The following is a 101954-nucleotide window of genomic DNA, read 5'->3' on the forward strand; positions in this document are numbered from 1 at the left end:
ATACTATACTGGCTGACTATGGGGGTCCATTATACTATACAGGCTGCCCATGGGGGTGCATTATACTGTACATGCTGCCTATGGGGGTGCATTATACTGTACATGCTGCCTATGGGGTGCATTAAACTGTACTAGCTGCCTATGGGGGTGCATTATACTGTACCGGCTGCCTATGGGAGTGCATTTTACTGTACTGGCTGCCTATGGGGGTGCATTATACTATACTGGCTGACTATGGGGGTGCATTATATTATACAGGCTGCCCATGGGGGTGCATTATACTGTACATGCTGCCTATGGGGGTGCATTACACTGTACAGACTGACTATGATGGTGCATTATACTATACTGACTGCCTATGGGGGTGCATTATACTGTACCGGCTGCCTATGGGAGTGCATTATACTGTACTGGCTGCCTATGGGAGTGCATTATACTATACAGACTGACTATGGGGGTGTATTATACTACACAGGCTGCCTATGGGGGTGCATTATACTGTACAGGCTGCCTATGGGGGTGCATTATACTATACAGGCTGCCCATGGGGTGCATTATACTGTACATGCTGCCTATGGGGGTGCATTATACTGTACTGGTTGCCTATGGGGGTGCATTATACTGTACCGGCTGCCTATGGGAGTGCATTATACTGTACTGGCTGCCTATGGGAGTGCATTATACTATACAGGCTGACTATGGGGGTGTATTATACTATACAGGCTGCCTATGGGGAATGTATTATACTACACAGGCTGCCTATGGGGGTGCATTATACTGTACAGACTGCCTATGGGAGTGCATTATACTATACAGGCTACCTATGGGGGTGCATTATACTATACTGGTTGACTATGGGGGTGCATTATACTATACAGGCTGCCCATGGGGGTGCATTATACTGTACATGCTGCCTATGGGGGTACATTATACTGTACTGGCTGACTATGATGGTGCATTATACTATACTGGCTGCCTATGGGGGTGCATTATACTGTACAGGCTGCCTATGGGGGTGCATTATACTGTACCGGCTGCCTATGGGAGTGCATTATACTATACAGGCTGACTATGGGGGTGCATTATACTATACTGACTGACTATAGGGGTGCATTATACTATACTGGCTGACTATGGGGGTGCATTATATTATACAGGCTGCCTATGGGGGTGCATTATACTGTACCGGTTGCCTATGGGGTGCATTATACTGTACTAGCTGCCTATGGGGGTGCATTATACTGTACCTGCTGCCTATGGGAGTGCATTTTACTGTACTGACTGCCTATGGGAGTGCATTATACTATACTGGCTGACTATGGGGGTCCATTATACTATACAGGCTGCCCATGGGGGTGCATTATACTGTACATGCTGCCTATGGGGGTGCATTATACTGTTCTGGTTGCCTATGGGGTGCATTAAACTGTACTAGCTGCCTATGGGGGTGCATTATACTGTACCGGCTGCCTATGGGAGTGCATTTTACTGTACTGGCTGCCTATGGGGGTGCATTATACTATACAGGCTGCCTATGGGGGTGCATTATACTATACTGGCTGACTATGGGGGTGCATTATATTATACAGGCTGCCCATGGGGGTGCATTATACTGTACATGCTGCCTATGGGGGTGCATTACACTGTACAGGCTGACTATGATGGTGCATTATACTATACTGACTGCCTATGGGGGTGCATTATACTGTACTGGCTGCCTATGGGAGTGCATTATACTGTACCGGCTGCCTATGGGAGTGCATTATACTATACAGGCTGACTATGGGGGTGTATTATACTACACAGGCTGCCTATGGGGGTGCATTATACTGTACAGGCTGCCTATGGGGGTGCACTATACTATACTGGCTGCCTATGGGGGTGCATTATACTGTACAGGCTGCCCATGGGGGTGCATTATACTGTACAGGCTGACTATGATGGTGCATTATACTATATTGACTGCATATGGGGGTGCATCATACTATACTGGCTGCCTATGGGGGTGCATTACACTGTACAGGCTGACTATGATGGTGCATTATACTATACTGACTGCCTATGGGGGTGCATTATACTGTACCGGTTGCCTATGGGGGTGCATTATACTGTACTAGCTGCCTATGGGGGTGCATTATACTGTACCTGCTGCCTATGGGAGTGTATTTGACTGTACTGGCTGCCTATGGGAGTGCATTATACTATACTGGCTGACTATGGGGGTCCATTATACTATACAGGCTGCCCATGGGGGTGCATTATACTGTACATGCTGCCTATGGGGGTGCATTATACTGTACATGCTGCCTATGGGGTGCATTAAACTGTACTAGCTGCCTATGGGGGTGCATTATACTGTACCGGCTGCCTATGGGAGTGCATTTTACTGTACTGGCTGCCTATGGGGGTGCATTATACTATACAGGCTGCCTATGGGGGTGCATTATACTATACTGGCTGACTATGGGGGTGCATTATATTATACAGGCTGCCCATGGGGGTGCATTATACTGTACATGCTGCCTATGGGGGTGCATTACACTGTACAGGCTGACTATGATGGTGCATTATACTATACTGACTGCCTATGGGGGTGCATTATACTGTACCGGCTGCCTATGGGAGTGCATTATACTGTACTGGCTGCCTATGGGAGTGCATTATACTACACAGGCTGACTATGGGGGTGTATTATACTACACAGGCTGCCTATGGGGGTGCATTATACTATACAGGCTGCCCATGGGGTGCATTATACTGTACATGCTGCCTATGGGGGTGCATTATACTGTACTGGTTGCCTATGGGGGTGCATTATACTGTACCGGCTGCTCAGTGACTACAGTGTCAGGTCAGCGCCATTATACTGATTACACTGATTCCTGTCAGCAGGATTGTGCTCAGTGACTACAGACAATGTCAGGTCAGCGCCGTTATACTGATTACACTGATACCTGTGATCAGAATTGTGCTCAGTGACTACAGACAGTGTCAGGTCAGCGCCGTTATACTGATTACACTGATACCTGTGATCAGGATTGTGCTCAGTGACTACAGTGTCAGGTCGGCGCAGTTATACTGATTACACTGATACCTGTCCGCAGGATTGTGCTCAGTGACTACAGACAATGTCAGGTCGGCGCCGTTATACCGAATACACTGACACCTGTCAGCAGGATTGTGCTCAGTGACTACAGTGTCAGGTCGGCGCAGTTATACTGATTACACTGATTCCTGTCAGCAGGATTGTGCTCAGTGACTACAGTGTCAGGTCAGCGCCATTATACTGATTACACTGATACCTGTCAGCAGGATTGTGCTCAGTGACTACAGACAGTGTCAGGTCGGTGCAGTTATACTGATTACACTGATTCCTGTCAGCAGGATTGTGTTCAGTGACTACAGACAGTGTCAGGTCAGCGCCGTTATACTGATTACACTGATACCTGTGATCAGGATTGTGCTCAGTGACTACAGTGTCAGGTCAGCGCCGTTATACTGATTACACTGATTCCTGTCAGCAGGATTCTGCTCAGTGACTACAGACAGTGTCAAGTCGGCGCCGTTATACTGATTACACTGATACCTGTCAGCAGGATTGTGCTCAGTGACTACAGACAGTGTCAGGTCGGCGCAGTTATACTGATTACACTGATTCCTGTCAGCAGGATTGTGCTCAGTGACTACAGTGTCAGGTCAGCGCCATTATACTGATTACACTGATACCTGTCAGCAGGATTGTGCTCAGTGAGTACAGACAATGTCAGGTCAGCGCCGTTATACTGATTACACTGATACCTGTGATCAGGATTGTGCTGTGACTACAGTGTCAGGTCAGCGCCGTTATACTGATTACACTGATTCCTGTCAGCAGGATTCTGCTCAGTGACTACAGACAGTGTCAGGACGGCGCCATTATACTGATTACCACTGATACCTGTCAGCAGGATTGTGCTCAGTGACTACAGACAGTGTCAAGTCGGCGCCGTTATACTGATTACACTGATACCTGTCAGCAGGATTGTGCTCAGTGACTACAGACAGTGTCAGGTCGGCGCAGTTATACTGATTACACTGATTCCTGTCAGCAGGATTGTGCTCAGTGACTACAGTGTCAGGTCAGCGCCATTATACTGATTACACTGATTCCTGTCAGCAGGATTGTGCTCAGTGACTACAGACAATGTCAGGTCGGCGCAGTTATACTGATTACACTGATACCTGTCCGCAGGATTGTGCTCAGTGACTACAGACAATGTCAGGTCGGCGCCGTTATACCGAATACACTGACACCTGTCAGCAGGATTGTGCTCAGTGACTACAGTGTCAGGTCAGCGCCGTTATACTGATTACACTGATTCCTGTCAGCAGGATTCTGCTCAGTGACTACAGACAGTGTCAGGACGGCGCCATTATACCGATTACACTGATACCTGTCAGCAGGATTGTGCTCAGTGACTACAAACAGTGTCAGGTCGGCGCCGTTATACTGATTACACTGATACCTGTCAGCAGGATTGTGCTCAGTGACTACAGACAGTGTCAAGTTGGCGCCGTTATACTGATTACACTGATACCTGTCAGCAGGATTGTGCTCAGTGACTACAGACAGTGTCAGGTCGGCGCAGTTATACTGATTACACTGATTCCCGTCAGCAGGATTGTGCTCAGTGACTACAGTGTCAGGTCAGCGCCATTATACTGATTACACTGATTCCTGTCAGCAGGATTGTGCTCAGTGACTACAGACAGTGTCAGGTCGGCGCCGTTATACTGATTACACTGATATCTGTGATCAGAATTGTGCTCAGTGACTACAGACAGTGTCAGGTCGGCGCCGTTATACTGATTACACTGATATCTGTCAGCAGGATTGTGCTCAGTGACTACAGACAGTGTCAGGTCGGCGCCGTTATACTGATTACACTGATACCTGTCAGCAGGATTGTGCTCAGTGACTACAGACAGTGTCAGGTCGGCGCCATTATACTGATTACACTGATACCTGTCAGCAGGATTGTGCTCAGTGACTACAGACAGTGTCAGGTCAGCGCCATTATACTGATTGCACTGATACCTGTCAGCAGGATTATGCTCAGTGACTACAGACAGTGTCAGGTCGGCGCCGTTATACTGATTACACTGATACCTGTCAGCAGGATTGTGCTCAGTGACTACAGACAGTGTCAGGTCGGCGCAGTTATACTGATTACACTGATACCTGTCAGCAGGATTGTGCTCAGTGACTACAGACAGTGTCAGGTCGGCGCCGTTATACTGATTACACTGATATCTGTGATCAGAATTGTGCTCAGTGACTACAGACAGTGTCAGGTCGGCGCCGTTATACTGATTACACTGATACCTGTCAGCAGGATTGTGCTCAGTGACTACAGACAGTGTCAGGTCGGCGCCGTTATACTGATTACACTGATACCTGTCAGCAGGATTGTGCTCAGTGACTACAGACAGTGTCAGGACGGCGCCATTATACCGATTACACTGATACCTGTCAGCAGGATTGTGCTCAGTGACTACAGTGTCAGGTCAGCGCCGTTATACTGATTACACTGATACCTGTCAGAAGGATTGTGCTCAGTGACTACAGACAGTGTCAAGTCGGCGCCGTTATACTGATTACACTGATACCTGTCAGCAGGATTGTGCTCAGTGACTACAGACAGTGTCAGGTCGGCACAGTTATACTGATTACACTGATTCCTGTCAGCAGGATTGTGCTCAGTGACTACAGTGTCAGGTCAGCGCCATTATACTGATTACACTGATTCCTGTCAGCAGGATTGTGCTCAGTGACTACAGACAATGTCAGGTCAACGCCGTTATACTGATTACACTGATACCTGTGATCAGAATTGTGCTCAGTGACTACAGACAGTGTCAGGTCAGCGCCGTTATACTGATTACACTGATACCTGTGATCAGGATTGTGCTGACTACAGTGTCAGGTCGGCGCAGTTATACTGATTACACTGATACCTGTCAGCAGGATTGTGCTCAGTGACTACAGACAGTGTCAGGTCGGCGCAGTTATACTGATTACACTGATACCTGTCCGCAGGATTGTGCTCAGTGACTACAGACAGTGTCAGGTCGGCGCCGTTATACTGATTACACTGATACCTGTCAGCAGGATTGTGCTCAGTGACTACAGACAGTGTCAGGTCAGCGCCGTTATACTGATTACACTGATACCTGTCAGCAGGATTGTGCTCAGTGACTACAGTGTCAGGTCGGCGCCGTTATACTGATTACACTGATACCTGTCAGCAGGATTGTGCTCAGTGACTACAGTGTCAGGTCGGCGCTGTTATACTGATTACACTGATACCTGTCAGCAGGATTGTGCTCAGTGACTACAGACAATGTCAGGTCAGCGCCGTTATACTGATTACACTGATACCTGTCAGCAGGATTGTGCTCAGTGACTACAGACAGTGTCAGGTCAGTGCTGTTATACTGATTACACTGATACCTGTCAGCAGGATTGTGCTCAGTGACTACAGACAGTGTCAGGTTGGCGCCGTTATGCTGATTACATTTCATGTGGTGCTCTGATTAGTTATTCATCTGTATGGCTTCTGACAGGTCACTGATCCTCACTGACCCGCCCCCTAGTTTACACAATGAATATTATATATATTGAAAAAACTCCCCTTCTGCGGGCAGGTGCCGGCGGTGGTGCCTGCGCTGCAGCCTGATTGTATGTGTAATGTGCGGTAAATTTTTTTATGGTACACATTAATTGATAAAAAAAACAGTCTGAAAGTTGCGCAAGCCGCACCTGCGCGATAACAGCTATAGGCGGTCCGATAACCGCTGCTGTGTAGGTGCTAGCGGCGCAAAATTGGAGGAGGATTTTTTTTTCTCTAGCAAAATTGCGCTGCCGGCGCCTTCACAGGAGCAGTTATCGGACCGCCGATAGCTGTTATCGCGCAGGTGCGGCTCGCGCAATTTTCAGACTGATTTTTTTTTATGAATTAATTACTGATGAGCGAATAGTGAAATATTCAGATTCAGGAAAATCGTCATGAATAATTTCTAATATCCGTGCACTCGTACCGAATAACGAATCCAACACAAGTCAATGCGAATATGTTTCTGCTGGACCCAACAAACAGGTCTGGGGGCTGAGAAAAAAGCTGAAATTGACGGGAAAGAGCTAAAACTACATGGGAGCAGCCTGGAGAAGATGCCTCATGCCTGGCTCACATATGGGATCTGGGAATAATGTTGTCAGACTATTGCGCCCGTTTTACGGATTTATAAAAAGACCTATGAAACCAAACCAAATTTTTTTTTTTAAGGGAAAAATACTAAGAAACGTTATCTCTCTAATTTTTGTGAGTCTACTGCTGCTGCCATGTGTAATAAAGCTGATATCTTAAAAAAAATTGCCACACATTGCGAGATATATTGAATTCGTACATAACACCTCTGTGAGGATACCTGTCAAAAATAAAGCCAAGAAATTATTTTTTCACAAGCATAAAGCATTCAATATGAGAAAGGGTGACGTTAAAGGATGTGGTGGTGCCGGACAAGTCCGTGTGACAGATGAGAAGGTGACTGGATCTCCTTTCAAAATTTGGTCAGCGCACTACACCACTGATGAACCCAGGCAAGTGCGAGGATGTTGTGGGTTGAATGGCAGACAAAGCACCACAAAGTCTTCCACACGGTCCAGTCTCAGTAGCCAAGAGGCTGGACCTCTGAATCCTCAACCAGGTCCTCCTTCCTCCCACCATCAAGAGTCCGAGGAGACATACGACTGCAACGCTGGCCACTCTGAGGAACTGTTTACGCTCCCTTGTAATTTGTCAGGCCTCTCAAAGTGGGTCATGAGGAGGTGGGATGCAGCGATGCCCAAAGATTTGAGTACCTATGTCCAGGAGAAAGCCACTTTGGGGAAGGTCAATTCATACCTGAAGAGGTGGGGGATAATCATGACACACAGTTGCTATCAGGTCAGCCTCAAATCGCAACTCAGAAGGAGGATCAGATTAAGGAATTGGAAGCCAACGTGGTCGATGATGAGGCCACTGAACCAGCCTGGCACAGTGGCACGCCTAGCGAGCAGAGCAGTGCAGACAGAGATGGAGCCATAGAAAGAAAACAGGAAAGAAGAGGTTGTGGTTTCACCAGAGGGAGAACTCTCAACTATTCCACAGAGCCCCCCTACTTGGCTAGATAACAGGCCAAGGGTGCGTTGTTCCCCTGTATGGCAGTTTTTTTCTGAAATTCCTTCAGACAAAACAACTGTAATTTGCAGCATCTGCCAAACCAAGCTAAGAAGAGGCAAGAACACTGCCAACCTGAGCACCACCAGCATGCAGAAGCACATGGCAGCCAAGCACCCCAGTAGGTGGAAGGAACCCCTGGGTACAAAATCTGTGTCTGATGGTAAAACTACTGCCCCTTCCCCTGTGCTACGGCCTTCCCAATCTGCTGTCCATGAAGCAGGCGTTGATGCCTCCTGCCCACAACCTAAAGTTGCACAGACGCAACAGTCAGGCACCACGTCCAGTTCGTTGTCCCAGTGCAGCGTTCACTTGTCCCTGCGCCAGACATTTAACAGAAAGCAGAAATATCCAACAGACCAAAATGCTAAACACCCACTTTGCCAGATTGCTAGCCCTGAAAATGTTGCCATTTCAACTTGTGAACTGAGTCTTTCCGCGACCTCTTGGTGGTGGCAGCACCAAGATACTCGATTACCAGCAGAGACTATTTTTCCCAGTGTGCCGTCAATGCTTTTCATAAGCACGTATTACACAATATCAGCCGTGCTCTGGCCAGCGCAGTCACAGGGAAGGTCCACCTAACCACAGACACGTGGATAAGTTCTTGTGGACAGGGACGATACAGTTCCTTCACGGCACACTGGGTTAACCTGGAGGAGTCTGTGACATCACACATTTACCCACACCAAGATTAGCAGTTCAAACTTCCATCACGGCTTCAGTCTCCTCATATTCCACTTCCTGTCTCTCCTTCTCTTCCTCAGAGGAACTAGCCTTCCCATCACTCCCCAGCTGGGAGGTCTGCAGCACTGCCTTGGCGAAGCAGCAGCGCGCTCTACTGAAGTTCATCTATTTATGTTTTCAAGCTCACAACCAGCCGAGCTGTTGAAAGAGATGAAAGAACACACCGATCAGTGGCTCTCCCAGCTGAACCTCCAACCAGGTCTGGTTGTGTGCAATAATATGCGTAACTTGGTGGTGGCTTTAAAGCTCGGCAAGCTGGTACACGTACACTTTAAATTGCCTTGTCCCCGACTGATTTGTGACCTGCCCACAAGCTGGAATTCAACCTTCCATATGTTGGTAAGGCTTATTGAGCAGCAGAGGGCAGTGTCTAAATTCCAGCTTCTCAATGACCATCAGAGTAACACTCAGCCCCCATACATAACAACTGCCGAGTGGGTGTGGATCGCTGACATATGTGAGGTTCTTCAAGTACTGCACCAAGATGGTGAGTGCTGATGACGCTATTGTCAGCGTAACCATCCCGGTGCTCTGTCTATCAAACCATTTGCTGCAGAATCTCAAAGAGTAAGCTTTGAATGCCGAGCAGGTGGCTATGGAGCAAGATTGTACAGTGGCTGATGCCACACAGCCCAGCCTCACATAGTATTTTCAGGCCACATTGGGTGATGACGAGGAACAGGAGGATGAGGAGGAACAGGAGTTGTTGATCTGCGCTGCAGAGGGGACTCCCAATCCCAGGTTCATGCCTGTCCAGCATGGATGGCCTGAAGAGAAGGAGGAGGAGGCGATGCGCAGTGAGAAGGATAGGATGATTAGTGCTCTTCCTGGTGAGGACAATGAATGTTTGACTCTTTGTAGTGTGCTACACATGGCAGAGTTCATGTCCAAATCCCTTTCCCAAGACCCTCACGTGAAACACATTTTGTCCAACATGAAATACTGGCTGTGCACCTTTCTTGACCCACGGTACAAGGAGAAACTCAGGGGGAGAATGTCCACCAACTGGGCCATTTTCATGAGACCATTTTATCAGCAAGGGCTATCTGTGGGTGTAACTATGACAGGGAGGGAAAAGTTGACCAAGATGGTGAAGGAGTACTTAAAGGGGTTGTCCGGGCTTTTCACATAATCTCAGTGCATATCTGGGCTGCAGAATGCTGACAATAAGTAATTTACCTTCTGTGGCCAGTTTGCAGGGTTTGCTAGATATCATCTCTTGCTTGTAAGAAAAACGTCCAGGGGGGTGTGTTCTGGCATTGAAATGAGAACTGGTCGTTTCCTCCTCAATAGTTTCACTTTCCATAGATCACTGTTCAGCGTGTGTCAGGGGGAGGAGCAGCTGGGTGGTTCTGCTCTCTGCACTGAGGCTGCTAGAGGGGGAGGATTTGTTACTGTGTGAGGAGGGCTTGTTCATGTGGACGGGGAGGGCCTGTTGCTATGGAGGGTGGGGTTGTTGCTATAGAGGGAATGTTTTTAGTAGAGTAGGAGGAAACGACCATTTCTCATTTCAATGCCAGAACACACCCCCCTCGGACAAGCTAGAGATGATATCTTGGAAACGGTGCAGACTGGCCACAGAAGGTAAATTACTTATTGTTAGTATTCAGCAGCCCAGATATGCACTGAGATTATGTGAAAATCCCGGACAACCCCTTTAAGTGACCATATCAGCATCCTTCCTTATTCTTCAGTGCCCTTTAACTATTCGTTGTCCAGGCTGCACACTTGGCCCGACCTCTCCTTGTACGTCTTAGAGGTGCTGCCATGCCCTACCGCGAGAGTGTTGTCTGAGTGGGTATTTAGTTCGGCAGGTGCCATCATAACGGATTCACGGCTAACCTCAACACCACAACCTAAACCCCAACACCAACCCTAGCCCCAACCCTAACCCTAGCACCAACCTTACCCTTAGCCCAACCTAAACTCTAGCTCTAACCCTAGCCCCAACCCTAACCCAACGCTGACCCTAGCTCTAACCTTAACCTAAACCTAGCTCAACCCTAGCTCTAACTCTAGCCCCAATCCTAACCCTAGCCTACCCTAATCCTAGCTCTAACCCTAACCTTAGCCCAATCCTAACTCCAGCTATAACTCCAACTATAACCCCAACCATAACCCTAACGGAAAAAAATACATTTTTTTATTTTATTATTTTTACCTAACTAAGGGGATGATAAAGGGGGGGGGGGTTGATTTACATTTTTTTATTTTGATCATTGTGATAGGGTCTATAACAGTGATCAAAATGAACCAATAGGAGAAATCTATTGTTGCCGGCATGCAGATCTCGGCGGGCGCACTGCGCATGCGCCTGCCATTTTCTTCCCGGAAGAAGACGGCGAGGACTGGGGGGACACAGCCAGAAGGAACGGGGGACACTGCAGGTACCAGGGGGTCTCTGGGGACCCATTACGCTCTCCTATGATGTCCTAGATCATATCAGAGGAGGGAGAGAAAAAAAATGGGAAATTAGACTTTATTTTTGCGGTTGCAGTTATTGCATGAATAACAGTGATCACGAGACTGGGGACGGTAAACACTGACCCAAATCATGTTCTCCGGGGTGTCAGCTAGCCCTGGTAGCCGAGACCCCAGAGATTTTCCGACTCTGGGGGGGCGCTATAACCATATTTCTCAGCTCCGTTAAAAAACGACGCTGAGGAATAAGTCCCCTTAACTGCTGCCATTAAAATGCATATCGGCGGTCGTTAAGGGGTTAAGCAATAAACAACGAATATTCTTTATCAATCAGATTTTAAAATGGATGTTACTATACGCTGACACTGAGGAATATTATTCTAACTAATATTTCCCTCTACAAATAGCTGATTTGTATATGATGGTAGTGGATGAAACCCTCCCTAGTTCACCCTAATCCCACAACCTGTTCCTAACACTAAACTAGACGACACAGTGGAGAATAGCAGAGATCTGCAGCATGCGCTTGCAATCATGAGAGCACCCAGGTGCCTGCCTTTCGCCCTCCCTCCTATTAAATCTCTCGCTATGCTATCTCCACCTAACAAACAAGTCATCTCTTCACAGTCTTCAGCTCTTACAAGAGCTTTTTGGAATGAATAAGCTCCTATCACTCTCCCTACGCTCACACTACGCTCTCCCTACGCTGCTTCCGGCTGCAATGTGGGGAGACGGCGCTGGCAGGGATTCAATATCCCCTATGATTCTGTAAGGCCAGCCAATCACGGTAATGCCACACCAAAGATGGCACCGGCATTACGGTGATTGGCAAGCCATCCCAGCATGTTCATTGGCTGCTAATAAAGCCAAAACATACTGTGCGGGTCACTCCAATACACCAAGACGAATACGTAATACCTCGCCAAGTAACGAATAGCCCGAATACCGTAATGTTTCTGCAGGTAACGAACAGTGTCGAATGTATTCGATCATCACTAGAATAAAAAACTGTACATTATATATGCGGATACAAATCCAGCTCACCAGACATAGCATTCCAACATCGGAGCACGAGACCGCTGTGTCAAAGCGCACAATCCATTTGGTATCAAGATTAAGAGTGCTTAGCCACTCGAAACGCGTAGATCGATCGCATGCCTTGTAACTCATGCTGGCTTTTAAACCTCATTTCTATTGAGTGAATAAAGAATATTTTTCACTACATCGTGGAGCTGGACAAAGTTTTTCTCATTGCCTTACATTATACATGCACCACAAAGGCAGCACAGTTGGCTCCTGCCTGCAGAAGGGGATTTTTTTAAATATATACATAAATATATAATATTAATTATGAAAAATAGGGGCAGGTCAGTGAGGGATCAGCGACCTGTCAGAAGCCATACTGATGAATACCTAATCAGAGCACCACATAAAGCCCCGCCCACCCAAAGCTCCACAGCCTCACCCACAGCTCCGCCCAGAGCCTCACCCACAGCTCCACCCACAGGCTGCCTCAGAGCACAAGAATCACAATAACTCAAAACTTCTAACACAAATTACAAAACAACCACAAGACAGATTTCATCACCAGGGATCATTGTAATCAGTATAACGGCGCTGACCTGACAGTGTCTGTAGGTTACTGAGCACAATCCTGCTGAAAGGTTACTTTAATAAACCAGCCTGGACATTTTACTGAAACCGCCTCCTGTGCCTACCTCAACTGCAACCAAGAGAGTAGAAACCCTACCAAGTATACAGTGTGTCCGTACAGTCAGGGTGCACTTCTGACCAGTCACAGGAAAGCAACAAAAGGCGATAGAAATGTGAAATCTGCTCCAAATAAAAGGAAAACCCTCCCAATTTTCAGCTGACTGATGGCCGTCTACCAAAACGGGGCGTCTCCACCAAACTGCCGGATTCCTTCGATTGCTTATCCCACCGAGTAATGTTATTCCGATGTGATGGCGCTTCGTTATAAACGCAACAATATTCACGTAGCACTTTGGTCACGGATTCTGAAAAACTGAAAACTGGGAGGGTTTTCCTTTTATTTGGAGCAGATTTCCCATTTTCCTCTTTTGTTGCTTTCCTGTAACTGGTCAGAAGTGCACCGTGACTTTACGGACACTGTATACATGAACAGTGTTATGTGCCAGCTGGTCGGGGTACATATTACCTCTCTGTCCTTTCTCGGCTGCATGCTCTTGTTTAGGCAGTCATTCCCAGATTGGTAGAAGATGGATATCTCACCTCATAGCGGCCATGTTTTGCGTCATCTCGTAGTTCCCCACTATCAGGTGTGTGGTGTCCTCCTCCAGCTCCTCGCTCTCCAACATCAGCAGCGCAACGTCCTGCAGCAGATCCTCATGCTCCTGCCGCTGCCGCCTCCACATAGGCAGCCAAAAAACCAGGTAACCGATCACAAAGACGACGGCAAGCCCGGCCACCAGCGCCAACACCGCCATACTGCCGGGAAAGAAAACACGTGAGTCACAGCCGCTAATTTCATCCACAATCCTCTACAGTCACCCCCATCATCCACAAACCTCTACAGTCACCTCCCATCATCCACAACCCTCTACAGTCACCTCCATCATCCACAACCCTCTACAGTCACCTCCATCATCCACAACCCTCTACAGTCACCTCCCATCATCCACAACCCTCTACAGTCACCTCCCATCATCCACAACCCTCTACAGTCACCCCCATCATCCACAAACCTCTACAGTCACCTCCCATCATCCACAACCCTCTACAGTCACCTCCATCATCCACAACCCTCTACAGTCACCTCCATCATCCACAACCCTCTACAGTCACCTCCCATCATCCACAACCCTCTACAGTCACCTCCCATCATCCACAACCCTGTACAGTCACCTCCCATCATCCACAACCCTGTACAGTCACCTCCCATCATCCACAACCCTGTACAGTCACCTCCCATCATCCACAACCCTGTACAGTCACCTCCCATCATCCACAACCCTGTACAGTCAACCTCCAATCATCCACAACCCTCTACAGTCACCTCCATCATCCACAACCCTCTACAGTCACCCCCATCATCCACAACCCTCTACAATCACCTCCCATCATCCACAACCCTCTACAGTCAGTTCCATCATCCACAACCCTGTACAGTCACCTCCCATCATCCACAACCCTCTACAGTCACCTCCATCATCCACAACCCTCTACAGTCACCCCCATCATCCACAACCCTCTACAGTCACCCCCATCATCCACAACCCACTAGTCACCCCCATCATCCACAACCCACTACAGTCACCCCCATCATCCACAACCCACTACAGTCACCCCCATCATCCACAAACCTCTACAATCATGTCACCCCCATCATCCCCAACCCTCTACAGTCACCTCCCATCATCCACAACCCTCTACAGTCATTTCCATCATCCACAATCCCCTACAGTCACCCCCATCATCCCCAACCCTCTACAGTCATTTCCATCATCCACAATCTCCTACAGTCACCCCCATCATCCGGAACCCTCTACAGTCACCTCCATCACCCACAACCCTCTACAGTCACTTCCATCATCCACAACCCTCTACAGTCACCTCCATCATCCACAAACCTGTACAGTCACCTCCCATCATCCACAAACCTCTACTATCATGTCACCTCCATGATCCACAACCCTAAACAGTCATCTCCATCATCCACAATCCCCTAGTCACCTCCATCATTCACAACCCCCTAGTCACCTCCATCATTCACAACCCCCTAGTCACCTCCATCATTCACAACCCCCTAGTCACCTCCATCATCCACAACCCCCTACAGTTACCCCCATCATCCACAACCCCCTACAATCACTTCCATCATCCACAACCCCCTACAGTCACCTCCATCATCCACAACCCTATACAGTCACCCCCATCATCCACAAGCCTCTAGTCTCCATCATCCACATCCCTCTAGTCACCTCCATCATCCACAACCCCCTACAGTCACCTCCATCATCCACAACCCTCTACAGTCTCCTCCATCAACAACCCTCTACAGTCACCCGCATCATCCACAACCCCCTACAGTCACCTCCATCAACCACAATCTTCTACAGTCACCCCCATCATCCACAACCCCCTAGTCACCCCCATCATCCACAACCCCCTACAGTCACCTCCATCATCCACAACCCTCTAGTCACCTCCATCATCCACAACCCTCTAGTCACCTCCATCATCCACAACCCCTTACAGTCACCTCCATCATCCACAACCCTCTAGTCACCCCAACCCTCTACAGTCACCCTCCCATCATCCACAACCCTCTACAGTCACCCCCATCATCCACAACCCTCTACAGTCACCCCCATCATCCACAACCCTCTAGTCACCCCCATCATCCACAACCCTCTACAGTCACCTCCATCATCCACAACCCTCTAGTCACCCCCATCATCCACAACCCTCTACAGTCACCTCCATCAGCCACAACCCCCTACAGTCACCTCCATCATCCCATCACAGAAGACAATATTCTGCCACCATCTTCACCTTGACGACATATTGTCTAGATACTGACTGATGATCAGAGATGTTGACAGGAGAGGAATTACAGGGGGCACTTACTTATATGAGCTACGGATGTACGAGTTTTGCTCCATGAAGAATAAGGAAATGCCAATGTTTGTTTAATGAACTTGTTCTACCGGCTGCCGTGTACTGCCGGAAGCCATTCTTAAAGGGACAGTCTACCATACAGCCCACCGAAACCCGTAAGTATGACGGCCAGTGTCCTGTACAGTGCTCCACCAGAACCAGCGCCTATAATGGTCAGTCTCCTGTACGGTCAGTCTACCGCCAGAACCAGCGCCTATAATGGTCAGTCTCCTGCACAGTCAGTCTACCACCAGGACCAGCGCCTATAATGGTCAGTCTCCTGTACAGTCAGTCTACCGCCAGAACCAGTGCCTCTAATGGTCAGTCTCCTGTACAGTCAGTCTACTGCCAGGACCAGCACCTATAATGGTCAGTCTCCTGTACAGTCAGTCTACTGCCAGAAACAGCACCTATAATGGTCAGTCTACTGCCAGGACCAGCGCCTATAATGGTCAGTCTCCTGTACAGTCAGTCTACGGCCAGAACCAGCACCTATAATGGTCAGTCTCCTGTACAGTCAGTCTACTGCCAGGACCAGCGCCTATAGTGGTCAGTCTCCTGTACAGTCAGTCCACCGCCAGGACCAGCGCCTATAATGGTCAGTCTCCTGTAGTCAGTCTTCCGCCAGGACCAGCACCTATAATGGTCAGTTTCCTGTACAGTCAGTCTTCCGCCAGGACCAGCGCCTATAATGGTCAGTTTCCTGTACAGTCAGTCTACTGCCAGGACCAGCGCCTATAATGGTCAGTCTCCTGTACAGTCTACCGCCAGTACCAGCGCCTATAATGGTCAGTCTCCTGTACAGTCATTCCACCGCCAGGACCAACGCCTATAATGGTCAGTCTCCTGTAGTCAGTCTTCCGCCAGAACCTATAATGGTCAGTCTCCTGTACAGTCAGTCTTCCGCCAGGACCAGCGCCTATAATGGTCAGTTTCCTGTACAGTGAGTCTACTGCCAGGACCAGCGCCTATAATGGTCAGTCTCCTGTAGTCAGTCTTCCGCCAGGACCAGCACCTATAATGGTCAGTTTCCTGTACAGTCAGTCTACTGCCAGGACCAGCGCCTATAATGGTCAGTCTCCTGTACAGTCAGTCTACTGCCAGGACCAGCGCCTATAATGGTCAGTCTCCTGTACAGTCAGTCCACCGCCAGGACCAGCGCCTATAATGGTCAGTCTCCTGTACAGTCAGTCTACCGCCAGAACCTATGAGGGTCAGTCTCCTGTACAGTCAGTCTTCCGCCAGGACCAGTGCCTATAATGGTCAGTCTCCTGTAGTCAGTCTTCCGCCAGAACCAGCACCTATAATGGTCAGTCTCCCGTACAGTCAGTCTACCGCCAGAACCTATAAGGGTCAGTCTCCTGTACAGTCAGTCTTCCGCCAGGACAAGTGCCTATAATGGTCAGTCTCCTGTACAGTCAGTCTACCGCCAGTACCAGCGCCTATAATGGTCAGTCTCCTGTACAGTCAGTCTACTGCCAGTACCAGCGCTGTTATGAGTTCATTTTCCCCTTCACCATTGAGGTCTGATGAACTCCCTCTTCTGGTGAAGGAAGGTAGTGAGGCTGATTACCAAACACCAGAGCTGGTAGAGGATGACTGGGTGCCGGGAATTGCTGACTGGACATAAGGCAGCCGACGCCCTTCTGCCTCGCTGGTGATTTCTCTGAGGGATTCTAGGAGACCAGTCTGATTCCTGCTCCTCAAAAGCTACGTTTTCTGCCTTGCTTTTTGCATTTGTGTTTTGGTTTTAGTTTGCCTTGCTTTTCTGGATTCTGCAATTCCCTGCTGGGGTGAGCTGAATTCCTTTTTGTCTTTTTGCTCTGTCTTCAGAAAATACCTGAGTACTGACATAGTCTTTTTGAAGCCTAGCGTCTTCAGGGCCTTTTTCCCTGTCAGTCTGTTAGCTCTTGTTTTGATAGGGTTTTTGGCGGATTGCAGACAGCAGCTTTTCTATCCTGTCCTATCTAGTTAGCTTGGGCCCCATCATTTGCTCAGTCTATCTTTCTATCTGTGTTAGTGTTTTTTCTTCTTGCTTCACCGTCATTATATGTTGGGGGCTGCCTATTGCTTTGGGGTCTGCTCTGGGGCAGTTTAGATTTCCCTTTCTCTCTTTAGGCTACCGCCAGAACCAGCGCCTATAATGGTCTGTCTCCTGTACAGTTAGTCTACTGCCAGGACCAGCGCCTATAATGGTCTGTCTCCTGTACAGTCAGTCTACTACCAGGGCCAGCGCCTATAATGGTCTGTCTCCTGCACACTCAGTCCACCGCCAGAACCAGCGCCTATAATGGTCTGTCTCCTGTACAGTTAGTCTACCGCCAGGACCAGCGCCTATAATGGTCAGTCTCCTGTACAGTCAGTCTACCGCCAGAACCAGCGCCTATAATGGTCAGTCTCCTGTACAGTCAGTCTACCGCCAGGACCTGCGCCCTTAATGGTCAGTCTCCTGCACACTCAGTCCACCACCAGGACCAGCACCTATAATGGTCTGTCTCCTGTACAGTCAGTCTACTGCCAGGACCAGCGCCTATAATGGTCTGTCTCCTGTACAGTTAGTCTACTGCCAGGACCAGCGCCTATAATGGTCTGTCTCCTGTACAGTCAGTCTACTGCCAGGACCAGCGCCTATAATGGTCTGTCTCCTGTACAGTCAGTCTACTGCCAGGACCAGCGCCTATAATGGTCTGTCTCCTGTACAGTTAGTCTACTGCCAGGACCAGCACATATTATTAACACAAGGTGTATTCCCTTAACCACTTCGTGCCCCGTGCAGACTTAGTACAGCTCCTCCACTATGTTGTAAAAATTGCACATACTCCAAAAATCCAAGGCACCCGGCATCTTCCTTCCATATAAATTATTTTTCTTGACACCAGTGTCCACACAGGAAAATCATAATACATCCCCACATAAGTGAATATTAGGAAAAAAAAGAGGGCCCAATGCAAAAGAATGAAATTTAAAAATTTAATTATTTGATTGAGTCATTGTAAAATAATGTTAAAAATTCAAGCAGAAAGAAAATGTGGTTTGCTAACAAAATAAAAAACATGATGAGCGCATCCTGTATAGAGCCTTCATTTCAGGGCATAATATTCAAAATTGGCCTATCCTGGCTAAACCCACCCAAAGCTCCATGCCATAAAGCGGCTTTACCATGGACAGATAGTATGTTAAAGCCTGAAATAAAGTGCAAGTGCTTAATTCAGGAGGCTATATATAAAGTTACAGAGTGCTTTCAGGTATTTTCCTAATATTCCAAATACTTGTAAGTACTCTATAACTTTATATGTAACCTCCTGCGGGAGAGATGCCACCAGCACCGCTGCGGGAAAGACGTCATGGGCACCACTGCGGGAGAGATGCCACCAGTGCCGCTCCGGGAAAGACTCATGGGCACCACTGCGGGAGAGATGCCACCAGGACCGCTGCGGGAAAGACGTCACCGGCATCACTGCGGGAGAGATGCCACCAGCACCGCTGCGGGAAAGACGTCATGGGCACCACTGTGGGAGAGATGCCACCAGCGCCACTGCAAAAAGAGAGAAGTCACCAACAAAGCTGCGGGAGAGACATCACCATCATCGCTATGGGAGAGATGCCACCAGCACTGCTGTGGGAAAGACGTCACCGGCACCACTGCGGGAGAGATGCCACCAGCACCGTTGCGGGAAACAAGTCACCAGCGTCACTGAGGGAGAGATGCCACCAGCACCGCTGCGGGAGAGACGTCACCGGCATCACTGCGGGAGAGATGCCACCAGCACCGCTGCGGGAAAGACGTCACCGGCATCACTGCGGGAGAGATGCCACCAGCACCGCTGCGGGAAAGACGTCACCGGCATCACCGGGAGAGATGCCACCAGCACCGCTGCGGGAAAGACGTCATGGGCACCACTGCGGGAGAGATGCCACCAGTGCCGCTGCGGGAAAGACTCATGGGTACCACTGCGGGAGAGATGCCACCAGCACCGCTGCGGGAAAGACGTCACCGGCATCACTGCGGGAGAGATGCCACCAGCACCGCTGCGGGAAAGACGTCATGGGCACCACTGTGGGAGAGATGCCACCAGCGCCACTGCAAAAAGAGAGAAGTCACAAACAAAGCTGCGGGAGAGACATCACCATCATCGCTATGGGAGAGATGCCACCAGCACTGCTGTGGGAAAGTCACCGGCACCACTGTGGGAGAGATGCCACCAGCACCGTTGCGGGAAAGACGTCACCGGCATCACTGCGGGAGATGCCACCAGCACCGCTGCGGGAAAGACGTCATGGGCACCACTGTGGGAGAGATGCCACCAGCGCCACTGCAAAAAGAGAGAAGTCACCAACAAAGCTGCGTGAGAGACATCACCATCATCGCTATGGGAGAGATGCCACCAGCACTGCTGTGGGAAAGACGTCACCGGCACCACTGCGGGAGAGATGCCACCAGCACCGTTGCGGGAAACAAGTCACCAGCATCACTGCGGGAGAGATGCCACCAGCACCGCTGCGGGAAAGATGTCATGGGCACCACTGCGGGAGAGATGCCACCAGAGCCACTGCAAAAAGAGAGAAGTCACCAACAAAGCTGTGGGAGAGATGTCACTGGCAACGCTGTGGGAGAGACATCACCATCATTGCTATGGGAGAGATGCCACCAGCAGCTCTGAAAACATGGCGACTCAGACGTCACTGGCACCGCTGCAGGATATAGCACCAACACTGAAAAAGGTGAGGGACAGATGTAACCAGCAGGAGATATGGCACCGTTGCAGGAGAAATTACACTGACATCGCAGTGGGAGAGACGTCTCAGGCACCGCTTTGAGAACACAGAGGCTCAGGCTGAAGTCTCTGAAGTGGCAACTCCGAGAACAAGGTGGCTCAGACAAACTTCTGAAGTGGCGGTTCCGAGAACACGAAGGCTGAGACTAAAGTCTCCAATGTTGTGACTCTGAGAACATGGAGGCGGCTCAGACTGACATCTCCGGAGTGGTGGCTCAGAGAAGATCGAGGCGGCTCAGGCTGACATCTCTGGAGTGGTGGCTCAGAGAAAACAGCGGCTCAAACTGACGTCTCTGAAGTAGCGGCTATGATAACATGACGGGGGTTCAGGCTGATGTCTCTGAAGTGACTGCTCTCATAACACAGTGGGTTAGGCTGAAGCCTCTAAAGTGGTGGCTTCAAGAACATGATGGCGACTCCCAGTAAAGGCGGCAGTTCAGGCTGACGTCTGAGTGGCGGTTCCCAAAACACGGTGGCTCAAACTTGCGTCCCCGAAGAGGTGGTTTCGAGAACACGGCAGCTCACACTAACGTCTCTGAAGTGGCGGCTCCGAAAGCATTGTTGCTCAGACTGATGTCTTTGATGTGACGGCTACGAGAACATGGCATTTCAGGCTGATGTCTTTGAAGTGGCTGCTCTGAGAACACTGCAGGGGCTCGGACAGAAGACTCTGAAGTGATGGCTCAGAGAACACAGCGGCTCAGGCTGATGTCTCTGAAGTGGCTGCTCCAAGAACACGGTGGTTCAATATGAAGTGGCGGCTCAAAGAAAACTCTAGGGGCTCAAACTGACGTCTCTGAAGTGGTGGCTCCGAGATCACGGCAGCTGAATTATCTGAAGTGGCGGCTGTGAGAACATGGTGGCACCTCAGGCTGATGTCTCTAAAGTGGTGGATCCCAGAACAGAGTGGCTCAGACATACAACTCCGAAGAGGTGGTTCTGAGAACACGGCAGCTCATACTAATGTCTCTGAAGTGGTAGTTCTGAAAATATGGTGGTGGCTCTGATTGTCTCTGAAGTGGCGGCTCCGAGAACAAGCCGGGCTCAGTCTAAGGTCTCTGAAGTGGTGACTCTGAACATGGCTGGGGCTCATGCTGACGTCTCTGAAGTGGCGGTTCCGAAAATATGGTGGCTCAGGCTGACGTCTCTGAAGTGGCGGCTATGAGAACATGGCGGGGGCTCAAGCTAATGTCTCTGAAGTGATGGCTTCGAAAGCATGGCGGCTCAGGCTGACGTCTCGGAGGTGGCGGCTCCAAAACACTGTAGGGGTTCAGGCTGACGTCTGAGGTGGTGGCTCCGAAACACTGTAGGGGATCAGGCTGACGTCCCTGAAGTGGCGGCTCCGAGAACACGGCAGCTCAGAGTGACGTTTCTGAAGTGCTCTTAAGAACATGGCAGCTCACACTTCCGTCTCTGAAGTGGCGGCTATGAGAGCATAGCAGGGGGCTCAGGCTGACGTCTCTGAAGTGGTAGCGCTGAAAACATGGAAGCTCAGGCTATCGTCTCTAAGGTGGCGGCTCCGAAACACTAAGGGCTTAGACTGAAGTCTCTTAAGTGGCAGCTCCAAGAACACGGCGGCTCAGGCTGACGTCTCTAAAGTAGCGTCTGTGAGAACATGGCAGGGGTTCAGGATGATGTCTCTGAAGTGGCGCTCTGAGAACACGGCGGGGGTTCAGGCTGATGTCTCTGAAGTGGCGACTCAGACCATAGCGGGGGTTCAGGCTGACGTCTCTGAAGTGGTGGCTCTGAGAGCATAGCAGGGGCTCAGGATGAGGTCTCTGAAGTAGCTGCTCTGACAGCATGGCGGGGGCTCAGGATGAGGTCTCTGAAGCGCCGCTCTGAGAACACGGTGGCTCAGACTAAGGTCTCTGAAGTGGCGACTATGAGAGCATAGCTGGGGTTCAGGCTGACGTCTCTGAAGCGGCGCTCTGAGAACACGGCGGGGGTTCAGGCTGACGTCTCTGAAGCGGCGCTCTGAGAACACGGCGGGGGTTCAGGCTGACGTCTCTGAAGCGGCGCTCTGAGAACACGGCGGGGGTTCAGGCTGACGTCTCTGAAGCGGCGCTCTGAGAACACGGCGGGGGTTCAGGCTGACGTCTCTGAAGCGGCGCTCTGAGAACACGGCGGGGGTTCAGGCTGACGTCTCTGAAGTGGCGCTCTGAGAACACGGCGGTGGCTCAGACTGATGTCTCTGAAGTGGCGACTCAGAGCATAGCTGGGGTTCAGGCTGACGTCTCTGAAGTGGCACTCTGACAACACGGCGGGGGTTCAGGCTGATGTCTCTGAAGTGGCGCTCTGACAACACGGCGGGGGTTCAGGTTGACGTCTCTGAAGTGGCTGCTCCGAGAACAAGGCGGGGGTTCAGGCTGACGTCTCTGAAGTGGCGGCTCCGAGAGCATAGCAGTGGCTCAGGATGAGGTCTCTGAGGTGGCGGCTCCGAGAGCATGGCGGGGGCTCAGGATGAGGTCTCCGAGGTGGCGGCTCCGAGAGCATGGCGGGGGCTCAGGATGAGGTCTCCGAGGTGGCGGCTCCGAGAGCATGGCGGGGGCTCAGGATGAGGTCTCCGAGGTGGCGGCTCCGAGAGCATGGCGGGGGCTCAGGATGAGGTCTCCGAGGTGGCGGCTCCGAGAGCATGGCGGGGGCTCAGGATGAGGTCTCCGAGGTGGCGGCTCCGAGAGCATGGCGGGGGCTCAGGATGAGGTCTCCGAGGTGGCGGCTCCGAGAGCATGGCGGGGGCTCAGGATGAGGTCTCCGAGGTGGCGGCTCCGAGAGCATGGCGGGGGCTCAGGATGAGGTCTCCGAGGTGGCGGCTCCGAGAGCATGGCGGGGGCTCAGGATGAGGTCTCCGAGGTGGCGGCTCCGAGAGCATGGCGGGGGCTCAGGATGAGGTCTCCGAGGTGGCGGCTCCGAGAGCATGGCGGGGGCTCAGGATGAGGTCTCCGAGGTGGCGGCTCCGAGAGCATGGCGGGGGCTCAGGATGAGGTCTCCGAGAGCATGGCGGGGGCTCAGGATGAGGTCTCCGAGAGCATGGCGGGGGCTCAGGATGAGGTCTCCGAGAGCATGGCGGGGGCTCAGGATGAGGTCTCCGAGAGCATGGCGGGGGCTCAGGATGAGGTCTCCGAGAGCATGGCGGGGGCTCAGGATGAGGTCTCCGAGAGCATGGCGGGGGCTCAGGATGAGGTCTCCGAGAGCATGGCGGGGGCTCAGGATGAGGTCTCCGAGAGCATGGCGGGGGCTCAGGATGAGGTCTCCGAGAGCATGGCGGGGGCTCAGGATGAGGTCTCCGAGAGCATGGCGGGGGCTCCGAGAGCATGGCGGGGGCTCAGGATGAGGTCTCCGAGGTGGCGGCTCCGAGAGCATGGCGGGGGCTCAGGATGAGGTCTCCGAGGTGGCGGCTCCGAGAGCATGGCGGGGGCTCAGGATGAGGTCTCTGAGGTGGCGGCTCCGAGAGCATGGCGGGGGCTCAGGATGAGGTCTCTGAGGTGGCGGCTCCGAGAGCATGGCGGGGGCTCAGGATGAGGTCTCTGAGGTGGCGGCTCCGAGAGCATGGCGGGGGCTCAGGATGAGGTCTCTGAGGTGGCGGCTCCGAGAGCATGGCGGGGGCTCAGGATGAGGTCTCTGAGGTGGCGGCTCCGAGAGCATGGCGGGGGCTCAGGATGAGGTCTCTGAGGTGGCGGCTCCGAGAGCATGGCGGGGGCTCAGGATGAGGTCTCTGAGGTGGCGGCTCCGAGAGCATGGCGGGGGCTCAGGATGAGGTCACTGAGGTGGCGGCTCCGAGAGCATGGCGGGGGCTCAGGATGAGGTGTCTGAAGTGGCGGCGTCCTCCAGCACACACCAGACCCTGACACGGTAGCGAAGACGGGAGAAATCACAGCTCTGGCTCCAGAACAAGGCCAGCAGAAAACAAACACTGCCTTGTCATCAAAGGGTTAAAGGGCTGGTCCCACGGTGGGCGGGGAGTGGAATCCATCAGGTTCAGTGCGCACCCAGCAGAGGTCAGGGCTCACAGGGAGCAGCTGCTGCACCCACCGACATTATCCACAACGCCACTTCCGGGAGATAGGGCTTCAAATGGAGGAGGCCCAGCCCCTTCCTGTGACATCATCCCCTCACACGGTCACATGGCCGTGACGTCAGCTGAGGGACACTCCACCACTGGGACTGCGCCCTGCCCTATCGCCTCTGTATCGCTCCACTTCCGGGTCCCCTTCCTGGGGGCGGGGCTTTCTCAGGCTCCGGGCGGGGGCGTGGTCTTTATATGACGTATCTTCGCCTGTGCGGAGTAATCACGTGATGGAGGAAGAGCAGCCAGTAAGTGAGAGGCGGGAAAACGGCTGACAGGGCACGTGACCTGTCATCCAGAGGCCTGAGGCCTCCCCTCCCCCTGTGTGCGGAGCCCTGACTGACCCCAGTGTGTGTGCGGAGCCCTGACTGACCCCAGTGTGTGTGCGGAGCCCTGACTGACCCCTGTGTGTGTGTGCGGAGCCCTGACTGACCCCAGTGTGTGTGTGCGGAGCCCTGACTGACCCCTGTGTGTGTGTGCGGAGCCCTGACTGACCCCAGTGTGTGTGCGGAGCCCTGACTGACCCCTGTGTGTGTGTGCGGAGCCCTGACTGACCCCAGTGTGTGTGTGCGGAGCCCTGACTGACCCCAGTGTGTGTGTGCGGAGCCCTGACTGACCCCAGTGTGTGTGTGCGGAGCCCTGACTGACCCCTGTGTGTGTGTGCGGAGCCCTGACTGACCCCAGTGTGTGTGTGCGGAGCGCTGACTGACCCCAGTGTGTGTGTGCGGAGCCCTGACTGACCCCAGTGTGTGTGTGCGGGTCCCTGACTGACCCCAGTGTGTGTGCGGAGCCCTGACTGACCCCTGTGTGTGTGTGCGGAGCCCTGACTGACCCCAGTGTGTGTGCGGAGCCCTGACTGACCCCAGTGTGTGTGTGCGGAGCCCTGACTGACCCCTGTGTGTGTGTGCGGAGCCCTGACTGACCCCTGTGTGTGTGCGGAGCCCTGACTGACCCCTGTGTGTGTGTGTGTGTGTGTGTGTGGAGCCCTGACTGACCCCTGTGTGTGTGTGTGTGTGTGTGTGGAGCCCTGACTGACCCCTGTGTGTGTGAGTGTGTGTGTGCGGAGCCATGACTGACCCCTGTGTGTGTGGAGCCATGACTGACCCCTGTGTGTGTGTGTGTGTGTGTGTGTGTGTGTGTGTGTGTGTGGAGCCCTGACTGACCCCTGTGTGTGTGTGTGTGTGTGTGTGGAGCCCTGACTGACCCCTGTGTGTGTGTGTGTGTGTGTGCGGAGCCCTGACTGCCCTGTGTGTGTGGAGCCATGACTGACCCCTGTGTGTGTGAGTGTGTGTGTGCGGAGCCATGACTGACCCCTGTGTGTGTGTGTGTGCGGAGCCCTGACTGCCCTGTGTGTGTGGAGCCATGACTGACCCCTGTGTGTGTGCAGAGCCCTGACTGACCCGTGTGTGTGTGTGTGTGTGTGTGTGTGTGTGTGTGTGTGTGCTGAGCCCTGACTGACCCCTGTGTGTGTGCGTGTGCGGAGCCATGACTGACCCCTGTGTGTGTGCGCGGAGCCCTGACTGCTGTGTGTGTGTGTGTGTGTGCATATGCGTGCGGAGCCCTGACTGACCCCTGTGTGTGTGTGTGCGAAGCCATGACTGACCCCTGTGTGTGTGTGCGGAGCCATGACTGACCCCTGTGTGTGTGTGCGGAGCCCTGACTGCTCTGTGTGTGTGTGTGCGGAGCCCTGACTGCTCTGTGTGTGTGTGTGCGGAGCCCTGACTGCTCTGTGTGTGTGTGTGCGGAGCCCTGACTGCTCTGTGTGTGTGTGTGCGGAGCCCTGACTGCTCTGTGTGTGTGCGGAGCCCTGACTGCTCTGTGTGTGTGCGGAGCCCTGACTGCTCTGTGTGTGTGCGGAGCCCTGACTGCTCTGTGTGTGTGTGGAGCCCTGACTGCTCTGTGTGTGTGTGTGTGTGTGTGTGTGTGTGTGCGGAGCCCTGACTGACCCCTGTGTGTGTGGAGCCCTGACTGACCCGTGTGTGTGTGTGTGCGCGGAGCCCTGACTGCCCTGTGTGTGTGTGCGGAACCCTGACTGCCCTGTGTGTGTGTGTGGAGCCCTGATTGACCCCTGTGTGTGTGTGTGCGGAGCCCTGACTGACCCCTGTGTGTGTGTGTGTGGAACCCTGACTGACCCCTGTGTGTGTGTGTGCAGAGCCCTGACTGACCCCTGTGTGTGTGTGTGTGTGTGCAGAGCCCTGACTGACCCCTGTGTGTGTGTGTGTGCAGAGCCCTGACTGACCCCTGTGTGTGTGTGTGTGCAGAGCCCTGACTGACCCCTGTGTGTGTGTGTGTGCAGAGCCCTGACTGCCCTGTGTGTGTGTGCGCAGAGCCCTGACTACCCTGTGTGTGTGCGGAGCCCTGACTGACCCCAGTGTGTGTGTGTACGGAGCCCTGACTGCCCCGTGTGTGTGTACGGAGCCCTGACTGCCCCGTGTGTGTGCGGAGCCATGACTGACCCCTGTGTGTGTGCGGAGCCATGACTGACCCGTGTGTGTGTGTGTGTGTGTGCGGAGCCCTGACTGACCCGTGTGTGTGTGTGTGCAGAGCCCTGACTGACCTGTGTGTGTGTGTGTGTGTGTGTGTGAAGCCCTGACTGACCTGTGTGTGTGTGCAGAGCCCTGACTGACCTGTGTGTGTGTGCAGAGCCCTGACTGACCTGTGTGTGTGTGCAGAGCCCTGACTGACCTGTGTGTGTGTGCAGAGCCCTGACTGACCTGTGTGTGCGGAGCCCTGACTGCCCCGTGTGTGTGTGTGCGGAGCCCTGACTGCCCCGTGTGTGTGTGTGCGGAGCCATGACTGACCCCTGTGTGTGTGTGTGTGTGTGTGCGGAGCCATGACTGACCCCTGTGTGTGTGTGTGTGTGCGGAGCCATGACTGACCCCTGTGTGTGTGTGTGTGCGGAGCCATGACTGACCCCTGTGTGTGTGTGCGGAGCCATGACTGACCCCTGTGTGTGTGTGTGTGTGTGCGGAGCCATGACTGACCCCTGTGTGTGTGTCTGCAGAGCCCTAACTGACCACTGTGTGTGTGTGTGTGCGGAGCCCTGACTGCCCTGTGTGTGTGTTTGTGTGCGGAGCCCTGACTGTCCTGTGTGTGTGCGGAGCCCTGACTGCCGTGTGTGTGTGTGCGGAGCCCTGACTGACCCCTGTGTGTGTGCGGAGCCATGACTGACCCCTGTGTGTGTGCGGAGCCATGACTGACCCCTGTGTGTGTGTGGAGCCATGACTGACCCCTGTGTGTGTGTGTGCAGAGCCCTGACTGCCCTGTGTGTGTGTGTGCGGAGCCCTGACTGCCCTGTGTGTGTGCGCAGCCCTGACTGCCCCCTGTGTGTGTGCGCAGCCCTGACTGACCCCTGTGTGTGTGCGCAGCCCTGACTGACCCCTGTGTGTGTGTGTGCGCAGCCCTGACTGACCCCTGTGTGTGTGCGCTGATCCCTGACTGACCCCTGTGTGTGTGCGGAGCCCTGACTGACCCCTGTGTGTGTGTGTGCGGAGCCCTGACTGACCCGTGTGTGTGTCTGCAGAGCCCTGACTGACCCCTGTGTGTGTGCGGAGCCCTGACTGCCGTGTGTGTGTGTGCAGAGCCCTGACTGACCTGTGTGTGTATGTGTGTGGAGCCCTGACTGACCCCTGTGTGTGTGTGTGTGTGTGTGTGTGTGTGTGTGTGTGTGTGGAGCCCTGACTGACCCCTGTGTGTGTGAGTGTGAGTGTGTGGAGCCATGACTGACCCCTGTGTGTGTGTGTGTGTGTGTGCGCGGAGCCATGACTGACCCCTGTGTGTGTGTGCGGAGCCCTGACTGCCCTGTGTGTGTGGAGCCATGACTGACCCCTGTGTGTGTGCAGAGCCCTGACTGACCCCTGTGTGTGTGTGTGTGTGTGTGTGCTGAGCCCTGACTGACCCCTGTGTGTGTGCGGAGCCCTGACTGACCCCTGTGTGTGTGTGTGTGTGTGTGTGCGTGAGTGTGCGGAGCCATGACTGACCCCTGTGTGTGTGCGCGGAGCCCTGACTGCTGTGTGTGTGTGTGTGCATATGCGTGCGGAGCCCTGACTGACCCCTGTGTGTGTGTGTGCGAAGCCATGACTGACCCCTGTGTGTGTGTGCGGAGCCCTGACTGCTCTGTGTGTGTGTGCGGAGCCCTGACTGCTCTGTGTGTGTGCGGAGCCCTGACTGCTCTGTGTGTGTGTGTGGAGCCCTGACTGCTCTGTGTGTGTGTGGAGCCCTGACTGCTCTGTGTGTGTGTGTGTGTGTGTGTGTGTGTGTGTGTGTGGAGCCCTGACTGACCCGTGTGTGTGTGTGTGTGTGTGTGCGCGGAGCCCTGACTGCCCTGTGTGTGTGTGCGGAACCCTGACTGCCCTGTGTGTGTGTGTGGAGCCCTGATTGACCCCTGTGTGTGTGTGGAGCCCTGACTGACCCCTGTGTGTGTGTGTGTGTGGAACCCTGACTGACCCCTGTGTGTGTGTGTGTGTGCAAAGCCCTGACTGACCCCTGTGTGTGTGTGTGTGTGTGTGTGTGCAGAGCCCTGACTGACCCCTGTGTGTGTGTGTGCAGAGCCCTGACTGACCCCTGTGTGTGTGTGTGTGCGGAGCCCTGACTGCCCTGTGTGTGTGTGTGCGCGGAGCCCTGACTGCCCCGTGTGTGTGTGTGTGTGCAGGGCCGTGACTGCCCCATGTGTGTGTGCCGAGCGCTGACTGCCCCGTGTGTTCTGAATTCGCTTTCTGGTCTCCCTCTGGTGATTATTGAAGGTAGTGGTGCTGGTCAGATTGACAGGGGGGTTGCGAGTTCTCTTTCTGAGCTCCCTCTGGTGGTTACTGGAGGTAATGGAGCTGATCTGATTGTCAGAGGCTTGCCACCTGATAGGATGACGACTGGAGATCTGGGGTTTCAGATTGGGATTTAAGACAGTCGACTACCTCTATCCCTGCTGGTGATTTTTCCTGCCTCCTGAGGTCTGATGTTTCCAGCTCTGTCCCTGCATGCTCAGCTAAGTGTTCTTTTGCTATTCTGTTTGCATTTGATCTGGTTTTGTCTCAGTTTTGTGTGGGTCAGGGGTCTGCAATCCGCTTATTTACCAACCTCTCTGGTTTTCTGTGGCTTAGCCTGGGCTTGCTCTTCTCCTCGGTGACCCAATCATAACAGAATCACCAGCCTAACTGTAGACTCTAGGGTACTCAAAAGAAGTTAAGAATTTTAAAAAAAAAGGGTGTCAGAATTTTTTTATATATATTTTTTCCTCCTTTTTTTTTTTTTCTGGTGCTGCAGGAGGAGATTTTTATTTGGAGATTAGCAATTGTCTGATCGTGTTGAGCAGCTCGCTGCTGAAGTGCGGGGAATTTCTGCCTATCTCGCTCAACCATCTGCTGTTGAACCAAAAATCCCTACTCCTGATGTGTTTTCTGGGGATCGGTCTAGATTTTTGAATTTTAAGAATAATTTTAAACTATTTCTTGCTTTGAAACCTAACTCATCGGGGAGCTCTGTGCAGCAGGTTAAAATTGTCATCTCCTTGCTGCGCGGCGATCCCCAGGATTGGGCCTTTTCTCTGACACCCGTAGATGCTATTCTGGCTAATGTGGATGCGTTTTTTCAAGCCTTGGGGTTGTTATATGATGAACCTAATGCTGTTGATCAAGCTGAGAAAACCTTATTGGCATTGAACTAAGGTCAGGATTCTGCAGAGTTATATTGTCAAAAATTTCAAAAGTGGGCGGTCCTTACTAAATGGAATGATGGTGCCCTAGCAGCTGTCTTTTGGTAGGGTTTGGCAGAAACCGTAAAAGATGTTATGGTGGGATTTCCTGTTCCTTCTGGTCTAGACGACTCAGGTCATTGGCCATTCAAGTTGATCGGCGTTTACGTGAACGTAAAACTACACGAGAGGCGGTGCTGCCTTTTGAACGAACGTCTGAACCCATGCAATGTGATAGGGTTTTGTCTAGGGCGCAACGTCAGGAGTTTAGAAGGCGTAATAAGCTGTGTTTTTTTTCTGTGGAGTTGCCTCTCATACTATTTCTGTCTGCCCTAAATGAGAAAAGTGTTTTGCACACACATTTGCCGTGGGCAGTGTACAGCCTAAGTACCTTTTGGCGATTACTCTGATCTGCTCCTTGTCTACATTTTCCGCTAAGGCTTTTGTAGATTCAGGAGCAGCTTTGAATCTGATGGATTTGGACTTTGCCAAACGTTGTGGTTTTCCCATGATACCCCTGCGGACTCCTATCCCTTTGAGGGGTATTGACGCTACTCCTTTGGCGGAGAATAAACCCCAGTTTTGGACCCAGGTGATAATGCGGGTCGCCCCGCCCACCAAGAAGATTGTAAATTTTTGGTGTTGCACAATCTGCATGATACTATTGTTCTGGGGTTTCCTTGGCTGCAAATTCATAATCCAGTTTTGGATTGGAAATCTGTGTCTGTGGTGAGTTGGGGTTGTCAGTGTGTTCTTTGTAACGCTCCTGTTTTCTCCTCCTCTCCTCAGTCTCATGATGTTCCTGACTATTTGGCTGATTTTTCTGATGTATTTAGTGAGAGTAAGGCTGAGTGCAGACGGAGTTTTTAGCCCTGTGGATTTTTCCGTTCAGAATGGAAGAAATCCGCAGGTCAAATGACCTGCATTTTTCCTGCAGATTTCTTCCATTTTTTCCTGCGGTTTCCTTGCGGTTTTTGTGCGGTTTTCCACTGCGGACTCCCCCCTGCGGATTTGGAGACAGGGGAGGTGGAAAACCGCACAAAACAAGTGACATGCTGCGGATTTTGTACCGCAGGAAAACCGCACGGAAAAATCCGCAGCATCTGCACAGCGTTTTTTTTTTTTTCATTGATTTTAAGGCTACTGTACATCACAATGCGGATAAGCAATGTTTCTGTGCGGTAAAATCCGCTGCGGATCCGCTACAAATCTGCATCGTGTGCACACAGCCTTAGTCTGCGTCTTTGCCTCCCCATAGGAGTTATGACTGTGCAATTGAGTTAATGCCCGAGTGTAAATTTCCCAAGGGTCGGCTTTTCAACTTATCGGTATCCGAACACGAGGCTATGCGATCTGATGTCAAGGAGTCGTTGGAGAAGGGTCATATTAGACCATCCTCTTCACCTTTTGGGTGGTTTTTTTTTTTTTTGTTTTTTTGTGGCCAAGAAAGATGGCTCATTAAGGCCTTGTATTGACTATCGTTCCCTTAACAAAATCACTGTTAAATATCAGTATCCGTTACCCCTAATTTCTGATTTATTTTCCAGAGTTAAAAGCGCCTGTTGGTTTACCAAGCTTGACCTCAGGGGGGCGTAAATCTTATTCGCATCAAGCACTGGGATGAATGGAAGACGGCGTTTTGGGCTCACTAATGCCACTTCTGTCTTCCAATCTTTTATGAAAGATATTTTCTGAGACTTTGTGGATAAGTTTTTGATCATTTATCTGGATGATATTTTCATCTTTTCCAGTGATTGGGATTCTCATGTGGAACATGTCCAGTCTGTGTTCCGGATTTTGTGGGAAAATTCTCTGTATGTTAAGGGATCGAAGTGCCTCTTTGGTGTACAGAGGATTTCATTTTTGAGATTCATTTTGTCCCTGTCTGCTGTTGAAATGGACCCGGCCAAGGTACAGGCCATTTATGATTGGGTTCAGCCCACTTCTTTGAAGGCTCTCCAGAAGTTTTTGGGTTTTGCTGGTATTGTTAAACCACTGACTGATTTGACCAAAAAGGGCGCTGATGTGGTGAATTGGTCTCCAGAGGCAGTCTCGACATTTCAGGAGCTTAAGCGGAGATTCACTTCTGCTCCGGTTCTACGGCAACCTGATGTCACACTCCCATTTCAGGTGGAGGTAGATGCTTCTGAGATTGGTGCAGGAGCCGTTTTGTCCCAAAAAGATCCGGTGACTTCTAAGATGAATGTGCCTTCTTTTCTCGAAAATTCTCCCCATCTGAACGTAACTATGACATGGGGAATCGGGAATTGTTGGCTATGAAATGGGCATTTGAAGAATGGAGACGTTGGTTGGAGGGAGCTAGACATCAAGTTGTGGTCCTCACCGACCACAAGAATTTGATTTATCTTGAATCAGCCAAGCACTTGAATCCTAGACAGGCCAGGTGGGCCTTGTTTTTCATGTGTTTTAATTTTGTGGTCTCCTTTCTTCCAGGCACTAAGAATGTTAAGGTGGATGCCCTTTCTAGGAGTTTCTTTGCGGATTCTCTTGATGTGACCAAGCCTACTACCATTCTAAATGAGGGTGTAGTTCTTTCCGCCATCTCACCCAATTTGAGACGTGCCCTGGAGGAATTTCAGGAGGACTAACCTGAACGTTGCCCTATGGGAAAATTGTATGTCCCTGACCCGTGGAGGAAAAGAGTAATGTCTGAAATTCATTGCTCCATGTTGGCTGGTCATCTAGGTATTTTTGTTACCAGAGATTTAGTGAGTCGGTCTTTTTGGTGGCCTGCCTTATCTCATGATGTCAGGAATTTTGTGCAGTGCTGTGGTACTTGTTCTCGGTCCAAGCCCTGTTCTCATTCTAGTGGGTTTTTGATGCCCCTGCCGGTGCCCAGGAAGCCATGGACCCATATCTCAATGGATTTTATTTCTGATCTTCCTGTCTCTCAGAGAATGACTGTTATTTGGGTGATCTGTGATAGATTTACTAAGATTGTCCATCTTCTACCACTCCCAAAGTTGCCATCTTCTTCTGAGTTGGTACCCTTGTTTTTACAACAGGTAGTTCGGTTGCACGTGATTCCTGAGAACATTGTGTCAGATAGAGGAGTCCAGTTTGTTTCCAGATTTTGGAGAGCTTTTTGTTTCAAACTGGGAATTCAGTTATCTTTCTCCTCTGCATTTCATCCTCAGACCAATGGGCAGGCTGAGATAACAAACCAGACATTGGAGTCCTATTTGAGATGTTTCATATCTGCTGATCAGGATGACTAGGTCTCATTTTTGCCCTTGGCCAAATTCGCGCTAAACAATAGAGCTAGTTCTGCCACTTTGATGTTGCCCTTTTTCTGTAACTTTGGGTTTCATCCTCGATTTTCTTCAGAGCAAGTGAAATCTTCAGCCTGCCCAAGTACTTTATTGAAGACACAGATAAAATTGGCATGACAGAAGTGACACAAGAAAAACGCACAGGGGTACACAGGATCCCTAGGGTATAGCAATATAATAGAATATATCTCCATATCGTCTTGTGGCCAGCTGAGATGTATGAGAGGGAGGCATTCCGACAACTGAATGTCCATACTTGTTATAGAAAATTGACCTATAACCCCCTCTCTTCATACTTGTCTCAGCTGGAAACAATTTTGAAAAGATCTCTACGGGATGGCGTTATCACCAAACCATTATTTTCAGCATTATTGGTTTCTGAACCCAAGATCCCAACTCTGTATCTGCTCCCTAAGATACACAAGAATTCTTCGGTGCCACCCGGACGACCTATAGTGTCGGGACGTGGCAATTTTCTGGAGAATATAAATAAATGGATAGATTACCATCTGCAACCTCTTGTTATGAGCCTCCCTTCCTTCCTCCGTGATACTGGGGATTTGCTGCGCAGGGTCGACGGACTCTGCCTTGAGGGTGATACTCTTCTAGTTTCAGCAGATGTGGAGTCCCTATATACTAACATCAGACATTCGGATGGCCTGAGAGCCGTGAAATTCTTTTTGGAGACTTCTCCCTTGGCTCCCAGGCTTAGGGACCTTCTGCTGGAACTATTAGAGTTCACCCTCACTCACAATTTTTTTTGTGTTCAAGGGGTCCTTCTACCTGCAGCTCCAGGGGACCGCCATGGGTGCGGCCTTTGCGCCCACCTATGCTGGTCTGTTCCTGGGGCTGTGGGAGAGGGACCTCTTTTTGTCAGATGAAGATACGTCAATGTGCCGTGTCCCCTTATGGACGCGGTACATTGATGACATTTTCTTCATCTGGCAAGGCAGCTCCGCCGACCTTGCGCAGCTTATCTCAAATTTGAACAGCAATGACCGCAACATTATACTTACGTTTACATCTGATGCCAATGAATTGGATTTTCTGGACGTTACTGTAAGGAGGGATCCCTATGGGATGTTGCAAACTGACATATTTAGAAAGACCACCGCGACTAATTCCTTATTGCACGCCTCATCCACACATCCGAAACATGTTATCAAGGCGGTACCCATCGGTCAATTTTTACGACTACTCCGTATTTGTTCTACGGATGAGATTTTTTTTATCGGGCGGATGAGCTTCGCCAATGATTTCTTGAACGTGGATACAGCCGGAGATCCATCAAAATAGCATTTAATCGAGCTAAGCATGCTACTAGGCAGGATTTATTATATAGATCAGGGATGTCTAATACCTCTAGGGGTAATCAAACCGTTAGATTTATTACTACTTTTAGTTCGAGATCAGAGGCTGTTCGTTCTGCCCTTGATAAAGCATGGCCTATTCTTCGCATTGACCCGGTCATTAATGGGATCATAACGGAGAGACCAGCCATGGCGTTCCGACGATCTAGAAATCTAAGGGACCATCTAGTTACAAGTCACTATTCTGTGGGCTCTAGAGCTACATTTTTGGATGGTTTTGTCCCCGGGGTTGGCTGTTATCCGTGTGGCCATTGTGTCGCCTGCCCCAACATCTTGCGTTGCACTGAATTTAATAATTCTAGTGGAGACCAGGTCTTTACTATTAGACAGCGCATTACATGCACGACTAGATATGTCGTATACTATGCTACGTGCCCCTGTGGCCTTATTTATGTAGGTCTTACTACGCGACAGTTTAAGGTTCGTGTCAGGGAACACGTGCTGGGGATACACGGATGCCGCCACCCTGAGGACTATACCCAGACATTTCAAGGAGCGCCATGACTGTGACTCTACCCTACTCAAGGTACGGGGCATTGAAGCCTTAAAAATTGATATTCGAGGTGGGGGTCTCTCTAAAAGACTGAGTCAATTAGAAGCTAAATGGATTTGGAAATTGAAAACAATCCATCCATATGGCCTTAACGAATGCCTCTCATTTGTTCCATTTTTGTGAGTTCTGCAGTTATTTTCTCTTCGCCTTCATGTATTCCCCGTTAAGGTGCTGTTACACTCTTTGGAGTGACATAGGTTGTGTCTTTTTTTAACATGGTTTTATTTTTAGTTTTTTAGACTTGGCATTTTCCTGTGTGTCCTTTGGGTCTGAAAGATTTTCTGGAGGCTTTGGATATACATGAGAGTCTTTTCAATGAATATGAAGACATTTTCCTGTATACGAAGATGAAGATGCATCTCCATTGTTATTAGCTCCTTCATTTTGTATGGGTGGATTTTGATATACGGCTGTATATATTTGCATTTATATGCATTTATAGGCATATTTAGCTATGTATATGGGGGTAATAATGTGGTTGACTGAGATTATTATTTACACTATTCATTAATATTGAAATACTCTATTTTACATTGTAATTAGAGTTGAGCGATACCGTCCGATACTTCAAAGTATCGTATCGGATGGTATCGGCCGATCTTTAAAAAAAGTATCGGTATCGCCGATTCCGATACCGGAAGTCCCATTCAAGTCTATGGGACTTCCGGTATCGGAATAAGAAAAACCCTTTCCTGCCCTTGTACAGCCTCTCTGGGGTCTGTACGGGCCTTTCGGGGGGCTGTGCCGGCCTGCCAGGGGGTCTGTGCAGGCTCCGGTGGTCTGTGCCGGCCTGCCGGTGGTCTGTGCAGGCTCCGGGGGGCTGTGCCGGCCTGCCGGGGGGCTGTGCCGGCCTGCCGGGGGGCTGTGCCGGCTCCGGGGGGCTGTGCCGGCCTGCCGGGGGGCTGTGCAGGCTCCGGGGGTCTGTGCAGGCATCGTCCGATGGGACTACAAGTCCCATCGGGCGATGCCTGCTACCATGACAGTGATTGACACATTAGCCAATGATGGGACAGTAGTAGTCCCATCATCCGGCTAATGTGTTAAATGTAAAAAAAAAAAAAAAAAAAAAATTACATGCTACATACATACAACATGCATACTACATACATGCTACATTCATACTACATACTACATACATGCTACATACATACTACATATATACTACATGCATGCTACATACATACTGCATGCTACATACATACCACATACATACTACATACATACTACATATATACTACATGCATGCTACATACATACTACATGCTACATACATACCACATACATACTACATATATACTACATGCATGCTACATACATACTACATGCTACATACATACCACATATATACTACATACATACTACATATATACTGCATGCTACATACATACTACATATATACTACATGCATGCTACATACATACTACATACCACATACATACCACATACATACTACATACATACTACATATATACTGCATGCTACATACATACTACATATATACTACATGCATGCTACATACATACTACATACCACATACATACTACATACATACTACATACATACTACATGCTACATACATACTACATGCTACATACATACTACATATATACTACATGCATGCTACATACATACTACATATATACTACATGCATGCTACATACATACTACATGCTACATGCATGCTACATACATACTACATACATACTACATGCTACATACATACCACATATATACTACATACATACAATACATTCATACAATACATACATAGACATACAGTACATATAACATAGAGTAACATACTTACCAATACTTGTCACATTGTTCCCCGAAGCCATTGTCGTCTACGGAATAAATATTAACATAACAAACCACAAAAATACTCACCCACGATCCGAAGCAGTCCACGAGTGTGTCCCACGACGATCTTGGGTAGAGAACTGCAGCATCAGATGATGCTGCCGTTCTCTACGGGCTGCAGGAATCCAATGACGGAAGGTAGGTATCCTTCCGCACTGTATTCCTCCGCCACTTAAAAAAAAAAAAGTCCCTAGTCTCACTTTATGCCATTGCTGTGTGGGAATGGCATAAAGTGAGACTAGGGACTTTTTTTTTTTAAGTGGCGGAGGAATACAGTGCGGAAGGATACCTACCTTCCGTCATTGGATTCCTGCAGCCCGTAGAGAACGGCAGCATCATCTGATGCTGCAGTTCTCTACCCAAGATCGTCGTGGGACACACTCGTGGACTGCTTCGGATCGTGGGTGAGTATTTTTGTGGTTTGTTATGTTAATATTTATTCCGTAGACGACAATGGCTTCGGGGAACAATGTGACAAGTATTGGTAAGTATGTTACTCTATGTTATATGTACTGTATGTCTATGTATGTATTGTATGAATGTATTGTATGTATGTAGTATATATGTGGTATGTATGTAGCATGTAGTATGTATGTAGTATGTATGTAGCATGCATGTAGCATGTAGTATGTATGTAGCATGCATGTAGTATATATGTAGTATGTATGTAGCATGCATGTAGTATGTATGTAGCATGTAGTATGTATGTAGCATGCATGTAGTATATATGTAGTATGTATGTAGCATGCAGTATATATGTAGTATGTATGTAGTATATATGTGGTATGTATGTAGCATGTAGTATGTATGTAGCATGCATGTAGTATATATGTAGTATGTATGTGGTATGTATGTAGCATGCAGTATGTATGTAGCATGCATGTAGTATGTATGTAGTATGTATGTAGTATGTATGTAGCATGCAGTATGTATGTAGTATGTATGTAGTATATATGTAGTATGTATGTAGCATGCATGTAGTATGTATGTAGCATGTATGTAGTATATATGTAGTATGTATGTAGCATGTAGTATGTATGTAGCATGCATGTAGTATGTATGTAGTATTTTTTTTTTTTTTTTTTTTTTTTAACATTTAACACATTAGCCGGATGATGGGACTACTACTGTCCCATCATTGGCTAATGTGTCAATCACTGTCATGGTAGCAGGCATCGCCCGATGGGACTTGTAGTCCCATCGGACGATGCTTGCACAGACCCCCGGACATCAGCACAGCCCCCCGGCAGGCCGGCACAGCCCCCCGGCAGGCCGGTACAGACCCCCACAGGGTGCACAGACCACCGGCAGGCCGGCACAGACCACCGGCAGGCCGGTACAGACCCCGGGCAGTCCACACAGCCCCCCGGCAGGCCGGCACAGCCCCCCGGCAGGCCGGCAGAGACCCCCGGAAGGCCCGAAATGACGGCGCATCATGATGCGCACACACCGCGCATCATGATGACGTCAGGCCGTCAATCAACTGAACTTCCGATTCCGATGCCGAATTCCGATATTGAAAAAATATCGGAAGTCGGTATCGGAATTCCGATACAGCAAGTATCGGCCGATACCCGATACTTGCGGTATCGGAATGCTCAACACTAATTGTAATAAGTATCATTTTTGGTATAATATTTCTTATCGAGACTGTAACTGGACTATATATATATATATATATATATATATATATATATATATATATATATATATATATATATATCTATATAATATATGTCTATGTCTGCAAATCTTGATTAAATTGATGTATGATATATATGTGGTTTGCTGTTATTACTTCTGGAGAACTGGAATATGTTAGGTCATACTATATTTATAATTTTTGCTACTAAATTATTATTATTTATATATTGTGTAAAATATTTTCAATTTAATGTTGGGTAGCAATCTGTATACCTTTATACTGACGATTTGTATGTTCCTTATTAAGTATGTCCTTATTTTGGATGGCCGCATACTGTGTATCGATATCTGTATATGTTAATTGATATCTATCTAAAATGCCTAATATACCTATTTATATTAATGGATGTCCAACATAGTCACTATGTGACCTATTTTTAGATACTTGGCGCTTGTTTTGATTACACATAGTGTTAGATACCATACTTCCTTGTTTGCCATCTATTTTGCCCCCATCCAAGATGGCCGCGACCATTCTGTAACGAACGGTCTGCGCATGCGCGGGTGACGCGTACCTAGCTCCACCCCATCCGCCCGTGGTCTGACGTCACGGGGCCCCGTGTATTGTCGGCGTCAGCCCGGGTGTGCTGGTGGGTGGGTGGTGGGTCGCTCCCCTGATTGGCGCTTATGCCCATCTAGACCCCTATTTATAGCACACTTGATGGTCTTTTATGACACACCCCCTGAGGAAGGAAGCGGTGCTGCTTCCGAAACGTACGTTGGGTTGCTTTCCTTGCGCCAGTGGTCCAGTGTTTCCCTAGGTATGAGTATGCCGGTACTTTGATTTCCATATTTCCCCCTCTTTGGGGTTTTCTGACGGTCTGGGGATTTTTCCCTTTACTTCATTATGACTAGTCGATTTGCACATCAGATATGGAGATATATTCTATTATATTGATATACCCTAGGGATCCTGTGTACCCCTGTGCGTTTTTCTTGTGTCACTTCTGTCATGCCAATTTTATCTGTGTCTTCAATAAAGTATTATGCTATTTCCATTTATCTTGGATGTTTATGCACTGTTTGTTCGGTTGTTTCTTTATATATTATAGTCAGTGTATCCCATTTTTGAATTGTGTTGGGCTATATACAAACAAATATGACTATTTGGAGTTTCATTAAATTGAATTTGAATTGTATATATTCACTTTTTAGCCTTACACACTGTCAATTTTGTTGCTTAGCCTGCCCAAGTGTGGACTCTGTGGTAGTGAGAATGCAGCAGATTTGGGACCAAGTGGTGGATAAGTTGTCCCACTCTCAGTAAAAAGCCCAACGGTTTTCCAACCGGCATGGGACCATTGGTCCCCGGTTTAAAGTGGGTGATTTGGTTTGGTTGTCTTCAAAGAATATTCCTATGAAGGTTGCGTCTCCAAAATTCAAGCCAAGATTCATTAGACCTTATAAGATTTTGGAGATCCTTAATCCCGTTTCTTTCCGATTGGCTCTTCCAGTTACGTTTAAGATCCATAACGTGTTTCATAAATCTTAGTTGAAGAGGTGTGTGGAGCCAGTAGTTCCTATGGCGGCGCCTCCTGACCCTGTATTGGTTAAAGGCAATTTGGAGTATGAGGTAGAGAAAATATTAGATTCTCGTTTGGCTAGACGGAGACTCCAGTACTTGGTCAAATGGAGGGGTTATGGCCAGGAGGATAATTCTTGGGTCTCTGCTTCTGACATTCATGCCGAAAGATTGGTTCGTTCTTTTCACCGGGCCCATCCTGATCGGCCTGGTGGCGTGGATGAGGGTTCTGTGACCCCTCCTCAAGGGGGGGTACTGTTGTGAATTCGCTTTCTGGCCTCCCTCTGGTTATTACTGAAGGTAGTGGAGCTGGTCAGATTGACAGAGGGGTTGCGAGTTCTCTTTCTGGGCAACCTCTGGTTGTTACTGGAGGTAATGGAGCTGATCTGATTCACAGAAGCTTGCCACCTGATAATGAGGATGACGATTGGAGATCTGGGGTTTCAGATTGGGATTTAAGACAGCAGACTCCCTATCTCTGCTGGTGATTTTCTTCCTGTTCCTCCTGAGTTCTGATGTCTCCAGCTCTGTCCCTGCATGTTCAGCTAAGTGGTTAATTTGCTATTCTGTTTGCATTTGATCTGGTTTTGTCCATCTCTGTTTTGTGTGGGTCAGCCAGCTCCGGCTGTGGCTGTGCTGAATCACCGCCCGTATGTTACTGCTTGTGCCAGTTTGTTTTGTCTTCTGTTAGATTGGTCTCTTTTTGCTCTGCTTTCAGAATATACCAGAGTGGTGATATAGTGGGGGGCGAAGTCATGTGACTTCAGTGTTTTTTGTGCATCAGACGTGTTGGACTTTTTCCAGGGTTTTTTGCGTGATTGCAGACAGTGTCTTTCCTGTCCTGTCTAGTCAATGTGGGCCCCATCATTTGCTCAGTCTATTTTCCTGCCTGCGTTTGTGTTTTCATCTTGTCTCACCAAAAATATGTTTGGGGGCTATCTATTCCTTTGGGGTCTGCTCTGGGGCAGTTTAGATTTCCCCTTTCTTGCTTTAGGCTTAGTTAGCTCTCCGGCTGTGTCGAAGGCGTCTTGGATCACGGCTACTGCTAGTTGTGTGGATAGGATCAGGGGTCTGCAATCCGCTTAGTTACCAACCTCTCTGGTTTTCTGTGGCTTAGCCTGGGCCTGCTCTCCTCCTCGGTGACCCATTCATAACACTAGAGGTAGCCAGAAGTGACATTAAGACCCCAACCTCACTGCAACTGGTTCAGTTAGCCCACTGGATGACGAGGGTCCAAAAGGCAGTGCATTTCCTGCGTTCTTGGTACTCTTACTGTGGGTGGCAGCTGCTATGTATGCGGTCTCCCCAGGGGATAATATCACTTCTCCATAACTGTGATGGGCTAAGTGTACCACTTTCCAATCTTCGCCTGTTACATCCGGAGCTTTGATAATCATGGGGCAGCTACCTCCTGCCATGTCACCGTCTGTCATGACACTGGTCTACTGCATGGGACCACCTGCTTCATGATTCCCGTACTTGTTCCGATCGACCTTAGCACCGATTCTTGGTCCTTTTAGGGGATCCTCGGCAGCATCATCACCTCGCAGCGAGACATGGCTGAGTTCTCCTGTACCACAAGACATATTATCATTCTGCTTCATGTTGACATTCACATTATCAACATCTGAAGTAAGGTAAGTACCAGATCTGGGAGCGTTGTCAGGAATATATTGAGCCACCAAACGTCCCAGATCAGTCACCATTAAAACATTTGTGGGGAGCTTCTTTGACACCCCCACTCTTTTCAACTCCCTCCTGACACCCCAGTCTAGAAAAACCCGGGCCTTCGGCAAATGTCGTTGGACACCCCCAATCCCAGTAACTGTCAGGGTCTTCCCAGGAATAAGGTTTTCAGGGGACACCAATTCAGGGCGGATGAGGGTTCATTCTACCCTGGCATCCTTGAGCCCCACAGGACCTGTGTCTTCCATAGTAACTGGTTGCACTGTATCATGTGCCCTCCAAACAACTCCATCCACAAAAAGAACTGCTGCACTTGGCCCTTGGATGTGGGGTTCCTCTTCTGCCTCTCTTTGCAGGAGGAGATAAGTTGTCCAGTCCGGTTCCAAGAAAAGCACCTGTGGGAATCTGATGCAAGCCAGGTGCTGGAAGATGGGGCGAGACATCCTAAAGATCGGGTGACGGGCATTGATGTGGGTTGTCTACGTATCCCCTTTCCAGTTGGTGGCAGCTGACTTGTGCACCTCGGGTGTATCACGAACTGCCACACCTCCACAGGGCAAAGATGAAGGAAATCATTATTATTTATTTATTCCATGGTGCTGCACATGAGGAGGGGTTACATACAAATTACAGATATCACTTACAGTAAACTAACAATGACAGAGGGGAGAGGACCCTGCCCTTGCGGGCTTACATGCTACAGGATGGTGGGGAAGGAGACAGTAGGTCGGGGGTTGCAGTAGCTCCGCTGGTGTTGAGTTGGCCGCTCGGTCATTGCAGGTTGTAAGCTTTCTTGAAGAGGTGGGTTTTCAGGAAATGGTCCTTTACCATCAGGTCGTACAGTTCCTTGAAAGTGGTGACCAATTAGTTTCTTGATCGACTGTGTGTATGTATGTATGTGTGTGTACATATACTGTATATATTACACTTACCCCTGTATAGTCACTGCCAAGCTCCACAATATCCTAAGATAAACTAAGCTGCCACCACCAATCGCTTTACAGGTCAATTGGACACCTGTTACAGATGGCATATGGTTTTGAGGATGTGGCTTATAGAGGAAGAGGATCAAAGCTATTACATTTTATGTATACAGTGGCATGTAAAAGTTTTGGCACCCCTGGTTAACATTGTTACTGTTAACAGTTAAGCAATTTGTTTAGTTTGCAAAAGAGAAGACCGAGAGGAGACTTAATAGCTGTCTACAAATATCTAAAGGGCTGTCACATTGTAGAAGGATCAACTTTATTCTCATTTGTACAAGGAAAGACTAGAAGCAATGGGATGAAACTGAATGGGAGGAGACACAGATTAGATATTAGAAAAAACTTTTTGACAGTTAGAGTGATCAATGAGTGGAACAGGCTGCCACGAGAAGTGGCGAGTTCTCCTTCAATGGAAGTCTTCAAACAGAGGCTGGACAGACATCTGACTGGGATGATTTAGCGAATCCTGCTTTGAGCAGGGGGTTGGACCAGATGGCCCAGGAGGTCCCTTCCAACTCTACGATTCTATGATCTCTAAAAGGCCTAAAGTTACAGATGACACATTTCCTTTGTATTTTAGGCACAAATATATAATTTATTAGTGTCACCTTTTTACATTCTTAAAATTACAAAAAGTAAAAAGGCCCGATGCAAAAGTTTGGGAACCCTTGAAGATCTGAGTGCTCAGATAACTTTGACCTTGTGCAGTAAACATGGCTTCTTCAGAGCAGCTGCCCATCACTCTGAAAATTGTATTTAATCCGAAAATTGGGCAGTGTTTATAAGAATATACAAAACATTTTACAAATGGGACAAAACAATGCATTTCATCATATGTACAAAAATATGACTTTCCTGTCTTATTATGTCAAGGCAGTTCATAAAACCTCACTTCATAATTTCTATATGGTAGACACAGGATTTTATATTTTCTTTTTAGCCAAGGCGCTTATCTCTACCAGTTGTAAATCTGCTCTTCTCGGCTTTCTTGTGCATTCAAATTAAGATTGGCGTTGCATCTGCTAGCCATTAGGATTTTCCTTAATTACCTGTTTCCAAAGGAGGCGGTCAGCTGCATAGGGGGTCATTAAAAGGAAACTTGTAAAGGCCCTTTTACATTTAGCGATGCACCAGTGATCCGATCCGGTCAGGATCGCTGGTGCATCGCTAAATGATCGCTAGTGAGCTTTTCACACAAAGATCTCACAGCGATGCAGCAGCGACGCAGCGCACGATACTCACCTTTCACACACACAGCGATCCTGACGTCCTCCCGCCCGCCTCCAGCGTCGCTCGTCTCACACAGCAGGAAGCCCAGCAGGAAGCAGACGACGAGAAATGGAGCCGCCAGATCAGCGATGGACAGCGGGGGAGCCGGTCGGAGGTAAGTATCACACATAGCGATATCACTAGCGATATCGCTATAACGTCACAAAATCAGTGACGTTTTAGCGATATTGCTAGCGATATCGCTATGTGTAAAACCCCCTTAAGACTGCAAGCTCTTGGTCAATTATGAGACTTCTTACAGATTTGCAATCATATCTTTGACACCGATGATAGGACCAGGGACTGGCTGACCAGGTGATAGGACTGGGGGCTGGCTGATCGATGATAGGATTGGAGTCTGGCTGTCTGGTGACTGTTGGTGATAGAACTGAGATCTAGCTGAGTGGACCTGGTCTGGGTGACTGGTGGCACACTTTGGTGCATGCTTTATTCTCTGGGTTCAGCATTTTCTTTTGCTCTTTCTCCAGGCAGATATGGTGGAGTTTCCTGACTGGGGAAGGAGGAGGAACGACGCCAGCGTTACCGGTAAGAGGGTAGTGGCTTTGCATATTAGGAGTAGTAGTTGTTAAGGGCTGCAGTTTGGAATGCCATTCCCCGGGTGCAGTGGGCTCACACTTTCATGACCCTTCTGTCTGGACCAGACTGTGTGACTCCACAAGACGAATGCTTCAGAGAAGAGGAAGATTCATCATGGAGTGACATCTCTGAGCCCTCACCTGAAGCTTGGGTGGCAGACCAAAGCCTTTACTGTGAAGACAAAGCCCCAGCCATGAGTGATCCTTCCCCACTGGCCACGTACTACGAGCCGGAAGACTGGGATGCAGAGATGTTGGAAATTGAGAGTCCTTATGGTAAGTAATGGTGGTGATTGGTGGGCCCATATGTCCTGTTAACATCACTAACACCCTCCTTGGCACTCATCTGATTGGAAGTGTTGTCATGAGGGTCAGGTGTCTGGCATGTGTTGGGGTGGTCAGGTGTCTGGAACTGGGCAGTCTAGTGTCTGACACAAGGCAGCAGCGTGGTTGGGTGTCTGGCAAATAGTGGCAGGGCAGTCAAAGGCCTGGCACTGGAAGATTGGATACCTGGCATGTGGCAGTGGGGTGGGGTGGCATATGACCGTCGGGTGCCTAGCACTTGGCGTCAGATTCCTGACATGTTCAGAGGGCAGTGGGGTGGCTGGCATGGCGCAGTTGAATACCTGGCATGGACTGTTGAGGGGGTAGTCAGGTGTCTTGCATTGGGTGGTCGGGTGGGGGGTGTTTGGGTTCCTTGCACGGGGCGGTCGGGTGTATGGCATGTACCAGCAAGGTATCTCTTGCTTACTGTCTCTGTTGCCTGTAGATGAGGAGGACGTGGCTGACGTATGTGAGTGGAGGATTGATAATCAGCAGAGCTGCAGCGAGGATTCCTATCTGCCCAGTTCATACCACACCCCGTCCATAAGGCTCCCAGTGTACAGCACGTGTTGCGTTGTGGCCGGACAGTTTGAAGATGCTGAGCAGTGACTGTGAATGAAAAACTTCAGCTATAACTCTTACAAGCTGCCACGGGTCCAGACCATAAAGGCCATGTAATCAACCGCCTCTGATGTTCTCATGTTGTATGCAGCAATCCGCTCTGAGGTCGAAGAATAAAAACCCATCAGACCAACAAACTGAGTTGCTGTTCAGGTTTTAGTGGTTACGTTATAGCTAAAATAGGGCCACTTACATACCGTATACATGTAGTATAGTATGTACCTTACATACAGTATAGTATATGTCAGAGAAAAAAAAAATCTATTAAGACCTCTTCTGAGAGTGGACATATCATCCTCACACTGAACATAAGGGATTAATTATAGCAGGGGAAGTGTTGTGAGTTCATTTTTCCCTTCACCATTGAGGTCTGATGAACTCCCTCCTCTGGTGAAGGAAGGTAGTGAGGCTGATTACCAAACACCTGGGCAGCTAGATGATGACTGGGTGGCTGGAATTGAGGACTGGATATAAGGCTGCCGACGCCCTTCTTCCTGGCTGGTGATTTTCCTGCTGGATTCTTGGAGACCAGTCTGATTCCTGCGTCTCAAAGCTAAGTTTTTCTGCTCTGCTTTGTACTCTTCAGTTTTGTTTTTGTTTTGCCTTGTTTTTTGGGAGTTCTGCCATCCCCGGCCGGGGGTGAGCTGAATTCCATTTTTGTCTCTGATCTATTGATCTTTTGCTCTGTCTTCAGAATATACCTGAGTGCTGATATAGTCTTTTGAAGCCTAGCGACTTCAGGGCCTGTTTTTCCTATCAGTCGGTTGGCTCATTTTGGATAGGGTTTTTGCGGATGGCAGACAGCAGCTTTACTATCCTGTCCTATTTAGTTAGCTTGGGCCCCATCATTTGCTCAACCTATCTTTCTATCTGTGTTGGTGTTTTCATCTTGCTTCACCGTCATTATATGTTGGGGGCTGCCTATTGCTTTGGGGTCTGCTCTGGGGCAGTTTAGTTTTTCCCTTTTCTGTCTTTAGGCTATGTAGTTCTCCGGCTGTGATCGAGGGGTCTAGGGCACCGTAGGAACCCCCCACGGCTACTGCTAGTTGTTGTGGATAGGTTCAGGGGTCTGCAATCCGATAGCTGCCAACCTCTCTGGTTTTTCTGGACTTAGCTAGTATTTTGTTTTTTCCTCCTTCGGTGACTCATCATAACAGAATCAGATCAACAGATCAGAGACAAAAATGGAATTCAGCTCACCCCTACTTTCTATTTGGATACGGACATATATGTAGTTTCCGGTTTTCTTGCAATATCATTGGCTTATAAAGTGAAATGATGTTATTGGTAGTTGAGAACTTTGCATAATTAAGCAAAATGTTATAAAAGAAGTGACTAAAATAAAGGGGCTTGGCGATCTGTCTCGATCCTCCCGTACAGAGACCCCCGTCTCCGTGTGGTCATTTGAGTTGCTAGCAAAACTCTGTGGAATAATTTGGACATCACTGGCTCAACCGTGAAGGGTGAATTTAGCCCTCCCTCAATAGCTACCCCGACAGTTTGGGCCCCATCATTTGCTCAGTCTATTTTCTGCCTGTGTTTGTGTTTTCATCTTGTCTCACCGACAATATATGTTTGGGGGCTTTCTATTCCTTTGGGGTCTGCTCTGGGGCAGTTTAGATTTCACCTTTCTTGCTTTAGGCTTAGTTAGCTCTCTGGCTGTGCCAAGGCATCTAGGGCATCGTAGGCATGCTCCACGGCTACTGCTAGTTGTGTGGATAGTATCAGGGGTCTGCAATCCACTTAGTTACCAACCTCTCTGGTTTCCTGTTTCTTAGCCTGTTCCTGCCATTCTCCTCGGTGACCAGTTCATAACAAAATCACCAGCCATACTGTAGACTCTAGGGTACTCTAAAGAAGGAATATATATATATTTTTCCTCTGGGGCTGTGGGAGGATTTCTTCTTTAATGGAGACTAAGCAATTGTCCGATCGTGTTGAGCAGCTCGCTGCTGAAGTGAGGGGAATTTCTGCTTATCTCGCTCAATCATCTGCTGTAGAACCAAAGATCCCTACTTCTGATGTGTTTTCGGGGGATTGGTCTAAATTTTTCAATTTTAAGAATAATTGTAAATTATTTCTTGCCTTGAAGCCTAACTCATCGTGGAGCTCTGTGCAGCAGGTTAAAATTGTCATCTCCTTGCTGCGCGGCGATCCCTAGGATTGGGCGTTTTCTCTGACACCTGATGATCCTATTCTGGCTAATGTGGGCGCATTTTTTCAGGCCTTGGGGTTGTTGTATGATGAACCTAATGCTATTGGTCAAGCTGAGAAAACCTTATTGGCATTGAACCAGGGTCAGGATGCTGCAGAGGTATATTGTCAAAAATTCCGAAAGTGGGCGGTCCTTACTAATGGAATGACTATGCCCTAGCAGCTCTATTTCGGAAGGGTTTGGCAGAAACCGTAAAAGATGTTATGATGGGATTTCCTGTCCCCTCTGGTCTAAACGACTCTGTCATTGGCCATTCAAATTGATTGGCATTTACGTGAACGTAAAACTACACGAGAGGCGTTGCCGCCTTTTGAACGAACGTCTGAACCCATGCAATGTGATGGGGTTTTGTCTAGGGCGCAACGTCAGGAGTTTAGAAGGCGTAATCTGTGTTTTTTCTGTGGGGACACCTCTCATACTATTTCTGTCTACACTAAATGAGAAAAGCGTTTTGCTTACACATTTGCGGTGGGCAGTGTACAGCCTAAGTTTCTTTTGGCAGTTACTCTGATCTGCTCCTTGTCTACATTTTCCGCTAAGGCTTTTGTAGATTCAGGAGCAGCTTTGAATCTGATGGATTTTGTTATGATTGAGTCACCGTAGGAGGCAAAAACAGAAATGCTAGCTAAGTCCAGAAAACCAGAGAGGTTGGCAGCTATCGGATTGCAGACCCCTGATCCTATCCACAACAACTAACAGTAGCCGTAGGGGGTTCCTACGATGCCCTAGACCCCTCGATCACAGCCGGAGAATTAAATAGGCCTAAAGAAAGAAAGGGGAAATCTAAACTGCCCCAGAGCAGACCCCAAAGCAAAAGGCAGCCCCCAACATATAATGACGGTGAAGCAAGATGAAAACGCTAACACAGACAGAAAGATAGAGTGAGCAAAGACGGGGCCCAAGCTAACTAGTTAGGAAAGGACAGGAAGGCTGCTGTCTGCAATCCGTGAAAAACCCTATGAAAATAAGAGCCAACAGACTGACAGTGAAAAAAGCCCTGAAGACGCTAGGCTTCAAAAAAGCTATGTCAGTACTCAGGAATATTCAGAAGACAGAGCAGCAGGCAAAAGGAGATTCAGCTCACCCCAGCAGGGAATGGCAGAATCCAGAAAAGCAAGGAAAACAAAAACAAAACACTAATGCTAACAGGCAAAGCAGAAAACTTAGCTTTAGAGGAGCAGGAATCAGACTGGTGTCCTAGAAGTCCACAGAGAAATCACCCGCAGAGCAGAAGGGCATCGGCAGCCTTATATCCAGTCTGTGACTCCACTCAGCCAGTCATCCTCATTAGGCTCAGGTGCCTGATAATCAGGCTCATTACCTTCCTTTACCAGAATAGGGAGTTCACCAGACCTCAGTGACGAAGGGGAAAATGAACTCACAACAGTACCTCCCCCTTGAGGAGGGGTCACCGAACCCTCAACCACGCCACCAGGGCGATCAGGGTGAGCCCGATGAAAGGCACGCACCAATCTTTTGGCATGAATATCAGAGGCAGAGACCCAGGAATTATCCTCCTGACCATAACCCTTTCACTTAACCAAATACCGGAGTCTCCGTCTAGCCAGACGGGAATCCAGTATTTTCTCTACCTCATATTCCATGTTACCTTCAACCAATACAGGGTCTGGAGGTGCCACCCCAGGAACAACTGGTTCAACAAACCTCTTCAACAAGGACTTATGGAACACATTATGGATTTTAAATGTGACAGGAAGAGCCAAACGAAAAGGGACCGGATTAATAATCTCCAAAATCTTGTAAGGTCCAATAAATCTAGGCTTAAGCTTAGGAGAAGCCACCTTCATAGCAATATTTTTTGATGATAACCACACCATATCACCAATCTTAAACTGGGGACCAATGGTCCTATGTCGATTGGAAAACCGCTGGGCCTTTTCCTGGGAGAGAGATAACTTATCCACCACTTGGTCCCAGATCTGGTGCATTCTCTCCACCACAGTGTCAACACCTGGGCAGGCAGAAGGCTCCACCTGCCCTGAAGAAAATCGAGGATGAAACCCAAAGTTACAAAAAAAAGGTGACATCAAAGTGGCAGAACTAGCTCTATTATTTAAAGCAAATTCGGCCAAGGGCAAAAATGAAACCCAATCATCCTGATCAGCGGAAATAAAACATCTCAAATACGACTCCTCCAGGGTCTGGTTTGTTCTCTGTCTGCCCATTGGTCTGAGGGTGAAAAGCAGAGGAGAAGGACAACTGAATTCCCAGCTTGGAACAGAAAGTCCTCCAAAATCTAGACACAAACTGAACTCCTCTGTCAGATGCAATGTTCTCAGGAATCCCGTGTAAGCGAACCACCTGTTGTAAAAACAGGGGCACCAACTCAGAGGAAGATGGCAACTTAGGGAGTGGTACAAGATGAACCATCTTAGAGAACCTATCACAAATCACCCAAATAACAGTCATGCTTTGAGAGACCGGCATATCAGAGATGAAATCCATTGAAATATGGGTCTATGGCCTCCTGGGGACCGGCAAAGGCATCAACAACCCACTAGAGCGAGAACAAGGTTTAGACCGGGAGCAAGTCCCACAGGACTGCACAAAATTCCTGACATCATGAGACAAGGTGGGCCACCAAAAAGAGCGACTCACCAGATCTCTAGTACCAAAAATACCTGGATGACCAGCCAATGCAGAGCAATGAACTTCAGACATCACTCTCTTCTTCCACTGGTCAGGAACATACAACTTTCCACTGGGACAACGCTCAGGTTTGTCCTCTTGGAACTTTTGCAGAGCAAGTCTCAAATCGGGCGAGATGGCAGAAAGAACTACCCCTTCGCCTAAGATGGTAGCAGGCTTGGTCACCACAGGAGAATCAGCAAAGAAACTCCTAGAGAGGGCGTCTGCGTTGACATCAGGGCTGTGGAGTCGGTAAGCCAAACCTGCGACTAAGACTCCTCAATTCCCCTTACACCGACTCCGACTCCAACTCCGACTCCGACTCCACGACTCCGACTCCCACACATATTGCTTATATTTAAGTGAAAAATTTATTGTAGTACAATGTGAACCTCAGACATTTAATCATTTTTATGATCCAATAATCAAGATATTTAGATAGAACAGAATATATATTGGTGTACTACCCGGTTTTCATTCTTTTTGGTACAGATAAGATATGGATAGACAGATATGGATAAATGGATAGAGCAGATTTCTAATCTGCTTTTGCTATTGAAAACATTATCTATGAGCTCAAAAACCTTTCAGGTGATGCGGTTTTTTAAAAAGATGATCAGCTTTTGCAGCGGAAAAACGTATCCTCAAAAAACACAGGAAAAACGCTGTGTGTGAATGTAGCCTTAGATCAGGAATATAACAGCCATTTATAGGATATTTCATAACTTTCCCAAACTCCTATGAAAAAATATTCAGCACATCCTGCATTGAATTACGGTACTGTACCCAATTTATTATATATTTTAGGAGTCGGAGTCGGTCCATTTTATACCGACTCCAACTCCGACTCCACGAAAATGAGCACCGACTCCGACTCTCCGACTCCGACTCCACAGCCCTGGTTGACATTCTTAGTTCCAGGAAGAAAAGAGACCACAAAATCAAAACGTGTAAAAAACAAGGCCCACCTAGCCTGTCTAGGGTTCAAGCGTTTAGCCGACTCTAGGTAAATCAAATTCTTGTGGTCAGTGAGGACCACAACTTGATGTTTAGCTCCCTCCAACCAATGTCTCCACTCCTCAAATGCCCATTTCATGGCCAACAGTTCCCGATTCCCCACATCATAGTTACGTTCAGATGGAGAGAACTTTCGGGAAAAGAAAGCACAGGGATTCATTTTAGATGTTACAGGATCCTTTTGGGACAAAACAGCTCCTGCACCAATCTCAGAAGCATCCACCTTTACCTGGAACGGGAGTGAGACATCAGGTTGCCGCAAAACCGGGGCGGAGGTAAATCTTCGCTTCAGCTCCTGAAAGGAAGCAACAGCCTCCGGAGACCAATTCAACACATCCGCACCCTTCTTAGTCAGATCAGTCAATGGCTTGGCAATACTAGAAAATTTTGCTATAAATTTCCGATAAAAATTAGCAAAACCCAAAAACTTCTGGAGGGCCTTCAAAGAAGTGGGCTGAACCCAATCATAAATGGCCTGTACCTTGGCCGGGTCCATTTCAATAGTTGACTGAGACAAAATAAATCCCAAAAATGAAATCCTCTGTACTCCAAAAAGGCATTTCGATCCTTTGACATACAGGGAATTCTCCCTCAAGATCCGGAACACAGTCCGAATATGTTCCACATGAGAATCCCAATCCTTGGAGAAGATCAAAATATCATCCAGATAGATAATCAAAAACTTATCCACAAAGTCTCGGAAAATATCGTTCATGAAGCACTGGAAGACAGAAGGGGCATTAGTGAGCCCAAAAGGCATCACCAGGTACTGAAAATGTCCCTCCGGAGTATTAAACGCCGTCTTCCATTCATCCCCCTGCTTAATGCGGATAAGATTATACGCCCCCCTGAGGTCAAGCTTGGTAAACCAGCAAGCACCTTTAACTCTAGAGAATAGATCCGAAATCAGGGGTAACGGATACTTAATAGTAATTTTATTGAGGGCACGATAATCAATACAAGGCCTTAATGAACCATCCTTTTTGACCACAAAAAAAAAACGGCACCTAAGGGTGAAGAGGATGGTCTAATATGACCCTTCTCCAACACCTCCTTAATATAGGACCGCATAGCCCCGTGCTCGGGTACAGATAAATTGAAGAGCCGACCTTGGGAAGAATCAACTTATGCGAAACAGTGCTGTCGGGCGGCGGTGGGGGAACGAGGTTCACCAGCTTTCAGCCTTTCCATCGGCCTTATTTCACAGTGGTTAGCGACAGGTAAAATTTTATTACTTATATTGCACCATTTTCATCCTTGTTATCACTTCATGCTGTGCACCCCTTTTTCTGAATATAACTCCTGCATATTATTTCCCTCCCTAGCCATCCTTTTTACCAGGCCATTTTCTTCTTTTTGTAGTGCTTACAGCACCCATTTTTGCAAGTTCTTTGTAACTGCTGTTGGAACATAGGCCTCAAATATTTTGCTTTTTTCTGGCTTTGGAGGGATTTTTTCTGTTTTTCTGATTCATTCTGAATTTTGGATATACTTGAAATAGCGGTTTGCACACTTTGGAGATACTATATACCTTTGCTGGTTTTTTCCTTACCCCCCTTGTTGGAGACCTTAGTCCTGTCTTTTTAACATAATTTATGTCATTTTTTAATCTGTAATCAATAAAAATTTATAATTTTATTAATATCCTTGTTTTTCACTTCTTTGATCTTCACGGCACCTTCCGTGATGATTTCTGCTTGGGATATGTTTATCGAAGTGACTATTGCCTTTTTGATTTAGGATCATGGGAGAATTAAATAGGCCTAAAGAAAGAAAGGGGAAAACTAAACTGCCCCAGAGCAGACCCCAAAGCAAAAGACAGCCCCCAACATATAATGACGGTGAAGCAAGATGAAAACACTAACACAGACAGAAAGATAGACTGAGCAAAGACGGGGCCCAAGCTAACTAGATAGGAAAGGACAGGAAGGCTGCTGTCTGCAATCCGTGAAAAACCCTATGAAAATAAGAGCCAACAGACTGACAGTCAAAAAAGCCCTGAAGACGCTAGGCTTCAAAAAAGCTATGTCAGTACTCAGGAATATTCAGAAGACAGAGCAGCAGGCAAAAGGAGATTCAGCTCACCCCAGCAGGGAATGGTAGAATCCAGAAAAGCAAGGAAAACAAAAACAAAACACTAATGCTAACAGGCAAAGCAGAAAACTTAGCTTTAGAGGAGCAGGAATCAGACTGGTGTCCTAGAAGTCCACAGAGAAATCACCCGCAGGGCAGAAGGGCGTCGGCAGCCTTATATCCAGTCTGTGACTCCACTCAGCCAGTCATCCTCATTAGGCTCAGGTGCCTGATAATCAGGCTCATTACCTTCCTTTACCAGAATAGGGAGTTCACCAGACCTCAGTGACGAAGGGGAAAATGAACTCACAACAGGATTTGCTAAACATTGTGGTTTTCCCGTGATACCCCTGCGGACTCCTATCCCTTTGAGGGGTATTGATGCTACTCCTTTGGCGGGTAATAAACCCAAGTTTTGGACCCAGGTGATTGTAAATTTTTGGTGTTGCACAATTTGCATGATACTATTGTTCTGGGTTTCCCTTGGTTGCAGACCCATAATCCTGTTTTGGATTGGAAATCTGTGTCTGTGGTGAGTTGGGGTTGTCTGTTTGTTCTTAGTGACACGCTGTCGGGGTAGCTATTTAGGGAGGGCTAAATTAACCCTTCACGGTTGATCCAGTGATTTCCAAATTAATCCACAGAGCGTTGCTAGCAACTGGGCATGACCACACGGAGACGGGGGTCTCTATACGGGAGGATCGAGACAGATCACTAGCCCCCTTTGTTTCTCCGTCGCCTCATTGGGGGACACAGATACTGTGGGTGTATGCTTCTGCCGCTTGGAGGCTGACAGTAAGTGGAAAAAAAGAGGTTAGCTCCTCCTCCGTCGTATACACCCTCACCCCTATTGCGGGCGGAACTCAGTTTTTTGCTTAGTGTCTTTGGAGGCACACGTGTCTGGGTTTCTCCAGACTTCTTTTTTCCATGAAGATAAGACAGGGGCGACGGATCCTATTGAAAGGGTCCGATCTCCCCAAACCATCAAAGGGCGAGCACGTGTAGAATATCGTCTCCACATATCCTTTACTGCACCGAGGGACATATCTGGGCCTTTTTCCCCAGACTTCTATTTTTGTTTGTTATTTTATGAACATAAGACAGGGGCAACGCATCCTATTGAAAGGGTCCGATTTCCCCCAACCAACAACGGGCGAGCACGTGCGAGTGTCTCTCCACGTATCCTCTCCCGCGACGTGGGACACGATGCCAGACTTAGCCCTGTCCACCCCTAGGTATAGAAACCATGGGCTTGCACACAGGCACAAGACTAGCCTGTGCGGCCCCACTGCTCCACCAATGCTAGACAGCGGTGCTGCAAGGCGGCGGACGGTCCTTCCTCACCCCTTGAAGGGGTTAGACGGAGCTAGGGTGCCTGCACCGTCCAGAATTTAACCCCATCCCCTCTACCTGGTGTGGATCCGGAGTCATCGGGTATGGAGGGCCGGGGAGGGCCCTGCGGCAGCGTTCCGGGAAGCTCCAGGCATCTTAGGGAGTGTAAGGCAATCCTCCTTCCCTCTCCTGCCTCCTTCCGCCCCCCCCCCCCCCGCAGCGGGCATGCAAAATTTAGCCCGCGGCTTCGGCCGTGACTAGGCCGCGGGCGAAAGTCCCGCCCCTGGCGAGACGTCATTTCCGGCGCCGCCCCGGGCTAGGGCGGACGCCGAACAAATTGAGCCCCCGGCTTCATCGCAGGGTAGGCAGCGATCGGGAGAGGAACGTCCCGGCCTACCCAGGGGAAAGGAACGCTGGGCGGCGGAGCGCAGAGGCAGCGGCAGGAACACGTGGGGACACAGGACGGGGTGTGACCCCCCCCGACCCTAGGGGCGCGCTACGGGCGCTCCCTTCCCCTCAACCCTTATATAAATTAGGCCTGGCAGCAATATTACAGAAAAGGGGTAAATCGCACACGTTCCTTTATGCCGCATGCTTTTCTTGTAGGGTTAGGTTTCTGCGAGCACAGAGCCAGAAGCCTATGACTCCGAACGCGCCCAGGAGCCCTCCCCTGCGACTGTAGCCAAGGTGTCCCCGGAGTGGGCCCTATCTCTGTTACAGTCCATGGTGTCGCTTACAAGAGCAATAGAGTCCCTTCTTGCCCCAGATAGGGGCAGGGACAGTGGCTCGCCGACCCTTAGGGGAACCTCCACCTCACAATAGCCTCCGGCCTGCAGGGGCCACTCTCGCTCCTGGCAGACCCGGAGGAAACGAATCCACACGGTGTCGCCCAGTCCATCCGGTGCCTTGGCATCCGTAAGCTCTGCTTCTCGCTCCCCATCACCAGTGGTTGATAGCGAGCAGACCTCAGATTGCGACTCAGACAACACTCCAGGGTCACATGAAACAGTGGATAGCTTCATAGAAGCCGTCAATCAGACCCTGGGGATTGAGGATGATCCCGCAGCTGCTACGTGGCATAAAGTGGCATTCAAGCGAGTGAAGCGCCCGCACAGAATTTTTTCCTCTCACCCGGAATTTGAGGACATGGTGCAGCAGCACAGAGAACGTCCAGACAGGCGTTTCTCAGGTCAAAAGGCTCTCGAAACAAGGTATCCATTTACTCTGGACCTCCGTAACAAATGGATGGAATCCCCGTTGGGGATCCTCTGGTTTTGCGCCTAGCCACTAAGACCCTGCTATCCATCCCTAGGGTTTCCTCAATTAAGTATCCCACGGATCGCCTTATAGAGAGCTTAGCTCGCTCAGTATACGAGGCGTCAGGGGCAGCGCTCGCTCCCTCATTCGCAGCAACTTGGGTAGCCAAGTCTATGATATCAGGGTCAGAAACATTAAGGAAGGTAGCGCAGGAGCAGGATCTTCCTGCAGAGACTTCGGAGGTCGCAGGTCAGATGGCGGTGACAGGAGACTATGTAATCAATACGTTTTGGGATGCGGACAATTGCTCGGCACTTGCTGTCGCTAATGCAATTTCTGTCAGAAGAGCCCTATGGTTAAGGGCATGGCGAGCCGATCCTACTTCTAAGAAGTTCTTGACTTCCCTGCCTTATCAGTGCGGCCACCTATTTGGGGAGAAGTTCGATCAACTTATCTCCGACTCCACAGGAGGAAAGAACGGGTTTCTCCCTCAACAAAAGAGCAAAACACTTTTTCGTCACCCGTTTTCGTGCCTTTCGCAACCCCGGGTGGTCTACAGCGGCCAATTCAGCCGCCTCAGGCCGCCCCAACCAGGATAGGGAGCGGCAGGTCTCATATAGACAACCCATTGGAGAGAATGCATACTCAGCAGCTCAGATCAAGGGGATCCAGATCCCAAGGATCATCAGCCGAATGACTCGAGGCCTTTACCAGACGACACCGGCAAGGTGGGCGGCTGCCTACTCTGGTTCCACTACATCTGGGTCGATGTCGCTCACGACGCATGGGGAAAGGAATCGGTGGACTTGGGTTACAGAATAGAATTTGTCAGATATGTTTTTTCCTTCCCGGCTTCCCAGGGTGGATACCCAGGCAAGGGCTCTATTGGGAGCCATCAAATCGCTCCAGCAAAACAGAGTCATTGTTTCAGTGCCGGTGCGCGAAAGAGCTCAGGGGTTCTATTCCAACCTTTTTGAGGTTCCCTAAGAGGACGGGTCTGTCAGGCCTGTTTTGGACCTGAAGCTTCTGAACAAATTCATCAGCATCAGACATTTTCGGATGCAGTCTCTCTGTTCAGTCATATCGGCATATATTCCCATTTTTCCTCCTCATCAGAGGTTTCTACGCTTCACCATCGGTGATCTACATTTTCAGTTCGTAGTGCTACCCTTCGGGCTAGCCACGGCTCCCAGAGTGTTCACAAAGGTTATGGCAGTTGTCATGGCCACGCTGCATTCTCGAGGCATAGTCGTCTTGCCTTATCTGGACGACCTCTTGGTCAAGGGCCCGTCAATACGGGCATGTGAGGAAAAGGTCAACATCACGCAAGATACTCTTGCCCGCTTGGGATGGTTGGCAATGCAAAGAAGTCATCCCTTGTGCCAACTCAGAGGATCTCCTTCCTAGGAATGATCTTCGACACTTGCCGAGGGTTGGTAATTCTCCCTCAGGGAAAGGCACTAGCTCTCTGGCAGGGTGTCCGGACACTTCGCCAACCAGTCCCTCATACCATTCGATCCGGGATGAGGATTCTAGGGAAAATGGTGGCAGCAATGGAAGCGATACCTGTCGCCCAGTTCCACCTTTGCCCCTGCAGCACGCTGTCTTGTCAGCCTGAGACAAGAATCCTTTCACGCTCGATCGGCGGTGCCGACTGTCCTCTCAAGTCAGGCAGTTGCTCGGATGGTGGATAACCAGTTCCTCTCTGGCCCAGGGGAAACCTTTCCCCCCAGATCATTGGCTGGTAATAACAACCGACGCCAGTCTCCTCGATGGGGGAACGGTGTTTCGCCACCACACAGCCCAGGGACGGTGGTCGCCACAGGAGGCACGCATCCCGATCAACTTATTGGAAATACGAGCAATTCGGCTGGCGCTGCAGAAGTTTCTTCACTTTCTAGCAGGCCGCCCTGTCGGGATTCAATCAGACAACTCCACGGTGGTGGCTTACATAAATCGTCAAGGGGGCACCCGCAGCAGAGCAACCAGAGGGCTCGTTCTTCAGCGGGCCGAAGCAAACCACTTGGTGATTTCGGCGGTCGACATCCCGGGGCATGGAAAATTGAGCAGCAGACTTTCTCAGCCGGCAGGGTCTTGCATCCGGAGAGTGGTCACTACATCTCAAAGTTTTTCAGCAGATTTGTCAACTGTGGGAAGCTCCGCATGTGGACCTGAGGGCTTCCAGAGTGAATGCCAAGGTGACCACATATGTCGCTCAGGCCAGGGACCCGCAGGCATTCTCAGTGGACGCGTGGGTTCTGTCAGGACGTCCCACAGTATCTGTGTCCCCCAATGAGGCGAAGGCGAAACATGGATTTTTGTGAATACTCACCGTAAAATCCTTTTCTCCGAGACGCTCATTGGGGGACACAGCACCCACCCTATTAGCCAGTTGGCTCTGTTTCTGTTTGGTTAATACGCATTTATTTATGTGATTTAAGGGTGGTCTTTTTCTAGACATGTTGTACCTGTATTAAGGCTGATTTTGTTGTCCTCCTACTGCTTTGGTACCAAACTGAGTTCCGCCCGCAATAGGGGCAAGGGTGTATACGACGGGGGAGGAGCTAACCTCTTTTTTCACTTAGTGTCAGCCTCCAAGCGGCAGAAGCATACACCCGCAGTATCTGTGTTCCCCAATGAGCGTCTCGGAGAAAAGGATTTTACGGTGAGTACTCACAAAAATCTATGTTTTAGTCACTTCTTTTATAATATTTTGCTTAATTATGCAAAGTTCTCAACTACCAATAGCATCATTTCACTTTATAAGCCAATAATATTGCAAGGAAACCGGAAACTACATATATGTCCGTATCCAAATAGCATAGAAAGTAGTATAATGGCATATTCTTCAGAATTCTACACCCCCGGTTCCTTTATCTTGCACCTGATGGGAACAGTCTGGTTTCTTGACAGCCTGAACTTTTTCATCCTAATAACAAAAATTTATCTTACAGCAACAAAAATGGAGAAACGAAACCTCCAGAGAATGGAGAAAATGAAACTTTCAGCTCTGATTTTGGCTTTAACCCTTCACAACTCCTGTTATCTCCACCTCTCCCCAGTCTCATGATATTCCTGATTATTTGGCTGATTTTTCTGATGTATTTAGTGAGAGTAAGTCTGCGTCTTTGCCTCCCCATAGGAGTTATGACTGCGCAATTGAGTTAATGCACGGGTGTAAATTTCCCAAGGGTCGGCTTTTCAACTTATCGGTACCCGAACATGATGCTATACGATCTTGTATCAAGGAGTCGTTGGAGAAGGGTCATATTAGACCATCTTCTCCTTTAGGTGCTGGGTTTTTTTTGTGGCCAAGAAAGATGGTTCATTAAGGCCATGTATTGACTATCGTTCCCTTTACAAAATCACTGTTAAATATCAGTACCCGTTACCCCTAATTTCTGATTTATTTTCCAGAGATAAAAGTGCCTGTTGGTTTACCAAGCTTGACCTCAGGGGGCGTATAATCTTATTCGCATCAAGCACGGGGATGAATGGAAGACGGCGTTTAATTCCGGAGGGACATTTTGAGTACCTGGTGATGCCTTTTGGGCTCACTAATGCCCCTTCTGTCTTCCAATCCTTTATGAACGATATTTTCCGGGACTTTGTGGATAAGTTTTTGATCATTTATCTGGATGATATTTTGATCTATTCCAGTGATTGGGATTCTCATGTGGAACACGTCCGGACTGTGTTCCGGATTTTGAGGGAAAATTCTCTGTATGTTAAGGGATCGAAGTGTCTCTTTGGTGTACAGAGGATTTCGTTTTTGGGATTCATTTTGTCCCCGTCTGCTATTGAAATGGACCCGGCCAAGGTACAGGCCATTTATGATTGGGTTTAGCCCACTTCTCTGAAGGCTCTCCAGAAGTTTTTGGGTTTTGCTAATTTGTACCGTAAATTTATAAGTAATTTTTCTGGTATTGTTAAATCACTGACGGATTTGACCAAAAAAGGGCGCTGATGTGGTGAATTGGTCTCCAGAGGCAGTCTCGGCATTTCAGGAGCTTAAGCGGAGATTCACTTCTGCTCTGGTTCTAGGGCAACCTGATGTTTCACTCCCATTTCAGGTGGAGATAGATGCTTCTGAGATTGGTGCAGGAGCCGTTTTGTCCCAAAGAGATCCGGTAACCTCTAAGATGAATCCCTGTGCCTTCTTTTCTCGAAAATTTTCCCCATCTGAACGTAACTATGACGTGGGGAATCGAGAATTGTTGGCCATGAAATGGGCATTTGAAGAGTGGAGACATTGGTTGGAGGGAGCTAGACAACAAGTTGTGGTCCTCACCGATTACAAGAATTTGATTTATCTTGAATCAGCCAAGCACTTGAATCCTAGACAGGCTAGGTGGGCCTTGTTTTTCATGCGTTTTAATTTTGTGGTCTCCTTTCTTCCAGGCACTAAGAATGTTAAGGCAGACGTCCTTTCTAGGAGTTTCTTTGCGGATTCTCTTGATGTGACCGAGCCTACTACCATTCTAAATGAGAGTGTAGTTCTTTACGCCATCTCATCCGATTTGAGACGTGCCCTGGAGGAATTTCAGGACAAACCTGAACGATGCCCTATGGGAAAATTGTATGTCCCTGACCAGTGGAGGAAAAGAGTAATGTCTGAAATTCATTGCTCCGCGTTAGCTGGTCATCCAGGTATTTTTGGTACCAGAGATTTGGTGAGTCGGTCTTTTTGGTGGCCTGCCTTGTCTCGTGATGTCAGGAATTTTGTGCAGTCCTGTGGGACTTGTTCTCGGTCCAAGCCCTGTTCTCGTTCTAGTGGTTTGTTGATGCCCCTGCTGGTGCCAAGGAGGCCGTGGACCCATATCTCAATGGATTTTTTTTCTGATCTCCTTGTCTCTCAGAGAATGACTGTTATCTGGGTGATCTGTGATAGATTTTCTAAGATGGTCCATCTTGTATCACTCCCAAAGTTGCCATCTTCTTCTGAGTTGGTGCCCTTGTTTTTACAACAGGTGGTTCGGTTGCACGGGATTCCTGAGAACATTGTGTCGGACAGAGGAGTCCAGTTTGTTTCCAGATTTTGGAGAACTTTTTGTTCCAAACTGGGAATTCAGTTATCTTTCTCCTCTGCATTTCTTCCTCAGACCAATGGGCAGACTGAGAGAACAAACCAGACTTTGGAATCCTATTTGAGATGTTTCATATCTGCTGATCAAGATGACTGGGTCTCATTTTTGCCCTTGGCCGAATTCGCGCTAAACAATAGGGCTAGTTCTGCCACTTTGTTTCCTTTTTTCTGTAACTTTGGGTTTCATCCTCGATTTTCTTCGGGGCAGGTGGAAGCTTCGGCCTGCCCAAATGTGGATTCTGTGGTAGAGAGAATGCAGCAGATTTGGGACCAAGTAGTGGATAAGTTGTCCCACTCTCAGGAAAAGGCCCAACGGTTTTCCATCCGGCATTGGACCATTGGTCCCCGGTTTAAAGTGGGTGATATGGTTTGGTTGTCTTCAAAAATGATTCCTATGAAGGTTGTGTGTCCAAAATTCAAGCCAAGGTTCTTTGGACTTTATAAGATTTTGGAAATCCTTAACCCCGTTTCTTTCCGTTTGGCTCTTCCAGGTACGTTTAAGATTCATAAAGTTTTTCATAAATCTTTGTTGAAAGGGTTTGTGGAGCCAGTAGTTTCCATGGCGGTGCCCCCTGACCCTGTATTGGTTAAGAGTAATTTGGAGTATGAGGTAGAGAAGATATTGGATTCTCTTCTGGCTAGACGAAGACTCCAGTACTTGGTCAAGTGGAAAGGTTATGGCCAGGAGGATAATTCTTGGGTCTCTGCTTCTGACATTCATGCCGAGAGATTGGTTCGTTCTTTTCACCGGGCCCATCCTGATCGGCCTGGTGGCGTGGATGAGGGTTCGGTGACCCTTCCTCAAGGGGGGTACTGTTGTGAATTCTCTTACTTCTGAGTCGGGGCTCCCTCTGGTGGTTACTGTGGGTAGTGGAGCTGGCCGGATTGACACAGGTCTGCCACCTGATGATGATGATTGGAAATCTGGGGTTACTGATTGGGAGTATTTAAGTGAGCAGGCTTCCCTCAATTGTTGCTGGTGGTTAGTTCTTCCTGTGCAACTTGAGGTCTGTTGTCTCCTGCCTGATCCTGCATTTTTCAGCTAAGTTGTTCATTTGCTAATCCTTTGCTTCTGATCTGGTTTTGCCTCTTTCTTCTTTGCTGTGTGGGTTCAGCATGCTCCCTGCTGGGGCTGTGCTGGACCCCGCTCCATATGTTACAGCTTGTGTCAGTTTGTTCAGTCCCCTGTTATATTAGTCTCTTTTGCTTTGCTGCCAGTTTACACCCCTCCCTGTTATGAATGGGTCACTGAGGAGGAGAGCGCAATAGGCTATGCCACCAGAACACCAGAGAGGTTGGTCGCTCAGCGGATTGCAGACCCCTGATCTTAACAACACAACTAGCAGTAGCCGTGGAGTGTCCTACGTTGCCCTAGATGCTTCGTCACAGCCGGAGGACTAACTAAGCCTAAAGACAGAGGTCAAATCTAAACTGCCCTGGAGCAGATCTCCAAAGGAATAGACAGCCCCCAAACATATATTGTCGGTGAGACAAGATGAAGCACAAACACAGACAGAAAATAGACTGAGGAAATGATGGGGCCCAGACTGACTAGATAGGACAGGACAGAAAAGGCACTGTCTGCAATCACGCAAAAACCCTAACAATTCCAACACGACTGATGTACAAAAATACTGAGGTTTGCACAAACCTCGCCCACACTATATCAGCACTCAGGTGTGAACTGGCGGCTAGTAACAGGCTAATACAGCAGGGGACTGAGCAAACAAACACAAGATACAAAAATACAGGGCAGGAGCCAGCAGCCAGCAGGAGGCAAAAACAGAAATACTAGCTAAGTCCAGAAAACCAGATAAGTTGGCAGCTATCGGATTGCAGACCCCTGAACCTATCAACAACAACTAGCAGTAGCCGTGGGGGGTTCCTACGGTGCCCTAGACCCCTCGATCACAGCCGGAGAACTAAATAGCCTAAAGACAGAAAGGGAAATCTAAACTGCCCCAGAGCAGCCCCCAACATATAATGACGGTGAAGCAAGATGAAAAAACACACAGATAGAAAGATAGGCTGAGCAAATGATGGGGGCAAAGCTAACTAAACAGGACAGGATAGAAAAGCTGCTGTCTGCAATCCGCCAAAACCCTATCAAAACAAGAGCCAACAGGCTGATAGGGAAAAAAGCCCTGAAGATGCTAGGCTTCAAAAAGACTTATGTCAGTACTCAGGTATTTTCTGAAGACAGAGCAAAAAGACACAAAGGAATTCAGCTCACCCCAGCAGGGAATGGCAGAATCCAGAAAAGCAAAACAAAACCAAAACACAAATGCAAAAAGCAGAGCAGAAAACTTAGCTTTTGTGGAGCAGGAATCAGACTGGTCTCCTAGAATCCCTCAGGGAAATCACCAGCAAGGCAGAAGGGCGTCGGCTGCCTTATATCCAGTCAGCCATTCCAGTCACCCAGTCATCACCATCCTGCTCAGGTGCTTGGTAATCAGCCTCACTACCTTCCTTCACCAGAAGAGGGAGTTCATCAGACCTCAATGGTCAAGGGGAAAATGAACTCACAACAGATGCGGATATGGACACATTTGAGAGGTTTTGAAAGTACTAATTCCCTGATGACTAATGGGCATGATATTTAAGCCCAGGTTTCACGAATATACAGTTGGGGGTAGTCACGCAGAACCCACCACTGGACACCCATTACAGATAGCTTATGGCTTCAGGGTGCAGTTTACAGAGCAAGAGGAACAGATATTAAATTTTATATATTTAATCTGGAAAGATAGGCAGTATTTATAAAAATATACTAGATACAAAATGGGAACAAAACAATACGATATATACAATTACATACAATAAAAAGGGATAACAAAAGAAACTTATTAAACCAGGTCACAGAAATTGTGACGCTACATCACCTCTCAAGGATGAGCCGGGATAGTCAAAGAGCCCATGGTCAATAGCCAGGAGGGTATGTCGTAAACAGGAAAGAGACAAAGGTGCAGTCAGTTAACGGTCGGAGGTCAGAATACCAGGAGGATAACAAATCAGAGCAAAGGGGTTAAACAGTCGGAAGGACAGAATAAGGTTCAAGGTCAGACAGTGATCAACTTGCAAACACTATGCATAGAAAATACCAACCACACTTAGCTGAAGCTGACCGTTATCTGAGACTACTAGCTCAATTAAACATCAGTGGAGCAGGAAGCACCTCCTAGTCTCAGATTGTGCTATTGACAGCTCGGCGGTCCAGACAGCTCAACACGTCCCTGCCTCAAACTGGATGACTGAGCTGTCAATCGCACAGATGGCTCAACATGTTCCCTGCCTCAGACCAATTGACTGAGCTGGCAATAGCACAGACAGATCAACACGTCCCTGCACCATACTGGACGACTGAGCTGTCAATCACTGCACAGACGGCTCAACACGTCCCTGCACCAGACTGGACGACTGAGCTGTCAATCACTGCACAGACGGCTCAACACGTCCCTGCACGAGACTGGATGACTGAGCTGTCAATCACTGCACAGACGGCTCACCACGCTCCTGCACCAGACTGGATGACTGAGCTGGCAATCATTGCACAGACGGCTTAGCTCAATCCTATACCAGACTGGATGACTGAGCTGTCAATCACTGCACACACTGATCAACACGCCCCTGCACCAAACAGGATGACTGAGCTGGCAATCATTGCACAGACAGCTCAGCACACTCCTGCACCAGACTGGATGACTGAACTGTCACTCATTGCACAGACGACTCAGCACACTCCTGCACCAGACTGGACGACTGAACTGTCACTCATTGCACAGACGGCTCAGCACACTCCTGCACCAGACTGGATGACTGAACTGTCACTCATTGCACAGACGACTCAGCATACTCCTGCACCAGACTGGACAACAAGGCTGTCACTCATTGCACAGACGGCTCAGCACACTCCTGCACCAGACTGGACGACTGAACTGTCAATCATTGCACAGACAGCTCAGCATACTCCTGCACCAGACTGGACAACAAGGCTGTCACTCTGTGCATCCTGAGACACACTGAGGGGTGGAATCGTTAGAGATGGTTTGGAGCTTAGCGGAGAGAAGCCCTTCTGATTTGGAAGCTGGACACTTACACAGTGAACTTCGTGTTCCCCGAATGATAAAGACCCAAACTCTGTTTCTCCTTCTTGTTAGCCCTAAGTTACCCCACACGCCGCCCCTTGATGAGCTCATGTGGGGCTGTTTGTGGATGTTTTCAGTGCTTCAGGATTTTATAAGATCTCCAACTTAGAAGATATCTTGGCCTCTGAGGATCCCAGGGGTTAGATATTGACGCCATATTTTCTGTTGTGATTTTACCTTTACATAGTGACCTAATATCATCTATCGACCAGATATAAAGCTGAAGGCGTTCTAGTGGCCCTCTGGTGTAGGGGAATGCGTTCCTTCATTATGTCGCCGAAAATCTAGTCCATAAATATTGGATCGAAGCAAACCCCAATATTCATATCTGTACAATGGAGACACAATGTCTGGAACATTCCCTTTAATCTCTGGATGTTCCATCCTTGTGCGTAAGCAAATATCCATCCTCCTAGCACAAATCTCCTCTTTAACCCCTTTACCCCCGAGGGTGATTTGCATGTTAATGACCGGGCCAATTTTTACAATTCTGACCACTGTCCCTTTATGAGGTAATAACTCTGGAATGCTTCCATGGATCCCGGTGATTCTGACAATGTTTTCTCGTGACATATTGTACTTCATGTTAGTGGTAACATTTCATTCATATAACTTGCGTTTATTTGTAGAAAAAAAAATTTGGCGAAAATTTTGAAAATGTCACAATTTTCAGAATTTGAATTTTCATGCACTTAAATCAGAGATACGGCACACAAAAAACTTAATAAGTAACATTTCCCACATGTTTACTTTACTTCAGCACAATTTTAGAATCAAATTTTTTTTGTTAGGAAGTTATAAGGGTTAAAAGTCGACCAGCGATTTCTCATTTTTACAACAAAATTTACAAAACCATTTTATTTTAGGGACCACCTCACATTTGAAGTCACTTTGAGGGGTCAATATGACAGAAAATACCCAAAAGTGACACCATTCTAAAAACTGCACCCCTTAAGGTGCTCAAAACCACATTCAAGAAGTTTATTAACTCATCAGGTGCTTCACAGGAATAAATGGAATGTGGAAGGAAAAAGTGAACATTTTACTTTTTTCACAATAAAATTACTTCAGATCCATTTTTTTTTTATTTTACAAAGGGTAACAGGAGAAATTGGACCCCAAAACTTGTTGTGTAATTTCTTCTGAGCATACTGATACCCCATATGAGGGAGAAAGCCACTGTTTGGGCACACGGAAGGGAAGGAGCGCCATTTGACTTTTTGAATACAAAATTTGCTGGAACAATTGACAGATGCCATGTCACGTTTGGAGAGCCCCTGATTTGCGTAAACAGTGAAAATCCCCCACAAGTTACACCATTTCGGAAACTAGACCCCTCAGGGAACTGATCTAGATGTGTGGTGAACACATTGAATACTCAGGTGCTTCACAGAAGTTTACAGTATAACGTTGAGCTGTGAAAATAATAAAATCACTTTTTCCCCACAAAAATGTTATTTTAGCCCCAAATTTTGCATTTTCATAAGGGTAACAGGAGAAATTGCTCCATACAATTTGTAGTGCAATTTCTCCTGAGTACGCCGAGTATTGCACAGTGTGAACTTTATTTACTTTGGCAAGTGTCAAGTGACTTGACTGTCCCCGGTGGTGGTTAGTGGTATCGCACTTTAAGTTTAATGTGCACGTAATTATGAATCAGGTGTGGGGCTCTATAAGTGAGTCTCAGGGTGTGCAATCACTGCTGGTGATACTGATTGATTCTGAGTTTGTGAAGCCTGGGTGAACATGGAGCTGAAGAGGAGTCCTGCGCAGTCAGCCAGAGGAGACGAGTGGCAGCTAATGGTGTCTGCAGGAATTGCTGGCATGGCGTGGAGGAGTCGCAGTTTATGGTGTCGGCGGGAAGTGCGTGCATGGCTTGGTGGAGTGGCGACTATGGAGAGAGTTGCACTTGGCATGCTCGACTTGGTGGCCGAGAGCTGGACTCAAGCATGCTTAGAATCTTGGCAGAGGCTGACTCATCCTTGGGACTCTGTTATTGGACTGCTGTAACTGGAGATGGACTCTGCTCCAAGGCTGCACTATGGTGTAGGATCCAGGATGGTGATGGATCCGGGTGGAGAAGACGCACGCAGGTGGTGGGGCTATGTTGCAGAGCCTAAAGCTAAGTGGTGTTTCCCCTGTATTGTCTTTTTTCCTCATGTGTGTTGTTAATGCAGTGGTGGGATTAGTCTCCGCACTGACCAATTCCCTAGTGAGGGTTTAGGGTCAGGGCGAGCAAGGGTTTAAGGTTCGCGTGCGGCGACAGGTGCGGAGCCTATATAGGGAACGTAAGGAGTGCAGGGACACTGGCTCAGGGGAGCTCAGTAGGTCTCCACTCCCCTATTCCCTATCTCAGGGCCCACCATTGTTAATGTTTCCCAGGTTCCCCCTTATTATTTAAATTCGCCGTACTGGAGGCTGGGTTTCCAGAATGTATGTATAACGTGTAATACCTAAATTCGCCAGGTGGAGGCGGTGTATCCATCTGCACGTATTATTATTTAAATTCGCCACTGGAGGCGCTGTATCCAGGGTCGCGTGTGTTATGGGTCCGCCTTGGAGTAACATCTGCGTCCAGACACACGTGACTATGACATTATCACCAGCCCTACAGTTTTTTTTTTTTTGTTTTTTTTTCTGGTGAGCTTTTGGTCACGTGGAGTCCTGTGAGCAATTGTCAGGGTCTAGGGCCATTGGCCATGTGGTGACCTGTGAGCAATTGTCAGGGTCTAGGGCCTTTGGCCATGAGGTGACCTGTGAGCAATTGTCAGGGTCTGGGGCCTTTGGCCATGTGGTGACCTGTGAGCAATTGTCAGGGTCTGGGGCCTTTGGCCATGTGGAGACCTGTGAGTAATTGTCAGGGTCTGGGGCCTTTGGCCATGTGGAGACCTGTGAGTAATTGTCAGGGTCTGGGGCCTTTGGCCATGTGGAGACCTGTGAGTAATTGTCAGGGTCTGGGGCCTTTGGCCATGTGGAGACCTGTGAGCAATTGTCAGGGTCTGGGGCCTTTGGCCATGTGGAGACCTGTGAGTAATTGTCAGGGTCTGGGGCCTTTGGCCATGTGGAGACCTGTGAGTAATTGTCAGGGTCTGGGGCCTTTGGCCATGTGGAGACCTGTGAGCAGTTGTCAGGGTCTGGGGCCTTTGGCCATGTGGAGACCTGTGAGTAATTGTCAGGGTCTGGGGCCTTTGGCCATGTGGTGACCTGTGAGCAGTTGCTGCTGGGCTTCACTGAGGTGACTGGGAGCGGCATTCTGTGTTTATGCCGCTGCAGCAGCAGTTATCTGGGTCTGGGGCCTCTGCTGAGAAGAGAAGAAAAAAAAAAAAAATGGCGGCTGTGATCTGGCTAAAAGTCCCTAGAGTCGATGCTGGGGAGCGGGACTTGCTCATGCACGCGGGTGTACCCAGGCAGGTGGGAGGAATGGTGCCCCACGGAGTTGCTTGGTATTCCCCGAGGTGAAGGGGTACGTCCCGGTGATGAGCAGACTGGTGTAGAGTCCGTGGGGCTCACGCCAAATCTTTAATGCCGCCCCCTCCTGGTCGTGTGGAGGCGACCAGCGAGTGTATGTTCCTCCATATCCGGTCCCCTCTCCTGGTGTGAGCAGCAGGTGTGCTGCGGGGGAGTAGGGACAAATCTCAACCCTCGCCATTAACCAATCCTGGGAGGCGTAGACCTCATGGTGAAGAGGGTTGGAGGGTGGTGTCCCGTGTTGAATAGCGGGGGTGTGAGTGTGGTGACACAGGGGACGCCTCTGCTGTCTAGTTCAGAATGAGTTCACCAATTATGACAAACAAATGTGTGGAATGAACGTTCAGGCCCGGACCTGTGTGTGAGCGAGCGTGTATGGGTGCCACCAAAAAACATCTTTTGGAAGTGTGTTGTGGAGCCTGATCAGCTCATAACAAACATACACATACATAAACTTGTTCCCCAGGTCGGCGCTGTGGAGATGAGTGGTGCCTCCAAAATGAACTTTATTGCCAATACCTGCGGTGTGTTTGTCATAAACCTGAAGTGTCAGGTAGTGGTGGGGTGAACTCAGGATCTGGGCGTCCCCGCTGTAGGTGTTTCCCTAATGAGGGGTGGTCTTGAGGGTCCAGAGGCCCCTCATTAAGGAGGGGGTACTGTCATGATCTGAATTTGATCTGACAGTTTTAAATTGCACAGGGTGACCTTTTTTTACTTTGGCAAGTGTCAAGTGACTTGACTGTCCCAGGTGGTGGTTAGTGGTATCGCACTTTAGGTTTAATGTGCACGTAATTATGAATCAGGTGTGGGGCTCTATAAGTGAGTCTCAGGGTGTGCAATCACTGCTGGTGATACTGATTGATTCTGAGTTTGTGAAGCCTGGGTGAACAGGGAGCTGAAGAGGAGTCCTGCGCAGTCAGCAAGAGGAGACGAGTGGCAGCTAATGGTGTCTGCAGGAATTGCTGGCATGGCGTGGAGTCGCAGTTTATGGTGTCGGCGGGAAGTGCGTGCATGGCTTTGTGGAGTGGCGACTATGGAGAGAGTTGCACTTGGCATGCTCGACTTGGTGGCCGAGAGCTGGACTCAAGCATGCTTAGAATTTTGGCAGAGGCTGACTCATCCTTGGGACTCTGTTATTGGACTGCTGCAACTGGAGATGGACTCTGCTCCAAGGCTGCACTATGGTGTAGGATCCAGGATGGTGATGGATCCGGGTGGAGGAGAAGACGCACGCATGTGGTGGGCTCTGTTGCTAGGAGCGTACGCAACAGAGCAAAGCTAAGTGGTGTTTCTCCTGTATTGTCTTCTTTCCTCATGTGTGTTGTTAGTGCAGTGGTGGGATTGGTCTCCGCACCGACCAATTCCCTAGTGAGGGTTTAGGGTCAGGGCGAGCAAGGGTTTAAGGTTCGCGTGTGGTGACAGGTGCGGAGCCTGTATAGGGAACGTAAGGAGTGCAGGGACACTGGCTCGGGAGCTCAGGAGGTCTCCACTCCCCTATTCCCTATCGCAGGGCCCACCATTGTTAATGTTTCCCAGGTTCCCCCTTATTATTTAAATTCGCCGTATTGGAGGCGGGGTTTCCAGAATTTATATTAACGTGTAATACCTAAATTCGCCAGGTGGAGGCGGTGTATCCATCTGCACGTATTATTATTTAAATTCGCCACTGGAGGTGGTGTATCCAGGGTCACGTGTGTTATGGGTCCGCCTTGCGGTAACATCTGCGTCCAGTCACACGTGACCATGACAACAGTGTGAAGGGTTAATACTAAAATCAGAGCTGAAGTTTCGTTTTGTCCATTCTCTGAAGGTTTCGTTTCTCCGTTTTTGTTGCTGTAAGATAAATTTTTGTAATTGGCAAGGGCTGTCATGAAACCAGACTGTTCTCATCAGGTGCAAAGATAAGGGAGGCGGGGGGTGTAAAACTCTGAAGAATATGCCATTATACTACTTTCTATTTGGATACAGACATATTTGTAGTTTCTGGTTTTCTTGCAATATTATTGGCTTACAAAGTGAAATTAAGTTATTGGTAGAGAACTTTGCATAATTAAGCAAAATATTATAAAAGATGTGACTAAAATAAAGGGGCTTAGTGATCTGTCTCGATCCTCCCGTACAGAGACCCCCGTCTCCGTGTGGTCATTTGAGTTGCTAGCAACACTCTGTGGATTAATTTGGAAATCACTGGCTCAACCGTGAAGGGTTAATTTAGCCCTCCCTAAATAGCTACCCCGACAGTGGTGCCCAACGTGGGGCCCCCGAACAGGGACGCCTCTGCCCCCGGAGGACAACAAGACAAAGGACCCTCGGAGCGGACATGGGTGCTGGAAAATTGGGACTGATCATCCCTCATGACAACCACGGTAAGTTGGCAGTTATACTGTTCAGACTGACCGTTGGTGTGGTTTTCCTGTACTTGTTGCTGCAAAGAGGATCTGAGGTTTGTCCCCTGATGGGGTGATTCATGGGTGGAATCATATAGAGGTGCAGTCCCGTTGGGGGCCCAGTGCTCGAACCGTACCTCATAAGGGACGGACACCCCAGACTGACCAGTGATTGTGACTCTCTTTATAGTCAAAATATCCTGAAATTCCCGATCATGATTAGTAATCGGGCGTGGTGAAGTGATCGAAGACTGGGTAGGATACGTAACTCAGGTATATATAGAAAGATATATATATAACCAGAGGTGTCCGGAGGGATAGTCTGAGACGTCCTCCTCCTTTCACTGAGTACCAGGAATTTTGGCCAATCGACCCTGTGGAACAAACTGATATGGCCGCTCCAGATCTGTGCACAATTTAAGTCAGGATATTTAGCTCTAAAGGAGAGAATTATGTTTCTGTGGAAGAAAAAAGAAAAGTTTGGAATTGTGTGAAGGATCAGATACTCTTAGTCTTATGATTCAAAGACGAGGAAAGAAATCTGTCAGGAATGCAGGAAAAATATTTTCCCGATCATTATTAGTATTGGGCGTGGTGATGTGATCGAAGATGGGTAGGATACGTAACTCAGGAATATATAGATAGATATATATAACCAGAGGTGTCCGGAGGGATAGTCTGAGACGCCCTCCTCCTTTCACTGAGTACCGCTAATTTTGGGCTTGCCAGAGGGGGTTGACCCGGTGGAAAAAAATGAGATGGCCGCTCCAGTATTGTGCACAACTGAAGTAAGGGTATTTAGCTCTAAAGGAGAGAATTATGTTTCTGTGGAAGAAAAAGAAAAGTTTGGAATTGTGTGAAGGATCAGATACTGTTAGTCTTATGATTCAAAGACGAGGAAAGAAATCTGTAAGGAATGCAGGAAAAATATTTTCGATTTTGGGATTTCCTAAGGGCGGGAAGTTGCAGCCTACGCTATGGGATGAAGGAGTTAAAAAGAATAATGGAAGGTTGACTGATGATGGATTACTTAAAGGCGCTGAGGAATTCCGTGGCTTGGCACATGAATTGTATAATGAAGGTTATGTGGACATTGAACAGCAAGTGAATTCTGATTGTTTCTGTTACTGCTATGCTGAAGAAGGAAAATTGTCTATTATGGCAAAGACGGGATGTATTGTGGTTCAAAAAAGTGACTGTGGTGTGAGAAAGTGATTGTCTCATTAATCTCAGTTCCTTCTTTAATCAATGAGTCAGGCAGACGAATAGTTAAAAGTGATGATTTGAAAGAAGAGGTCTCCCTGCTAGATGACAATTGTACAAGGAGACCGAGAGTCGCAGCCCCCACCTGTGCTGACGGCACCTATTATCATCCGCCGCCAGCCTTAGTCCCCGTTATTGCTATTGGTTATGAGTATCCACCCCTTCCATTCACCAGATCCAGAGGGAAAAAAAAAAAAAAAAGTTTGGAGAGACTTTAACCCACTCTGTTCAGCAGAGAGAGAGAGAGAGAGAGAGAAGAAAAAAAAAAAAGCAAGCTAGCAGCGCGCAGCTGCTCCAGCCCGCACTATTGTGCCCAGCACGGCTGCGAGTACACAGCTGGTTCCTTATCACTGGAGCACACAGCAAACTCTGGCCCCCCCTCAGACTTCAGCTCCCTACTCCAATATCTCTAATCCTATGAATAGGAGCCTTCCTCCCCAGCTCCGCCGTGCCAATTCTCGTTTACAATTCTGGCGCTGCGGGCGACTTGGTCACTTTCAGAGAGACTGTCACACTCTTGCTGATAGATGTTACCCTCAAGTTCCCTCTTCCAATCGTAATCTAAATACTGGGAACCCCAGAGGATACCTCGGTTACGGACAGCCCCAAAATCCTGATTATTGTCCATACTGAAGGGGTGGCCAACCAGGGTCTGCCATCACAATGTCCTCCACCAAACCTGGGGCATGCTCATCCGTCACGCTCCCTATAGGGGACACCCTTGTTAAGTTCATGGTAGACACTGGGGCGGCCAATTCTATAATCAAATCATCAGATGTACCTACGGATATCCCTATTCAATTCTCAGATCAGGAGCTTGTTTTAATTGGAGTAGGTGGCAGACCCAATTAATATACTATTATAAACCCCATAAAACCCTTCCCCGAGGTTACTATTCAGTTCGTGATCTCTCCCACATGTCCTGTAAATTTATTAGGGGCAGATTTCTTATCACAGTTCCACTCCAGAATACAATTCCAAGATGATGGTCAGATGGTTCTTACGTTATATAATCCCTATGTAGATGAAGATAGATCTGTATTTTGCATGCCCTTCCCATGGTTATGATGGCCCTGATAGGCCCAGATCCACCCCCAATATTGCCTGAGAATCAACGAGACACCCCATACCTCTCAGAGATACCATCTAAACTCTGGTCAAAAGGGCCAAATGATATAGGGAAAATGCCTGTCGAACCAGTAACAGTGTTTCTCAAACCTGGTGCCTAATCCACATACTCTTTTTGTCCCAAATACCCCAGGATGCTGCTTGGTTTACAGTTATTGATCTTACCAATGCCTTCTTTAGCATTCTGTTACACCCAGATTGCCAGTTTCTATTTGCATTCACTTATCAGGGACGACAGTTAACATGGACAGTTATGCCACAAGGGGCCCAAAACAGTCCCAACCAGTTTGCAAAAAATATGAGCAGTTGTCTTTTGCTATTGCTGCCATTGTTAGCCTCCTCAAGCATCTGGCAGCACTGAACTGTCGGGTTTCGGCCTCGGGACTTCAGTTCTGCCTTGGTCAAGTGATATTCTTGGGTCACTGTCTCCTTCAGGGTGTCAGACACCTCGCAGAAGAAAGAAAGATAGCTGTCAGCTCCCTTCCTTTCCTAAAAGATGAAACTGAACTCCAGCGTTTTCTTGGACTATGCACTTATTGTTGTCAGTGGATACCGGATGCATCCCGCATAATGCAACCCCTTTACAATGCCTTGAAAGACTGTATAATGAACTATAAGGAAAGATGGCAGTGATGAGGATTACCTCCAACATGACTGTTCCCAACATCTGACTGAAGAAACAGCTACTCCACCAAATGTCAGTGAGAATCCACTTCCAAATCCTGATCTGGTGTTATACACGGATGGTTCAAGATATGCTGACAAGTTTGGTAGATTCCACACGGGATATGCTGTTACCACAGAGGACACTGTAGTGCACGCAGCTGCGCTCCCGCCCTCACAGTCAGCACAAGAAGCAGAACTCCAGGCTCTGTCTACTGCATGTACTTTGGCCAAGAACAGACGGGCTAATATATACACGGACTCAAGATATGCTGACAAGTTTGGTAGATTCCACACGGGATACGCTGTTACCACAGAGGACACTGTAGTGCACTTAGCTGCGCTCCCGCCCTCACAGTCAGCACAAGAAGCAGAACTCCAGGCTCCGTCTACTGCATGTACTTTGGCCAAGAACAGACTGTTGGCAACGCATTTGCGGATATGCAAGCAAAAGCCGCCGCTCTTTTACCCGTTGAACCAACCATACCAGATATGGTGACCACACGCTCTCAGCGTAAACAGTTACAAGAAGCATTGACCCTACAAGAACCTGAGGATCTACAACAGACTGAAGTTTTCTGTCGGACCCCGCGAGACCGCTTAATGACGATGCAGAGAATGTCTCCAAAGGAAGAGGTGAAGCAATGGAAGACTGATGGGAGACGAATGGATAATGGTCTCTGGAAAAAGGACCAACTCGTGTGTCTCCCTAAGCGGATGTACCCTGCTATTGCCACATGGGCCTACACATCGAGGAAAGAATCAGGCCCTCGCACTGATGCAAAAATTCTACTGGGCCCCGGTTCTCCAGTTGGCCGGAAGCATTCCCTGTTACCAACATGACTGCAAAGACCACAGCGAAGAAACTGGTGATGGAAGTTATATGCAGATATGGGGTTCCTTTTCTTCTCATGTGTACCAAGAAGTTCTGACAATGCTTGGATCCACTGTAGCCCTCCATACTCCGTACCACCCACAATCCAGTGGGAAAGTTGAGAGGCTGAACGGCACACTGAAGGGACAATTGACCAAAATGATGCAGGAGACTACGGCTCCATGGCCAGAGGTCCTACCCATTGTACTATACCATATTCGTACTACCTCTATTGCACAACATGGCCTGTCCCCATATGAGATATTGTTTGGTGCTAGGCCCCCAGTTGCAAATTTCCAGCCCCAGCAGTTATCAGAAGAGACTGACCGTGCTGTTCAATATGTTATTCAGCTTAGTAAAAATCTTGCTAACACCTATGTTCTAGTTTCTTCTTCTCCAGATTCATCAGAAACCGGCACCTGTTATAACCTGAAGCCTGGTGATTTGGTAGTCGTGAAGAGGCATGTCAGGAAGCACGGACTAGAACCCTTGTATGACGGTCCCTATGAAGTCCTCCTCATCACCCAACAAGCCGATAGCAAATAAAGGGGGCATAATGTTTGTTTTTTTTGCATTTTCCTTATTATTATTGGTAGAAGTTAAAAGTTAAAGTTAGAAGATATTCAATGACTCAGAGATCAATACGATAATGATCGTACTAAGGACAGTTGGTGGTCAGACACCTTCTCCTTTCTCAATCCAGCCAATTGGTTTAAGGGAATAGGGGGCTGGATAGCTGGGATCTTACAAAGCTTGTTACACATTGCTGCCTGTATCCTTGTGGTATATGTGATACTAAAACTTGTTCTTTGGTGTATTTCTGTATGTATTAGGAAATTCTGCACTAAGCCAGCTAATGATGATACCAAAGGTGTCGTTGCCCCTGCTCTTCTCTGCACCGATCGCAAAAGGCTACTTGATGAAGATGTTGAAGCCAAGCACATGCCTACCTACAAAAGATCCCCACCACCGTCATCAAAAATTGTTATTCGTGAACTGCAGTATACAGGGGTGGACGGGTGCGCCGCGACAGCCGTGACTGGTAACACGGTATCAGTCATGTGAAGACCAGTACCCCTCAAGCTGTTAGCTTGGGATAGCACCTCTGATGCTGCATATGTGTTAACAAAATTTATCTAGGGGGGAATGTGAAGGGTTAAAACTAAAATCAAAGCTGAAGTTTTGTTTTGTCCATTCTCTGAAGGTTTCGTTTCTTCATTTTTGTTGTTTTAAGATAAATTTTTGTAATTGGCAAGGGCTGTCATGAAACTAGACTGTTCTCATCAGGTGCAAAGATAAGGGAGGCAGGAGTGTAAAACTCTGAAGAATATGCCATTATACTACTTTCTATTTGGATACGGACATATATGTAGTTTCCGGTTTTCTTGCAATATTATTGGCTTACAAAGTGAAATGATGTTATTGGTAGTTGAGAACTTTGCATAATTAAGCAAAATATTATAAAAGAAGTGACTAAAATAAAGGGGCTTAGTGATCTGTCTCAAACCTCCCGTACAGAGATCCCCGTCTCCGTGTGGTCATTTGAGTTGCTAGCAACACTCTGGATTAATTTGGAAATCACTGGCTCAACCGTGAAGGGTTAATATAGCTACCCCGACAACAGTTTTATACCACTGAGCGGTGAATTTTTACCACTAAAATGTCCTTTAAGCCCCAAGTTTTTAATTTTGCAAAGGCTTCACTTTGTAATGCCAGTGCGCTGTAGTGACCAGTACATTATCGTGACCAATACGATATAGTCACCAGTACGTTGTAGTCACCAGAATGCTGTAGTGACCACATTGGGATCACATTTATCCGGCGCTCTATGCTGAGCACTTACTTTGGGGTTTCCAGCTAAATCGCTGAGTGACGTGACTCAGATGAAACCCCTGAGGGATCCATTCACTATAATGAGGCACCAGAATCACTCTGGGCTCCATCTGGCCTCTGTTCAGCTGTGTCCTTTTCGAAAGTGCACAAAACAATGGCAGACCGTGCTTTTATGAGCTCCTATAAAGACTGACACCGTCGGATCACAGGTCCTATGGCGTCAACAGTGCCTCCATGTGCCTCATTATAGGGAATCTTCCTCTGGGGGTTCAGTGTGAATCACATATTTCAGAGATTTATACAGAAACGTCGCTGTAAGCGCTGAGTGCAGGATAAATGTGTGCTGAGTCTTAGGCCACATGCACACATCCAGTATTTGGTGAGTTTTTTACCCCAGTATTTGTAAGCCAAAACCAGGAGTGGATGAAAAATGCAGAAGGGATGCAAATGTTTCTATTATGCTTTTCCTCTGACCGTTCCACTCCTGGTTTTGGCTTACAAATACTGAGGCAAAAAACTCACCAAGTACTGGATGTGTGCATGTAGCCTTACTGCGATCTTTAGGAGGCAGAATGAAAAAAATCAACAGTATGTGAAGAATTTGTTTTAATTATTTTTTTACTCCATGCCTCATGCAGTATAAGTGATTAGGTGATTTTATTCTTCGGGTCGGTGCGATTACAGCAATACCAGATTTATATCGGGTTTTTATGTTTGACTGCTGTCAAACACTAAAATATGTTTTTTTATTGCAAAAAACTAGTTTTTACATCACCACATTTTAAGAGCTAGAATTTTTTTCATATTTCGGCTGACAGTCATGTTGTGGCTTGTTTTTTGCAGGACGAGCTGACTTTTTTATTGGTACCATTTTCAGGCACATTACATTTTTTGATCGCTTTCTATTCTGATTTTTCGGAGGCAGAATGAAAAAAACCAACAATTCAGGAATTGACTTTTGATTTTTTTTTTTATGCCGTTCTGCATGTGGTAAAATTGATAAGGCAGCTTTATTGTTCAGGTCACTACGATTACAGAAATACCTCATTTATACTGATTAAATTTTCAGATGATACAAAGCTAGGAGGGATAGCTAATACTAGAGAAGAGAGAGAGAAGATTCAAAAGATATAAATAAACTGGAGCAGAGGGCAGCAACTAACAGAATGGTTTTTAACAGGGAAAAATGCAAAGTACTACATCTGGGCAATAAAAATGAAAAAAGCATATACAGAATGGGAGGAATAGGGCTAAGCAACAGCACGTGTGAAAAAGACTTGGGTATACTAATAGATCACAGACTGAATATGAGTCAACAGTGTGATGCAGCAGCAAAAAAGGCAAATGCAATTCTAGGATGTATTAACAGAAGCATACAGTCTAGATCACGTGAAGTCATTATTGCCCTCTACTCCTCTTTGGTCAGACCTCATCTGGAATATTGTGTCCAGTTTTGGGCACCACATTTTAAAAAAGACATCAACAAACTGGAGCAAGTTCAGAAAAGAGCGACCAGAATGGTGACCGGTCTGCAAACCCTGTCTTATGAGGAAAGGTTGCAGGATTTGGGAATGTTTAGTTTGCAAAAGAGAAGACTGAGAGGAGACTTAATAGCTGTCTACAAATATCTCAAGGGCTGTCACATTGTAGAAGGATCATCTTTATTCTCATTTGCACAAGGAAAGACTAGATGCAATGGGATGAAACTGAATGGGAAGAGACACAGATTAGATATTAGAAAAAACTTTTTTACAGAGTGATCAATGAGTGGAACAAGCTGCCACGGGAGGTGGTGAGTTCTCCTTCATTAGAGGTCTTCTAACAGCGGCTGGATAGACATCTGACGGATGATATAGTGAATCCTGCTTTGAGCAAGGGGTTGGACCAGATGGCCCAGGAAGTCCCTTCCGACTGCACCCAGTCAGTCTGCATCTGACCCCCGCCGGTGCTATGCCTACCACCAAACTGGCCACATCATCTTCACTTGCCCAGAAAAGCAGAAGTGGAACCCTACATCCAAGGCCCAAGTGTCACGACACAGCTGTTGGGTGACCTGGAACCAGGGGCTCCTTCCCTGTCCCCAACACTAGTGGGTGCCCTAGCTCGCCCTACTCTTCGGGATATTTCTGAAGGAGAAGAGGCCGGGGCCTCCACCCTTGCCTTATCTCCTAAGTTAGCCCTCTGTCCTTTTCCCCCACCCAGGGGGGAGGGGCGCTACTGTGCACCGTAGTACACCAACCCGACAAGGCAAAAAACAAGGTTTAATAGAAAACTCGAGACATACAAAATATTCACTCACACATAACATTCACTCACACATAACAGAGAAATGCACCTGGGTGTGGAGGTAGGGGAATGAACCAAAATAGAGAAGGATAGGGAATTACCACGCATACAAACCAAGCAACAGTCACAGATAAGTCCTTCAACTCTTCATATGAACACCTCTCCTGGCTAGAAAGGAATTTTGACAGAATCCATCATTTACGTTTTTGTTTTTCCCAACTTAACTATCTTCTGTGTAAGGTAATGTAAGACATTCCCACTTTTCTTATCTCTGTGCTTGTAATAAAAACTTGTGACTGGGCTTCTGAGTCCAGACAAGCCTGTACACGAACAGACCCAGCTTGTGTGGCCTTGTCTCCAATCGATCGTGTCACGTACCCGCTTCTCAGCACGTGACTTGGGGTTGCGCCTGCAAGGGTTAATCTATCTCTTCTCACTCCGTCCAGCATTCACCCTCTGTCCTATGCTGCAGTGGGAGCATAAATCACACCGCGACACAGACCACACACCCCGCTCATACACGCCGCCACCACTCACCGAACACACGGGCGATGAGTCACGGAATTTCTTCTACTACTATGTGCCAATCACCAGGATCACACACTGTAAGGCTATGGATTCTTTAGAGCAACAAGGTTCAAACTTATTAAAGATTTAAGCTTTAATAGAAAAAGTACAGTGCTTACAATAAAAGGAAATAAAAAATATGGAAATAAAAAGTGACATACAGATATGCAAAACAGTGATAAATAAAAGGGAGAAACTTACAGAAATAGCTAAACTTTGCAGTCTGGTATTCTGCTCCCTGAGGGGGGGATGAAATGGATCACACCAGCTTGGCTACCCTCAATCTGTGAACAACTTTCTTTGTGCAGGGCCCAATTTATAGGCTCAGCCTGGAGATCAGATTTTTACACCAGCCCTTCATGTTAATATTCTAATTCCTGGTTTGTGACTGGACCCTGGCTACTTTACAAATGAATACATTATTTTTCTCTAAAACACTCTTTGTCATAACCTTTCTTTCCCACAGTAAATAGAAAGTCAGGTTGCAATAAGGACATAGTAACATTGTTAGCAAGGCCGAAAAAAGCCCTGTGTCCATCCAGTTCAGCCTATATTCGGCCAGAATAAATCCCCAGATCTCCGTTCTTCTAAAGAACCTAATAACTGTAAGATACAATATCGTTACGCTCCAGGAAGACATCCAGTCCTCTCCTGAACCCCTCGACTGAGTTTGCCATCACCACCTCCTCAGGCAGGGAATTCCAGATTCTCACTGCCCTAACAGTAAAGAATCCTCTTCTATGTTGGTGGAAAAACCTTTTCTCCTCCACACGCAGAGAATGCCCCCTTGTGACCGTCACCTTCCTTGGTATAAACAGATCCTCGGAGTGATTGCATTGTCCCCTTATATACTTATACATGGTTATTAGATCGCCCCTCAGTCATCTTTATTCTAGACTAAATAATCCTAGTTTTGCTAATCTCTCTGGGTATTGTAGTTCCCCCATCCCCTTTATTAATTTTGTTGCCCTCCTTTGTACCCGCTCTAGTTCCTTTATATCCTTCCTGAGCACCGGTGCCCAAAACTGTCCACAGTCCTCCATGTGCGGTGTAACCAGGGATTTGTACAGAGGCAGTATAATGCTCTCATCATGTGTATCCAGACCTCTTTTAATGCACCCCATGATCCTGTTTGCCTTGGCAGCTGCTGCCTGGCACTGGCTGCTCCAGGTAAGTTTATCACTAACTAGGATCCCCAAGTCCTTCTCCAGGTCAGATTTACCCAGTGGTTTACCGTTCAGTGTGTAATGGTGATATTGATTCCTTCTTCCCATGTGTATAACCTTACATTTATCATTGTTACACTGCATCTGCCACCTTTCGACCCAAGTTCCCAACTTATCCAGATCCATCTGTAGCAAAATACTATCTTCTCTGGTATTGACTGCTTTACATAGTTTTGTATCATCTGCAAATATCGATATTTTACTGTGTAAACCTTCTACCAGATCGTTAATAAATATGTTGGTGAGAAGAGGTCCCAACACCGACCCCTGCGGTACCCCACTGGTCACAGCGACCCAGTTAGAGAATATACCATTTATAACCCCCCTCTGCTTTCTATCACTCAGCCAGTTACCCATTCACACACATTTTTCCCCAGACCCAGCATTCTCATTTTGTGTACCAACCTCTTGTGTGGCACGGGATCAAACTCTTTGGAAAAATCAAGATCTACCACATCCAATGACTCACCTTGGTCCAGTCTATAGCTGACCTCTTCATAAAAACTGATTAGATTGTTGTGACAGGAGCGATTCCTCATAAACCCATGCTGATATGGCTTTACACAGTTATTCTCAGTGAGATAATCCAGAATAACATCCCTCAGAAACCCTTCACATATCTCACCAACAATAGAGGTTAGACTTACTGGCCTATAATTTCCAGGGTCACTTTTAGAGCCTTTTTGAATATTGGTATCACATTTGCTATGCGCCAGTCCTGTGGAACAGACCCCGTCACTATAGAGTCCCTAAATATAAGAAATAATGGTTTATGTATTACATTACTTAGTTCTCTTAGTACTCGTGGGTGTATGCCATCCGGACCCGGAGATTTATCTATTGTAATCTTATTTAGCCGGTTTCACACCAGACGACAGCTATGACTGGGCGGCTAACTTGCAAGGATATGATTTGTTTAGGAGGGATCGTAAAAAAAGGAAAGGGGGTGGAGTCTGTCTATATATAAAGCCCACACTGAGAGAAGATGTACAAGAGGGAAATGAAGAGGTGGAGTCTCTATGAGTGGAGATACAAGGAGAGAAAAGTAATAAAATCCTCATAGGGGGTTGTTATAAGCCTCCAAATATAACAGAAACCACTGAGAATGTATTATTGAGACAAAGAGACAAAGCAGCAAATCCCAAGGAGGTGATTATTATGGGGACTTCACCTACCCCGACATAGACTGGGAAACTGAAACCTGCGGATCTCAGAGAGGAAACCAATGTCTGTCAGTGACCAAGGATAATTATCTGTCACCACTTGTGCAGGACCCAACTAGAGGGACGGCCCTTCTGGACTTAATGTTAAGCCACAGGCCAGATAGAATAACAGAAGTCCGAGTCGATGGCACCGAGGGAACAGTGACCACAATATAATACAATTCCACTTGTCCTTCAGTAAGGAGCCCTGGAAGGGGGCTACAAAAACGCTGAATTTCAGGAAAGCAAAGTTTGATCAGCTTAGAGAGGACCTTCCCCGAATTGATTGGGACAATGTCCTCAAAAATAGGAGCACAGAAAATAAATGGGAAATATTTACATCAGTTTTACACCCCCACTGCGAGCTAGCCATACCGTACAGAAATAAAAGGGCTAGGAGCAGGAGAACACCAATGTGGCTAAATAAGGATGTAAAAAGGGCAATAAAGAACAAGAACAAGGCATTTAGGGAGCTAAAACAAGAAGGCAATGAAGAAGCATTAAAAAGTTATAGGGTAAAAAAATAAAATGTGTAAAAAACAAATACATTTAGCAAAAGTGGAAACTGAGAGACTCATTGCTAAGGAAAGTAAAACAAACCCAAACTATTCTTTAATGATATAAACAGTAAAAAGATTAAAATTGATGGTGTCGGCCCTTTAAAGAACAATGAGGGTGAAATCATAGAGAGCGATGTGGGAACAGCAAATGTTTTAAATACTTTTTTCTCAACAGTGTTCACACAGGAAAAGGATTTGCCAGGGGAAATGCAGAGTGATAATGTAAACTCCCCATTAAGTATTACCTGCCTAACCTAGGAAGAAGTGCAGAACCGCCTTAGTAAGATGAAAAGGGACAAATCACCAGGCCCTGATGGCATTCACCCTCGGGTATTAAGGGAGTTAAGTAATGTGATAGACAGGCCTCTATTCCTTATATTTAAAGACTCTATAGAAACAGGTTGATTGGCGGCAAACAAATGTGGTACCAATATTCAAAAAGGGTGTAAATGGGAACCTGGAAACTATAGGCCGGTAAGCTTAACATCTGTTGTGGGTAAAATTTTTGAAGAGTTTCTAAGGGATACCATTATGGAATATCTCAATGTTAATAAATGTTTAACTTCATATTAACATGGATTTATGAAGGATCGCTCCTGTCAGACTAACCTGATCAGCTTCTATGAGGATGTAAGCTCTCAAATGGACCCAGGAGAATCATTGGATGTCATTTATCTCGACTTCTCTAAAGCATGTGACACTGTCCCACATAAAAGATTGGTAAGTAAGATGAGAAAGCTTGGGCTAGGGGAAAATGTGTGTAGATGGGTAGGTAGCTGGCTTAGTCATAGAAAACAAAGAGTGGTTATTAATGGGGCATCCTCAGATTGGGCCAGGGTTACTAGTGGGGGACCACAGGGGTCTGTATTGGGCCCTCTGTTGTGAGTTCATTTTCCCCTTCGTCACTGAGGTCTGGTGAACTCCCTATTCTGGTAAAGGAATGTAATGAGCCTGATTATCAGGCACCTGAGCCTAATGAGGATGACTGGCTGAGTGGAGTCACGGACTGGATATAAGGCTGCCGATGCCCTTCTGCCCTGCGGGTGATTTCTCTGTGGACTTCTAGGACACCAGTCTGATTCCTGCTCCTCTAAAGCTAAGTTTTCTGCTTTGCCTGTTAGCATTTGTGTTTTGTTTTTGTTTTCCTTGCTTTTCTGGATTCTGCCATTCCCTGCTGGGGTGAGCTGAATCTCCTTTTGCCTGTTGCTCTGTCTTCAGAATATTCCTGAGTACTGACATAGCTTTTTTGAAGCCTAGCGTCTTCAGGGCCTTTTTCACTGTCAGTCTGTTGGCTTTTATTTTCATAGGGTTTTTCACGGATTGCAGACAGCAGCCTTCCTGTCCTTTCCTATCTAGTTAGCTTGGGCCCCGTCTTTGCTCAGTCTATCTTTCTGTCTGTGTTAGTGTTTTCATCTTGCTTCACCGTCATTATATGCTGGGGGCTGCCTATTGCTTTGGGGTCTGCTCTGGGGCAGTTTAGATTTCCCCTTTCTTTAGGCCTATTTAATTCTCCGGCTATGATCGAGGGGTCTAGGGCATCGTAGGAACCCCCCACGGCTACTGTTAGTTGTTGTGGATAGGATCAGGGGTCCGCAATCCGATAGCTGCCAACCTCTCTGATTTTCTGGACTTAGCTAGCATTTCTGTTTTTGCCTCCTACGGTGACTCAATCATAACAGCCCTCTACTATGTAATATATTTATTAATGATCTAGTGGATGGCTTACACAGTAAAATATCAGTATTTGCAGATGATACAAAACTATGTAAGGGAGTTAACACAAAGGAGGACAGTTTGCAACTACAGACAGATTTGAGTAATTTGGAGAATTGGGCTGAAAAATGGGAAATGAGGTTTAACACAGATAAGTGTAAGGTTCTGCACATGGGAAGGAGAAACAGATGCTACAATTACTTACTAAATGGGAAACTGCTGGGGAAATCAGACATGGAAAAAGACTTAGGCATCTTAGTCAATAAGAAGCTAAATTGGAGTGCCCAGTGTCAGGCAGCTGCCACCAAAGCAAATAGGGTCATGGGATGCATTAGAAGAGGTCTGGGGACACGAGATGAAAACATAATTCTCCCTCTGTACAAATCACTCGTCAGACCACACTTGGAGGATTGTGTGCAATTTTGGACGCCGATGCTCAAGAAAGACATTACTGAACTTGAAAGGGTTCAAAGGCGGGCTACTAAAATGATAAATGGAGTTGGTTCACTACAATACCCAGAAAGGTTATCAAAATTAGGTCTATTTACTCTAGAAAAGAGAAGACTTAGGGGAGACCTAATATATATGTACAAGTATATCAGAGGGCAATACAGAGATCTCTCCAATGAACTGTTTGTACCAAGGACTGTGACAAGAACAAGGGGGCATTCTCTTCGTTTGGAGGAAAGACAATTTCTGCACCAGCATAGAAGAGGGTTCTTCACGGTAAGAGCAGTGAGGCTCTGGAATCCTCTTCCTGAGGAAGTGGTGATGGCCAACTCACTGAATGAATGTAAGAAAGGAATGGAGGCTTTTCTTGTGAGTAACAGTATAGAAGGTTACGAATAACAGAATATTATAGGTAGATGGCTGACCCAGCTTAGGGGAAGGAATTTTTTTCCCTATGGAGAAAATTGTCTTCTACTCTGTGGGTTTTTTGCCTTCCCCAGGATCAACAATGCAGAACATCTGCACTAAAAATAGGCTGAACTAGATGGACATAAGGTCTTCCTTCAGCCGCCAAAACTATGTTACTATGTTATGTTATGTTTCTTGGGTTAGATTGGTGACCCTTAATATCAGGTTTTCTTGTTTCTTGGCATTTCATTTTCCACCGTGAATACCGTGGAGAAGAAGGTGTGTAATATATTCGCTTTTTCCTCGTCATCTACAACCGTTCCTTCCTCACAATTTTATAAGGCTCCTACACTGTCACTTATGATTCTGTTACTATTGATATGGTTGAAGAAGAGTTTGGGATTATTGTTACTCTCCTTTGTGCTTCTCTGTTTCCTCTTTGGCAGCTGTAATTAGTTTTTTAGATAAAGTATTTTCTCCCTATAGTTGTTAGATCCTCAGCGGGGCCGTCCTGCTTTAGTAGTGTAAATGCTTTCTTGCTACTGGTAATCGCCCCTCTTACTTCTGTGTTTGGCCCTCTTGGGTTTTTCCTATTTCTGGTCCTTTTATTCCCACAAGGTATAAACCGCTTACAGCGCCTCTTTAGGATGTTCTTCCACATTTCCCATTTATTATCTGTATTCTTATTTCTGAGGACATTGTCCCAGTCACCAGATTAAGGGCGTCTCTCAGCTGGTCAGACTTTTCCTTCCTAAAGTTCGGTGTTTTTGTGACCCCCTGACAAGTCCCTCGAGCGAAACACAAGTGACACTGTACAATATTGTGGTCACTATTTCCTAGATGCCCAATAACCTGCAGATCTGTTATTCTGTCAGGTGTATTAACCCCTTTCCTACATCAGACGTACTATTCCATCCATGTGACCCTGGACCTAAGTCCCAAGGACGGGATAGTACGTCTAGCGTGATCAGCGGCACTCACATGGTGAGCGCAGCTGATCGCGGCCGGGTGTCAGCTGATTATCACAGCTGACACCCAGCATTGTGTCAGGGGCGGTCACGGACCGCCCCCGACACGTTAACCCCTGGCACACTGCGATCAAACATGATCACGGTGTATCGGGTTAAAGGAAGAATCGGCAGGGAGGGGGCTCCCTCCGTGCTTCCCTGCGACCCCCACAGCAGCGCAATGTGCAGCGCCGCTGCGGGGGTTGCCTTCCCTGCAGGTCCCCGGATCCAATATGGCGATGGGGACCTTCGGGGGCCTGCAGGGAGCTGGCTTCCTCATGCCTGCAAAGCACAGGCATGAGGAAGCCTGCAGCACTGCTGGTGACAGATCGCTGATCTGTTACAGTGATCTGTTATGTGACAGTTATGTCCCACCTGGGACAATGTAATAAAGTAAAAAAAAAAGTGTAAGAATAATTTTTAAAAAAATTGCTAAATAAATTAAAAAAAATATTCCCTAATAAATTCATTTTTTGAAAACAAAAAACAATAAAAGTACACATAGTATCGCCGCATCCGTAACGACCCGCCCTATAAAACTGTCCCATTAGTTAACCCCTTTAGCGAACCCCTTAAAAAATAAAAATAAAAAACGAAGCAAAAAATAATGATTTATTATCATACCGCCGAACAAAAAGTGCAATAACGCGCGATCAAACAGACGCATATAAATATCCATGGTACCGCTGAAAACGTCATCTTGTCCCGCAAAAAATGAGCCACCATACAGCATCATCAGCGAAAAAATAGTTATAGCTCGCAGAATAAAGCGATGCAAAAATAATTATTTTTTATATAAAATTGTTTTCATTGCAAAAAACAGACAAAACATAAAAAAACGACCTAAATGAGGTATCGCTGTAACCGTACTGACCCGAAGAATAAAACCGCTTTATCAATTTTACCGCACGCGGAACGGTGTAAACGCACCCCCCCAAAAGAAATTCATGAAACGCTGGTTTTTGTTCATTCTGCGTCCCAAAAATCGGAATAAAAAGCGATCAAAAAATGTCACATGCCCGAAAATGGTACCAATGAAAACGTCAACTCGTCCCGCAAAAAATAAGACCTCACATGACTCGGTGGGTCAAAATACGGAAAAATTATAGCTCTCAATATGTGGTGATGCAAAAACTATTTTTACAATAAAAAGCGTCTTTTAGCGTGCGACAGCTGCCAAACATAAAAACCGCCATAAATAGTAAATCAAACCCCCCGATATCACCCCCTTAGTTAGGGAAAAATAATAAAATAAAAAAAAAATATTTCCATTTTCCCATTAGGGTTAGGGGTGTGTTGGGGTTAGGGTTGGAGTTAGAATTGGGGGTTTCCACTGTTTTGGCACATCAGGGGCTCTCCAAACGCAACATGGCGTCTGATCTAATTTCCAGCCAAAAAAGTTAAATGGTGCTCCTTCCCTTCCGAGCTCTGCCATGCGCCCAAATAGTGGTTTACCCCCACATGTGGGGTATCAGCCTACTCAGGACAAATTGCACAATAACTTTTAGGGTCCTGTTACCCTTGGGAAAATAAGAATTGAGGGTGAAAAGATCATTTTTGTGGAAAAAATATGATTTTTTAATTGTGCAGCTTTATGTTATAAACTTTTGTGAAGCCCTTGGGGGTTCAAAGTTCTCACCACACATCTAGATAAGTTCCTTAGGGGGTCTAGTTTCCAAAATGGGGTCATTTGTGGGGGGTTTCCACTGTTTTGGTACATCAGGGGTTTTCCATTCGCGACATGGTGTCCGATCTCAATTCCAGCCAAAAACGTCAAATGGCGCTGCTTCCCTTCCGAGCTCTGCCATGCGCCCAAATAGTGGTTTACCCCCACATGTGGGGTATCAGCGTACTCAGGACAAATTTCACAATAACTTTTAGGGTGCTGGTACCCTTGGGAAAATAAGAATTGAGGGTGAAAAGATCATTTTTGTGGAAAAAATATGATTTTTTAATTGTGCAGCTTTATGTTATAAACTTTTGTGAAGCCCTTGGGGGTTCAAAGTTCTCACCACACATCTAGATAAGTTCCTTAGGGGGTCTAGTTTCCAAAATGGGGTCATTTGTGGGGGGTTTCCACTGTTTTGGTACATCAGGGGTTTTCCATTCGCGACATGGTGTCCGATCTCAATTCCAGCCAAAAACGTCAAATGGCGCTGCTTCCCTTCCGAGCTCTGCCATGCGCCCAAATAGTGGTTTACCCCCACATGTGGGGTATCAGCGTACTCAGGACAAATTTCACAATAACTTTTAGGGTGCTGGTACCCTTGGGAAAATAAGAATTGAGGGTGAAAAGATCATTTTTGTGGAAAAAATATGATTTTTTAATTGTGCAGCTTTATGTTATAAACTTTTGTGAAGCCCTTGGGGGTTCAAAGTTCTCACCACACATCTAGATAAGTTCCTTAGGGGGTCTAGTTTCCAAAATGGGGTCATTTGTGGGGGGTTTCCACTGTTTAGGTACATCAGGGGCTCTCCAAACGTGACATGGCGTCCGATCTGAATTCCAGCCAATTTTGCATTGAAAAAGTCAAACGGCGCTCCTTCCCTTCTGAGCTCTGCCATGCGCCCAAACAGTGGTTCCCCCCCACATATCGGGTATCAGCGTACTCAGGACAAACTGCACAATAACTTTTACAGTTCAATTTCTCCTGTTACCCTTGGTAAAATAAAAAAATTGAACCTGAAGTAATTTTTTTTGTGAAAAAAAGTTAAATGTTCATTTTTTTTAAAACATTCAAAAAATTCCTGTGAAGCACCTGAAGGGTTAATAAACTTCTTGAATGTGGTGTTGAGCACCTTGAGGGGTGCAGTTTTTAGAATGTTGTCACTTTTGGGTATTTTCTATCATATAGACCCCTCAAAGTGACTTCAAATGTGATGTGGTCCTAAAAATAAAATGGTGCTGTGGGGGGCAGCGGTGTAGGATGGTGGCAGCGGTGTAGGATGGGGGGCAGCGGTGTAGGATGGGGGGTGGGGGGCAGCGGTGTAGGATGGTGGCAGCGGTGTAGGATGGGGGCAGCGGTGTAAGATGTGGGGGGCGGCGGTGTAGGATGGTGGCAGCGGTGTAGGATGGTGGCAGCGGTGTAGGATGGGGGGCAGCGCTGTAGGATGGGGGGCAGCGGTGTAGGATGGGGGGCAGCGCTGTAGGATGGGGGGCAGCGGTGTAGGATGGGGGGCAGCGGTGTAGGATGGGGGGCAGGGGTTTTGGATGGGGGGCTGTCAGTGGAGCGGCAGTAAAGCTGGTGACCGGTGCCCTCCCCGCCGCTCTCTCCGGTATAACTGATGTCTGTGGAATAAAATGTGTCTCCTTCCTCAGGCACGGACGGGGCTCGAACCCGCGATCTTCGGTTTACGAGACCGACGCCTTACCACTCGGCCACCGCGCCTGCGTCCTGTGTGGGAGGGGGACGTTCTGACGGCGCCGATGTGGGCGATGTACGGGGCGTGGTCAGAGAGGGAGGTAAGTGCAGCAGGGGCTCCGCCCAGTGCACGGGAGGGAGGGGCAAGCTGAGCTGTGACGTCACTGGAGTCGGCGCTGCCCAACAACTAAAGGCGCGGAGAGGGGTCAACCGCATCACCTGCCACAGCGCTTACCATATAAGGGAGTGAGGGGCGGGGCGTATGGAAGACGTGGGAGGAAAACTGGAAGATGGGAGGTTCCAGGCGACCTGCGATGTGCCACGTGACCTGCGATGTACCACGCGGTGCTGCCACCCATATAAGACGAGTGAGCCCCAGCAGAGTAGGCAGAGGCCTCCTCCTCACAGCACGCGGCTGGCGGAGGTCCTCTCCTGTAGTCGCCATCTTGGCTTTCCTGGGCAGTTTATTAGACACGTGGCACTGATAATGGAGGCAGGAGACGCCGCTGTGACTGGAGGAGAATCTGTCAGGCGCCTCCTCCGAGCTCCCCTCTGCCCTCAGGCGCCTCCTCACAGCTCCCCTCTGCCCTCAGGCGCCTCCTCACAGCTCCCCTCTGCCCTCAGGCCCCTCCTCCGAGCTCCCCTCTGCCCTCAGGCGCCTCCTCCGAGCTCCCCTCTGCCCTCAGGCGCCTCCTCCGAGCTCCCCTCTGCCCTCAGGCCCCTCCTCCGAGCTCCCCTCTGCCCTCAGGCCCCTCCTCCGAGCTCCCCTCTGCCCTCAGGCCCCTCCTCCGAGCTCCCCTCTGCCCTCAGGCCCCTCCTCTGAGCTCCCCTCTGCCATCATGCGCTTCCTCACAGCTCCCCTCTGCCCTCAGGCCCCTCCTCCGAGCTCCCCTCTGCCCTCATGCGCTTCCTCACAGCTCCCCTCTGCCCTCAGGCCCCTCCTCCGAGCTCCCCTCTGACCTCAGGCGCCTCCTCCGAGCTCCCCTCTGCCCTCAGGCGTCTCCTCACCGCTCACCTCTGCCCTCTGGCCCCTCCTGAGCTCCCCTCTGCCCTCAGGCGTCTCCTCACAGCTCCCCTCTGCCCTCAGGTGCCTCCTGAGCTCCCCTCTGCCCTCAGGCCCCTCCTCTGAGCTCCCCTCTGCCCTCAGGCGCCTCCTCCGAGGTCCCCTCTGCCCTCAGGCGCCTCCTCCGAGCTCCACTCTGCCCTCAGGCGCCTCCTCCGAGGTCCCCTCTGCCCTCAGGCGTCTCCTCACTGCTCCCCTCTGCCCTCAGGTGCCTCCTGAGCTCCCCTCTGCCCTCAGGCCCCTCCTCCGAGCTCCCCTCTGCCCTCAGGTGCCTCCTCCAAGCTCCCCTCTGCCCTCAGGCGCCTCCTCCGAGCTCCCCTCTGCCCTCAGGCGCCTGCTCCAAGCTCCCCTCTGCCCTCATGCGCCTCCTTCGAGCTCCCCTCTACCCTCATGCGCCTCCTCCAAGCTCCCTTCTGCCCTCATGCGCCTCCTCAGACCTCCCCTCTGCCCTCAGGCGCCTCCTCACAGCTCCCCTCTGCCCTCAGGCGTCTCCTCCGAGCTGCCCTCAGGCGCCTCCTCCGAGCTCCCCTCTGCCCTCAGGCGCCTCCTCCGAGCTCCCCTCTGCCCTCAGGCCCCTCCTCCGAGCTCCCCTCTGCCCTCAGGCCCCTCCTGCGAGCTCCCCTCTGCCCTCAGGCCCCTCCTGCGAGCTCCCCTCTGCCCTCATGCCCCTCCTGCGAGCTCCCCTCTGCCCTCAGGCGCCTCCTGAGCTCCCCTCTGCCCTCAGACCCCTCCTCCGAGCTCCCCTCTGCCCTCAGGCCCCTCCTCTGAGCTCCCCTCATGCCCCTCCTCCGAGCTCCCCTCTGCCCTCATGCACCTCCTCCGAGCTCCCCTCTGCCCTCAGGCGCCTCCTCACAGCTCCCTTCTGCCCTCAGGCGCCTCCTCCGAGCTCCCCTCTGCCCTCATGCGCTTCCTCACAGCTCCCCTGTGCCCTCAGGCCCCTCCTCCGAGCTCCCCTCTGCCCTCAGGCGTCTCCACCGAGCTCCCTTCTGCCCTCAGGCGCCTCCTCCGAGCTCCCTTCTGCCCTCAGGCGCCTCCTCCGAGCTCCCCTCTGCCCTCAGGTGTCTTAGCTCTCTGTCCCTCTCCTCTCTGAGCTCCCCTCTGTCCTGAGGTGTCTCCTCAGAGCTCCCCTCTGTCCTCATGCCTTCTCTGCTGCCCTCAGCTGTCTCCTGAGAGCTCCTCTATACTTTTAGGCCGTCTCATCAGAGCTCCCCTCTGCCCTCAGGTGTCTCCTTAGAGGTCTCCTCTGCTCCCCTCTGTCCTCAGGCCGTCTCCTCTGCTCCCAACTGCCCTCAGCCGTCTCTTCGGAGCTCCTCTCTACTCTCAGGCCGTCTCCTCAGAGCTCTCAGTCCCTCTCCTCTCTGAGCTCCCCTCTGCCCTCAGGCGCCTCCTCAGAGCTCCCCTCTACCCTCATGCACCTCCTCAGAGCTCCCCTCTGCCCTCAGGCGCCTCCGAGCTCCCCTCTGCCCTCAGGCGCCTCCGAGCTCCCCTCTGCCCTCAGGCGCCTCCTCAGAGCTCTCCTCTGCCCTCAGGCGCCTCCTCAGAGCTCTCAGTCCCTCTCCTCTCTGAGCTCCCCTCTGCCCTCAGGCGCCTCCTCAGAGCTCCCCTCTGCCCTCAGGCGCCTCCTCAGAGCTCTCAGTCCCTCTCCTCTCTGAGCTCCCCTCTGCCCTCAGGCGCCTCCTCAGAGCTCCCCTCTACCCTCATGCACCTCCTCAGAGCTCCCCTCTGCCCTCAGGCGCCTCCTGCGAGCTCCCCTCTGCCCTCAGGCGCCTCATGCGAGCTCCCCTCTGCCCTCAGGCGCCTCCTGCGAGCTCCCCTCTGCCCTCAGGCGCCTCCTGCGAGCTCCCCTCTGCCCTCAGGCGCCTCCTGCGAGCTCCCCTCTGCCCTCAGGCGCCTCCTCCGAGCTCCCCTCTGCCCTCAGGCGCCTCCTCCGAGCTCCCCTCTGCCCTCAGGCGCCTCCTCCGAGCTCCCCTCTGCCCTCAGGCGTCTCCTCTGAGCTCTCAGTCCCTCTCCTCTCTGAGCTCCCCTCTGTCCTCAGGTGTCTCCTCAGAGCTCCCCTCTGTCCTCAGGCCATCTCTGCTGCCCTCAGCTGTCTCCTGAGAGCTCCTCTCTACTTTTAGGCCGTCTCATCAGAGCTCCCCTCTGCCCTCAGGTGTCTCCTTAGAGGTCTCCTCTGCTCCCCTCTGTCCTCAGGCCGTCTCCTCTGCTCCCAACTGCCCTCAGTCGTCTCTTCGGAGCTCCTCTCTACTCTCAGGCCGTCTCCTCGGAGCTCCCCTCTGCCCTCAGGTGTCTCAGAGCTCCACTCTGCCCTCAGGTGTCTCCTCAGAGCTCCCCTCAGACCATCTCCTCTGCTCCCCTCTGCCTTCAGGCATCTCAGATCTCCCCTCTGCCCTCAGGCCCCCTCCTCGGAGCTCCTCTCTACTTTCAGGCCGTCTCCTTGGAGCTCCCCTCTGCCCTCAGGCCGTCTCCTATGCTCCTCTCTTCCCTCAGGCGTCTCAGAGCTCTACTCTGCCCTCAGGTAGTCTACTCAGCAATTGCCTCTACCCTCAGGCTGTCTCCTCAGTACTCCTCTCTGCCCTGAGGCCGTCTCCTAGGAGCTCCTCTCTGCCCTCAGGCCATCTTCTCGGAGCTCCTCTCTGCCCTCAGGCCACCTCCTTGGAGTTCCTCTCTACTCTCAAGCCATCTCGGAGCTCCCCTCTGCTCTCAGTCCGTTTTCTTGGCGCTCCCCTCTGTCCGTCGCGTGGGCGCTGCCCTCAGGCCATTTCCTTGGAGCTGCCCTCAGGCGATCCCCTCAGTGCTCCTCTGCCCTCAGGACATCTATGACGCTCTCTCTACCCTCCCGCCGTAGTGGGAGCTCAGCAGGTCGGTTCTCTACACTAATACTGAGGGACGATCCTTGCTCTCTAGTGTCTACTGAGGGACGAGTCACGCTCTCTAGTGTCTCCTGAGGGATGATCCCTGCTCTCCAATGTCTCCTGAGAGACAATCCCCGCTCCCTAGTGTCTCCTGATGGATGATCCTTGCTGTTTAGTGTTTCTAGTCCTGAGGGACGATCTCCGCTCTCTAGTGTCTCCTGAGGGACAATTCCCGCTCTCTAGTGTTTCCTGATGGATGATCCTTGCTGTTTAGTGTTTCCTGTCCTGAGAGATGAGCCCCATTCTCTAGTGTCTCCTCAGGGACGATCCTTGCTGTTCTGAGGGACGATCCCTGCTCTCTAGTGTCTCCTGAGAGACGATTCCCTCTTTCTAGTGACTCCTGAGGAACAATCCCCGCTCTTTAATGTCTCCTGAGGGACAATCCCTGCTGTTTAGTGTCTCCTGTCCTGAGGGACTGTCCTTGCTCTATATTGGCTCCTGAGGGTCAATCCCCGCTCTCTAGTGTCTCCTAAGGGACGATCCTTGCTGTTTAGTATTTCCTGTCCTGAGAGAGGATCACCGCTCCCTAGTGGCTCCTTAGAAATGATTCCTGATCTCTAGTGTCTCCTAAGGGACGATCCTTGTGGCTTAGTGCTTCCTGTCCTGAGGCACGATCCCCGCTCTCTAGTGTCTCCTGAGACAGGGTCCCTGATTTCTAGTGTCTCCTGAGGGACAATCCCTGATCTCTAGTATTTCCTTAGGGACGGTTTTTTCTCTTTAGCGTCTCCTGACAGACGATCCTTGTGGCTTAGTGTTTCCTGTCTTGAGGGACGATCCCCGCTCTCTAGTGTCTCCCGAGGGACGATCCACGCTCTCTAGTGTCTCCTGAGACACGGTCCCTGATTTCTAGTGTCTCCTGAGGGACGATCCCTGATCTCTAGTACCTCCTTAGGGACGATTTTTTCTCTTTAGCATCTCCTGAGAGACGATCCTTGTGGCTTAGTGTTTCCTGTCTTGAGGGACGATCCACACTCTCTAGTGTCTCCTGAGGGACGATCCACGCTCTCTAGTGTCTCCTGAGGGATGATCCTTGTGGTTTAGTATTTCCTGTCCTGAGGGACTATTCCTGCTCTCTAGTGTCTCCTGAGGGATGATTCCCGCTCTCTAGCATCTCTTGAGGGACAATCCCCTCTCTGTCTTTTTTTTTTAATCAGATAACTTCTGTTCAGCAAGTACAACTTATACCAAATAACTTACAATTAGGCATTTATAAGATTTTTGGTTCCCCCCCCCAGTAGACAGCAATCACATTTTGAACCTCCCCTTGGGGACCAAAATCAAATTTTGCAATATACACACCACCCTGTAATATGCTGCTGGATCGGGGCTCTCAGGAGCCCTTATGCGACCTCCAATCTATCTCAAATGTCCACACACCTACGTTATCTGCAGCCATGATGCCCAAATTTGATAAAACTTTTTAAGCGCATTCCTTCTCCGATATATACTTTCTGCTATACAAACTGTATAATCCACTTGCTGAATATGTTCCTTTCTAGAGGGTGGTTCAGCCCTCACCCAATATCTGGCAATTTCCTGGCCATGAACAGCAGCCTAGCCACGGCCAGCTTCTTTGAGATAGTAATTCCAATTTCTTCCACGTACCCCAACGCGCGCACCAACGGAGTCCTAGGCACTACACATACCTCCCCTCAATCAGACTAATCCAAAAAGCTTGTAACCGAGGACATTCCCATAACATATTCAAAATACTCGCGCCCTCATCCATACATCTCGGATATTCAGAAGTGTTTCTTACACCAACCCTATATAAAACTCAGGGGATCTGTAAGCTCTATGAACTGGAAGTAATTGCGACATACGACCAGGCTCACGAAGTGACAATTTCAGAATATATTCTAAAATAGACTCCCAGACTTCATCATCCAATACTCCCAGTTCTTCCTCCCATTTGTCCCGTGCCGCATTAAAAAGGTGTGTAACAGGTCTTCATAGATCATGGAAATAACCTTTCTCGTGGTCCCTTCCATACAAATATAGTCTAATAAAATGTCTCTTTGGACCCTTAGCCCGCTAACCCGCTTCTGCCATCTGTAGGCATGCTGAACCCTTTTACAGTGCTCAAAAAACTAAAGGGAACACTTAAACAACAGAATATAACTCCAAGTACATCAAACTGTCCACCTAGGAAGCAACACTGATTGACAATCAATTTCACATGCTGCTGTGCAAATGGAATAGACAACAGATGGAAATTATTGGCAATTATCAAGACACCCTCAATAAAGGAGTGGTTCTGCAGGTGGGGACCACAGAACACATCTCAGTACCAATGCTTTCTGGCTGATGTTTTGGTCACTTTTGAATGTTGGTTGTGCTTTCACACTCGTAGTAGCATGAATTGGACTCTACAACCCACACAAGTGGCTCAGGTTGTGCAGCTCATCCAGGATGGCACATCAATGTGAGCTGTGGCAAGAAGATTTGCTGTGTCTGTCAGTGTAGTGTCCAGAGGCTGGAGGCGCTAACAAGAGACAGGCCAGTGCACCAGGAGTTGTGGAGGTGGCTGTAGGAGGGCAACAACCCAGCAGCAGGACCGCTACCTCCGCCTTTGTGCAAGGAGGAACAGGAGGATCACTGCCAGAGCCCTGCAAAATGACCTCCAGCAGGCCACAAATGTGCATGTGTCTGCACATGAAGATGGCTTTAAGGTGCAATGATACACTGCGCTACTGTAGGTATAATTCAAGGAACTTTATTGGTGTCTGCACAAACGGTTAGAAACTGACTCCATGAGGATAGTCTGAGGGCCCGACATCCACAGATGGGGGTTGTGCTCACAGCCCAACAACGTGCAGGATGCTTGGCATTTGTCACAGAACATCAGGATTGGCAAATTTGTCACTGGTGTCCTGTGCTCTTCACAGATGAAAGCAGGTTCACACTGAGCACATGTGACAGAGTCTGGAGACGCCGTGGAGAGCGATCTGCTGCATGCAACAGCCTTCAGCATGACCGGTTTGGCAGTGGGTCAATAATGATGTGGGGTGGCATTTCTTTGGAGGGCCGCACAGCCCTCCATGTGCTTGCCAGAGGTAGCCTGACTGCCATTAGGTACTGAGATGAGATCCTCAGACCCCTTGTGAGACCATATGCTGGTGCGATTGGCCCTGGGTTCCTCCTAATGCAGGACAATGCCAGACCTCGTGGCTGGAGTGTGTCAGCAGTTCCTGCAAGATGAAATCATTGAAGCTGTGGACTGGCCCGACCGTTCTCCAGACCTGAATCCCATTGAGGACATCTGGGACATCATGTTTCGCTCCATTCACCAACGTCACGTTGCACCACAGACTGTCCAGGAGATGGCGGATGCTTTAGTCCAGGTCTGGGAGGAGATCCCTCAGGAGACCATCTGCCGCCTCATCAGGAGCATGCCCAGGCGTTGTAGGGAGGTCATACAGGAACGTGGAGGCCACACACACTACTGAGCATCGTTTTGACTTGTTTTGAGGACATTACATTCCACTTTAATTTTGTGTGTGACTCCAAATACAGGCCTCCATTGGTTAATACATTTGATTTCCATTGATTATTTTTGTGTGATTTTGTTGTCAGCACATTCAACTTTGTACAGAACAAAGTATTTAATGAGAATATTTCATTCATTCAGATCTAGGATGTGTTACTTGAGCGTTCCCTTTATTTTTTTGAGCAGTGTGTAAAGAAGTCGATCCGTATCTGGCACCTGAAATTCTTCTTGTAAGGGCTCAAACAACCTCAACTCCTGATTCACCAATAGTTGCGATAGATAACATATCCCGCTATGCAACCAAGCTTTCTGTTCTCCCAATTTATGAAATTCACCCAAATTTTATTTCATCCAGATGGGAGTATAGATTGTCATTTCAGAAATCTCTCTAATCTTTTTTATCCTGGACCATGTCTTCTGCACAAAAAACCCAGAGTGGGGAACCTCTTACCCATCCAGCCAAAACGCCACAATCCTCTCTCTAGTGTTTCCTGAGGGATGATCCTTGCTGTTTAGTGTTTCCTGTCCTGAGGGACGATCCTCACTCTTTAGTGTCTCCTGAGGGACGATCACCGCTCTCTAGTGTGTCTTGAGAAACGATTCCCACACTCTAGTGTCTCCTCTGGGAAGATCCTTGTGGTTTAGTGTTTCCTGTCCTGAAGGACGATCCCCACTCTCTAGTGTCTGCTGAGGCATGATCCCCGATCTCTAGTGTTTCCTGATGGATGATCCTTGTGGTTTAGTGTTTCCTGTCCTGAGAGGTGATCCCCATTCTCTAGTGTCTCTTGAGGGGTAATCCTTGCTGTTTAGTATTTTCTGTCCTGAGAGGTGATCCCCATTCTCTAGTGTTTCCTGAGGGACGATCCTTGCTCTTTAGTGTTTCCTGTCCTGAGGGACGATCCCTGATATCTAGTGTTTCCTGATGGATGATCCTTGTGGTTTAGTGTTTCCTGTCCTGAGAGGTGATCCCCATTCTCTAGTGTCTCTTGAGGGGTAATCCTTGCTGTTTAGTATTTTCTGTCCTGAGAGGTGATCCCCATTCTCTAGTGTTTCCTGAGGGACGATCCTTGCTCTTTAGTGTTTCCTGTCCTGAGGCATGATCCCTGATATCTAGTGTTTCCTGATGGATGATCCTTGTGGTTTAGTGTTTCCTGTCCTGAGAGGTGATCCCCATTCTCTAGTGTCTCTTGAGGGGTAATCCTTGCTGTTTAGTATTTTCTGTCCTGAGAGGTGATCCCCATTCTCTAGTGTTTCCTGAGGGACGATCCTTGCTCTTTAGTGTTTCCTGTCCTGAGGGACGATCCCTGATCTCTAGTGTCTCCTGAGGGACGATCCTTGCTGTTTAGTATTTCCTGTCCTAAGGGACGATCCTTGCTGTTTAGTATTTCCTGTCCTGAGGGACGATTCCCACTCTCTAGTGTCTCCTGAGTGACGATCCTTGCTGTTTAGTATTTCCTGTCCTGAGGGACGATTCCTGCTCTCTAGTGTCTCCTGAGGAATGATCCTTGCTGTTTAGCATTTCCTGTTCTGAGGGACAATTCCTGCTCTCTAGTGTCTCCTGAGGGACGATCCTTGCTGTTTAGTATTTCCTGTTCTGAGGGACGATCCCTGATCTCTAGTGTCTCCTGAGGCACGATCCCTCATCTCTAGTGTCTCCTGAGGGACGATCCCTCATCACTAGTGTCTCCTGAGTGACGATCCTTGCTGTTTAGTATTTCCTGTCCTGAGGGACGATTCCTGCTCTCTAGTGTCTCCTGAGGAATGATCCTTGCTGTTTAGCATTTCCTGTTCTGAGGGACAATTCCCACTCTCTAGTGTCTCCTGAGGGACGATCCTTGCTGTTTAGTATTTCCTGTTCTGAGGGACGATTCCTACTCTCTAGTGTCTCCTGAGTCACGATCCCCAATCTCTAGTGTCTCCTGAGGCACGATCCCCGATCTCTAATGTCCCTTGATGGACGATCCTTGCTGTTTAGTGTTTCCTGTCCTGAGGGACGATCCCTGATCTCTAGTGTCTCCTGAGGGACGATCCCTGCTGTTTAGTATTTCCTGTCCTGAGGGACGATTCCCACTCTCTAGTGTCTCCTGAGGAATGATCCTTGCTGTTTAGTATTTCCTGTTCTGAGGGACAATTCTTCCTCTCTAGTGTCTCCTGAGGAATGATCCTTGCTGTTTAGTATTTCCTGTTCTGAGGGACAATTCTTCCTCTCTAGTGTCTCCTGAGGAATGATCCTTGCTGTTTAGTATTTCCTGTTCTGAGGGACAATCCTTCCTCTCTAGTATCTCCTGAGTTATGATCCCCTCTCTCTAGTGTCTAATGTGGGACGATCCCGTCTTTAGTGGCTCCTGAGGGACAATCCTTGTTGTTCAGCATTTCCTGTCCTGAGGGACGATTCCTGCTCTCTAGTGTCTCCTGAGGGACGATCCTTGCTGTTTAGTATTTCCTGTCCTGAGGGACGATTCCTGCTCTCTAGTGTCTCCTGATGGACTATCCTTGCTGTTTAGTATTTCCTGTCCTGAGGGACAATCCTTCCTCTCTAGTATCTCCTGAGTTATGATCCCATCTCTCTAGTGTCTAATGTGGGACGATCCCTTCTCTCTAGTGTCTCCTGAGGGACGGTCCTTGCTGTTTAGTGTTTCCTGTCCTGAATGACGATTCCCGGTCTCTAGTGTCTCCTGAGGCATGATCCCCAATCTCTAGTGTCTCCTGAGGGACGATCCCTCATCTCTAGTGTCTCCCGAGAGACGGTCCTTGCTGTTTAGTATTTCCTGTCCTGAGGGACGATCCCTGCTCTCTAGTGTCTCCTGAGGGACGATCCCTCATCTCTAGTGTCTCCTGAGGGACGATCCCTCATCTCTAGTGTCTCCTGAGGGACGATCCCTCATCACTAGTGTCTCCTGAGAGACGATCCTTGCTGTTTAGTATTTCCTGTCCTGAGGGACGATCCCTGATCTCTAGTGTCTCCTGAGGGACGATCCTTGCTGTTTAGTGTTTCCTGTCCTGAAGGACGATTCCCGGTCTCTAGTGTCTCCTGAGAGACAATCCTGTTTAGTATTTCCTGTCCTGAGGGTCGATTCCCGGTCTCTAGTGTCTCCTGATGGACGATCCTTGCTGTTTAGTATTTCCTGTCCTGAGGGACAATCCCTCCTCTCTAGTATCTGAGTTATGATCCCCTCTCTCTAGTGTCTAATGTGGAACGATCCCCTCTTTAGTGGCTCCTGAGGGACAATCCTTGTTGTTCAGTGTTTCCTGTCCTGAGGGCCGATCCCCTCTAGTGTCTCCTGAGGGACAATCACTTGACTCTAGTGCCCTTGAGTGTCACTTACTATATTCCCCTTCCAATTACACCAGTCCATCCCTGTCCTCTATCCCTGAGGAATGGTTTTAGAGTCCTGGAGTATGTATGATGTACATATCGGTGGGCGATTCCCTCTAGGACTTGCTGTAGACAATGAGACCCATGTATCTCTCCTGACCCTGTCAATTGTATGATCACAGATGGGACTGGACGATCCCTGTGGCACATTTCCACTATCCCTTATAGGTCAAGTCAGCACCCTTACGGGCAGATCAGTTGGTGCTTCCCATCTCATGTCCCAGCAGGGGGCAACCATGATCATCAGACCAGGTGTGACAGACTATTGGAGTGATGATCGTATGAATTGTCTGCCTGAGGTGGGCACTAACAATGAAAGAAAATGGTGAGATGTTCCTGTGAGTGGCCTCAGCTTTCCCGGACACTTAAGGCTATAACTCATGTCATGTCACCTCAATTCCACCCTAGTTCTGGACATTTGCACTTGACGTATTACCCTAATTTCCTTTTGAGTGCGGCTTAGTGACCTTGACTGATTGAGCCTTAGATAATTGGTACCGAGGGCCGGAGAGAGCCGGGGCGGTAACCTGGAGAGCAGGCCGGAGCGCCGGGGGGGCAGTAACCTGT

General features: G+C 48.6%; 1 protein-coding gene and 1 non-coding gene across 3 annotated transcripts; one reads left to right on the forward strand and one right to left on the reverse strand.

Moving 5' to 3' along the window:
* The first annotated feature begins 24701 nt into the window (after positions 1 to 24701).
* COPRS (coordinator of PRMT5 and differentiation stimulator) lies at positions 24702 to 77453 on the forward strand. 2 transcript variants are annotated; one of them, XM_073565272.1, is made up of 4 exons: positions 24702 to 25153; positions 45323 to 45380; positions 45497 to 45706; positions 76766 to 77453. In XM_073565272.1, the coding sequence occupies exons 1-4, from the start codon at positions 25136 to 25138 to the stop codon at positions 76969 to 76971; spliced, it is 492 nt and encodes a 163-aa protein (XP_073421373.1). In that variant the 5' UTR covers positions 24702 to 25135; the 3' UTR covers positions 76972 to 77453. The 2 variants fall into 2 exon arrangements, with proteins under 2 accessions (XP_073421373.1, XP_073421374.1); XM_073565273.1 differs by lacking the exon at positions 76766 to 77453 and adding an exon at positions 46200 to 46512.
* Positions 77454 to 90501: 13048 nt separating this feature from the next.
* On the reverse strand, positions 90502 to 90573 carry TRNAT-CGU (transfer RNA threonine (anticodon CGU)). Its single transcript has one exon. It is a non-coding gene; the product is annotated as a tRNA-Thr (tRNA).
* Positions 90574 to 101954: the final 11381 nt, after the last annotated feature.

The sequence above is a fragment of the Dendrobates tinctorius genome, unplaced genomic scaffold (genome assembly GCF_039654945.1).
Source record: "Dendrobates tinctorius isolate UK_male_01 unplaced genomic scaffold, ASM3965494v1 ptg000631l, whole genome shotgun sequence".
In the NCBI taxonomy this organism is placed as follows: Eukaryota; Metazoa; Chordata; class Amphibia; order Anura; family Dendrobatidae; genus Dendrobates; species Dendrobates tinctorius.

Excerpts from the sequence above, each read along its gene's own strand:
- COPRS (XM_073565272.1), top strand. Across the intron at positions 45,381-45,496 it reads GAACGACGCCAGCGTTACCG|ACTGTGTGACTCCACAAGAC; the intron begins GTAAGAGGGTAG and ends TGTCTGGACCAG. Across the intron at positions 45,707-76,765 it reads GGAAATTGAGAGTCCTTATG|GAAATTCTGCACTAAGCCAG; the intron begins GTAAGTAATGGT and ends TGTATGTATTAG.